This window comes from Gordionus sp. m RMFG-2023, chromosome 2 (assembly GCF_954871325.1).
Source record: "Gordionus sp. m RMFG-2023 chromosome 2, tfGorSpeb1-WG-v2, whole genome shotgun sequence".
In the NCBI taxonomy this organism is placed as follows: Eukaryota; Metazoa; Nematomorpha; class Gordioida; order Chordodea; family Parachordodidae; genus Gordionus; species Gordionus sp. m RMFG-2023.
This window is the reverse complement of record NC_088776.1, coordinates 18017751-18161929: the sequence shown is the minus strand read 5'-3', so window position 1 is coordinate 18161929 and position 144179 is coordinate 18017751. Positions and strand designations below refer to the sequence as shown.

The window sequence follows — 144179 nt, the reverse complement described above, 5'->3', positions numbered from 1 at the left end:
GTAAATCATTATCGCAAAAAATATTTTAAAAATATCGTGATTTGACCGATTTGAAACCGGCCTAATGACTAAATACTGCCTTGCTGGCATTATATATGGAAAATTCTCCATTTTTGGTTTATATGTGAACAATAACGTGTTAAGCATTATCCTAAATAATTTTTTAAAAATATTATGATTTAACCGAATGGCGACAAAACCCACCACTTACTAAATATTCGATCTACCAAATTTGGTAGTAAAATTATTTGGAAAATGTTCATTTTTGGTTAATTTATCTATAAATACGTGCAAATCATTATCCCAAAAAATATTTTAAAAATATCGTGATTTGACCGATAACCGATTTGAAACCGAAATACTGTCTTGCTGGCGTTATACATAAAAAATTCGTCATTTTTGGGTGAACAATAACGTGTTAAGCATTATCCTAATTAATTTTTAGAAAATATTATGATTTGACCGAATGGCGAGCTCAAAACCGACCATTTACTAAATATTCGATCTACCAAATTTGGTAGGAATATTATTTGGAAAATGTTCATTTTTGGTTAATTTATCTATAAATACGTGCAAATCATTATCCCAAAAAATATTTTAAAAATATCGTGATTTGACCGATAACCGATTTGAAACCGAAATACTGTCTTGCTGGCGTTATACATAAAAAATTCGTCATTTTTGGGTGAACAATAACGTGTTAAGCATTATCCTAATTAATTTTTAGAAAATATTATGATTTGACCGAATGGCGAGCTCAAAACCGACCACTTACTAAATATTCGATCTACCAAATTTGGTAGTAATATTATTTGGAAAATGTTCATTTTTGGTTAATTTATCTATAAATACGTGAAGTCATTATCCCAAAAAATATTTTAAAAATATCGTGATTTGACCGATAACCGATTTGAAACCGAAATACTGTCTTGCTGGCGTTATACATAAAAAATTCGTCATTTTTGGGTGAACAATAACGTGTTAAGCATTATCCTAATTAATTTTTAGAAAATATTATGATTTGACCGAATGGCGAGCTCAAAACCGACCATTTACTAAATATTCGATCTACCAAATTTGGTAGTAATATTATTTGGAAAATGTTCATTTTTGGTTTAAATATCTATATAACGTGTAAATCATTATCCTAAAATATATTTTAAAAATATCGTGATTTGACAGAAAACCGATTTGAAACCGGTCCAATGACTAAATACTGTCTTGCATGCGTTATACATGGAAAATTCTTTATTTTTGGTTTATCTGTGAACAATAACGTGTTAAGCATTATCCTAATTAATTTTTTGAAAATATTATGATTTGACCGAATGGCGAGCTCAAAACCGACCATTTACTAAATATTCGATCTACCAAATTTGGTAGTAATATTATTTAGAAAATGTTCATTTTTGGTTAATTTATTTATAAATACGTCCAAATCATTATCCCGAAAAATATTTTAAAAATATCGTGATTTGACCGATAACGGATTTGAAACCGAAATACTGCCTTGCTGGCGTTATACATGGAAAATTCTTCATTTTTGGTTTATAAGTGAACAATAACGTGTTAAGCATTATCCTAATTAATTTTTTGAAAATAAAATTATAAGTGATTTATGGACTAACAACAATTGTGAGTCCATGAATCATGTATTTAAAAGTTATACTAATTGGCAATCAAGTAATTTAATTAATTTAATTGATATAATATATAATAAAATACAAATACAAATACAAGAAAAAGATCTCAAAAGAGCTTTGTTAGGAAAAGGAGAATATTATTTGTCTGAGGGGTATAAGTCATTTCAGATAGATTTATCAATTTGGGAGAAATTTAGAGAGGAAGATAAAAAAAGAGGTAGAAAATTTAATAAAAGGAAGTAAAAAACGTGAAAGAGAAAATGTCATGTCATCATGCAGGGAATTAATACTTTTAAAGCCTAAAAATTCTAAAAAACCATGTCAAAAAATTAGAATAAAAAAAAATAGAACAGTATCAATAAAAAAAATTAAAATTGTAAAATAATAAGGCCCTAAACGTCGTACTCTTTTTCATTAATATCAAATCAATTTTTTAATTTTACAATAGATTTTTGTATCGGAACAATGCTTCATCCTAATCATAGTTTTAAAAAAAAAATTATTCACATCGCATGCAAATATTAATTTTTTTTTTAATTTTTATTCATATCGTCACAATAATTTTTTGTAACTTTTATTCATTCATATCGTCACAAATACCAAAATTTTTTAAAATTTTTTATTGACATCGCATACAAATATTAATTATTTTTAATTTTTATTCATATCATTACAAATACCAAATTTTTTAAATATTAATTTTTTGTAACTTTTATTCATTCATATCATCACAAATACCAAATAAAATTTTTTTTTTTACATAGCATATAAATATAATATTATATTTAATTGATTATTTATAATTTATATTTTGTTAAAAAATTTTTAAAATATATGAGTAAATGATGATATATATAGATGAAAATACTAGGGATATCTGATCCTCGTTTAATTATATTTATTTTTCGCTTTTGTTTTTGGTATAATTTTTATCAAATATCTTTTATTGACATTAATTTAATAAAATTATATTTTATTTTTTGGATTAATTTGATATTATATAATAGATAAAAAATAAAATATTTATTAAGATAAAGAATTTTCTAAGGATAACGCCAGCAAAGCAGTATTTCGGTTTCAAATCGGTTATCGGTCAAATCACCCTATTTTTTAAATATTTTTTGAGATAATGATTTGCACATATATATAGATAATTAAACCAAAAATGAACATTTTCCAAATAATATTACTACCAAATTTGGTAGATCGAATATTTAGTAAGTGGTCGGTTTTGAACTCGCCATTCGGTCAAATCTTAATATTTTCAAAATTTATTTAGGATAATGCTTAACACCTAATTGTTCACTATTAAACCAAAAATGAAGAATTTTCCATGGAGAGCGCCAGCAACGCAGTATTTCGGTTTCAAATCGGTTATTGGTCAAATCACGATATTTTTTAAATATTTTTGGGATAATGATTTACACGTATTTCCAGATAAATTAACCAAAAATGAACATTTTCCAAATAATATTACTACCAAATTTGATAGATCGAATATTTAGTAAGTAGTCGGTTTTGAGCTCGCCATTCGTCAAATCTTAATATATTAGGATAATGCTTAACACGTTATTGTTCACATATAAACCAAAAAATAAAGAATTTTCCATGTATAACGCCAGCAAGACAGTATTTAGTCATTGGGCCGGTTTCAAATCAGTTTTCTGTCAAATCACGATATTTTGAAAATATTTTTTGGGATAATGATTTACACGTATGTATAGATATTTAAACCAAAAATGAACATTTTCCAAATAATATTACTACCAAATTTGGTAGATCAAATATTTAGTAAATGGTCGGTTTTGAGCTCGCCATTCGGCCAAGTCATAATATTTTCAAAAAATTAATTAGGATAATGTTTAACACGTTATTGTTCATATATAAACCAAAAATGAAGAATTTCCCATGTATAAGGCCAGCAAAGCAGTATTTTGGTTTCAAATCGGTTATCGGTCAAATCACGATATTTTTAAAATATTTTTTGGGATAATGATTTACACGCATATATAGATAAATAAACCAAAAATGAACATTTTCCAAATAATATTACTACCAAATTTGGTAGATCGAATATTTAGTAAGTGGTCGGTTTTGAGCTCGCCATTCGGTCAAATCTTAATATTTTCAAAAAATTAAATAGGATAATGCTTAACACGTTATTGTTCACATATAAACCAAAAATAAAGAATTTTCCATGTATAGCGCCAGAAAGATAGTATTTAGTCATTGGGCCAGTTTCAAATCGGTTTTCAGTTAAATCACGATATTTTTAAAATATATTTTGGGATAATGATTTACACTTATATATAGATATTTTAACCAAAAATGAACATTTTCCAAATATTATTACTACTAAATTTGGTAGATCGAATATTTAGTAAGTAGTCGGTTTTGAGCTCGCCATTCGGTCAAATCATAATATTTTCAAAAAATTAATTAGGATAATGCTTAACACGTTATTGTTCACGTATAATCCAAAAATGAAGAATTTTCCATGTATAATGCCAGCAAGGCAGTATTTAATCATTAGGCCGGTGCAACGTTCTAAATGAATTCCTGTTTTAAATAAATTCCAATTTAGTGATATTGACATTTATGACTGACGCGCATATACTAAATATAATATTTTTAGTGATACTGACATTTATGATTGACGTGTAAAGATCAAATATTATATTTTCTATTGTTATAGATATTTAAGTAAATTCCTGTTTAAATAGATTCTAATTTAGTGATATTGGCATTTATGACTGACATGTTAAGATCAAATATAATATTTTAGTGATATTGACATTTATGACTGACGTGTATATATTACATATAATGTTATTAATAATACTGAAATTTATAACTGACATGTAAAGATTAAATATAATATTTTTTTCAATACTGACATTTATGATTGACGTGTAAAGATTAAGTATTATATTTTCTATTGTTATAGATATTTAAGTGAATCCCTGTTTTAAATAGAATCTAATTTAGTGATATTGGCACTTATGACTGACATGTTAAGATCAAATATAATATTTTAGTGATATTGACATTTATGACTGACGTGTAAAGATTAAATATAATATTTTTAATAATTCTGACATTTATGACATGTAAAGATTAAATATAATATTTTTATTAATACATACATTTATGACTGACGTGTAAAGATTAAATATAATTTTTAATAATACTGATATTTATAAATGACGTGTAAAGATTAAGTATTATATTTTCTATTACATTGATATTATGGCAATTTTGCTTAATTTGTATTTAAAATTAACTCTTAAAGTTTTATATATTAATTTAAGGTTAAGTTTGAAAATGTCAAATCTTAATATAGAGATGTGAGACATGCGTTATAAAGATATGCGATATAAATGATAAATTTTCCATATTCTGTTGGTGGGAAGAAATAGATTTGCATCATCTTTCTTAGAAATTACAGTCTCTACTGTCAATTCATTATCTAAAAAATATGCATAATTAAATAATAACACATATTAATATCTTTCTCAATAAACAGTCCTACTTTGTCAATTACAGCTGGTATATTAGGAATAGAAGGCATAACTAATAATTTAAAAAACAAATTATATCAATTTATAAAAATATTACAATTTTCTCGATGTCTACCATGCTCTACCATCTTCGTTTCATCATTTAATATCTTTATCCTATTAAAATCTGCATTATCTAAAAAATACATATAATAATAAATATTATATATTTTTGGTCTTCACAATTCATATTCTCTACCCCAATAATCGTGTTGAGTAATTTTGAGACTAAATATTTAAAAAAATTAATGTGAGTTTTATAAATAATACCATTCAAGTGATTTTCTTGAGCATTTAACTCCTCATTATAACTCACTATCTCAGAGTTTTTATCATCTAAAAAATATGTATATAACTAAGTAATTACGACAATTATATACCTTTTCTTGCAAAGTAATGTTTTATATTACATATATTTCCTTTGCTCTTTAAAATGCTACCGCTAGCATTCATGAGCTCAACATTGCCTAAATATTAAAAATAATTTAATAATAATGATAAATTTCACTTTTAAGAATGCTAACTATTGTATAAGGACCCATCTAAGGTCTGGTCATTTTACCACCTTTCCTATCAGCCCGACGGCTGTTTCAAATAAGCACTTGATCATTGACTAAATAATGATTATTTCTACCAGCATTACGACTTCTATAATCCCTCTGCTGTTTAAGCTGAGCAAGATCTATATTGCCAGCAGCTATCTCATGAATATCATTCATGCTGGAAACTGTATCTTGAAAACAAGATTCCAAATCTGCTTCAGGTACATTGTCAGGATCAATATCCTCTTCCTCGTCAATTTTAAATAGAAACATAATATACAGTATATGGTTATAAAATGAGATTTATCATACCCCATAAGCTTGTTTTGCTTTTCTACCATATATCAGCTCATATGGTGTAAATTTCGAAGATTCGTGTAGAGAAGTGTTATAGGCAAATATTATGCCAGGCAAGGCATCTGTCCAAATTAATTGATCATCCCTAATACACTTTAGTAGTGCATTTTGGATTGTCCTATTCACTCTTTCAACCATGCTATTTGCTTGAGGGTGATAAGCACTTGACACCCTCTGCATGGTCCCTATGAGTTTATGAAAATTATTGCTTATTTCATTCACAAACTCACGTCCTTGATCTTTAATTTGAATCTATATATAATATTAATATTTTATTACCAAATTTATTATACTTTTGCACTACCACGTGTGCATAGTAACGAGTAAAGGAAGCGCGATACCGATTTTGCTGTTTTATCTTTTAAAGGCATGGCTACAATATATTTGCTGAAATAATCAACTGCTACAGCAATGTATTTATAGCCATCCTCACTTTCAGGCAAAGCACTTAAATCAACACCTATTTGTGTCCATACCTTTTGTAAAATAAAAGATTGTTGTTATATTATATACTCCATTAGGAGATTAGGTGTCATGTAATAAAGTAAAGCTGCTTACCATTATTTATGATTGGAGCTGAAAAAAAACATAATAATAAAAAATGAGGTAAAATCTAAATTAGCTAAATTATGAAATTATGATATATATATATATCAATTTTTACCTGAGATTGAAGGGGACTATATTAATTTTATTTATTATATTTTCAGATTATAAGTTTTAATTATTAGATTATATGCAAATTATATTTTTATTTTGGACTGTTATATTAACCTTAAAGAAACTAAAAATGAATATATGATATATTTCTTGTAAAAAAATTCAATAAAATTTAAATGGTTCAATATATGAAACCAACAACTAATAAAAACAAGTGCCACATACATATAAGCTATAATAGACAAATCATTAATAAGGCTACAAATGAAAAATATAAAATACCTAAACAAAAATTAGAAACAATTATAATGACCAAACTATAAAAATTTTCAAATTATGGATTTGTTATGTAATCAACTATAATACCTTTGTTGGAATAGGAATTGAATGCAACTCATTGTTAGTTTTGTCAAATCTTGTGTTGCTAGCTGGCTAATATCACAACATTTTACAAAATAAACCACATCCTATTTCATATTTGGCCACCAGAAGCTAAAAATATAATACATGATATAATAAATAGATTTATTATGCAGAAATATTTTACCTACTAGTCAAGTAGCTGTGAGTCTTGGTGATACCAAAATGGTCAGCTAAAGATTTTGCCTCATTAGTATCACATCCACTCCACTATAACTTTTTAAAGAAGTTAAACTCTTCTGTTACAATCTAAAATTGTTTCACTATTATAAAAATGGTGAAACAATTTATTATTGTGTATTACATTTAAAAATATATTATTGATCATATAATATTATAATTTTTATATATTTTAACTATCAGCCAATTTGCTGTAAGTCTTGGTAATAACAAAATGGGCAGCAAGAGATATTGCTGACACATTAGTATCACATCCACTTTGAACCATTTGAAGAAGTTGAATTCTTCGGTCAAGGTCCAAAACAACTTCACCATTATGAGAATGGTGATGCATTTTACCCTTACAAATTCTATATCTCGAGACCTGAACTCGCAGATTGTGTCTTAAGCTTTTATTGAAAGACATAGATGATAGATATTTTTGGTAAAGGATATAATCCTGTATCTCATCGAATTCTTTTAAAATGAATAGAAATATACTAAACAAAATTTATTAGATTTATTGTCTTTCGTCATTTGATTGGGGAAACAAAGGATAATTTTGGTATCATAAACAACTGTTGAAATGAATAAAAAAATAATATATATAATAAATGGCCCAAGTCCATATCCAAAAATTTAATTTATAGTATTCAATGAAAATAAAGAATATTTCAGTGTATTTAGGCAAACATTTTGTTTGCAAACTGAAATTTATCTTATAGAAAAAATTCGCAATATTTTTTTAAGTTAGCAAAGATTTAAATAACCTTAAATACAATATATTATTAAATGTAAATAAAGAATATTTCAGTGTATTTAGAATCATTTTGTTTGCAATACTGAAATTTATCATATAAAAACATTTGCAATATTTTTTAAGTTAGCAAAGATTTAAATAATATAATTGGAATGAAAAATTATCAGGCCCAAGATCATATCCAAAAATTTAATTTATTGCAAATTTGAAATATTTTTTTAAGTTAGCCAAGATTTAAATAGCTTAATTGAAATAAAAAATAGTAGGTATCAAAATAAATATTCTATTAAAATTGCTAAAATTTATTATTAGAAAAATAATCATTTACTTTGCAAAGTTGAGTATTGGTAGAATAATAGGTTTTTATGCCAGCATAGATTTAAATAAGCTTAATTGGAATGAAAAATTATCATGCTAAGACCATATCCAAAAATTTAATTTATTGTAAATTTACAATATTTTTTTAAGTTAGCAAAGATTTAAATAAATTTAATTACAATAAAATAAAGAATATTTCAGTGTATTTAGGCAATCATTTTATTTGCAATACTGAAATTTATCATATAGAAAAAATTTGCAATATTTTTTAAGTTAGCAAAGATTTAAATAGGAATGAAAAATTATCAGGCCCAAGATCATATCCAAAAATTTAATTTATTGTAAATTTGCAATATTTTTTTAAATTAGCAAAGATTTAAATAGCTTAATTGAAATAAAAAATTAGTGGGTATCAAAATAAATAAATATTCTATTAAAATTGCTAAAATTTATTATTAGAATACAATCATTTACTTTGCAAAGTTGAGTATTGGTAGAATAATAGGTTTTTATGCCAGTTTATATTAATCGTTGTCATAATGCTATCAAATATATATAAATAATTTACATTAAAATTAATTAAATTAAGATATTAGAAGTATATATTATTTACTACTTTGCAAAATTTGTAGGCCAGCAATATTTACAATTGATCTTGATAGATTCTTCATAATTCTGATTTAAACGAACTCCCACTTCAATCAAATATGTCAATATCACTAAAAAAAATAAGGGTTAATCTTAACATGTCTGTCATAAATGCCAATATCACTAAATTAGAATCTATTTAAATCGGGAGTTCATTTAAAACGTTACAATTCTGGTTTCCTAAGAATATATTTTCATATTCATGTATTTAACGCCCTCTTATGGATATAAATTTGTTAAATTTTGCAATTGAAAAATAAAATTTAAGTTGTAATAAGCTAGTAAATATATTTTTTTCCAATAATATTAAGTAAAAATAGAATTTTAAATTATTTGATATTTAATATCAATTTTTTAATTAATTAAAAATTGATTTATGTAAAATAAAAAAAATATTTTTGAAAAATTTTTTTTAAAAGATATTATATCATCAAATTATGATTGATTATGATTAATTGCTTTTTAGCAAGACAGTTTAGCAGACAGTATTTAGTCATACCCATTAAGATGACTTATGCGACAACTTGCTCTCTAGAACTGCTTAGATTAACTTATGGGAAAGCTTTTTTAGAAGAGGGAGAATATTATATTATAGAAATTAATATATTATATATTTTGGTTATTGATTAGTAATATGTTTTAATTTATCTAACGCACATTCATTTAATTCTGTATATTCAAATTATATTTTTATTTGAATATTATAAATAAATAACATGCAAATTACAAAATTATTATGATCTCCATGTTTCTATTTTAATTATTTTATTTAATAAGATATCGAAACGGAAACAACTAGAATAGCTCTACATTATTAGTTTCTTTTCACCCATTTATATTTAAAAATTTTTCTGACATATTTAAACTTAAAATAAATTTTAAATTTTAATTTATATTGCTATACTTTTATATTTATCGTAATTTACCCAATCACTCGGATCCTAGTAAATACTCCGGATTAAAGGTTAATATTTTGCTTATTTAATTTCTCTCCGTAATTTATCTTTGTTGCTTTCACCCAAATTTATTTTATAAAAGATTTAATTTTCTTAAGATATATAGTTATTTCTAACTGTATTTAGTCCTTCACGAAACTCTCTACCTCAAAATATAGAAAGAAATAGCTAAATACAAGTTCAGAAAAATCTTTTTAACAAACCTTACATCATGAATCTTAACCCCCCCCCCCCCCAATTAAAACTATGCTAAACGGGTCCCTTTTCTTATCCTCCTTAAATATTAATGGCATCATAGACAAAATGTCAATTCTTATGACGCTTTATCAAATGACTCCACCGACATAATAGGATTACAGGAAACCCACTCCCCCGACAACCATTCGGCCCAATTTACAAATTATATATACTACAGTTCTGGAACCACGATCAACAAATGGTCAGGTGTGGCCTTCCTTATCAAAAATAAGCTCAAAAAATACATTATAAAATTTGTCCCCATAACCGAAAGAATCGCAGTACTCTACTTGAATACTGTTTACAAACCCACTATCCTCCTCAATGTCTACGTCCCCCCTAAACTTACAGAAAGAATGTTATTCCTAGAACATCTAGATAACGTGATAAGCTCCTTACCAAAAAGATACAACATCATAGCAATTGGAGATTTCAACACTAAGATAGGTCATGACATTATATACAAAGTAAGCAAAACTATAGGCCACACAACAGTATATAACAGCAACGATAAGGATGGAAAAAAACTACTCCAAATATGTTTCGATAACAATCTAAAAATCGAAAACACCTTCTTCAAACATAAACCTCCTCACCTCATGACCTTCTCAAGAGGTGGCCACTCCTCCCAAATCGACTTCTTCCTATCCAATATCCATAGCCAGTGACCCCTACACTTTTTGAGGGATAGAAGCAGAATACCCCCTAAAGTACCCCCCCCCCTCCATTGTAAATTATTTTTTGACACCAATAAATTTCAAAAATAATTTTTATTGCATCAATATTTATTATAATATAAATATAATGTAAAAAATATATACTTTAAAAATATTATTTTTAAATTAATAATTTAGATAAATTAGGGGAAGAGAAAGCAAAAGAATTTATAATTTTATCAATATTTAATTGTTTAAATAAATTATTTTCCATTGATAAAATGGTTAAATTATTAAAAAATGGATCTTTCATGACACTACGAAGTCTTGTTTTAATTAGTTTAATTTTACTCATGACCCTTTCGGCAGTACATGATGTAGTAGGAATAGTTAATAAATATTTATATAAAATTGTTAAATTTGGGAAAGCAGAAAAATTTATAAGCAGATGATAAGGTAAAATAAATGAATAGTTTTTCCAGTCTGAATCATTCATCTCAGAATTATTATCATCATCAGAAGAAGCTAAATAATGTATTAGTAAAAATATTTTAATTAAATAAATTTACAATTCTCAGAATCTGACAAATCTTCTTTAACCTCTAGGTCACGAGTAATAATTATGTCCCCCGTTTTAGCAATTTTATAAATATTTCTAAACATCAACATTTCCTCAAAAACTTGACTTGTATTTAATTGATAAAATTCAAAGATATCCTTGATATCATCTTTAACAATTGCATTTTCCGCCATTCCCTTTGGGGTAAAAAATGATGTTTGACTCAAAAATTTTATCGATTCATCGTTAAATCTTTCACTAAACTGCATAATAATTAAATCAAGTGCAGCATAAAACACACTGATTTTAAAGCTAAAATAAAATATTATATTTAATGATGAAAGTATATATATATCTCTCCTTTTTGGATTGTAATGTTTGAAGTCTTGAACTTTCAAAATCAAAAGGTAAATTTCTCTTCTTCATAAAATCTTGGGCCTTTGAAAAGACATCCAAAAATTCAGTGTTATTATCTATTTTAGGATTATAAAATAATAAAAGATAATAATTTAAATTATACTTCTCATATTAATCAGGCAATCTTTTACCAATTGAATTTGATTTATTGCAAACCCTATATCCTTCGAAATGGTTTGAAATTTTGTACAAGCCAAGCTTGTTATCAACAATATTTTATCCAAAACACATAGTGATAAAATAAAATCAAATTTTTCTATTCTATAGACTATAGCACTAGCCATAGTGAAAGTGGCAGGATCTTTAGAATCCTTTAAATTTGCCAAAGCTGCCCTCAAAGCATCATAAAGTAGGAAAAAAATTACAATCGCCTTATATGATGTTAGCCAGCTTCTATAAATATAAAATAAACATTATACATCAAAACAATTAAGATAATATTACCGAGTGGTATTCTTGATGCGTAAAAATCTATGTGATTTTGTCAGTAAATCACTCTGACATGTTTTGAATACTTCATAACTTTTAACACCATTAAAATATACGTAAATTTCGTTTAATATTCCCAAGACATTTCGCAGCTCTTTTACTGATTGGCATAATTGAACAACTATTAAATTTAATCGATGACAATAGCGCCAAATAAAAGCTGCCTTTGGCGCCTCCGCTCTAATCAAAGCCTGCACTCCATTAATCTTCCACTCATGTTTGAGGCGCCATCATAGCTTTGCCCCACTAGGAATTCGAGGGGTAGATTCATGGAGCCAAGCTTGGATATTATATTCTTTTTAATATCGAGGCCCGTTGTATTTCCCGTACAATAAATGTCTATCAGCCTTTCAACGGGCTTAGGTGTCTCGCTATTTTCAACATATCTCACTATCAAAGCTATTGCTTCTGATTTCGATACATCATATGTGCCATCAACTATAATTGAATAGCACCTGTTGAATTCAATCTCCTTTTGAATTTTTTTTATAACCATATTTTTCATGGTTTCAATAAGAATATTTATGTTATTATATGATAACAGATTTGAATATAATTTAGATTTTAATCCCTTAATTTTTTTCTCACTTCTTCTTTCTTCATTATCTTGTATATACATTTTAAGAACAGGCTCAGAATCTGCAATAAGTTTAATAAGGCTCATCATATTGCCATCTTGTTGCCTATTCCCCCAGAAGGCTTGATTGCGAGATAAGCATTTATATTTTTTTTGGTTAATATTTTTGGGCATATTTTGACAATGATCTAAAAATTATAAATGAATATATATAAGATTTAATATTTAAATTTTTACTATTCCCTTTGATAAAATTTTAATTTTGCGTCAAATCTTGAAAGTGTAATTTTATGATAAGAAATATCGGATAAAAAACTAATTTGCTAAACATCGACCATAAAAATTTTTTAAAAAATAAAATAAAAAAATTTTTTTTAAAAAATTTTAAAATAAAAAATAAAAAAAATTTAAAAAAAAAAAAGTACCCCCATAGAAATTTATAGAAGCAGTTGCTTCGGACCCCCCCCCCCGTTGTAGGGGTCACTGTCCATAGCTGGTTTGCAGATGTAAAGGCCATCCTAAACATAAATATATCAGATCACAAACTAATCAAAGCACATATAATAATACGAAGTGATGAATGGAGGAACAATAATACCAGGCGCCTCCATATCACAATACGGACAGCGCCAGAACAACCTACCAAAGGGCACTTCACTAATATAAACAAAACAGCCTACAATGAAACAATATGCTCAGGCCTAGCTAGGATTATTCAGTCCTTCCCTACCAAACCATTAGAGGAATGTTGGTTAGACTTCAAAAGTGCGATTTTCCACGCCTACAATAACCTCAACCATAGCCAAATACCAAAAAGAGAATGGCTCTCAGTAAATACAAAAAACTTAATCTTATCGATAAAAAATGATAGCAGCCGCAATTTAGAACTATGGAAACGCATTCAGAGATTACTACGTAGTGATCGTAGGATCTTCTTAGCAAAGAGAGCAGAAGAAATAGAAATGGATATGAGAAACAACAAAACTCATGACGCCTACAAAAAGCTCAAACACTTCTACAAACCAGCATGCTTTTTTAAGAAATTACCAATACTTACTTTACAAGGAGGTAACAAATATACAGACCCTGAAGAGCAAATGGCCATCTGGTCAGACTTCTATATGTCAGCCTTTAAGTCCATGATCCCTTCCAAGATAGTGAGCCCCCAACAAACAATCTTGCCATTACCCCACTCCGATTTCTCCCTCACAGACATTAACAGAGCCATAAAAAAATTAAAAAACAATAGAGCTCCCGGCTCTGATGGGATCAGAAATGAACACATGAAAGCCGCTCCAGAAAGCATTTCTAAATATCTATTAGCCATATTCACAAAAATATGGCATTCAGGCAAAACCCCAGATGATTGGAATAAATCCACAATCTGCAACTTCCCCAAGAAACTCCATCCTTCATCGTTCGCAGACTACAGGGCCATTGCTCTCACCTCCACAGTCTCAAAGGTGTTCATGGTGCTCCTGAAGAACAGAATTCTTGATTCTACCAAAAACCTCCTGTAAAGTAATATTTGCGCATACAGGCCAAATAAGAACATCAATGAACCCATCCTGGCTCTTAAAATCTATCTACAGAAGTGTTTTAGATATAAACTTCCTTTTATATTTACTTTCATAGACTATAGCAAAGCCTTCGACAACGTGAAACACAATGCCCTCTGGGAGGCTCTAGAAGATTGCAATATCGATCCAAACATAATTAAAACTTTGAAGTACCATTACAACAACTCTTGGGCCAAATTACAGCTAGGCCATACTTTCTCACCTTACTTCAAGATTAAAAGAGGTGTGAAACAAGGCTGTGTACTATCACCTATTCTGTTCAATATAATCATAAACAAAATCATAAAAGAAACCAAGAGCACCATGAACCTAATTGATCTATCATCAAATAATAATAATATCAATCACCTAAGAATCATCTCATACGCAGATGACCTGTTTTAATCACCAAGTCAAGAGATGAGACAATAGACTTACTAACAAGTCTCTGCTTCCATAGCAACAAAGTCGGTTTAACCTTCAACTTTAATAAAACTTTTATTATGCCATCCCCAGAGGCGTCTATAAATAACTTAACATTTGAGGGAAATGAAATTAAAATAGTTAACAATTTTAAATATCTTGGCGTGCTTATCGATAATAAAGGAAATATCAGCGGTGAAATCGAAGCCCGACTAAAAAATGCCAAAATAACCTTCATGAAATATTACAAACTATGGACAGCCAGAGAGATCTCAGTCAAAACGAGACTCCGAATATTTAACGCTATGGTCATTCCAGTCCTCCTCTACGGAAGCGAAACTTGGGAAATAAATAAATCCCAGACAAAGAAAATACAGGTTTTCGTAAACCGCTGTCTGCGCCAGCTCAACGGTATTTTCTATCCAAGAATAATTTCAAATGCCAGCCTATGGCGAATCTCAAAAAACGTCCCGATCGAGACTACTCTCAAAAAAGGCACATCCAACTCTTTGGTCACACCATCAGAAACTTCAGACAAAACATAGTTCATGAAGCTATAATCTGGCTCGAGTCTCATGAAGGCAAAACATACGGTAAATACAAGTCATATTGGCTATACAGAACGATAAAAGAAGTCATAAGCCTAAATCTGACGATGGAACAATTCATACGTCTAAACAATAGCTCAATAAAAAAAGCTTCTAATAAATCAAATCCGGCTACCTACACCCTCCAAATCTCTCAATCCCCCCTGTAGCATAAGCACCACCTTCCTCCTGCCACGGTAAACATACATTTATTTATTTATTTATAAAACTCTTCATGTACCTAACCTTGATATAATTATCCAAAATATACTTAACTCACTAATCTAATATTCTTAAATAGTAAGGCAGATTTATTTAAAAAAATATATCATATTTATATTAAATAAACAAATTCAATATAGACCATAAACTTAAAATTTACCAATACCCCTCCCTATAATATACATTTTACTTAATCGGGTACGGGCTTTTCTCTCTCTTCTTATCTCCCGTAGGCGTTTAAGCAAGTGGTTTCGCCTCTTGCGCGCATAGGTAACTGCAGCCTGCCCAAAAACTGTGGATGGTAGTCATCTCATAGGCTACCCACAAATTACTTAACCCAATTAGATGGGATGAGATAGTCCAAGCGTAGCTCTGCTGTTTCATATAGCGATAAAGGGTAATTGCGCTTATTATGACGTATGACGTATGACGTATATTTTTATTTTAGTTATACTTTTATTTTATAACTTAACCTTTTTAATATTATATTCTAATTTTAATTTGTTAAAATGTTATATGAGAAATAAAATGAGATAAAATAATATTTTTACTTTTTCTCCAAGGACGTTCTTCCTTCTTTCTTCAAGGGGCTTTTGCTAAGTTAAATATATACCCTAAATTTATTCTTTTCTATAATATTCATTTACATAATGTTTTACAAACAAACTGAAAAAAATCTTGAACTTTCTTTAATTTGAATAATCATTCTTTTTTATTCATCTTTCTTTAAATCATTTGCATTCGAAATTTAATTCTTTTTTCTTGAGTAGATTTGAATATCTTTCGGCTTCGTAATTTGGTTTAACAATTACAACACTATTAATTCATATTTTTTTTTATGGGGGCATAATCCCCATAGAAATTGATCAATGGGGATAAAGGCCACGCTATTCTCATTAAATTGATGCCTATATTAGAATGACTACAAATTAACTAGGATTGGAAAATTCGCATTTATATCGATGATTATGATTTTACACAATCGCAGTTGGTCATTGTAAAATATATCAGTTTTTTTAACAAATTTTTTATCCCAGCTTCGATGGTAAAGATATGCAACAAATTTTCTTAATAATATACAAAACTTATTTAAACTTGAAAGATATTGTTGAATTAAATTTAATGTCATAGATAGTAAGTGATGATCATTATGGTAAGTGTATTATAATATCTACATTGATTATTGTTGAATACGTATATTTAATTAATTATAATTTGAAAGAAACAGTTAATTTGAAATATAAAATTTTAAGAAAAATTGAATAAATGTAAAGGTAATTGAAAGGTTTAAACTGTAAGCAAGAGATCGTTATAGTTAAAAGAAATTCGTCGCAAGAGATCGTTATCAGGACAAGAGATCGTTATAGCTAAAAGAAATTCGTTACAATTCGTATTAAATATTTACCTATAACTTTTATTTAAGTTGATAGTTGAAAATATTTAGTAAAATATTAGGTTGTTGATTAACCAAAATTATCAGGAAGAGAAACGGATTTCATCATTAGAAATTCATGCCGCAATCGAGCTCATTTAGAGATCGGATTTGTATAGAGGTCGTTAAGATACCAGAAGTCGTTAAGATACCAGAAGTCGTTATCGTATAAGAGATTTTCATTACAAGAAATTGTTATCTTTACAAGAAATTGTTATGGTTACAAGAGATATTAGTACAGTTAGTATTGTATAGGTTAGTATCATTACAAAGAGCGTTATAGTTATAAATGATCTTTATCGTAGACAATATGGGACACAAGAGTGGCTTTCGTGGAAGATTGGGATAACTCAATGTCTTAAAATCAAGCAACACGTATAGATAGCTATCCTGTATAGGCAGTTCAGAATGAATTTAAGCGATTTAAAGGAAGGGGTGTCGAATACGTGTTTTAAATTAATTATAATTTTAAAGAAACAGTTAATTTGAATATAAAATTTGTAAATATAATTGAGGTTTAAATTGTAAGCAAATTTAAGGACAATTATATAAAACTAGTAGATAGCCCGGCAAAAATGACGGAGAATGAGAATTTTATTCGTTTTTTTAAGAAAGATGTTACATTTTATTTAAAAATCATATCCAATTTATATAATTTTTAAACCCCCCCCTCCCCATTTATGTCAAGTCCAAGCAATGTCATTGAGTCCAACCCATTAGGACTAAGAGTGGAAACTATTATTTGAGTCAAAATATATTTAAATGAGCTTGTACCCAATACCAAAATTCTTTGTAAATATATTACTGGTTACATAAGACTAACATTTAACATTAAAAATTTCAAGCCAGGTCCAAACTCATAATATTTGGAAAAAATTTCCACGCGTTCAAGACCTTATAATTTATAAAAAAATTTCTCAAGCCTAGCTCAACCCATAATAATTTTGAAAATTTTTTCCTAGCCAGGCCCATAATAATTTGTATAAGATATTCCCGAGTCAGGTGCAAGCAAATATTAATCTTGAGGAATATTTTTCAAGCCCAGTCCATCCCATATTAAGTTTCAAAACTATTTCCCAAACCCGGAGATAGTTAAATTTATAAATAATTTATCAACACATGAAGGGGAAATCTCGGATTTACCAATTAGTGAGTTAACTCCTTTTATCAAAAAATTTGATAAAGGCTATCTATATCTTTTGTTAAGTACAAAAAAATGCTATTTATTTAAATTACAAAAATGCCATTCAATACTAATGAAACTTATATGCAATTTATTTATATATTTTTTAAGAAATTTGTTTTTCTTGCCATATTAATTTAGGTAATTTTTTTAAAAAATGATGAGGAATAATTATTACTATGTGTGTCTGGTAAAATTAATAGCAAATCCTTTCAGTCGTCTGCAGAAGGAAAAATTAATGTATAATATCATCCCATTTAGGGTTGTAGGTGAAAGTAATGAATAATGACGGATTACCAAAGCAGTGTACAACACCCATTGCGTCCTGATAAAGCTGAGGCCCTGGGCTACTGGTAAAAAAAGAACGCAAAATGATATTTCTGCCAAAGTGTCAGTTTTGGTATCCCCCTCTAAAATAGAATCATGAACGACATTGTCAACTCAACCATAAAACGGTCGTAAGTATTGTTATAAAGGCCATGACAAAACTACCGCATATTTTCCCATTAATAATGTTAATGAAATTGGCCGCACTACACATTCACGTTTGAACATCTCTCTAAATATTCATGAAAGTTCCTCAGGGAATCGGATAAAGTATTATTTATAATAACTCCTAATGAGGTAAATGATAGTGGAATTAAATGCTTTTATTTGTTAATTAAGCAGAGGTGGCATAGGGATTGTGGTAGTGGTGATAGAAATATCATTTGGAGGCAACTGGGTGTATAAAATAAACATATAGATATAAAACATTAGATAAAAAACAAAATAAACCTCCAGAGGAGTTCACAGTGCCTTATTATCTTGGCCACCAGTAACTCTAGAACGGGTAAGGCGGTTGTTGAATCGCCATTTTTTTCTTTGCTTATCTTTAATAAAAGATTCATCATGTTTGGTAGCAATGTGAGGGATTAGGGTTAGCCTAGACAAATAAAGAAATCAGGCAAAAATATAAATATACTATTGTTGAAATTAAACAAACATTAAAATAATGTAAAACCGGTAGAAGGGTCAATATTAGATGCATATTTCTAATAAGTTGGAGGGCTATCATCAAATAAAATTTTTGGGGGACTAATCAAGTCTATTATGATATTCTAAAAGTTAAAAAATAACATGATAAATGTAATGATCCAAGCATCCAAGATCTTAATATTTAAAAAGATATTCTCAAGCCCACCTTCCCTAATAATTTTGAAATCAAGCCCAGAGATATTAAATTTATAACATAAGACTAACATTTAACATTAAAAAATCCTAATATAGGTTCTACCCTACAACATCTGGAAAAAATATCCAAGCATCCAAGACGAACATTTAATAATAAAAATCCCAATATAGGTTAAACTGGATAAAATATCCAAGCATCCAAGATCTTAATATTTAAAAAGATTTTCTCAGCTCACCTTCTCTAATAATTTTGAAATCAAGCCCAGAGATATTAAATAAGACTAACATTTAACATTAAGAAATCCCAATATAGGTTCAAGCCTACAATATCTCGAATAAATATCCAAGCATCCAAGACTAACCTTTAACATTAAAAAATCCAAATATAGGTTCAAGCCTACAATATCTGGATAAAATATCCAAGCATCCAAGATATTAATATTTAAAAAGAATATCTCAAGCCCACCTTCCCTAATAATTTTGAAATCAAGCCCAGAGATATTAAATTTATAACATAAGACTAACATTTAACATTAAAAAAATCCTAATATAGGTTTTACCCTACAATATCTGGAAAAAATATCCAAGCATTCAAGACGAACATTTAATAATAAAAATCCCAATATAGGTTAAACTGGATAAAATATCCAAGCATCCAAGATCTTAATATTTAAAAAGATTTTCTCAAGCCAACCTTCCCTAATAATTTTGAAATCAAGCCCAGAGATATTAATTTTATAAATAATGAAGAGGAAATATCTGATTTACCAATTAGTAAACAGGTAAAATATATTACTTTATAAAAAGAATAACATAAGACTAACATTTAACATGGAAAAAATATCCAAGACTAACATTTAACATTAAAAAATCCCAATAAAGGTTCAAGATAAAAAAATCCAAGATCTTAATATTTAAAAAGAATTTCTCTAACCCACCTTCCCTAATAATTTTGAAACCAAGCCCAGAGATATTAAATAAGACTAACATTTAACATTAAAAAATCCCAATATAGGTTCAAGCCTACAATATCTGGAAAAAATATCCAAGCATCCAAACTAACCTTTAACATTAAAAAATCCCTATAGGTTCAAGCCTACAATATCTAGATAAAATATCCGAGCATCCAAGATATTAATATTTAAAAAGATTTTCTCAAGCCCACCTTCCCTAATAATTTAGAAATTCCCAATATAGGTTCAAGAAAAAAGCATCCAAGATCTTAATATTTAAAAAGAATTTCTCTAACCCACCTTCCCTAATAATTTTGAAACCAAGCCCAGAGATATTAAATAAGACTAACATTTAACATTAAAAAATCCCAGTATAGGTTCAAGCCTACAATATCTGGAAAAAATATCCAAGCATCCAAGACTAACCTTTAACATTAAAAAATCCCAATATAGGTTCTACCCTACAATATCTGGAAAAAATATCCAAGCATCCAAGACTAACATTTAACATTAAAAAATCCCAATATAGGTTCAAGAAAAAAGCATCCAAGATCTTAATATTTAAAAAGAATTTCTCTAACCCACCTTCCCTAATAATTTTGAAGCCAAGCCCAAAATTTATAATTAATGAAGAGGAAATCTCTAATTTACCAATTATTCTACAGGTAAAATATATTACTTTATAAAAATAATAACATAAGACTAACATTTAACATTAAAAATTCCCAATAAAATTTTGAGAAAAATTATACTTGATAAATAAGAGAATGTTCTATTTTGTAGGTCCTCGCTATCCCTAGTGCGTTTCTTTTTTTGATTGATCTGCCATCTTTTTCTTTTATTAATGATAGAATCACCACCTGTACAATCATTAACTGAGGTTAGGACATGGTTTGTTATCTAAAATAGAAACAAAAGAATAAATAAAAAAAATAAATGCATTGAACTTGATGAGGAGTCAATATACCACTTGTACAATCATTAAATATGGGTAAGACAGGGCTTGTTATCTAAAATAAAAACAAAGAATAATATAAAGAATATAAATGCAATGAACCTGAAGAGGAGTCAATATTAGGTTCAACTCCCTAGAAATAGTTGGGACATTATCAGAAGCTAAAATAGATATATTCTATAATATAAAAGAGTATTAAAAAAATATATATAGGAGGCTAACTTTATTTTGAGTTGTTAGATTTTGTAGGGCCTCGCTATCCCTAGTGCGTTTCTTTTTTTGATTGATCTGCCATCTTTTTCTTTTATTAATGATGGATAAATCACCACCTGTACAATCATTAACTGAGGTTAGGACATGGCTTGTTACCTAAAATAAAAACAGAAGAATAAATAAAAAAAATAAATGCACTGAACCTGATGAGGAGTCAATATACCACCTGTACAATCATTAAATGAGGTTGGGACATGGCTTGTTATCTAAAATAAAAACAAAAGAATAAATAAAAAATAGATTAATGTATTAAACCTGAAGAGGAGTCAATATTAGGTTAACCTCTCTAGAAATAGTGGGAATATCATCCATCATAAGCTAAGTATTCTAAAATGAAAAGTATAAGCCTTTTTAGTATATATAGATGTATAATTTATTTTGCATTTGGTAGATTTTATTGGGCTTCATGTCTAAAAATATTTTCTATAAAAAAAATAAAATAAAATCAATAAAAAAATAAAAATAAAAATAAGTACGTACCGATGACATGACGTAGCGATAGCATGACGTAGCGATGACATGACGTAGCGATGACGTAGTGAGGACATCGGAAAATTATAATATAGATAATTATCGATGGTATTTAAATTTTAGTAGTATAAATATAAAGATCGAATATAAAAAGGTGAGAAAGGAAAGAAAAATAAATTTTTTATAATATAATATTTTAGTTTGATTATTATTTTTATGTTTTAGCTTATTTATGTTATTGTAGAATGATTTTGATTGACTATATATGTGAATAAATTAATTTAGCTTCTTCAATTCGTATTATATTAATAACTTGTGTTCTAACAATTATTAACTAACAACTTATTAATATTTAGTCAAATGCAGTTAGAGTAATTAATTATATTAATGATGCTTCTCTTACATCATTTTTTGAGCCAACAGCAGCAAAAGTTATTAGGCCTAAAAGTGCCTAATAATATACAACAGACTAACTCCTCGACTTTGAGATCCTAAAAAAGAAAATAGATCTAAGGTGCTGGCATTTATTTTTAGATAATAACATTATTAATATTAATAGTTTGACTATAATATAATTATTCATCATTAAACTAATTGTTTTAGGTGTCATAGCAATGAAATAACTAATTACCAGGAACACCCTTCTGTTATTAGATTTATAAAACAAAAAGCATCAATGATATATATGCTACAGAGGTGGAAATAGATTATGCGGATACCATCTAGTCCAAATTTTCAGTTTTTTTAATTGAAAAGACACCAATACCTGGAATGCAAAAATTTTATAATATTTATAATATTTATAATATACACAAATCATTTTTTCAATCATTTTTCTATTTTAAGGCTTATTTGGGATATTGTATTGGCATTAAATATTTTCCATAATCTAATATCTATACTGTAATTTTCCGATGTCCTGACTATGTCATGTTATTGTGACTTAATTTTTATTTTTAACAAAAGTTTTGTCGGTTAAAAGGATAGATGTATTTACAAAATTATCTGTACCTAAATCCATCAGAAATGAGGTTTTAATTGTCGTGATTGTCATTATTTGTAAAATGGCAAATCACTAATGGCAATACAGAGGACTCAGTAGCGTCGCTAGGGAGGGGGCGCGCAGGGGCTCAAGCCCCATGAAGCAAAAATTTTTTTTTAATAGCTCCTTAATATACCCTTGAACTAATAATAAATTTTTTTGATTTCCCACTGAATGATTTCTTTTATATATATATATCATTGGAATGGATGTAATAAATCAGATAACTTTTCTTCTCTTTTTACGTGTTTTTAGGAAAGCTATTTTTTCTTATTTGAAAAACAGTTTTGAGTTAAATTTTTAATACTAGTATATTTTTGATATTATTACAAACTACTACTATTTTAAGATATAATATACCAACTAGAGGTGGTGCGACAATAATATATAATCTTAATTAATTTCTTTTATCATATCATATCACTCTGGGTCTTATTTTATAGTTACAAAATGTTTCATTTCTAATATGGCATCCCTGTTTTGTAAATAACTTAAGGCTTCAATACATTTGCATAACTTCTTCTAAAGATTTTTAGTGTTTTTGTTTTATCAATTTATCTAGCATAATAAATTCTGGCAAATTAACCAGCAACTATTATTTGTGTGGCTATGTAATTTAAGATTTACAGCTGCTGAGAGCATATGAATGCATATTTTATAAGCAATAATGGTCAACTGTGTAGTTGTTTATATATCATTAAAAATGAAGATAATCTTTTAGAAATTTAATATCTCACAAATTTTTTCTCAATTACTTATCTAGCTTCCATCATGTCTTTAAGAGAAAGCTCTAACCACCATATAGTTTTATGATTTGGATTGGTCGTTTATATTCTCTTCTCCAAGAATTGTTGATTTGGTTAGGCCTATAAATTTTTCCTTATTAGTCCATTCTATAAAACATTATCTAAAAATAGTAACAGAGCGTTATATTAGTTTCTTGACCTTTTGTCAATGTAAGTTCAATGATATATATATCATTGTGTAAGTTGCTAATTTAATAATATGTAGTTTTTAAAAACCATTATCAATTGAGGCATATGTATGAATTAATTAACCTTTTTTATCACTTGTAATTCTTTAGAGGCAAAATTTTTCATATCAACAATCGAAAATATTTTATACAGTAATAAATAGATTTTGTATTATAAAATAATATTTTTACAATGTTTTATATTGTTTTAATTATTTATATGCTAGTTTATTTTCTATGCATAATATAATAAATGACAAAATATGAAACTTAGAATAATTATTCAGAGTTAGCAAATTTTTGAAAAGTATAATATATTAATATAAAACCCGGCCCGCCCCCCATAATTTTTTTTTTAGTTGAGCCCCCTGAGAATGTAAAAGCTAGCGACGCCCCTGAGAGGACTCATATGTATGGACACTTAAATTAAATTCATTATAGAATGAATCGACAATCTAGATAGAAATATCATTGGTGTGATTTAACTTTAAGATTTAATTTTCAACTTTTTCTTCAAAAATTTGAAGAGGTTTTATTAAAATAAAATATATAATTTTTTACAATTGAAAACGTAAATTCAAGAGCACACCTTTTTTTTCAAACAAATAAAAGGAAAAATTAATAATAAGTTTGGGTTTTATATATTCACAAATTCGGTTTACAGCTACAACTTGATAAAAATATTTTATTTTACAATTTGGTTTTTTCCGAAAATGTTTTTTTTTACTGATTTTCGTATGTATTTTCTGTAGAGAGTTTTTTTAGGGCAATTCTGTGTAGTGGAAGGAAGGGGGGATGGAGGGGCCGGTAATTTGTGGGTTTTTTTCTGAGTTTTTTTTCTATGATTCTATTTATTTTTATATGAGCCGTTGTTATTTAGTATGTCACTTGTTGATATGCAAAACTTTCATTTTCTCTAGATTTCCTAGGATCATTTATAGTAATTGGACTCTATTTCTATAGCATAACACTCTTTTTATCAGGAATTTTTATGCTATTGATATACTAGATCTTATCTTTTCTACAAATATGCCTTTATTTGAAGTATTATAAGGAGGAAAGAATAGTGTTATACTTTTATATTTTATCAGAATTAACTGCCTGAATAAAATTTGCATTGGCCCAATGATATATTCATTGCATTGGCCTTGACTGCACCTTTTTCGATCATATGGTAACGTTCTATTTGAATTTCTTAATTTCTTCAACTCAAAGAAATTTAATTCATGGAGATTATAGGTATATTTTATCAAAATTCCATATTTAAATAATTTGTAAGGTTCTGCAAATTTATCAATTCAAAAACATTGTTTCACGAAATGGGTTAATTGTATATTTAATAAGGTATTTTATGAATTGCATGTATCTATAAATTTATTTTTAGAATTTAAAACCTCTTATTAATAATATATATGATGATTTTCGTGATGGATCAAAATTATTGGATCTTTTAAAAATTTTAACAAAAGAGGATATAGTTATAAATTTTATAAGTCTAATCTAATTATATATCAGAATTCTCTCAATAAAGATTTGCCCGATCAAGATTTAAATAAAATAAATTGTTCTCTAGACATAATTAAATCTTATGATGTAATAATGGTATAATTATGATTTAAATTTAATTATTTGCTTAGATTGATTTTAATGATATCACAAGTAAAAAATTATTGCAAGGTGATCACAATGCTATATTAAATTTATTATGGAAGATTATATATTACTGGCAGGTATAGATTATTTTAGTATATCGTTAAATATTATATTAAAAAATAAGGTTAAAAGAATTATCAAAATGGATATTTCAAATAATCAGAGTGAATCTTATTTATTATCTTGGTGTAATGAAATTCTAAAGAAGTAATTTATTAACTTGCTTTTCTAATATCATAAATATATAAATTTAGGCAATTTAAACAAAAAAAATTGTTGCAATAATATATAAAAATACCAATTTTAGCTTGTTTATATTAATTAGATATTGTCAGATAATATTTATTTTAACCATTAGTTCTAATAACTAATTATTAATTAGAGATATAAACATTTATTATTGTTTAATGATGATTTTAAATATCTATTGTTTTAAAATTTTATGTCCAAATTTTTTAAATTTATTATCTAGTTAAAACATAATTGTCTGAAATAATATATTAATATTGAAATAATTTTAACACTATTTATATACATTGGTGTTTATAATTAAATATTTTAGAAATTTTATATTTACATCAGATCTGCAGAAATCAAATTTATAGGTGGAATATGGATTTAACTCCCCACCCCCCCTAACACTATCAAACAGGCTGGACACAATTGTTTAAACAAATAATATTTTTAGCCCAATTTAGGTTTTTATTATTTTTAAAACCTGGCCTGACAGATTTAAAAACTTTTGTTAATTTAATTTTATTGATTGTATTCTGTATAGGGACTGGAAGTATGAATAACATATTAAATTAAATATTTTAGAAATTTTATTTAATTTACATCAGAGACCTGCAGAAATCAAATTTTTAAGCCAAATGTGGATTACTCCCCCTCCCATCACATTTTCAAGCCTGGACTGGACACAATTATTTTAAAAATTATATTTTTTAGCTAACTCAGTTTTTTTTTACCTGGCCTGACTTAAATTTAATTTTGTTAATTTGTTTTATTGACTGTATTCTATATATTGTTTTAAATAGAGACTGAAAGTAAAAAATGAATATTACATGAAGGATCAACTAGTTACTTAATATAATATATATATATTTTAAGCTTGGCTTGAATTTTTAAAATATCAATTAAAGATTAAAAATCTGATAAAGTAGACCTGGCCTGTACACAATCTAGCCTCTGGACATACTTTTTTAAAATTGGTTATGTTGAGTCTAATTTTTTTTTAAAAATTGGAACATGCTGGTTCAAAATTTTGAAAAAAATTGATATATAATTTTGAAATAAAATTGAAATAAAATTGATATACAATATTGAAATAAAATTGTTATACATTTTAGAAATAAAATAGATATATAATTTTAAATTTTGTAAAAAGGCACAAATATATTTTATTTGCTTGTATGATAAAAACTATGTTCAGTGTAAATTTAATTAAACTCAGAGACCTACAGACCCAGCCCTAAGCCCGGGTACATGGGCCATGCTGTATCTTAATTTTTTAAATATACCTGGCAGGCCTGAAAATTTAAAAAAAAAATATCCGGGCCATGTATTTTAAAACCAAATATTAGGTATTACCATTATTAGCTAAAAAATCAAAAATAAAAAAAATATATTTAAAAAAAATCCGGGCCAGACTGGGCCATACAAATGGTACCTCTACAGGTCTCTGATTAAATTATATTGAAAAAAATTAGTTTGTATATTTAAATAAAATAAAGCCTGGTTAGGGACGAATATTTTTATTTCAAGTCAGCCTTTTTGGGACAAATAAATTTTTTTTGTTAAAAATTAAGCTGAAGATTAATTATTTTAAATTTTTTTAGGCCTGGTTTGAAAAATTAGGCCCAATCAGATCACTAGTAAAGATAGCAATCACCTCAAAGATAGGTGTGCTCTAATATTTTCAAAATTTTTGAGTTCCACCTTTCATAAAATCTTTTTGAAATTATTATTTCTTTTATCATAAAATATTTATATATTAAATTAAATTATAATCTTATTAATATAATTTTTGTATTTTAAAAATTTTATGTGAATTAATATATTAAGTTACACTGGTCTGATTGTGAGGGGCAGATGGAATCCCCTATTTCAACTCTGCTTTTAATTATTCTACATATGTTTTCAATGAAGTTTTGATCAGGACTACTACCTATACACCATTCCATGGTATTACCCAGGAGCCACTTTTTATAAAAAAATACGTTGATTTAAAATAATATTTGCCAACCTTTTCCACTTATGTGACTTTGAACCATCCGTAAATTTCATTGTTTTTTGAGGATAATGAGGAGTGAAAGCTTCTGATTGGGTTAAGGCCATATACCAAAGTTAACCTAGTTTAGTCACATTAATAGACTATTTACTCAGCATGCCATTTCTTTGGAGTTATCAAGTATGACTTCTTTTTAACCTCGTATTATAAAAATATAAAGATTTAAAATAATAATATTTTTACTTTATTGATAGAAGGAATACAAATATTCCATAGAATGTATTCCAAGATGACACTCACAGAAACATATGTCCATATTCTTTTAGACCATCAAAATTTATTAATTTACATTTTTATATATTACTTAATAATATAACTTATAATTAGGTTGTCAAAAAATTTATTAAAAAAATACCTTTTATGTAGTTTGGAAATTTATACATATGGGATGGGGTGTAAAATGATGGTGACTGAGCATTTATGATATTAAGTTATATTTTATATTAGTAAAAATGATCAATTAATTTTGAACAAAATTTGCTCAAAAATCCTGCTTAAGCATAAAAAAAATCTTTATTTTATCTTCAGAGGTCAAAATCTTTGTAAAACTCTGAGCAGTTTGTAAATCCCCGTTTAAATGTTATTATCACATTTTAAAGAAACAAGCACCGGATAATTTCATGAGCCTAAATATTTGATGAGGCCTGACCCAAGCCCATAGTAAAAAATTTTTTAGGTACAGGCCCTGCCTGGCCCATATTTAATATTAAAAAATATTCCCAAGCCCATGCTAAGTTTCAAAAATTTTCCCAACCCCGACTTACCATATCTAAAAATTTTATTTATTTTTTTAATGAATGAACAATATTTTAATGTGTTTAAGCAATCATTTTGTTTGCAATGCTCAAATTTATTATTTTAAAGAAAAAAATGGTAATTTTTTTTAGTTAGCAACTGCTTTAAATAAGCTAAATTTAAATAAATATTTTTTAGGCCCAAGACCCATTAAAAATATTTTTCAAAAACCCAGATCCTCTAGAATATAATATGGGGTGGCAGACCCGCCCCTTGAAGGTCTCTGTAGGGCACTTCAATTCTCGAGCCACGATTATTTATATATTTTAAATGATTTTACCATGTATACAAGTGTCATCAAAAGGCTACATGGATTTATTTAAATACTTGCTAGGCCATATGTTTTTTACCGTCACTAAACAGATAGTTTAAGCCTGCTTATTTTGCATATTATTTTAAATTTTGAATAATTTCAATTATTTTATTAAAAAATTTTATTCTTGTATTTCAATAAATTTTATATTATAAGAGCATTTTTTAAGAACATGAAATATTTTTTTATCTAGGTATAACTTGGAAGTCAATAATTTTGACTCCGATTGGAAAAATGGACAGGCTTATAACGCATTATTACACAGTTCAAATACAAAATTATTTGATTTTTCAAAAATAAAATCTATGAAACCCAAAGACGCTCTAAGCCATGCCTTCAAATTAGCCAAAACTAATTACGAAATCGAATCAATTCTGGAACCTTCAGGTTTTTTCCTCTTAGAATTTTAAAATATTTTATATATTCTTAAAATTTATTTTTATTTCAACAATTTTTATAAATCTATAACAGTCAAATTTTTAACGGTGACCAACTTGATATAATCAATTGGAATCACAGACAGAACTGTTCTGGACAAAAAGAGGACAAAAATACCAACTGACAAAAAGGCGCCGGAGAAATTCCCCAATTTTCAAAATATGTTTAAACTCCTAAAAATGGTTTTAAAATTACCACCATTTAAACCTGTTCTAAAATTGGGATATTTTTGTCCAGGGATTTTTTGTCCGCGTCTTTTTCTCCAAGTTCTACCCATGATTATTACAATATTACTAAACCATTTTATTCTGTCTTTAATCAATATCATTGATAACCTTACGAATTTGGAAAAATACATCACGGGGCTAGAAATATATATACCGTCACCGTAATGCAGATCTCCCAGCCTTATTTATTTTTTAGCCCAAGCATGACTTTTGGCTACCTGAGCTTTACAGTAATAAATATGAATAATAAAGCGACACACCTGATTACTGTGATTTAGTTATTTCTGAATTTAAAAAGAAAACAATTCTTAAAATTTTAAAGATATTTTTTTCAAATTTATGATGTGTATCTCAGAATATTATTATCCCTATCTGTTTGCTACGTATGACTTAAAATATTGATTTTTCTAAATTAAACATTTTTATTTATATAAAATTAGTTATTAGCCTAGTATTTAATTTTAATGAGTTATTTTTGGTCAACATCCTAGAGTGGTCATGTAATGATAACTTAAAATGTAAAATATTATGGTTTAAAAAGTAAACACCTTACTAATTTAATAAACCAACATTTTTTTGCTAGTTAATTTTCTATTTTTATTAAACCATGATATTATGAGCGAGATTTGGTATTTATGAATTTTTTTTAAAAATAAAGATAGGACAATACCTGTATAAAGCCAGCATTTATTGATTTTTTTATAACTAACAATTTATTAATTTCCACATTGTACATCTGTTTTTAATGATGTATAAAATAAAATCCCTTTAATGAGTTGATTAACAAATTCCTTAAAAAAATAACCTATCATATTTTGGCGGATCAGCCGATTTTTAGATTAACTTGAATTTTTTTTTATAGAGCAACTCAAATTATAAACTTAGCTAATATATTGTCAACATTTTTAATATTCCTGGAAGATAACTGGATTTGGCATGCAAAACGCGCCTTTATATAAATAAATTATTTATTAATAATATATATTTTTTTTTAAATTTGTAAGTAAAAAAAAATATTGGAGATTTTGGAAGAATAATTAACAATTTTTTTTAGTATAATAGAAGTTGTTTAATTGAGTACAGCAAGGGAAGGGATCATTTCCACATTGAAATTGAAGAATTCTTTTCCCCTCCTGCTGAAAAAATTTCCCCAAATCGAGAAGTCACTCCGCGATCATAAAGAATAACCAAATTAAATATGGGTCTTCTCCCTTTTATCAATTAATTTAAAAAAAAACATAGACAACATTATGATATTTTAAGAAAGGATAGTAAAAATAATATAGATATTTTATTCTATTATTGTGTTGTGACACGTACAAAATGTTGACATTGAAACATTATAAAAAATAGATTAATTTCATTAAATTTGCATTGGAAAATATTCAAAATTAACGTATCCCATATAATTTTTCCTAAATCAAAGTCATAATTTATCATAAAGTATTAAAAACATTTTGAAAGTTAAATAATTATAATATTTTTTAAAATAATTAAAACGGATAATAACTATTATTGATTTATTGATTAATTTGTATTGTGGTTTCCTTTCCAATTAATAATTTAAGACTTAAATTGAATGTCAATAAGGAGGCGTGGGAGATAAAATTACAATTTTAATCTTACTATTTATACCAATAAGATCTGTCTAATTCAAGTCCTTTACAATCAGAGTTGCCAAATATCCTTTTTTAAAAGCTAAAACTATACCCTGCTACACGTGAGACAAGGTAAATGGATCTTTAATAGGCTGAGACTTACGGCTAATTTTTCAGATCAGACAAATTTTCATATTATAACCTGAGCAACTAGTTTTAGATAAATTTTGTGGACACAACATATTTTATTATGAAATATCTTTAAATTGTAACTTCACGAATTAAAATAATTAACGATATAAACCTTTTAAATTAATGCTTCATAATTTTAAAATAATTGATTGCAGTTATTTTTAAAATTATTATTAATAACATGACAACCTAACCTAATTTGGCCAAAATTTTTGGACCGTTTCAGCTCTTAAAAGAGATTGATTATTATAATCATGTCATTATTTATCATTATTTTCTATTAGTTCTTGTTAAAATATTTCGAAAATCTGAACTCATGGTGAAATTATTTATATTATCTATTAAAAATAGTATAATATATACATTCGCATTCTCGCATATGATGAGATTATTTAAAGAGAACGTTTAAAATAGTAGAAAACCTATCCAACTTGAGCGGGTTATTGATTTTATCCAAGCCAAAGACAATCAATAAGAAATTTATGATCGACAGGAATCAATAAGAAATTGTTTTATGATTTGACAGAATTTCCTACAATTGGGGCAGTTGGTCAGTTCCCGAAGGATTTAAATTAGACGTCATTTAATTTTATGATTCTGTAGTTTGATTGTCTAAACCAGTTTTTTTTTTTACTTTATTAACTAATAAAATTTATCAAATAAATTTTTAGTCAGCCACTAAATTTTTTTATAACCATAAAGCACGTAAATTTACCATAATTAAAGTCAGATATAGATTAAAATGAGATTGCCGAATGATAAAAGAGCTTTTATTTTTTTTCCTTGCCTTATAGATTATTCTAATATATTATATTACTTTTTAAATAATGCATAATTAACATTTTCAGATAAAAAAATTAAAATAGATTATACATTATCAAAAAATAGAAATCGGTGGAATTAAATTTTCTAATTTTATACAAATATAAAATGAATAAAAGAGCGTCATAGTTATTTGCTTATTTAAATATAAGTATCGTAATGATAAAAATTGATATATTTATAATGATGGCATGATGATTATAAACATAACCCTCATATCAAATTTTTTTTTTAATAAGCAAAGTGTGTTTAGCAAATCTAAATTTTATAACACGTATATATTGTATGTTTGTGCAAGACCTCTCTTTTCAGCATCCCCTTGATGACATGAGCTATAGACGCCATTATTTTCAAGTTTTGAATCTGTTATGCAAGTATATAGATTATATATTTGTCATATAGTGTTTAACAAATTTTCAGGGCTAAGCTTCATTATCTCGGGTTTTAAAAATTTAAGAACTTAAATCATTTATACGTGCGTTTTTAATTTTTATAAAGATCTGATTTTTTCCGAATCATATTCCAGCAAGTATAGAATACGGATCCTGAGAAGTGAATCTCGTATAATTTTATTTTGAATTTTTGTATATATGAAAAAATTTTGTAAATTAAGGGTATTTAAAAGGTAAATCGATTGAAATTATCCTGTAATTATATCACCGTGTTATTGCAAAAATATTAGTTAACATCTTTTAAATAATTCTTATATACAAAAAAATATATTTATAGTGCTTGGCACAAAGGTAGGGATACTGAGAAATGACACTATCTTATCCTGGGACAGTTTTTTTTTTTGAAATCAACCCTCTCAAAAAGGTTATGGCTAGGATTGAAGGCAACAGTGATGTAGGTGAGAGTTAATAATTAAAATTCGGTGTTATTGCATTATAAAATGCTCGTTGTTTAGGAAATTGCTATATCCCGACGTCTTATATTATTACCCGAAATTCACAAAGTAGGTTTTATATGCAAGCTGGAATACTATTCCGGTTGAGTTTCTCTCAAAAATAGTTACTTTTCAAAAAATTAAAGAATTCGGGGTTTTACCTAATGAGAAACGTCGCTAATTATTTTATTCTTAGTCGTTTTATGACAATGATATTGTTTTATTTTTATGAATATAGGACAAATATTTTCGAATATATTATTATTAATATTCTAATAATTTAGAATTCTTGGCATTAATTTTTTTATGGATAATCAAATAATAATAAATGGTTTTACTCAAAAAATCCAAGTATACGTAAAATTTTAATTTATTTTCTTGAAAAATGGTAAAACAATTTTAAAAGAAGTAAAGTATAGCGATACCAACCATTTAACACGTAGTCCACTTTTGTTATTCCTTACACCCTGAATTAAATTTTACATTTATACCAATTTTTTCGTTGAATTTCGGTCAATGCGCAATTGAGTTTCTTTAATGTTTTGGCCTTTTTTTTTACTTTCAATTTATTCATGTATCTTTCTTTTATTTCTTGAATTAGTTTTTGCATTTTATTTTTAATTTCCACATTCGAGAGACCGTGTATATATTATCAAGTTATTTGCGATATGATGCCAATTCGGAAACCTGTATAATGAAAGTTATATATTTAATAAATTAGTTAAATTTTTTTATGCCTGAAAATTTAAATGAGATTTAAACCTATAATTTTTTTATTGATTCAATTAAGTCTTTATAAAAAATAATACATATATTTAACATATTATTATAAGAAGCAATTAATATTACTGCATAATTTAAATTATAAAAAAAGTAATACCTAATTAAAAAATTAAAAAACATTTACTATTTTAAAAATAACATATATTTTACAAAGGAAAAATTAAATTATGCTATAATTTTTAAAAAAAATCTAAAATTAAAAAAATATATCACATAGAATCGTAGATTAGATCAACATGTTTCTACCCTATGTTTTACCTCATATAAAAATATTCCTTTGAATTGCCATAGATAACTGATAGTTTTTTCCCTAATATATTTAAGGACATTGTCTTTTCCTCAAAGTTGCCATGTGGAGATAGGTAGTAATGCAAAATTGCAAATTTTGAGCTGATTTAAAAAAATGGTTAACTGCTTTAGCCAGAAAAATATTGCTTAAGCCTCGAGATTTCGCTAATAAATGTCCAAATATTTGTGCCCTCAAGCTTACGTAACATTTTTTCTGGATAAAATATTAAGTTGCCTTTTTTAAAAATCGGAAAATTGGTTTTTCTTTATATAGAAAAAAAATGCGAGATATCCTCCCTCAACAATAAGGATATTATCCCTCCCCCAGACTTTAAAATCATTTTGCACGAGGAACTCTCTCTTTTAGGTTCTCTTATAAGTTTTTTCCTTTTATGAAAATTTTTTTGACAACTTGATTCAATCCCTTTCTAATTCTCTAAAAAATCTAACTCACCTTCCCACGCATCATTTTTTTACCTCACCAAAAAAATGTTTTTTCTTACCTAATTCCAGCACGTCTTTAAATCTTCTCCGATCTTCCAATATAATTCCCTTTTTAAGTCCTTCAAATTAAAATTTAAAAATCGAAAGTCCTAAAGTTTTCTGATTTTAATTGGTCACCTATTGCCGGGGCACTTGGATTTTTACCTCTCCCATTTAATGGCAATGTTTCCTTTTCTCGAATATTATCGAGTTAAACGATCCAATTCTAGATTCGATCAAACAATCTAGGCTTACTTCAGTTCTCCAAGGTTCCGACCACCCCGTTTCCAACCATTTAAAGAGCTTTCTAGTTTCCATGCTTCAATGTGCATGAAAAATTTTGTTTGTCTCCTGATCTTACTAACCTTCAACTACTTACTGGCAAGACGCAATTCCGAGTAGGAAAAAGGAGATGTGACCTACAAACGATGAGTTGTAAATTGCCATTGACTATAGGTTAGGCTGTCTTATTCCGTCTATTGATATTTGTGATGATTGCAATAAGCAAGTTGGTCCATTTTCTAAACATTGTTTCTATAAAGTCATCGACCGCTTTTTGTGACATGACAATCTGAATCGGTAGATTGGCAAATCTTTGATTTTCGATGCTTTCCCCAATAGTTTGGAGCTTTAAGGTCTTTTAAATAAGGATGACAAACCTCCCAATGGCATGTCTTTGACATATTGGCACTGAGGCAAAAGAGTTATTTCCAATCGAAATTCTGAGCTCTTGTAACTCCAAGAAGTTAAAAATTCAATAAATATAGGTCCCTTTTAAATCATTTATTTTTGCCCGTTTAATCTTTAGTGTTTTGGGGAACCTCGGTCCCCAATCCCTAAAAAATTGCATGAGGTATTTTATTATTCACTCTTACACTTAATGTATCAGATATTAAATTGTTTATCTGTAAATTAGTATATATTTTTTAAAATCTTACTTCATTTACTATTTTTTTTATAGTGATTATCTCCTTATCCTTAATTGGGAAATCAGCTAGCTAACTCCTTTTTTTTGAGTTTTAAACCTAATCTCAATACTTGGCTAAGCCGTTTTGAAAACGGTTCAACTTAAGTAATTTCTCAAAACTTTTACAACGTGTAAAACTTTATTGTAGGTCAGGTCCGGTATCTGCGCTGGCTGTTATCTTTAGAACTGCTCTTTTAAATGTGTTTATAAAAATTTGCTAAAAAAACGGGATCCTTGGTCAGAATGAGGTCACCTTTAGGAGTATAATATAAATACATGTTATCATAACCTCTAAGGCTTTGTCCTAGCTTCATCATTTTTGTTCTTAATTTTGAAAGCATTCTATTTAAAAAAACAGATAGGAGTGTGAGAAAACCCTGCAAGCCGCTCCATCAACATTTGCAATTGTAAAATATAAATTAAACGCATTTTTTTTATTAAGTTAAATAAAATCACTTAATTACTATATCCGAATCCAGAGAAATTGGAACTATTATTTTATATAACAAAATAAGCGGAAAAAAAGTATTCGAATAAAGTAAAAGCACAATGAATTATTTGAAATTGTTTCATATGCAGTAATGTCAATGGGGGGAGGCGCACAGAGACTAAAACACCCGGAAAATTTTAATTTTTTTTTTTGAAAATACCTAAAAAAAGGTTATTTATTGTTAGCTAAAAAAATACTCGGTAGAACTGTATTCTATATTATTTTACCTTCGCTTCACCTCAAGTATGAACGTCGTTCATTTGAGTAAAATTAGATGAAAATAAGATCTTCTTTTTTTCTAACTCTTATCACAAAATTATTTTTTAATAAATAATTTGTGGGTTTTACGTTTATTATTCAATTTATAATGTTAAAAAAATTAAATTTGTATTTGTATATATTTCAAATTCTACTAAATACAAGATATTTTTTATTTTTAGTATTTAATAACACTTAATAAGAACATCATTTTATTTTTAAATTCAAAATTAAAAAAAAATATTAAGATAAAATTTTGTTTATAAATATCAGAGACCTGCAGAGGTTCCATTTGCACGACCCAACCCAGGTTTTATATTTACAGGCCCGGCCCGGATTTTTCTTAAAAATTTTTTATGGATACGACTGTATTGGTATTAATATCTCTTTTATGGTTTAAATAATATTTCTCTTATATTGTATTGCCATTGGTTTATATTGGTGATTGATTTATATTGGTTGTTATTGGTTTGAATTAGTATCAATTTAATTTAAAGAAAAATAAAAAACCTTAAACTTCTGATTATGTTTAAAATAAATATCATAATTTTCAAAAAGGATTTTAGTTAGATGTGTATCCTTGTTCATTAGAAAAGTTTTCAGGGTCACATAATATTATTTTTGTTTGGATTCTCTATATCTTTGACTTCAATTACAATATCCTAAATAAATAATTGTTATAAATGTATTCCTATGGATACAAAAATATTGCTATTACAGATGCTATATAATTAATATTGATAAATCGATATATTATTTAATCTTTTAAAGTAATAATTATTGTACCAATAATTTCCCCCATATATTTTGCTGTAATTCAAAACAAGATTATCACTGGTAAGTTAAACTTATACCAAAATATTTTTAGCTTTATCCACAAAATACAGCTAAAAATTCATCAAATGAATAAACAAATATAAGATATTTGTATTAATTATTTTTGTATAATATTATTATTGCTTTTAAACCAATATATCCTTACTATCAGATTGATTTACCAGCAAATGAATAAACAAATATAAGATATTTGTATTAATTATTTTTGTATAATATTATTATTGCTTTTAACCCAATATATCCTTACTATCAGATTGATTTACCAGCTATTGGTATTGGCAATGAGTGATATTGAATAAATCAATACTGTATCTGATCTGATTTATTAGTATCGTTGCTAGTCCTAATGATGTTATCTTCAAAATACATAAGGGTGTATATATTTTATTGTCTATAGACTTTGAAAAAGCAAAAACACCATCCTAGGCAGCCTAAATATTTTGAGCAATAAATCACTACTTAAAATATTAACGATTACTATTTTATTTTGTTATAAAAAAACATTTTTTTTAAATATAAATTTATAATTATATTTTTCTCTACTCTAGTCTATATAAATAAACTAACTTGCATTTATGACTATTATGAGTTAATAAATTTTTGCCTTTATTTTTAAAAATATTTTATAGGATAGGACGTGTTTAAAAAAATATATTACAAAAAAATTCATAATAATAAACATTAAAAACTTGCCATAACTCAGCTTTTAATAAACCTTATAAAATTTTAGCAAACTTCATCTCTATACTGAATAATTATTTAAAAAATTATACTTAAATGTTAAAAGATTTTTTTTGTTAATTGAAGCCATTATCAGATTTGGTCATTATATTTTTTTATTATATTCATGCTCATTTAGACAGTTTTTCACCATACATACTATGTTATAATTGCAATGCAATTTATTCATTTTGTTATTGCAATTTTCTAAAAAAATTATTTGGAAGAAATGAGTGTTATGTGTGAATATCTTTAAACCAAAGTTTATTGCCTTATATATATTACATATTATTATAAGCAATAATATTTAACATTCAAAAAAAAAAATTCTGCGAAAATTTATGCACACTTATTTTAGACGTCGATCAAAAAATGCCCGATTCGAAATGCATCTTCCTTTACGTCGTCATGATTTATGAAAAATTGAACAAGGTAATATTATCTAAAAAAGGAAATAAAATTTTATATAAATTACAAAATCAACCTGAAAGAAAGAAAGAAAGAAAGAAAGAAAGAAAGAAAGAAAGAAAGAAAGAAAGAAAGAAAGAAAGAAAGAAAGAAAGAAAGAAAGAAGAAAGAAAGCAAGAAAGGGAAATAATGAAATAGATTAAGAAGATAAAATGTTAAATAACAAATATTTCTGATAACAACCGAAACGTTGTCATCCATTTGAAAATTGCCAGAAATTACTAAAGCTTTTCGATTCGAATTTTTTTTCACCGATTCGACATTGAAAATTTTTAAGCTTTACAATTTTAATTTTAGGCTTTTTATTTTTAAAATGTAATCAGAAATGCTTTCTTAATTCTTAATGGATCAAGGATAATTGCTAGGAGAGAGTATATATTCATTTCATATAATTTAATATATAATCGAATTGGATTAAGATTGAACCATAATTATGATCATGAATATTTTATTCGAAATGATATAAAATCAAATTTAAATAATTTTAACTTGAATGAAAAATAAAAATGATTAATAAACAAAGTTATAATCTATGGCGAAGAAATTTGATAATAATCAAAAATTGTAAGTAAATGATAATTTTTTAAACATTTTTCTCAAAAATAACCAATATCGGCCCGAACCAATTCCTATCCGTTATATCGGGAATCCCTCGAAATTATCAATAATTACAATATAAAAAAATATATGTTTTTACTGATGATAAATTTGTAGATTATATATTTGTTGCACTTTTGCAGACCATTTAGTAAGATTTTTTAAACGGTTGATAAAAATAATATTATACAAAAATTTTTTAACCTAAAGAAAATCCCTCCATTACTTACATCCACACCGAAAGCGATAGTTAAAAATGGAGATATCGCCGAATATTGGGAAAAATTAGATGAAGTTACTGCCTGGCTCGAGGGAGCCGAAAAAGAACTCGGCAAAAATACTACCATATCAGATAATATAGATGGTGTCAAGGAACAATTTAACACCCATGAGGTAATTAAAGAGATTTTCTCGAATTTACAAAAAAACTTCATACTTATTAATACATATATGTAATTTATTACTTTGATTAATTTTTTTTATTAAAACTATACCAACTTAAACTGAAGTTTTAAGAAATGGGATGAAATTTAATAAATTATAATCTATCTTTATATAAAATTCACCTTCCATAATTTTAGATTATGTTGATTTTAGTTTGAATTGTTTCATGTTGTATGATAAAATTGACTATTGCTGTGTATGAGCATTAATGCTCGTCTAATCTTCTAAAAGAAAATACTGATAGTCATCCTTATTTAGTTTTTTATAGTAATTACCAAGAAAAATCGGAAAAAGAAGGAAAAAAAAATTGAGTATAGGTTGCAATGTATAAATTTCTTTAAAACCATAAATATCAATAACAGAGTTTCATAACTAGACTGATGAGCCAACAGGCTGACGTGTTCAATTTACTAAAAAAGGGCAAATCTATGCTGGAAGATAGATCTATAAACATGGATAAAGAGACACAGAGGAACATGATAGATAAAATGAAAAGACTTAATAACATGTGGGAAACCATCAGAGTTAACACTCTCAATTTCCAGTCCGAGTTAGTTTTATAATTGATTTGTTTAATATATAGTATTTCGGAAATAATTTTTACATGTTTTACATTGCGCATAATTGAACGTTTCAAATGTAAATAATGCTTTTGAAATGGTATCACACAAATTGGTCAAATTACTGTTTGGCCTTAGAAACCATTTTAAAAAAGGCAAACTTACATTTTTTAATACCTTTTTATTGATTCATTTTTCACGTTCGTCTGCAACCATTTCTTTAAGAACTCGGTTTTTTTCGCAAGAGAGCCGACAAAACCTTGTTACCCAGATAAGAATAATATGGGGATGGGCACTAAAAACCCTTATTGAATTATATATAGCTCATATTTGTAGTATTCGACAGATATTTTTGTATAAATTTCTTTATTGTATTTTATCATAAAATCCCCTTCTTTTTGTTTATGAAATTCACAAGATAATGCCAAAATAATAAAAATAAACATTTTAAACAAAATTAATGAATGAAACAATTTAATACACACATTTATCCTCAATCTAATTGGTTTCGTCCCTATTTTTAGGATATCGATCTTAACCTCTTGTAGTTTCTTTTATGTAATACTTCCATCAGCTTCTTGACTTGTATCATTTTCCTCCCTCTCCTTTAGGTTCATTTCATCGTTATTGTTTACTACGGCCTCTTTGTTTAATTTCTCTTCGGTTCTCTTCTACTTCAGCTCTCTCTTCTACTTTGTACTCTTCGGTTAATATATTTTCGGTTCTTTTCATCAGTGTGACATATAATCGTTTTACCCTCTATACTTACTTCATTTCATAGTGATTCACGTATGCTTTTAATAATGGCTTTTCCCCATTTTTTTTCTTTATTATTGTAGATGCCCGATCAGACTTTTTCATTTATTTCGAATTTTTGAGTGTAGTATTCTAACTTCTCCTTTTTGTTCCCCCGTTCGAATATTTGGTCTAATCGGTTTAATTTTTAGTAGTATTTCAGCGGGACTTTGTTTAGTTTCAGCCCCTGGGGTATTTCTGTAATTGTATAGAAAAATAGCTAGACTGGTTTCTAAATCCCCCTCTTATTCATGCTCTGTTTAAATGTTTGAACTAAACGTTCGGTCATGCCGTTTGTCTGAGGATGGTACTTCTGTGCACTAATTGTATTCCGTTTTTTTCGCAGAAATCATGGAATTCTTTGCTGCGAGTACGACTTATTTTTTGCTTTATTTTTTTATACGCATTTTTGCATTCATTTGTCCATCTCCAAACTACTGCTTTTTCTAATAAATAGTATAATGGTTTGGCTTTGTCTGCAGAATTTGAAATAAATTTTGAATAATATGTTGCTCATACTAGAAATGACTGTAATTGCAGGGTTGCAAATATCGCGGATATTTGTATCTAAGTTTATATTTTGGAAGGTAGTTTATATCTCAGATACAAAATATTTAAAAGTATCTGTATCTTAATCTTTGTATTTAAAAAGATTGAGAAACTTAAAAAAAAGATTTATATTAATTAATTTTAATAATTAAAAATTATTTTAGAATTTAAATGAAAAATTTAAACAAATTTAGATATTTTAAGATAATGTATGATATGACGTTGGTCGTCATATAGCAATTTGCAAACAACTGCAATATTTTATTTAAATCGTTTATATCCATCTATTTTAAAATAATGATTGAAGAAGAAGATAGAATAATATTTTATCTTCCTCAGATGATTCTCCTACAGAAGAATAAATTATAAATTTATGGAAATTTTTTTCAAGTCACTTAACATCAACATACCAATACAAATCATGAAATTAGTGTAGAATGTAAAGAATAACACAAATCTATAAGTGGCTCCGCGGACACGTCATCCAATTTTGTCAAGCATCTAAAAGTATAACATATATTTTATTATAAATCACATTTATAATTTATAATCATATTTATTATCATTTCATATCCCATATCAAGCTGTTGCTAAATTTAGAAATATTTTAAAATAAATTTTTATATTAATTATTGATGAAATTAAAATGATATATAAAAATCATCTATGAAGAATAAGAAAATAAATATTGATAAAAAAGAGGTTATTAATTTGAACAACCATTTTTATATGATATTACATAGTACAATATTTAATACACTTTCAAATGTATTTTTTAAAATTTTTACATATATGCTTAAATATTATTTTTTTAAATAAAATAAATAGATGACCCCATTATATTGCATTTAAAAAAAAATTCTTGCAAAAGTATCTAGTAAATATTATATTTTATTTAATTTTCATTAGTAATTATTATAAAATTTTAGCTGGTAATAATTAGAATTATTTATAAATAAGGCAATAGTTTTTTTCATTAATATCATAATATTTTAATATATATATACATTCTATCTAATTTTAAATTTTATTATTTAAAAATAGATTTTTTACAAAAAAATTAGGGCTAAGCAAAATATGACCTTTTTGGCACATTTGTTAAAATGATGGAAGGTAAATTTAATTTTTTTCTCTTATCCTTATCTCTTTTACTTGTCAATTTATTAGAAATATTATCTTGTATTCGATTACCATTATCAATTAAAATTTTTTCTCGAAGATCTTTGTAAAGAATAATTGATGAAAGCTTCAAATATGAATCTGATAATTTAAAACAGTTACTGAAAGATCAGGCATATATCTGCACTACTGCCGATATTTGGTCTACTAAGACTAGAAACTTTTTTGGAATGACTTGTCACTGGGTAATGAAATCATATGCTATTTTATTAATAAATTCAATTAAATAAATATTTAAATAAGCTCTCAAACGATAGTTTGCAAAGCAACCTCGGGACCTTGTTATAAGAAGATTTTTGATAAAATACCATAATTAGTTGATGAAATCCATCATAACTTTGGAATTGATGAAAAAGTTATAGCAACTGTGACAGACAACGGATCTTATTTTATCAAAGCTTTTAAGTAGTTTGGATATTCTATGGAAGAAGTAGAGAATGATTTCGACATCAATGAAGATGAATGTATAGAATTCGAAGTCATTGAAAGTATTATTTAATACTTCTTTTATTGTAAAATTTATAATGATATCGTAAATTTAATGAAAGATTTTTTTCAAATAAATTATTTATTTGTTTATATTTAAGGGTCCAAAGAAGAATTAATATCATTGCCTCAGCACATTTGTTGTCTATGCCATACGATAAACCTTATTGCCAGAACAGATGGCGAGAAAACTATTAAGGATTCTCCTACCATTTCTAGAATTCATCATCCCACACTAGCCAAATGTACTAAGTTATGGAATTCTAGTAATAGACCTAAAACTCTAGAGTTATAAAAGCAGTTTTAGGAAAACAATTAGTTACACCATACTGTACGAGACGGAATAGCATATTTGATAGCTTTATAAGTTTATTAAAATTTAAAAGAGGACTTCCAAAATTATGTAAACCAAAACTAAGAGATATTAAAATGCAATATTTAGAAGAGTATTGCCATATAAGTCGCCATTGGCTATATCGATTAACAAGATACAAAGCGAAATCAATTTATATTATGCAGAATCAGCTTTAATATTAAATGTTTTTAAAAAAAATCACAAGTTTAATTCAAACTGATCTACATTTTTGCAAACCATTAGCTATTGCAGTAGAAAATTCTCTAAATAAAATATTTAAAAATATATATGAATTTAATAATAACTTTAAAAGCGCATTTTTGGCCAGTATTTCTCATCCCTACTTTAAAAATGGTGATTGATGGTGAAAAAGGAAAATAAATATCCTCAGGATTTAATAATAAATGAATTTCAATTATTTTTAAAAATAATTTGAAATTAATATGTCAACAAAGTCTTCAATTGATGAAGATGATGATTACTTTTGCTTTAAAAGTACCACATCCAATTCTAATAATTCATAAAATGATATTGAATTAGTCCTAAATTATATGAAAGATGACAGGCGCAATATAAATATGTTAAATAGTTATAAATATATAAAATAAATATTTATTAAATTTAACTATTACCATCCTCTACCCCCGTTGAACGATTCACATGTGCTAATATGGTAAATAGACGAAATCGTCAAAGGCTTAACGACATATTATTTGAAAAATTAATAATGTTAAAAAATAATGCAATGATATTGATTTATTGATATTTACTAATTAATTTTTTGTTCTGATATTGTTTTCATTATTATAATATACAATTTTTTTTAAAAAAAAATCTTTATATCGTATTATCTTTTATAACAAATTTGTTATTTTCTATAATTTATTTTCATATTTTTTAGAAATTTATTATTAAAAAAAAATAATCTTCATACATTTTGAATTTGACTATTTAAATTTTTAAAAAGCATCTTGTATCTTGGATACTTTTTTTGAAAAGTTACGAGTATCTTGTATCTAATCAAAATTTTTCTAAAGTATCTTGTATCGTAAATACAAAATTTTATAAAGTATCTATATTCATTACAATTTTCTGAAAATTTCCCCAACCCTGTGTAATTGTTATTAAGTTTATTGGTACTGGTACTTTTTTTTACTGCCCAATATTTTTTCTATAGTTGTAATCCCATTTTTTGATAAATTGTGTACTAACTCGACACATTTTGTTTGAAAAATTAACATTTTCTAGCTTTAGCTTGATATCATTTTTGTCTAGATATTTTAATCATCTTAATAAACAAGCTATTTCTTCAAAACCTTTTAATAAATTCTCGAACCCGTTGAAATATTGCTGGAGAAGACGATGTACCTAAAGGTAGACGATATACCAAAAGTCTTGTGTATTTAAATAATCCTCTATCAGAGTTGGGCAAATTTTCAGAAAATTGTATTCGGATACAGATTTAAATTGGAGAAATTTCAATTAAATACAAGATACTTGTATCTTTTTTTAAAAATAGTATAAAAGATACAAGATACTTTTTTAAAAAAAACTTTAAATAGTCAAAATCAAAATGTATCAAGCTTTATTTTTTTTAACTATCATATAAATTTATAAAAAATATGAAAATAAATTGTAGAAAATAACAAATTTGTTATATAAGATAATGCGATATAAAGATTTAAAAAAAAAAGAAAGTATATTATAATAATGAAAATAATATCAGAACAAAAACATATTTAGCAAATATCAATAAATCAATATCCATTGCATTATTTTTTAATATTATTAATTTTTCAAATAATATGTCGTTCAGCCTTTGACCATTTGGTCTATTTACCATATTAGCAAATGTGAATAATCGTTCAAGCAGGGGGCAGAGGATGGTAATAGTTAAATTTAATAAATATATTTATTTTATATATTTATTACTATTTAGCATATTTATATTGCGCCTGTCATCTTTCATATAATTTAGGACTAATTCAATATCATTTTATGAATTATTAGAATTGGATGTGGTACTTTTAAAACAAAAGTAATCATCATCTTCATCAATTGAAGACTTTGTTGACATATTAATTTCAAATTATTTTTAAAAATAATTGAAATTTATTAATAAATCCCGAGGATATTTATTTTCTTTTTTCACCATCAATCACCATTTTTAAAGTAGGGATGAGAAATACTGGCCAAAAATGCGCTTTTAAAGTTATTATTAAATTCATATATATTTTTAAATATTTTATTTAGAGAATTTTCTACTGCAATAGCTAATGGTTTGCAAAAATGTAGATCAGTTTGAATTAAACTTGTGATTTTTTTTAAAAACATTTAATATTAAAGCTGATTCTGCATAATATAAATTGATTTCGCTTTGTATCTTGTTAATCGATATAGCCAATGGCGACTTATATGGCAATACTCTTCTAAATATTGCATTTTATTATCTCTTAGTTTTGGTTTACATAATTTTGGAAGTCCGCTTTTAAATTTTAATAAACTAATAAAGCTATCAAATATGCTATTCCGTCTCGTACAGTATGGTGTAACTAATTGTTTTCCTTAAACTGCTTTTATAAACTCTACAGTTTTAGGTCTATTACTAGCGTTGCATAACTAGTACATTTGGCTAGTGTGGGATGATGAATTCTAGAAATGGCAGAAAAATCCTTAATAGTTTTCTCGGCATGTTCTGGCAATAAGGCTTATCGTATGGCATATACAACGAATGTGCTGAGGCAATTATATTGATTCTTTTTTAGACCCTTAAATATAAACAAATAAATAATTTTAGAATAAAATCTTTTATTAAATAATACTTTCAGTGACTTCGAATTCTATACATTCATCTTCATTGATGTCAAAATCATTTTCCACACCTTCTTTTATAAAACATCCAAATTGCATAAAAGCTTTTATAAAATTAGATCCGTTGCCTGTCACATTTGCTATAACTTTTTCATCAATTCCAAAGTCACGATGTATTTCATCAACTAACTCTGCTATTTTATGTGTGACTTCCCAAAAATCTTCTTACAACAAGGGCATGAGATTGAACTATCGTTTGAGAGCTTATTTAAATATTTATTTAATTGAATTTACTAATAAAATAGCATATGATTTCATTACCCAGTGACAAGTCATTCCAAGATTAGTTCAGATGTATATGTCTGATTTAATTAGAATTAGATTTATTTGGGATGCCTAAATTATTTAAGATAGTAACTTGCAATGTAAATTAATTACTTGAAATATTTATAATGCTGAGTATTTTTTTTAAACAAAAGTATTAAATTTTTTATTTGAAATATGAATATTGTTTTGTCATGAAATTGTAACTGTTTTAAATTATCAGTTTCATATTTGAAGTTTTCATGAATTTTTCTTTACAAAGATGTTCGAGAAAATTTTTTAATTAGTAATGGTAATCCAATACAAGATAATATTTCTAATAAATTGACAAGTAGAAGAGATAAGGATAAGAGAAAAAAATTAAATTTACCTTCCATCATTTTAACAAATGTGCCAAAAAGGTCATATTTTACTTAACCCTAATTTTTTTGTAAAAATTCTATTTTTAAATTATAAAATTAGATAGAATGTATATATATCAAAATATTATGATATTAATGAAAAAAACTATTGCCTTATATATAAATAATTCTAATTATTACCCGCTAAAATTTTATAATTATTACTAATGAAAATTAAATATAATATTTACGAGATACTTTTGCAAGAATTTTTTTTTAAATGCAATTTAATGGGGTCATCTATTTATTTTATTTAAAAAATAATATTTAAGCATATATGTTTTTTAAAAATACATTTGAAAGTGTATTAAATATTGTACTAAGTAATATCATATAAAAATGGTACCCCAAATATGTGGATCATATTTTGGCCTAGTGTTCAAATTAATAACCTCTTTTTTTATCAATATTTATTTTCTTATTCTTCATAGATGATTTTTATATATCATTTTAATTTCATCAATCATTAATATAAAAATTTATTTTAAAATATTTCTAAATTTAGCAATAGCTTGATATGGGATATGAAATGATAATAAATATGATTATAAATGTGATTTATAATAAAATATATGTTATACTTTTAGATGCTTGACAAAATTAGAGATGAGTCCGCGGAGCCACTTATAGATTTGTGGCATTCTTTACATTCTGCACTAATTTTGTTATTTGTATTGGTATATTGAAGGAGTGACTTGAAAAAATTTCCAAATTAAAATACTTAATTTAAATTTATAATTATATTCTTCTATAGAGGAATCATTGAAGAAGATAAATATATTGTTATACCTTCTTCAATCAATAAAACCATTCAAATAAAATATCGTAGTTATTTGCAAATTGCTATATTACGACCAGCGTCATATATCATATAGTATCTTAAAATATCTAAATTCGAATTAAATTTTTCATTTAAATTTTAAATTTTAATACTATTTAAATTAACTAATATAAATTTTTTTAAAGTATCTGTATCTTTTTGAATACAAAGTTGATTAGTTTACAGATACTTTAAAATAATTTGTACCTTAGATACAAGATACATACAAATATTCGCGATCTGCATGTATATTGATTACAAGATAATTTTGTGACTTCCTTTAATTTGAAAATAGGCATCTGAGAAGTCCAATATTGAACATTCCTCTCCTTTTCCCAAACTGATTAATAATATTGGATTCATGGTATTGGGTATGAATCAAAATTTATAACAAATATTCGCGATCTGCATGTATATTGATTACAAGATAATTTTGTGACTTCCTTTAATTTGAAAATAGGCATCTGAGAAGTCCAATATTGAACATTCCTCTCCTTTTCCCAAACTGATTAATAATATTGGATTCATGGTATTGGGTATGAATCAAAATTTATATTTTGATTTATAGTTCTTTTAACATCCCCGCAAATTCGTAATATTTATCTTTCTTTTGAACAATTACTATGGGTGATGCATAAAGTGAATGATCAATTTTTTTTATTACTCCTATTTTTAGCAATCTGTCTAAATCTTCTTCAACTTTTTCTTTTAATGCGTATGCTACGGGACGTGATTTACAGAAAAGTAGTTTTTCTTTTTTATATACATTTGTGCCTTAAAATCTTTCAAACAGCTCAATTCTTTGATAAACAATTGAGGAAATTCATTTTTAATATTAATGTTATTAATTTATTAGGCCCTTTCAGGTATTTCAGTCTTTTTCGGAAATTTAGTTGTCCAGTTTCTTTCAATGAGATTTTTGTATATCCTTTTGTAATAATGAGAGGTAGTTCTAATGTTCGTCATTTATATTGTACTTTTACTACAGTCTGACCTCTTAGTGGTATATTGGTTCCTGTATAGCCTTTAGGTTTTAGCCTGCAATTTTAATCCAGAACGATTAAGTTTATTTTGATCTATTTAGTTAATTATGCTTACCTCAGCTCCAGTATCTAATTCCATTCTGATAATCACCATTTTAATTATATTTATATTATGCCATACTTGTAGTGTTGTATGAACGAAGTTCGTTTTTTTGAAAAAAATGATGAACAGCGTTCCTTTTATTTTTGATGAACTTTGAACGTGAACGCGTTCTTTTTTTTGACGAAAAACACTTTTTATTTTTATTTATTTGAAAAATTTAATATTAATCCAAATTTTTTAAGAAAAAAGTTCTATATTTTTTAATCAGATGTTTTTCCTTTTTCATATTTCAATTTTTTTATAAGAGCTAAATTCTTTTAAATTAAATTTTCCTTTACTATACCTTTTTTTCAAATCTTTAATCTAAACAAAATAAAAAAATTTTTAAAGTCACCTGGATCTTTAAAAGGATTCAAGTTAGTATAACCAAATGGAAAACAAATTCACAGGCAAGTTATAAATTGGGTTCCTTAATATAAATGGAATGAAAAACAAACTAACTGATCTCTTAAGGTTAGAAGTTGTGAAAGTAGACATTAGAGGTAATCAAGAAACCCACTGTCCAGGGAATAACACTGCAAATTTTAATGATTATAAATAGCACTTCCAAAATCTGGTCTGAGATAGCATTCCTAATAAATAAACATACATAAATTCATCATCAAATTCGTACCCGTATATGAAAGATGTGGTCTTCTCTATTTAAGCACAAATTTTAGACCCACAATAAGCAAATTTCTATGCCCCACCAATTAGAAATGAAAAATTAGGCTTCATCGACATAATAAAATACGATCCATTCCCTAACATGCAGATATAATATAATAGTTCTAGGCGATCTAAACCTGAAAATTAGTAAAGAAGCAGAATATGTTAGCAGTAATGTCTTCGGGTATGCTACCATAATAACAACCGAATAGCGAGGATAGCAAGAAACTTCTTGATTTCTGCAGAAACAAGAACTTTAAAATCGAAAATACTTTTTTTTGCCACCAAGAAATAAACATACACCTTAGTGAGGGCTCGGCAGAAATCCCAAATTGATTTCTTCACCTCTAATATTCACCAGTGGTTTGACGGCTTTAAAGCATCACAACTAATATAAGCCTGTCGGATCATAGAATGCTTGTAGCTAATATTACAGTAAAAATATATGGGGCTTTTATAACAGAATTAGACAAAACTCGACTGAATCTAGTACAATTCATTTGAAAACAACTTTACACGTAAACTCAGTAAATTACAAACGCTGGAAGATGTAATAATTTATGATCAAGTATTAAATAGAAAAAGAGCTATCTTCTTAAACATAACTATGCATCGAAATGTAGAAGTATGCTGCAAACTATTTAAAAATGATTTTGCAGAATCATATGATGGTTTGCCAAATATAAGTCTTTTTCAAGGAAAGAATGAGTGTCTAGTGGGACATTAGAAAAAACAAATCAACTAAGAATGAAGAATGGCTCGAATAATCACTTATAGAAAAACATACAGAGATTATTACGGAGTGATAGACGGATTTACTTATCAAAAAAAGCATTGATATCGATAAAGATATGAAAGAAAATAGAATTTATGACGCCTATAAAAAATTAAAATATTTCTATATACCTTGCAGTTTTAGAAAACCCACCTCTATAGTTTTAGAAAACGTAAAAGCAATCATTGACCAGGACAAAAAAATGGCATTATGGATTGATTAGTATATGATGGTCTTCGACTCAAAAGCAACTCTACCAACCAACATAAATACAAACCTCGTACCATTCCCGTCAGGTTTCTCCATTAATAAAATATCAAATGTGAAAAAACTACTAAAAAATAAAGCTCCGTAACTGGATAATATCACAGCTGAATACCTAAGATCGCACCTATCACAATATCTTTCTTTCTACTAGCCCTCTTCAATAAAATATGGGAGAACGGAAATACCCCAGTTTCCTGTGTAATTTCCCTAAAATCAAAGACCTCCAAAAATTTACTTATTACCGAGTCGTAGCCCTCATATCCTGCCTCAAAGATTTTTATGGTCTTTAAAATATAAAATCTATCATCCACACTTCATCTTTTCCCCAAATACATATGTTCTCGTACAGACCAAATAAAAACATATTAGAGCCAATATTAACCCTGAAAATAATTATGCAGAAATGTTTCACATTCAGTAGAGCTTTTGATAAACACTTCATCTTTTCCCCAAATACATATGTTCTCGTACAGACCAAATAAAAACATATTAGAGCTAATATTAACCCTGAAAATAATTATGCAGAAATGTTTCACATTCAGTAGAGCTTTTGATAATGTTAATCATGAAGCTATATGCAAAACGCTCTCATAGTATGGCCTGTAGAGCGCATTTTTAGTATAGCTAATGCCGTATTAACTGTCAAGCGTTCCCTCTGATGAAAATTTTGAAAAATTAATAAGAATTTTTTATAAATAAAATTAACCTTTTATTCGCTATATTATATTACATTTATAATTATATTATCAAAATAAATCTATATTATTTTTTATCATGGCTAATATATTGTGTTAAAAAATATACGACATTTATTTTTCTTAAATTAAATTTTAAAAAAAAATTATAAAATTTTAAACGAACGTGAACGCGTTCCTTTTTTTTGAAAGTGAATTGATTTTTGTCAATGAACGTTGAACGCGAACGCGTTCAATTTTTTAAAAAAAATGTTTACAGCTCTACATTCTTGAATCATATTTATTTCATATTTGTAGTATTTTCGAAATATTTTTATATTACCGTTAACATATAAGTATTAGCCAAAAAATATATTTCTTTATTGTATTTTATCACAAAATCCCATTCTTTTGTTTATGCAAATTCACAAGATAATATAATAAATAATTAAAATAAACATTTTAAAAAAATAATAAAATAGACAATTTAATACACAATACATTGATTAAATGTTATATATAAAATGTAAAAATAATAACTTATTTTTCAAAATGGAATATTTAGCATTTGGTGAAATGAAAAGGCAGACCATAATATAATTTACAAAAACTAATTTGAATCGACGATACAAATAAAAAGGCAACCTTGATTTAAACATGGGATGCATTGAAGTGCGCACAAATTGAACGTTTTAATGCAGCATTTCAAAGCGCAAATAAAAAAACGTAAACACAACTATGCTTAAATTGATGCGTAAACTTTTATTTTTTCAATATGAAACATCTAAATTCTAAACAAAAAAAGGCCTACCCTATATTTAATTATCAAATCTTTTTGTAATATCATAATTCCATAAGCTAAAAATATTATAGTATCATTTAATATAATTATTTTACTTTTTAGATGTTGTATACATGCTATCACTTCAAAATTTAAAAACGTTACAAGGAACGTAAATATTTTGTTTTTAAAATGCAAAAAGGAAATGTTTCCAATTTAAACGAATGCATTATTTGCGTTTTAAAACGCTGCGTTGAAACGTTCAATTTGTGGACACTATTACTTATTTTTATTTAAAAAAAGTACGACAAAACGTAAACGCTCAATTTGTGCGCATTACTATGTAAGCTTTGTTATGCCTTTTATTGTATGAATTATTTATTTATAAATTCTTACTTCTATATTACCCATACAAACAGGCTGCAAAATTCTCTCAACACCCTTCAAAAGCAACAAATAGAGGTTTTTGAAAAATGGCTCGAAGACATGGAAGGCTTGCGTATAAAGGACGAAGCTTCCTCATCCAGTTCTAGACTAGAAGATCAAATGGATCCAGAAGAAAAAAAAATTATAAAAGAAAGATTTGAGACTGGAACAAACCTCATAAAGCCTTTGTCTAATATGCTTGTGGTTGTTGATAGTGAGGACGATCAAGGTATCGATATCATCCAATTTTTTATAGATAAAAACATATAGTTCTTGATTGTTTTTCATCTTAAACTTGTTTTTTTTTCTAGTTTTTTGGAATATAATAAATCTTACCTATTAATTGTTTTTATTATGCACGAATAGGTAAATTTTCCTACTTTATTAATGGGAAAATTGGAAATTTGAAGTCAGACCACTTATAAAAAGAAGGTTCTGGGTTTTTTGTTGTGGTGATTACTTTAACTTGATTTTTTATTTGTCTATATGATGGTAGTAAAGTAATGTCTCAAAAAAGTATGTTTACAATTTAAGGTCCTATAGTTCTACGTATAAATGTTAATAATTATGTTATAGTTAAATTTTAAAATTTGCTCTCTTAAAAGAATATAAAAATCTGGAAGAAAAGCTATCCAGCCTTCAAAACAGATATCTAACTCTGTGCCAATGGCTTGAAAAGCGTTACCAACACACCCTAGGCCCTCAACTCCAAGCCATCTCCCAACTCATGATGACGAATACCACCCTTAACCAAACACCCACTGGCCAATTGGAACTGGACACGACTAATCAATTAGAGATGCGCGAAATTGGCTTAAAAGTCGATGGACTTAGGGATTGGAATAGCGGCGCCATATCTAAACTCGAAAAGTTATTGGATTATTGTCTCAATCCTAACGACTGGTCCATCTCAGATCTTCCAAATTTCGAAGTAATATAATTTCGATATAGGTATTTTTTTTTATGTTAATTATAATGTATTAATTGCTGAAGACTGGTTTTTCTATAGACCAAATTCTATTTTTTTAATATATATATTTGATCTTTCTTGTTCCATTATATATTTTGAAAAATATCGTTTGGAAAACAAGAACTAAATACAGCAAATATATTAAATTATATTATGAAAAGCTTAATGATCTTTATTATATAATACATACCACCTTTATAGGAAATAAAAAACGAATACGAAAATAAAGTAATAGAGTTCGGAGATCTGCAAAACGCATACTACGAATTTTCTAAAACCCATAAACATGACCATGATGTTGGGAAAAACATCGAAAATATCGAACGAAATTTGAATTACATTAAATTTAAAATCAACAAGATTGACAGTTTACAAACCCAAGTAATAATTGATACTAATTTTAATTTTTATAATGTTTAAATATAATCTGCTAAACATCAACAACTATAATAATTAATTTCCTTTATTCTTACCATTTCGACTCCATTATTTTAGAAATACAACCACCCTGGGCCCAGTCCTATATTTAAAAAGCTTAAACTGGACCAAATAGCTGATTACACAGGGGCCCCAAGACCCCTATCAACTATGCCACCTTTACCCTCTACCTCCAAATCTCCATTATCTAATGAAAATATTATTAAACCAAGCAAGTCTTTTGAAATCGAGGAAAAGATTCTCACTCCAAGAATTCCAACGGAAAAAATGCCTTTAGATAAATCTGACCGTCAAAATCTTTCTATAACCGATAAAAGGGCTCAGTTTATGAATAAAATTCCTTCTATAGAGATAAGCAAGGCACCAGACGTTGATCAAAATCTCACCGCAGATGATGATTTAATTGCAAAAGTATCATTAAAACACCATCAATTTTTTTGACGAGGGAATATAAAGTTATCATAATCAAGCCTTTTCTACCAAATATAATCCAATTGAAATATATTGGTTATATATAAACAAAATATAAAATATTTTAAAATAAACATTAAATTCTAATGTAATACGATGATATCCAAGATAATTATTTGCCACCCAAATAATTATCTTATGGATTAATTTTGGAGGTAAATATGCGGTGCCGAATTAGGGAAATAGTTATGCCATTGATATTTTATCCTTATTTCTTTTATTAATTAAAATATTAATAATAAAGTGTATTTTGGTTTTTAAAAATGATCAGAATTTTTTTTTAAATCATTTTATATTGGAATTTTTTATTTTGACAATAAGGAAAAACAAATACATAATATAAACAAAATTGATGTTAAAATTCCACAAAAGAAGGACAAAGCAACTGAAGATGAAATCCTCTCGGAAATACCCGAATATTTGGCCAAGAAGAGGGAAAGCCTATCTGTTCCTACCGAATTCCCTGAACTTGACCTTGCGGCAAACGAAAAACAATGGGAAGATCACATGAATAAGCCCGAAAAATCGGTTTTTTTAAATATCAATAATTAAGCGATTATTTTTTTAAAAGTATTTGTATCTACGTAGTTGCGTAATATATATGCAATTATTTTTGTCCCTAATCCTATTCGCAATTTAGTCGTCGTTTTGGTAATTATAATTATTATTTTTGACATTTAGACATTTTTTTTCCATTAATTTTGTATTATATAATTGCAATTATTTAGTTCTTTTAGAAAAAATTTTTATCTAAAAATTAAAATTGAACCCTTATTCAATGCTTTATTATTAAATAAAAATGAATAGCCAATATCCGCCTTGGAACGCCTCCACATCAACATATATGATATGCACGAGGCCCTGAAAGAGTTGGAAACGTGGTTCAGAAATGCCAGAGAACACCCTAAATTCACTTCCGTCAGTCAAACCAAGGAATTTTCGGAAGCTATCGAGAATTGTTCGGTGAGCAATTATATTATTATTTATTATACTATATCTAGCCCAGCATTAACTGTTTCACGCTTACCTTGTTTAAAATGCATTACTTATTAAATTTAAAAAATTCCTTGCTGAATTAACAGTGAACGCCATTCGACGTCATTAAAAGCTGATCGAGGTTATTAAATCCTTTATTGAGATCCCCTTAATATTGATTTTATATCTAATTTCAATCATGATAATATGATAAGTGTTTCTTTTTTTAATAGATTTTATTAGCTCATCGTGTCGCATCGCCTCTATGAATGCAGCCTAACTAACTTATTAATTATAGCGTAACGCTACCTAACTAACTAACTTATAAATTCTAACGTAACACCATTGATATATCAACAATTGATATCATAGATGCATTGATATTCACGGTATTTATCAGTATCGGCTGATACCTTCAATTTATACCCAAAATTATAATTTATTCTCAAATAAAAAAAAAATTGCTCTAGATTTGATGAGAAAAAGAAAAAGGTTGATCTACAAATATCTAAAAGATTATAAAAATAAGAAAGAGGAAAGCGATAAGTTTTTACATTTTTTTTACTCTTAAGAATTGGGTTGCGGAATTATAATTACGAAGAATAAACAAACGTAAAATTAAATAAATTACAACTACAAGTTTCATCAAAATTGAAAAGCATTTTATGGCTAAAATTAATAATCAAAAAATATTTTTGTGGAAATGGAGACTAGGGAAAAATTATATAATTTTTTTAGTCAAATAAATTAAAGTTTCAAAACTTTTGAATAAACCCCTCTTAGTCCAATAGAATAAACCCAAGAATGGCTTGCATGAATAAAATGTAAGATAGTATCTTATTTTATGCCATATTACCGTATAGGTGCTGTTATTTTATCATATCAATATCTCACCGGACCAGACCACCGTCTAGATTTTTGAATCAGAATAAACGCTAACTTATCATTTTTTCATAAATCACAATATTTTAGGCTAAGCTAGATCAAATTAAGGCTTTATGGCCTAAGATAGAAGAGAACCGTAATACTGCTCGCTCCATATCTAATAGTTTAGATAACAAAGACGAAACTGCAGTTCAAATATCGAAGGATTCGGGAAACTTGATCCATCGATGGGAGGGCTTGTTCGAACAAACTAGTAATTTAATTATCTTTTACTTTTCATTTAATGAATATGGTTTTTTAAAAGAATTAAGAAATAAAGAAAAAATTTTTATGATATAAAGATCATTACTTCGAAACGTTGGTCAACATGCTGGAAGCTCATCATTACCAAAGTTTTCAAGAGCCTCTCGCTTCTCTAAATGAATGGCTGGAGGATGTTAAAACTTCCCTCATCTCGGATCCCAACAAATATGACGAACCCGAAATTTTAAAGGAGAAGCTAAAAAAGACCCAGGTTTTATTTATAAAATAGTTAATTTTTTAAAATTAAGTTCAAGGTCCGACCTCGAAGAACATTCCTTAATTTCTTATATGTGATACTTGTGAGGAGAGGGGGGGGGTTAAAAAATTTAATGCAATCCGATTACAGTAGGGTATGGAGGAATCATTATAATTTAAATGATTTATAGTACATATTTTTTAATTTTTGAGAATAAATTTTCCCTAAGCTGTATTCCACCATAGTATCTATCTTGTCTATAACTTATATTTTACTATGAAGTTTTGAATCGATTTTTATTCACTCGATTTTTCCATCAATTTTATAAAAATATTATTAATTAAACTTAACGAAAGATTTTACCACAAAATTGTCTGAAATTTATATAGGGTAAATACTATAATTGAATACAATTCCAGCATAATCAGGACTTGAAAATTAGGAAACGCGCTCTAAAAATGGTTTAAATTTTAAAGATTTCTTTATACCACTTTATTAGGTAAAATATTGGCATTTGAAGAAAATAAAAGAGCAATAAATATATATTTCTTAAAACACGAATTAACCAAAATGATTTATCTTTTACTTATTTAGGAGATCCAAGCTACGATCGAGGCTCAGAGCCCTAACTTAACTAGCATTCGTTCCATATGGGAAGATAAATCAACCGCCGACGACGCCAGTTTTCGTTTCAGCATGAGGGACAAATTTCAAACCGATATTGATCGCGTAGTGGCTAAATACGAAGGGGTTAAGGAATTGGCTCAGGAGGCCTCTAAAGAACTGGATTCTAGACTCGCCCTAATCAAAAACTATTTGGTATTTTTTCTTAGTCTCAAACAAGCCTTAATTTAAATTATACACAAAATAACGCTACATTATTTTGAGATATTAAATTTATTTGATTTGAATTTTTACACTGGATATCTTATTGCTGTTATTTATTACTTAATTTAATAAACAATTTGCGTGCGGAAAAGGTTTTAAAGAGATAATTTGGTAATATTGTAATTGAATTGAGTAGTTTTGAACGTTTCTTTTTGTAGTAATTTGATCTATAATATAATTTAATTTAGATAAGAGTTTATTAACACCTTACGGCAATTTAAATAGTATACTTTTTTGGAATACTTATTTTGACATAAAAAAAATCCGAAATTATTTGAGTTAATTTTAGTTTTTGATATTGAATTTATTAAAATGGATGACGTCGCTAAAACTATCAATTTAGGGGTGCTAAAATAAGTCATTATTTTTATTTGGACGTAACATATTCTAAAAAAACGTTTTACTCAAATATAAAATTAGTTTACGGTGGCTATATAAAATTTTAGGGTGCCTTTTGTACTTCCCAATAAAGTTGGACAATTTTTAGCCGCTTAACCTGGTTTTAGTCCAAATCTATAATCTTAGCCACCCACTGGTTTTTAAAAAATAATATAACTCCACCTCGAAGAAAACAAAACTCTTGCCTCATGGTCTAGCGCATTTTCTTTGGTACGCACCTATAGATTAAGTCGAGTTATTTGATTTTTAGCCATTAACCCAAACTCAATTTATAGATTCGATTAGTGAAGTTCAACCAATATTGGTTCATACCGCTACACAATCCTAAATTTTTTTCAATGTCGCGCTAACCATTGAATCCAGTTAATTTGTCGGTCATATCTTATACTTGATTTGAATGCAGCCGACTACATTTTGGGATAATTTTTCGGTTTGTGAAGTAGGTGTAAACCTGCTTTAACTTTCATTAGATTCGATTAAATATAATAATATTAACACATGTATGAAACTGATTCTTGCAAAAGTAGAATATTAATATAAAATATAAAAAGCTAAAAGCAAATTTTTTAGGGGTTTTTAAATTTTTAAAAAATGATAATAAAGATAGGAAGGTATGAAAAGAGGAAAAAAAATATCACAAAATTCATCTCGGTTATTAAAATGATATTATTAGTCCATTTTTTTTTATCTATAAATGACTTATGTTATATAAAATATATAGGAAGAAGTTAATGTTTTAAAATCTTGGATGATGGATTTGAAAAGAATTATGGATACCAATGACAAATTTGATACAGAACCCAGCAGCAACAAAATCAAAGAGGAAGAATTAAAAGTTTTTTTGCATTTCGTTTAAGAAATATCATCTGATAATTTGAAAGTGCCATTTTCAAAATATTATTTTGATGCAGTCAAATAAAAATATCTGTCCGATTTTTATCTGAGCCCGATAGGGGTCGGACTGTTAACCAACTGTTTTATATCTGTTCTACTTATAGAATTATACTTTAAATGATTATTTGGAGATGGAGCACTTCAATAGTTAGATTTCGCTTTGCTTTGATTTATCAGATTTTTTTCTACCTATTGAAGTTTCGTATATTCAATTTAAATTAATATAATCATAGATAGTCTAATTTAAAAATCCATATTATACAGTTAACCACAATTAAGATATATTTAAAAATGGGTAACTTATATTGACATTTAAACGGTAAAATAAATATGGGTTTTATTGTTTATATTGATTTTGGCTGAATCATTTAAATTTATATATTTTTTTTTTAAAAAATAGAAATTAATAATTAATATATAAATGTTTATTCTATCTAATTGACTTGCAACCGAATAGAATATTCACTTTATTGACTTTTTACTTTAGGTTTTTTTCAAATATAGGCATTGCAACATACTTTTAAGGGTATATTTGGCGGGGACCCCATAAGAATATGACTAAAAGCGGAGGAACCTTATAAAAATAAAGTTATGCTAATTTTAACAGTCTAATCAACTTATATTCCTGAAAACAAAATGCATCTCATAAGGGGTTACAAGAAAATGTAGACTTGCTTAAACCGTCTCTCGATAACATCAATCTAGTTACTCCTAAAATACTGGAAAATTCCGACATTAAATTCGCCAAAAGGCTTCGAGACGAGATTCAAAACCTGAACGTAACGTGGAAACACATAACGACTCAAGCGGATAAAGATAAGGTTTAAATTTACGTAACAAATATCAAAAAAATTATATTATGAATTGTTTACTTGACATCTTATCCAGGGTTGGGCATGTTGCTTGAAAAAACCTGCTACCGTTATTAAAATAAAAAATATATTGATAAAGTTTCCACCTTTACCTCCGGTTACTTTGCATTTATTTAGAATATGTTACCATTGCATAAGCCTCTTCGTAGTTATATACTAAAAAATAAGAAATGAAAATCGAAAAATATACCGAGGAACTTTATTGACTCATTTTTATGTAAATTCTTATAAAAAGCAGTATAAAGTATAAACGATAACTAGAATTATTGTCTAATTTAATATTATATCAATTAAAGATTATCATTTTAAACAAGGATTAATTTTTCAAATAAAATCATTTCCATCTCAATATATGGCCCACATGTATTTTTATGTTTTTTTTAAATAAATTTTTTTAGTCGATATTCAGCTACGATGAATATAATAGATATTTGGATAAAATAGCTAAAGATCTTGATTCACCTAGAAACGTTGCCAGCGAGGAAGATTTAAAATGCCAAATACAACGTTTGAAAGTAATAAACTTTCAAAAAAAAAATTGTATTTATATTTAATTAGTAAGCATAAAATATTTTTTTGGATCTAAACTAAAGTATAATGATATGCTTTTTTAAAATTTTCAAACAATATATATATATCTTATCACACTACTTTTAATTCTTAATGAAATGAGATAATTTGCAATTTTTGGGCAACATTTATTTAGATATCTCTTGAAAAATAAATCAGTAGATTTATAATTTCGTAACAAACAAATCTAAATATTACAAATTTCTCTAGAACCTGAAGGACGATCTATCCAACAAGAAGACACAATTTTACGCTTCCCTACCTTCGGGTCTTTATCCGCAGGGTGCCATACCGCAAGAACAAGAAAAGGAATTAAATGGAAGATTTAACAGTCTGATGGAAAAAATTATCGGGCTCACCGATTTTTACCAAACATCTCAGCAAGATTATAACGACTTTCAGGGTATATATTTATAGTATATTATGAAAGAAAAAAAAGGATATATATATAACTTATTTAAAAATATTTATTTCGATTATGTTGGGTTTAATTGTAAAAGAAGCCCTTTAATTTTTAAATATTTTACAACTTTCTTAGATTTGGGCCACTTTTTACATATAAGCTATTCATTAATTATACCATTCTGTATTATGAATTTTTTAAAAAAATTTAAATTCTTTATTTGATAATTTAAAAAACCGTTTATAACCAACCATCCCAAACAAGAGTTTGGAACTTGGACTAAAAAGACCTACGGTTCTAAATAATTTAAAAAGTAGGTTCTGGTTTTTAAATTTTACATCTTTCCGAGAGGTTCTGGTTCTAGTTCCAAACTGTTAAAGTAATCAAAAAATAAATTAAAATATAAATTAGCTCAAAATAAAACAAACAACATTTTTTTAAACAACACATATATATAAACTAGCAATTTTGTTAGTACCCGGTTTCTGAACCAGAGCTATCTTGTTATTTTCAGTTTTAGCATACTTATTTTTTTTAAAAATATCTAAATTTCTGAACACTCGAAAACCATTTTAATCGGATTATAACTGGATTTTAAAGCGATTATCACAAAAATTTAAAAAATGAAACATATTTTCATATTCATAAAAATATAATCCCTTTAAAAGATGAAATAACCAGAGAAATAGAAAAGGTACAAACTTTGAAAATGGAATTGGAGTATTTTCCTTTTGAAGGTCACAAGGGCGAAAAAAGAAAATCTATCATTTCACAAGTTAGCCTATATTTAAATTTTTATTTTTAAATGATTTTTTGAATTCATTTCTCTTCCATAATTATTAAATATTTATTTTATATTAATTTAAATTAAAGTCTTAAATAACATTTTATTTTTGACCCACGTTCACAATCTTCACGAATAAACAACACAAAACTATAATGTAAAAAATATATAATTTTGCGATGTCCAATTTAGGTTTATGATGGTTTTATATTAAAGTATAATCCCTCTATAGAATTTTCTTTAAATTTTTTAAAATTCCTAGTGTAATATATCATGAATTATCAAACATTATTTTACCCAGAAGGCATAATATATTATACATATTATTTAAATTTTTCTTAGCTCAATGAACCTTCTATAAAATCTTTGGACGAAATTCCTAATATGCTTAAAAGGCGTATGTCATCGCTTAAAGAAAAAGCTCGTTTATTATCAAAAAACAAAATTATCCCGGCCAACGTTGAAGGCAGGATGGCAGACTATTCAGATTTAATGAAATTGGTGACTCCTCAGATCGAAGAGGTATTTTTTAGAATCCTTTTTAATTCATATAAAAATATTTAGGTTTAATTAAACCATATTTTACATAAACGAATATCGATTTAATTGTTCCATTTTTTAAAAACTCTAAATTTCATCATGGATCTGCAGTCCGATATTTTAAAACTAGCGTTAAATCAAAAAAGCAGATTTCGCATAAAAATGGGTGCCTATGCAACGCGAGTCTTATCTAATTCATTTCTTTATTAAACATCTACACATTCTTTTTACTCAGCGAGTCAAAGAATCCAGAATTTCTCCCACCAATATCAAACCTCACCGTAAATCCCCGAAAGGGAAATCCTCCAAATCCCAAGTTGAAACCGAAGGTATCGTTATTGACAATCAAGATGCTAACTCCAGGCTTGACGACGACTTATTGAAACTTCAGGAATGGATCGTGCACGAGGATGCCATGATAATGACTCATGTGGATGATGAATACAAAGCACGTGACCTATCAGAACCAGAGTATGCTGGAATGATTCGAGATTTTGTGGCGAAAGATGAGTTACTCGAAAGATTAGAGAAGGATGTAAGGGATATGAAGGACAGGGAAAAGGCGGGCATGCTGGCTAGACAGCTTCAAGTCGTTAAGGTAAATGGCTGATATTTAATTTGTTTTTTTATTTGATCTGGCCTTTTTTTATTTATGTATTGTTAAACATTTGGTTAGGTGTTTTCAATAATGGTATTGTAGGTTTGTTGGTATTCTTGATAAAAAAATCGGCATAATTATATGGAAGGCGGGCCTCCATATAATTCACGTTCGCTCACTTTGGGCAGGTCTATGACCAACATGCTTGTTATGATATGATATGAATTCTTAAATTGTTATAATTTTCCCCGTTTTACCCTAACTAATTTATGGTCTTATATATCCATTGTTGAACAAAATTATTTTATAACTTAATTATAATTAAATATATAAGATTTGAATTTTACTTTTTGACTGGCTTTTACGCATCACAGCTATCAATTACTAAAAGTGAGTTGGATAACCATTTATACGATCTGAGTTGGTTTACAGAATCATTTGATTAAATTTAAAGCATTTTAAGAGTAAATCGATTGCCCTTTTTAGCAACATCGATTTATAAAAAAAATATTAATTTTGAATTTAGATAAGAGTTGGTAACATATTGTGATTTTGAAATTTGATTTGAATAGGTTTATTATATAAAATCTATAAATATGAAACGCCTAAATTCAAGTTAATACTTTAAATATCATATAAATAAAACTTCTAAAAAATCGAGTTGAAATTGTTGACTTAATCTTTGTTTTAAAATACATATCTTCGTTTGATTATTATAAGGTTACTCCACTTTAATCAATTTTACAAGAGCGTAATTGTTGTAAATAAGAGAATTTTCAGAGTTTGAAATGGCCTACGGAAGATTTTTTTGAGAATGCTCAAGCATGATTTTTGATAAAATTTTGCCTAAAATTACAAAACTTTTTTCAAAAATTTTTTATAAAATTTTTGTGATTTTTACGCATATAAAAAATTCTTTCATACAAATTTTTTTGATAAAAGTATCTTGGTCTGGTCTTCTATAAAAAAATCTTAAATTTTGTGATCTTCAAAGATTTTTCCATCATAACTTTGGACGAAAAAATTTTCAAAATTTAAAACTAAGAATTTTTACATATTTTTATTCAAATTCACAAAAAAAAACATATTTAAAATTAATTTAAGATAAGATTTTGGATCTTAGAAGGAGAATTATAACTCTATGATAGTAATTAAGTGACTTTTATTAGCAAAATTTTTATAAATTAATCGAATCCTTTCCCATTTTATTTTAAAAGAACCGTTTTAACGATCTGAAAGCTAATTTCGAAAACTTTGAATTTCCACCCGAACTAGCCCCCAAACTTAAAAGAACGCGAATAACTTTGGCCGATTTGAAAGGCGACATCGATGAGATAAAAACGGATCATACGAAGCCCACGGATATCAAAGAACAATTGGACATATGTTTGGTATAAAATGAATATATTTCACTAAATAATGGACATCTTTATTGACATTCTTCTATGGATTTTTTGGTATTAAAAACAGAAGAATATACTCTTAAAATATTCGGTTCGTGAATATCAATTTATTATTTGAATATTAATTATATCGAATTTCATTCCTTATTCGATTCTTACAAACGAATATTAATTTCAACGACTAATATCCTCTTTTTTGTATGTAGCAGGATGTTGAATAACCCCCTCACCCTTCCTTTCCCTTCCCAAATAAATAAAAATAATTAATCAAACGAGTCAACTTCTATTTAATATTTATCACAATATATATTAGAGAGATTGTTACAGACTAGGGGAGCTAAAAAATAATACGGAGGAATTACGAAAGAATATTCCCGAGATGGTGAAGGAGGAGAAGGAGGATATCAAGAAGCAACTCGATAACAAGATGGAAGGCTTTAGGAATATTTTTAACGAAATTGCCGATAAGGTTGCAACTATTTTTTGGTTCTTTTTGGCGGGAGTAGAACAATTTATACTTTCTAAATTTTCTTCTATAAAATAGCTGTTTTTTTAGAAATAATAGATATTATTTCTTTCTTTATATTAACCTTCAAATTATTTCTTAATTTAATTACTAACGTTTGCCTTAACTCTCTCAACCAATTTTTGATTTTAAAATTACTATTTATGCTAAAAAGTTAATTTGCTTGTTACAAGCATTCTCAAAAAACAATTCTTGGCTCAAATAGAAAAATGGTACTGAACGCTACTATATTTTTATTTTTTGATTTAATAGCGTAATATAATTTTTATTCTAACTAAAATAAAATATACAGGCCAACTACAAGAAAACCTTATTAGAAAACAGTTTGAAATTAGCCGAAGATTTTCAAACCCATGCTGACCCACTTACTCAATGGATCGACACTACTACTAATCAAGTAGAAGAAAGAAAGTCCAAATTCAACGTTAATCAAATGGGCAAAGAGATTAATTGGATTGAAGTTTGAGAAAAAAATATATTGTGAAAGATATCGACAGATAATTTTACCGGTTGACTACCTCAAAAAAGGCAAATTTTAATTTAAAAAATTGTCTTCTGGCTCTGAAGGTTAGGAAATTCTTCTATAAATTTATATATCAAAATTAGATTTGTATATAACAAATGTTTTGTGAGTTGTAAATTCCTTGGTAGGATCGAATTAGCTGTTAAATTTGGACATCGTTCAAATTATTTTCCATTGAGAATGGTTTAATGTAATATTTGGAATTCAAGAGTTGAATTAGTAGAAAAATTACCCGAATTTTTATATCTTTATTTATTTTTAAATATTAAAATTTGTTATTTTAGAGGTAGTCAACCCAATAAACCTATTTAAATAAGGGCATTAAAGTATATTAATATTACTTTTATTATTACCTCCTGAACCTCTAAAGACGATTACATTTACACAACTATCTTTGCGTTGTATTCACTTTTATGACGAAATCAAAATATCTTTATATTTCTTATTTTTGCCTAAAAGATTTTTGTAGAGTAAGCTAAAGATTTTAATTTCTTAATGTTTTTAATTACGATTATTAAATTAATTTTGTCAAAAAAAGGTTATAATTTATTAAATAGGTCACTTTAAACAAAAGAACATATTGGTTTAAGCATATCACGCGAATTAAAGGTTGTTAATCCATTAAACCTGTGTTAATAATTTTTTAAGCCTCCATTTTATCCAAATTAAAAATAATTTTATTTTCGAATATAGCAAATCGAACGTGAATGTTCCGAGAAAGAAGGCTCCATAAGTAGCGCCTCAACTTTGCTGAATAGTGATAAATACAGGGATTTGCCATCGAATGTCAATATATACCAAGCTGAATTAGCAACTATTATTCATAGGCTTACGGAATTAAAGCATGAATTAGCTGATCAAAAATCCTATTACAAGGTTTGATATTTAATATATTGTACTAATCAATATTTTAGAATATAAAAGAATTTTGTCATAATTATATTAGTCACCGAAATATAAATCAGGTTTGGGGGTTTATTTTTTAGCCGAGTTAGCAGTCGCCTAATAAATTGGCGACGCTGGCGGATATGTGTTGATATATTTATAATTTATTTGAGCACACTTTCATCAGTGGTAATGATAATAAATAGACTTAAATATTGTCCGTGCCCCACCCCTATATAAATTTATTTATTCCTAATTCCTAAAAGAATTTATGATAAAATGGATATCAATTAAAGAATTGCCTTTTTACTCAAAGCCACAATCATATCAATAACATTTTATCGATTTAATAGTAGTATTAGAACAAATTTATATATAAACAGCTATCTATAAAAGCAAACAAAATATAAGATTATAAATATAAATTAGGAAATTCTATTTGATTAATGTATAATTGTCGTAAATAAATTGGATTTTATCGAGATTGTGGTTGTGCTAAAGATGTATGGCATTTAGTATTAACCCTGCTATTGAAAAGATGCTTTCGCTAAGTACACTTGTTGCAGGCATAGTGAAATTAACAAGTTGGAGAAGTTTTAATGTTTTTCTGCCAAATAGAGCATTCCTGATCTAAATTTCTATTAATCGTTACTTAGTAGGGAATGTTTTCGAGCTATCAATTATGAGTTTGATGGAAAAAATAAAAATTAAACACATATTTATATTAAATGAATTATAAATTACTAACTGATATGCCCTCAGGGAACTGGTGCATAAACCAGTAGGAGTTAACAAAAAAATGCTAAATGTACATATTTCAATTTATAATAGCAAAAAGGGAAAATAAATTTATTCAATTTTTATTTTTAATATAACTTAGAGAAATCGCAACAAATTTTTATAGTATATTTTCTTCACTTAACTTAGGAGGCGCTGATAGATATATATAATTTTTTTTAGAAATTTACTTATGACACACCTCATGGTGATGAAGAATTTCATAATGATATTAACTCAGGATGAATCAGAATATAATATCGATTCTTGATATTGATAATATTAAATATTTAGCTCAATTTTATTCTAATGATATTAAAATATCATTGGATAGAATGCATTACTTGCAGAATTTAAATTATGGCATAAAAGATGAAAACTCGTAGATAATCTTGGATGCTATGGACGCTTTACAATCATAAACAAATCCTTAACAGTTGATCATCTCTCTCTCCCACAACTGCAAGTTCCACAACTTTTGCCTTCCTTATCGGGCTATGAATGGTTAGAAGCTTTGCCCAGCTCAAACTTAGGACTTCTCTTAACAAACGAAGAATTACGCATAGCAATAGTTCTCCGTCTTGGTTGTAATATACTGGCCAACTCCACATGTACATTATGTTCCCAACCCGTTGATTGTTTTGGACACCATCTTCTTCATTGTCGATTCTCTAAAGGTAGACATTCTCGACACAGTGCAGTTAACGGCACCATTCTCCGTGCTCTACGCTCAGCTCAAATTCCAGCAACTCTCGAACCCTGTGGCCTCTCAACCGAGAATAATATACGTCCAGATGGGCTGACATTAATACCATGGAGTAATGGACTTCCATTAGCATGGGACTATACCTGCATCGACCGATTTGCTCCCTCCTTTAATAAGAACTCATTCATGCGAGCTGAAAACTCGAAAATTAATAAATACAATTCCCTAACAAATTGTAATCTCATACCAATCGTATCCGACACAACCGGGTCTTTTGGCAATCATGCCCTAACCTTCTTCAAAACCCTCGGTAAAAAAATCCGCGCCATCACTGGTGACCCTCGGGAAGGCTTCTATCTCAGACAGCGCATATCTATTGATATATGCAGATCTAACTGCATTGCCATCCATGGCTCTCTTTCTAGACCTCCTCCCACCCAACATACAATTTACTATTCTAATTATTTTATTTTTTTTATTATACAGTTTTTTATATAGATTTTATATAAATAGTTTACATGACATTTTTAATATATATATTTTTTTAAATTACGTATATATGTTTTACTTTTAACGTTCAATGTATTAAATATTATAAAGTTCTTAATAAAAAGTTTATACCTTAAAAAAAAATCTATTATATTATATCATTCAAAAAAAAATATCAAATATTTAATTATACTAAATAAAATGATATTATTTTATAGTAATTCACATGTTTGAATTTTATTGTTAGAAACTCAGATTATCAAATATAAAACATTAAGGTCTATATTTTTTTTTTAAAGGATATGGAGATAGATTACAAGAATTTCAAAGATGGTATCAACAAATTAAAAGATTGGATTGATAAAGCTCAGCCCGTAATTCAGGATAACATTGAGGATCCTGCCAAATCCCTTGAGGATAAACAAAAATTGGCGGTAAACTATTATCTTTTGTCTTTTTCCATTAATTCTTAAAACCTTTTGATGAAAATATTTTATTAACTAATATTTCTATATGAAAGAATTATAGTTTTAAATAAGTTTGAAATGTAATTTTTATAATATACTCCAATTGCGCAGATGTAATTTATTATACAAATCCTATTTTTACTATGAAAAATATTATAATATAATTATATTTTATATACATATAATAAATTGTATTTTTTTTAAATTGGAATATTCTATCTCAGGAGGTTCTGCTCTGCAAAACAATTCTGAAGTCCCTGTCTAGCTGAAAGCCAACATTTCTATTATTTCGAATATGAATATCTTATTCAATACATTAATTTGTATACTGGCTATTTCAATATTAGTACCGGGTTCGGGTCGGATACAAAATTATATAAAGTTCATTACATATATGATGAGTGTTTAAAAATCTAAAAGATTGGGTAAACACTTACTTTTTTTATTGGTTTCATCAAAAATGAAAACACCTAACTTTGACTATCTCTATTTTGAGATAATACAGTCAGATGGAAGATCGAAGTAGATATTAATTGCTTATGGATATAACAATTGTTTAAATGACTCTTAACCAATTCGTCCATAGAAATTTTCGCACACCAGGAGTATGTGATGATTAGGAACTTCAAGAGTTGCAAATTGTAAGTTTTCATAGAAATTAATATTTTATTTCATAATTTTCATCATTTAGCAGAGATTGATGATAGTTAAATATTGGTTGGGTAGGATTTCAATATGAACATCTATTCGATATAAATGAAATGTGGGAATTGAGAATAAAACCGAGTAAATGAATTGATATTCTTTTATTTCTTTCCGTTCATGAGTTGATTCCATATTCCTTCCTTATGATTTTAGGTAGAGGTCTGCTAATGGCAAAATTTTTAAGCCCGGCCCAGATGAAATTCAGTTTTTACATAGTCTGACCCGTCCAAATTTGTACCCGGCCCTGGCCCAGTTCCTATTTTTCACTAAGGTTGACAGGCACAACCTAGTAAAATATATCCTATTTTTCATTTTTGAATGTAATTAATTTGATTTTTTAAATATGTTTTCTTCATTTTATTAAATATTTATGCTATAATATAATTATGTGTCTGCAGTATGATTCATTATGTGTAATAATTCTTTTCAAATTTATGTTTTATAATACTCTATGCAGAGTTGTTAAAGTAGCGCGCTAACTTTTTTGGTAATAGCTAATAGCGGCTACTTTTTTGTAATTATTTAATTTATTAGAGCGCTACTTTTTGAAAGTAGCTAAGTAGCCGCTACTTCGCTACTTTTAAAATATATAATGAAGGTAAGTGTAAACATGAAAATTTAAATATAATATCATAATTATAATTTTTATGATTTATTATTTAATTTTGAAATTAAAATATAATTTCAATTTGTAATTTATATTTTCAATTGTATTATAAACCTAAATCACGTGTTAATAATTTAAAATGTCATCGCCTATGGATATCCAAATCGTTGAAAGTGATTCAGACAATGATATTAATGAAATGGAAGATACCAGGGAAGAGAATGTTCTTAATAGCTATAATACAAATTTCCCATTCCCTAGATTTGAAAATTTTTTAAAATAAATATATAACCAAAACTGGTTTCAAATTTATTTGTTTAAAATGTAAAAAAAAATATTTCCTCAAATCAATCCAGTAGCTATAACCTCAAAAAACACCTAAAGGTAAGTTGTCATTTTTACATTCTAATAATATTTATTTTATAAAACTGTTCATGAGTTTTAAGGAAATGGAGAAACATCTAAATAATTTTGGTATAGACGACTCTACATCCAAAAAGACTAATTCAATTCAAACCAAATTAATCAATTATGCAAATGACAATATTTCTCAGAAATTGGCTGATAAAATTATTTTTAATTTTATAATTTATACAGTTCAGCCAATGTCCTTAGTTGATAATCCATCATTTACCATGATGATTAAAACTCTATCCCCTGGTGCAACAATTTTATGCCTCCAGACACTAATGAATAAAATAGCAGATAACTTTAAAATGATGAAAGATGCTCTAATAGTAGAGTTATCAGAGATTTCATATATATGTACCATGGGAGATAGTTGAACACATAACAGAAGGTAAAAACTTATTTATATTTATAAATTGATCTGATTGAATATTTTTGAGCTTATTTGGGAATCACAGGCCATTGGCTAGACCCTAGGACTTTAAAAAGAAGATCTGTGGCATTAGCCCTCAAAATGATAATAGGATGCCAGACATACGATGTACTTGCAAATAAAATTATTGATAATCTATCTTATATTAAAAATATGTATATAAGATTAAATACGCCCTTACCCTCAAGTGCTAGTGTCGAGAGATTAGTTAATAAGGCAAAACTTATACTTTCTGATCGTCGCTCTAGACTTGGGGATGATAATATTGAAATGATTTTATTATTAAAATGCAACAAATTAGCATCAATATTTATTTTTATTACATAAATTTTTTTTTATAATCAAAACTAACTATATTTTAATATTTATAAGTGTTGATTTTTATATATTTACTATACAATGACATTATAAGCAAAAAATAAAAAATTTGTTTGTAAATTTTTTTTATAAAAAGTAGCTAAAGCTACTTTTAAAAAATACTAGCTAATAGCGAGCTACTTTTTTTGACAAATAGCGATAGCGCGCTACTTTTTTAACCAATAGCGATAGCGGTAGCGTTTAACAACTCTGACTCTATGAAACTGAGCAATTAATGATATTTGCAATTATAATATAATTTATGTGATACGATCTTATATTTATAATATTTGTATAGCTGCAGATCAAATTTAATAATTTAAAACTAACTATTCGAATTTTCGAAAATGATAGATAAAAATGTCATTTTTAAGTAAAAAAAATTGGTAGTGGTATAAAAATCGACTTGCATAAAGTATTCGTCAAAGTATTTGAATTTAAATAGTATTTTCGATTTTTTTAAGGTATTTAGAGTATTTATATTTAAAATCAATTTTTTAAAACTTATTTATATTTATATTCAAGTACTTATTTGTCTAGTAATATTCGTATTTATTCGAATATATTTTTTTGAAAATTTGCTCAATCCTGGATACGATATACGTTATTATTTTTAACGGATAAAAATCACTGTATTCTTGAAGGTTTTAAGGTAATTTAGCAGTTTTTTAATCAAATCCCATTCTGAAATAATTTATGATCCCGTTTCTATAAGTTTTAAGGTCTCTAGCTTACCCATTTTTTGAATAAAACTAATCCTATATCAATTATTCTAAGAAAATATTTCCTTAATGCGATTAAAAATATATAATGATATTTGTTGCTATATCTGATATCAATTTAATAATAAGAAATGAAACAAAAAAATGTATGGATTGAAATGATTATTTTAAGTGCTATCTTTAATATGTTATTAATATGGCAGTGTTTTTAAATTTAATTGAAAAAAACATACTGTTCAATATATTTTTCCGACACATTTTTGGCTCCGGTGTTGGCGTCGTAGGTAAAAATCATTTATATACTCTAATAATTAAGTTTTAGTAAAAAAATTTTTTAATGCTATAGTCATTTAAATTATATTGCTGGATATATTTAATAATAAAGCAATATATATTTTTATAATATTCAATCAGCAAGGTATCGCTTATTGTTATTTAATAATACAACAGGCCGTAAAATAGGAATAATTTAAAAAATTCAGGCATTGGCAGCCTGGCCGATTTAAATTTTTTTAAAAAAATATATATTAATTAATCAGATAGAAAATCATAGAATTAAGCAGTTAATATTCATTTACTGCTCAGTGCTCACATTATCAATATGCCATCTAAAAAATTAGCAAAATACTGTCAATATTATCCGAAATAACAAAATTTAAATTCCCGGCCGGCCGAAGAATAATTAAAAATAATTCAGGACTGGATTTAATTTTTTTTACTAATTGCGTCAGGCCTAAAATTTTTGACTACTGTGGACCTCTGATTTTTCTTCTCCGTTTAATGCTGATATCCAGATTTACCCAGGTTGGCCAGTTTTCCCTCTGATTTAATCATTAGGAAATTTAGTAAAGGTTTTTACAATCGGATGCCCTTCCTGACATCAACCCCTAGGTGTTTTTTTTACCCAATCGAGGAGACGGTGTTCCTATTCTAGACCCAAACCACGGGGAACCTTTTAGGCCTCCATTAGCCGTCAGAAGGCGTTGCCACTCCCTACCGCGATGAGGCTGAAGGTAGGATTTTTTTTGGGGGAGGGGATGTGGATTTCTGATTAATATAATATAATAACACAAGATTCTCGGTTAATTTTTAATAATTAGACATTTATAGTAAATTTATATTTCCAATATCAAAAAATCTTAAAATTTAGTTATAATAATTAATTGTACTAATGAATTTATTTTACCGGTAAATTAATTTAAATAATATACTTATTTTAATGGTAATCCTTTGTTTTATATATTTTTAAATGTTATTATTATATGTCGTATTGGGATATGGAATCCATGAGGATTCAAATTCTCAATTAAAACTTGATTTGACTGGAAATGCGTTTCAGCACATCTAGAATACGCAGACTTTAACCCCCTTGTACTTTTTGACTACTCTTAATTTATATAAATGTTTCATTTTAATTTAATTTGCAAAGGTTTATGGCGAAAATTTATAGGGGTAGGTTTTTGTCATGCTCGAATTAAATCAGGTCTTTTAAAAATTAAAAATCGCTCTCAGTAAATTTAAAATTGAGATACCGAATTCCCATGGATTCCTTATCCCAAAACACATCACTATTTAATAAAAGTTTTAAAGCATAAAATAAATAAATGCAGATAAAGTGCCAGAAAAGATATATTTACCGGCAAGTTTATTAAAATATTGACAAAAAAAGATATTTATTGAAAATTTTATCTGGAACCGGTATTGACTTGATTATTTATACTGGTAAATAATAAAATACTGACAATTTTTTTTTAGATTTTTTATAAAAAATAATTATAATTCCTAAAAGAATATTGAGAAATAAATAACAGCTTTTAATTAGTACAAATTAAATCCTTTATATTCATTCCTTTTCCTATTTTTCCCATTTAAATTTTATCATTTAAATTTTTCAACAATTTATTTATAATTTAAACTAGTGATCTGCATCGAGCCTAATTTAACAAACCAGGCCCGAAATTTCTAAAAAATTTGCCTGACCCGATCTCAAACAAATATATTTTTTTATTTGTCCCAAAAATCCCGACCCAAATTTAAGCCCAGCCAAATTAAAAAAAAAATATTAGGTCCCCCTACTCAGCCCAAATTATTTTTTTAAAAATAATAATCCCGTCCAAAAGCCCATTCAGGCCGAATACGGGCTGGGATTTACAGATTTCTAATTTATACTTTTATATTTTCCCAAATATTTAATAAAATATCATTATTTTGAAATATTTTTAATAATATAAGGAATGTAAAAAAACATATGAAACAATAATTTAAAAAAAACAGTATATGTTTGAATATTGTATAATTTTCAATCGAACATATAATATTTTTGAAACGATTGTGCTTGAAAATTTGCAACAAAATTCGTATAGAAAATTTCCCCAACAATTTTTTCATCCTTAAATAATTTAATTATCACTCTTGGTAAACTTCATGTAATGTTGTTAAGATTTGAGCCGATTTTAAAAAAAGGATAACTCATTTTAACCACAAAAATATTGTCTAAACCTTGAGATTTCACGAATAGTTCAAACCTTTGTGCCATCTATGCGCAAAAACTTTAGGCTTGCATTATATTTTCTGAATAATTGAGTAAGCCATTTTTAAAATTGGTTGAGCTGTTTAGCAGCATTAACTTCATGTTTAATAATTTTCAATGGATTTATATAGTTTAAGAGATTACAAGGAATTTCCCCTTTAGTTGAGCCATATAGGATATGAGCCGATATTTAATAATATGTTTTTTTATGTAGTTAACCTAACCATATTTAGTAAATGATTTATTTTATTTGAGTTGATCCCAGCTATAAATTTATTTATTATGTGCTTAGACTTTATAAATAGGCCCACCATCTTTAAAATTTTATTTATTTTTCTTATTAAAAAAACTCAACTTCTCTCCCATTTATAAATTGATTATCTTTCCTTGTTTCTCCTGGGAATAATGTAAAATACGTTGATTATTTGATTTCATAAATGTTCTCAATAAAAAAAAGATTTAATTTTTGATTTTGAAAAGTTATTTTTATTAATAATATTTATAAAATAACAACCCCCCCCCCTTCCCCATCTTTCTTCTTCCCCATTTTTTTCATTAAAAATTATTAAATGATAACAAAAATGGAAGGGAAATATCATCCACGAATATCCCAAAGATTATTCAACCTATTTTTTAAAAAAATATATATTTAACTTTAATGATTTTCGATAAAATCAAGAGATTTTTTTATTGATTGCATTGGGATTCGATTATCCGGTAAATATGTAAAAAAAAAAAGATAAAAAATTTTTTTTTTGAAAAAATAACATATTTTTAATATCACAACACAAGTAAATACATATAAATTTCTAGTGTCACTTTTATTTAAAAAAGAAATCATGTGTTTTTTATATTTGTAATTGATACTTTTAAACTTTATTATTTTAAAAAAAAAAATTGGTAGAAAATGGGGAAATAGGATTCGCGTATAAAATAATTAATTATTTTTTTGATAATATCGTGTGATGAATTGTAGATGATCTCATTCATAAAAATAGAGTTGTGGTTTATTCGTATTTTATAGATATATGGTAAGATTAAAACAATAATTGTATATTATTAAGTATCGCATAATTATTAGTATTTATGATTTGATCTGGGATAATACTGGAATTTCGAGAGGCCCCATTCATTCTTAAAAATATTATCAGATCGATTATTGGCCAATAACAACTTAATATCGCTAATGTCAGATCGGACTCAATCATTACTTTTGTTAAACGGATTTGAGTCGATTTTTAATAACGGTCAGATAAAGATTTTAGGCAGATTTGTAAAATAGAGGTCCAAAACTTTCTGCCATCTATGAGCAAAATCTCCATGTTTATATAATAATATTTTGGCTGAAATCTTAATCTGCCGTTTTTAAAAATCAATTTAAATCAGGCCCTTTAACAACACTAATCATTAAGTATATAGTGTTTTAGTTTTTAACACCCCATTTTTGAAATTAGAATAAATTTCTAAAATAGTATCCTTTAACTAAATTATTGAATTTCTATTATTTGCTTTTCGTATATTGAAAGGATATGCGGGTATTTACAGAAAAAACCCTGAAATTACACTTCACCTAGCGCTTTATTAAACTCCTATTTTATAATCGAAAATAAAGAAAACTTTAAGCGATCTTAAGAACGAGGCTCCGGGCATACGGTCTACTCTATCGAATGCACAGGTTCTGGGCTCAAGCTTAGTCGACAAAAGCGACAACTTTAGAATGATAACCCTTAGCGAATTAGCTAGCTGCAAAAAACAATTGGACGAATTGTTGCCCAAATTGGAGGTTTTAGATTTATATTTTTAAAAAAATTTCAATTATTTTTGTAAAAGAAGAAAGCTATAAATAAAGAGAGTAAAAATATATAAAGATTAAATGTTTGGTTTGGTGAAAGATTAGTAAGAAACATTAGCATTAATAATTTTTAGTAATAGACAAATAACTAACGAAAATTAAATTTGGAATATATTCACTTGGTCAAAATTAGGAGATCACTTATCTTTTAGGGAGAGGGGTTCTCCTCTCCAAATGCGTTATCAAAAATTAAGCTTAAATATTAGCGTTTAATCAGATGACACGTGTGTTTTTAAAAAATAATTGAAATTAATATTTAAACTATTAGAACTTACAACCTTTTACTAATCATCAAAACTACCGTGAGAATTTATTTGTAATGGTTATTTGCTTAAACTGGAAGACTAAAATGAAATATAATATTTTATTATAATATATTTATAATTATTTTAAGCAAAAACTCGAATCCTTAGTAAATTACAGTCCGATGATTCTCGTACCTCAACCATCACTTCACGACAAAAGGGATAAAATTGAGACTCTGCCACAAACTGCGCATTTACGCGAGACAAAAACTGAGACACCGGATATATCTTTCGTCATAGCTAAGGTGAACGATCTTAATCAATTGCTGGAACCTTCTCATCATCAAACGCAATTACCTTTGACTACGCCAGCATCTGACAAGGAATTGAAAAATGTTTTGGACAAGAGAATACATGTTTAAATATTACCGTTTATTATGTCCCATTTTTTTTTATTTCTATTAGAAACCTGCTGACCCGGCCGATTTTAAGCACGGATAGGGCCGGAAATTTTTTTTAACAAAAATTGGGCTGCATATCACTATTTACCTAGTGGTAGATAAAAATAAATGTAAATCGTACATGCATTATAATTTTTTAGTTACCCCTATTTAGGGCATTCGTATTAAATAAACTCTGTAACACTGCAAACTTTAATTTAGTATACAATTAAATAAACGAGAGAAAAAAAATATTAAATAAGATAATTGAAATATACCAAACAACTGTAACTTTCTTCCTAAAAATAATTTTTTATTTCTTCAAAGGCTTTGAACAAAGAGTATCAAGATACGGAAACTTACATTGACAAACTGAAGGATAAATTAAAATTCGGGTCAAAAGTCGAAGAAAAAAAGGACGATGTTTTATCGCGAGAATACGATCAGCTAAAACACAAGTGGGATAACGAGATTCAATCAAAAGCGATTAACAAGATACAAGAATACCAAGGGCTCAACGATAAATGGAAATCTTTTGTTCAAGATGCTCAAAACACTAGAAAACATTTGGAAGAGAGCAAGGATTCTGTAATCGAACATGAGCAGGTTATTATTTTTATTTTAAGGGAAATTTCCGAGCCCAAAATATTTCTAAAAATGGGTTCAGATTTACAAGAAGTTTGAAAACGGGCCCAGATTCATAAAAAATCCATTATATATTAGAGATTAGTTAATTCACTTTTTTGGGTTTTTTACACTGTTATTAATTTATTTGTAGGGGACGATGCAAGACTTAAAACATTTAGACGATTTGAAACAAGACAGCAAAGTATTTACGAAAACAGAGCTCAATCCGTTAGCCAAGGAATTATTGGATAAAATCGAAAAATTGAATCACCGAAATAAAAAGACCAGAAAAGTGTAATTAAACTTTTTACGATTTCATCTCTTAAAAATGATCCTTTTTTTTATGATTAGTGCTGTGCCCCACCACAAATTTTTCACCCATCCGATCATACTTTCCCATATGACTATAAAACCGATCTGGTTGCCTATACCGATCTGATATTTAGATTGCTTTTTATTTACCTTCTATCTGTGAACCAAAGTCCTATAAAAAATCAACGAACTTTCACGAATGTTTAAGTCTATTTTGTTTATTTTAATTCTTCACAACTTAATCATCTCATTTAGGGCAATGTTAATGGCTGAATGCAGTGTTGTTAAATGACTCCAAAATAATACCTAAGTTTTGAAATAGCTTCAATAGATGCCCATACGCCACATTTGGGCAAAATCTCTAATGGGTAACTTACTTTTGGTTAAAATCGTGAGTTAACCTTTTTAAAAATCGGCGAAATCGAGCCAGTAACAACACAAGCTTAATGTGACTCCTTAGATATTTTCAAATCTTTTTCTTGTTGCAAACAAACAATAATATATAGTAAAATTTCAATTATAACTGAGGAATTTTGATAATTATTTTGTTTAATTGAAATATAAAAAGGATTGATTATTTTTATTTTTACACTGATATATAGCAAGATACTCTAATATAAAATTTTACTTTAATAAATCTGATAATAAATAAATACTCTATTTCAGGGTTATGATTTGTTTTTTAATAAATACTCATTTCTATGAATTCGCTTTTTCGGACCAAAATTGATTTATATAATTTTTCCTCCTTTAAGCCCTCAAGTTCGCGTAGATTCGCGCCATTACCCTAAAACGCCTCCATCTTCTCCTACCTCACTTCAAAAAACTGTTGATTCACCGTTTCCCTCGCAATCAGCTCCTAAACTTCAACAAGGATTATTGACTCAAGCATCTCAAAAGCTTCCTCATCCTTCTGCTAGTAGTGGCACAGAGAAAAGTAAATTAGATCGACTTGAATACAGTGACGAGCCTTACGAATTTTTATGGGAAATCGGGAACATTCAGGATATGTTGGCCAAAATGATCGCCAAGCTGAAAGATCCGGTTTTGTTTGACGATGATCTTGACCAAAATGGGAAAAATATAGAACAGAAGGATATGACTGAGGTGGAACCAAAGAGGCGAGAAAGACTTATGGTGAGCTAGTTACAATTTGTTTCTATGAACTTTGGATTAAATATGGCTAATAATTTATTCATATTACTAGTTAGTATTGCTAAATCGGCTAAACTTCGAGATTTTCGCTGATTTCTTAGGATTAAACCTCAAGGTTAAGTCGAAGAAATCAGCTAGTCCGAATATTTCCACTCTTAATTATTATGTTTAAATTACTTCCACAATTCGAATATGGTCTTATAATTTTTTTAAATATAACATTTTATTATGATAAAATTATTCGAAAAATAAAATTCGGTTTGTATCCTTGATAAAGTTTACATTTTGACGATAACATAATTTAAAAGATGCTTGAAATTGAAATAGCATATCTTCCGATTAAAATTTTTTCATATAAACCTTTACTACAACTTCTGTCAAGCTGTATTTGTTCGTATAGGGGTCTAATATATATTTTCTTGTTTGGTATTCTAGGCATGATCGACCTAAGCTTCTAGCCAGTTGCCTAAGTCGTTTTTTTGTGGGTAAATTTAAGCCTTCTCAGAATTCTCTTTATCTATTCATACTTAATAAATTTAGGTATGCTGACACTTTTTTTATCCTTTCTCCAACTGCTTATGTATGCCAATTTCTTATTTTTTTTTTATATATTCTTTCTCTTTTTATTTTGATAACTATTTACCCGTGAATCGCTAATTTATATTAGAGTCCTGCATTGGACCTATTTTTTTAGATCATACCCAATCCGAGAAACAATAAATTTTTTGTTCAATCAATCCAATTTTTTTTTGCCATGATCCTATTCGAAATTGTATTTTATATTCCGATCTGATTCATATATTTTTTTTGTTAGACTGTTTAATCGGAGAAATTATAAATGCCGAGGTATATAAACAATTTTGGGTTATTTTTGAAAATAATATTCATAAAAAACATTAGGTAAACAAAATCATTAAAAATTTTGTCGAAGCTTAGACAAAATAGAATTTGAAATCATGATCCTAGCCCGAGAAAATGTTTATCCAACCGACCAACTTCGGTTGAAGCGGTTTGTTCAAAGTTCTAATTTATATGTATTTTTTACCTGCCAATTTTTTTAGAGCATCAAAGAAACGATCGATGCCATATCCCCTGGTATAGAAGGATCCGAAAATCACAAGAACGAAATTTTATACAAACTTGATGACCCCAGCATAACCCATCAAATTGAGGATTCAATGAGTAAGCTTAAAACCGACTGGAAAATTTTGAACGATACTTACAAAAACAGGTATTAAATTAATGAAGTAATTCAACTAATATCTACATTTAATTTTGGAAAGAGCAAAATTTTTCGTAAAAAAATGTCTGCAAATAGAAGCTTATAACTTTTATTAATTTAAAAAAAATTATAAAATATTTTATCTTCTAAATTTTTAGAATTGACCAAATGACACCTGTATACAAGTCTGTGCTCCAAACAACTCCCACTTCAAAATCCGATTCCGAGCCAGCTGAAGCCATTGATTTGGTCAATAAACTTCAATCCCTAGCGATATGGTTGAGAAAATGTGAGAATTTAACTGAAGAAAGGGTACCCTTTCTAAACGAGTCGGCTTTGAGGATTTCCATTACTACCTTTAAGGTTTATTTCCATTAAAGATCTTTACCATTACAAATTTTTGTCACTAGTTTACCCTATTTTTATTTTATTTTAAAAACATCGACCAAACAAATCAAAAAAACTATATATTGGCAATATTCTTATTGTGACCATAGTCATGTAGGATCCATTTAATAGGGAGAATATTAATAAAATATAACCTGTCCCTTGACTCGAAAAATTTTAACGCTATATTTTCTTCCTTTTTTTCGATTGATTGAATATCAGAATCAGAAAAGCTTTGAAAAACATGTCATATTTTGTAATATATAGAATAAAATAGATAAATATAATTAAATTATCAGGGGTTATTACTGAATATTAAAATTTATTGCATAACATAAAAATGGTATATAATATAAGGGTTGAAATTTTTTCCCTGAATCTTTTTTTTAATTCAGGCCGTACTGGGCCAAGCCATGCTTAAATCTTAATTTTTTGCCATCAGGTTTCAGGCGGGCTCGGGCTTAAAAATGAATTTTGCAGGTCTTATGACTAAGTGAACTAGATTGAGTCGTTGATACTTTGAATATTATTTATGGCAGAAGCAATGGATATAAATTATCAAAGTATTTATTCATTTAAATAGTCTAAAAGAAAACTTTGTACCTTATGTTATTTATATAAAAAAGTGAGAGATCATTTTAGGACTCTTGCCAAATTTTATATGGTGTTGAAAAAATCTTTTCTTTTTTTTTAAAAACGGAAAAGATAAAATAAAGTAAGTAAAAATGCTACATGTTTTCGAGTAAATGAGTTTTTTTAATTAATATTAATCGAAAACAATTATTAATATTATCTATTACTTCGAATTTAGAAAGAAGGGGCTCAATTCCCGGCAAAGTTAAATGTTTTAAAAGAAGCGGAAAAATCTTTGAACGAACTTAAATCGACGGCCGATCTATCTCCCGAAAAGGCTGATCGCATAGGTCAATTGATATCCCAAGCCAAAGAAAAATATTATGCTGTAATATATATTATATTTTTGAAATTAAAATTCCTAATTAGAGCTATTAATGCATTTTATAATAGTCTGGCTATCACTCGTTATTTAGATGTGTTTGTCCAGTAATGCAACTGTGCAATGCATAGAACGCAGATTATCAGAATATGATTGTTGTATATAACTGTAGGATATTAAAATTATGATTTTTTCTTGTTAGATTTCTTCTGAGTTCGATAACAAACGCAAAGAAACTGAAGACAGTTATCACAGGTTGTTCCATTTCAACCAACAAATAGATGATCTAGGTTCGTGGCTTAGCTCAACCAGGAAAAATACGGAAAAAAATCTACCCCGTTTGAAAGAAGATGATATAAACGTAAGTGATCATAATAAACATCAAATTAAACCGATTTTTATAAATGAGATATTAGCTCTTCCTACAAGAAAAAGGATTATTCAGATCTATTTTCGAAAACTATCTAAATCTAATTTAAAAATAATTAAGTTGAAAAAAAATATGTATACTTTTTTCTGTAAATATCTTACTCAGTAACGCGCTTTAAAAAAAGGGCTTATCAAATTATATTTTGATTTTAGGAAGTTTTTCTTTATAAAAGCTTGTCAAATTTGCAATTGATCTATAACAAGTATTTTTTAACTAATCTTTACATTATTATACTATTTAGGCATTCCTTATTATTTATAAGTAATAAAATTTAAATTAACCCAGAATCTCCATGCTAAGCTCGAGGAGCATACCCAAGATTATGATCAACTTAACTACACGTTCATTCAACTTTTAAATGAAGGTATACACAATATTTTATGCTAATTTTTTTATCATATTATACTATATAGATCAGAGATCTTCATGGGCCTTAATTTTTTTTTATCAAACCAGGCCCAGTCCCATAGTAAAATATTTTTAGGCCCGGTTCGGCCCATATATACTATTAAAAAAAAAATTCCCAGTCCTATTATAAGTTCAAAATTTTTACCAGGCCCGATACATGCGGATATCCAAAAATTTATTTTAATAAAAATAAACAATACATAAGTGTATTTAGGCAATCATTTTGTTTACAATACTTAAATTTATTATTATTAGAAGAAAAAAATTGCAATATTTTTTAAATTAGCAACTGTTTTAAGGAAGCTAAAATTAAAATAAAAAAATTTTAGGTTCAAGCCCATTAATTTTTTTCACACATCTAGGCCCGGCCCAGGCCCGCTAGAAAATATAATATGAGAGCCTATGAGTCACAGGGCAGCTTGGCTTATGAAGCTATAATATAAATTATTAATAATCTGATGTTAAAAATGTAACTAATCCCACTTTTTTTCGTAATTACTTCTGTTGGCTCATGATTTTTTAAAAATATTATAGATCTATTATAAATAAGATTACATTGTATACATGTACAGTAACAATCTTTTATTCGGATTTAATCAAGATCATTCTTGAAAGAAAAAACCTTATAAAAAATATTGGATAAACCATTTCTATAACCTTTCAAAGAAGGTATAATAACATTAAGCATAACATCTCGTTTATAGTTATCGCGATAATAGTTAAGCGATGCATAATTCATGGGCAAACAATAGCAGTTCTATAATTTATCATGTATTTTTTTGTGAGCGACGCGATGTAGCACTATTTTAGCGGTTGTTATAAACGAGATATAAGGCGTCAAATTTTATTTTATGAATAACTTAGGATTTTGTACATGTTGTCAACTTAAATTTACAGGTTCACGTTATAATTCCCTCTACGATTCTGATGAATTTTCAGTTCCGAAAGGTATCATAGACAACGTCAAGGCCATTAACAACGATTGGGACTTTTTGAAAGGGATAGAACCCCTAAACATTAGGAAAACGGTTACGGGCCAACTTATTTTAGGTTCAAAACAATGAAAACTTTAATTTGAAAAAAAAAATTATGGTAGTGGGATGTACATTTCATTAGTTTAAATTATGACTTTTCTTATGCTGCCTTTATGAGACATATAAACCATTATATTAATTTATGATTTTGCTTATATTTATTTGGAATTTTTTGGAAAAATGGAAGTTTTTTTTTGTTTAAAATTAAAAATCAACTCTAAATTTTCTGTTTGCTTTTGAAGTTCAATTCCAATCCTACATATGAAGAAAATATTTTCGCCTCCATTTAGGTGAACTTTATCTTCTAGCTTTTATAATCTAGCCATTCATTCTTCCGTTAAAAAATTTATATACATATACTCACCTAATGTAAGCTTTATATATATACGAAAGACTCTGAACCGAATGTCCAAGCTAAATGGCCCAAAGTTCAACAGGACCTTTACGAGATAACAGATAAATTGAACACCATCGAAAATTTCTTATCTTCGAGAATCGTGGACGTTATAAATCCATATGAAATCAATAAAGAAATATCGGATTTAACGGTCAGGACCTTTATAATTTAAATAAATTGATTTGATGCATTGGGTATGATACTAGATAATTTAATCCTTTAGAAGGGTAAAAAAAATGAGGTTAAGTTTTGGTGCTTGAAATAATACATAAATTTTTGAATGAAACCCCATTTAATATATTTTTAAAAAAGTATATACCTAAATCTTTTTATTTTCCTTTTTTTCTATTAGAAATTTAGCAACGAAGTTAACAATTTGAAAAATCACATTGATCACATTACTAAATTAGAAAATAATAAAATGCTTAATCAAGCTGGCTATGACAATATGCAAGGTAATTAAATTTTAAGGAAAATTTTTTTTATAATTGAAATGATGGATATCCCAATATTGTAAAATGCCCGATTTGGGGTGATTTTTAAAACCACCCGATTAAGATTTTAGTTAAAATAATATTATATAAGCCTGAAGATTTTTGCTCATAGATAGCTGAAAGGTTTGGACCTCTATTTGCCAAATCTTAAGGTTTACATAATATTATTTTGGTAAAAATCTTAATCAGGTCGTTTTTAAAAATCGACCCGAACTGGGGTTTTTAAAAACCTAGGGTATCCTATCTCAGTCTCATCTTGTTTAAAGTTGAAGGCTACCATTTTAATCTACTCTTGCTTATAATACAAATATACTAACTCATTAATAATTTGAAAAAAGAATAATTAAAGTAGTTGAAAATAGGTCTATTATTTTTAGGTGATATATCATCAAATTCCCAGATACCTATTAACACATCGTAACCGAATTTGTAAAAACATCCGACCCAACCCAAATGTCAATATTTATTAATTCCTCACTCCTAGGAATAATCCACCGATTTAACAATTTTTTTTTCAAGTGATTACTTTATTAGTATAATATGTAGCGTAGAGACTAGTGTTGTTAAACGACCGACCCTATTAGGGTTGACTTTTAAACGGCCTAATTAAAATTTTAGCCAAAGTTATATTATGTAAACCTCGAGATTGGCAAATAGATCTTCCATCTGTGAGCAAAATTTCCAGGCTTAGATAATATTATTTTAGCTAAAATCTTAATCCGGCCATTTTTAAAAATCGACCAAAAGCAGGCCTTTTAACAACATTAGAGACTACAAATGGATAGTAATTTTATTTCTTTTGACCGACTTATGTATTTCCCTCGAAGTTCATTTCCATACCTAGTTAAAGCAATGTAAATTTGACGATTGTCAAATTATTTTGTTAATACAAGGGATGATGTGAATTTCGCACTTTCGTTTCCTACTAGAAGTGAATCAAAATAAATGTTTTAAGCAAGTATAATTTATAAGAGGGGGCTCTGATGTCAAATACCAATTAAAAAAACACCTATATTTAACGGAAGAATATCGCCTATTTTTGATAACAATATTTAAATTTTCAGGAATCGGATAAGCTGTTTCAATCATTTTTTTCCACCATATATAAATTAGTCTAATAGCATTATATCTTTAGTTCCCATGATATATAATTCAACCCTGTAGGATAGTTACATCCAGCCACTCTATATAACCCACCAGATCTTTGTCAATGCTTAGAAATGGTTGATGAGTGAATATAAAATCTAAGGATATATGATTTCCTTATAACTAACTGAGTGTCACACCTATTTATTAATTCAAAAAATAAAAAAATTAGCAATTTGTAAATAATGTATAAATTCACTATTTATTGAGATTAACCCTTTCTTAAAATTAATGAAAAAATATAATTAAATTGATATAAAATTAAATAATTATTTAAATTTTAATAATTTACATTTATTTATGTGTATCTTTTATATTGAATAGCAACAATTTTTGCAAGTAAAATTAAATGGTAAAATAATTACATTTGAAGAAACATTAAACATTTATATTCATTATCCATTTCAAATATTATCATTTTTCTCATGTAGCACAGATGCTACTGGAGGAGTTATGAGGTTAGTACTATTTATAAATAATAACATTAAATACTACTTGCTTCGAATTTTTGTAATTTTCTTACAAAAATCAATGTGATATTTTTTTTACATCACTTAAAAAGCCAAAGAAGCAGATGATAAATGCCAAGAGTTGTTAAATGGTATAAAGAGAAAAATTCGAAGCCTAAATCAAATGTCGACTGATTGTGATCAATATCTCAAGGATTACGCTGAATTGAACCAATGGATAGATATTAATGGGACGGTGTTGAGAGAACTTATAGATGTTAAGGACAAAAATCATATAACCGAACAGGAATTTATTAGAAATCATGTAAGTTTTTTAATATTATGTAAAAAAAAGTAAAATAGGAATTATAAAATATCATCCAATTAATTCGTCCATTGATTATTTATAGAATTCTGTTTCCAATTATTTTTGTCGAAATTGATTTAAGATCAGAATTATATCCTTAAAGATCTCCTATAGTTAGTTCTTGTATTAATCAAAAATTTGTTATAAAATCTCAACTTTATAAATTTAATTACTAATAAATAAAATAATCATCATACTCTTCGATACTTGATATTTTGGATAATGCCATTATATTTATTATCTATATTTCAACAAAACATAAGTTAACGATATTCCATGATTTTACTAAATTTATTATAATATTCATCATATAAAGTTGCTTTGATGTTTTTGACATGTTCAATTTTATAAAAATTGATCCTAGGTTTTTTTTGGCTCGTTGAATTTTATTTTTTATAATTTCACAGCGTGATCTAGAATTTTTAAAATTTCTTTTTTTTAAAAAAATAGTTTTGATTATTTATAAAAAAAATTTAAAGAAAAATTGAAAATATGAGCAGTAAATGAATATACGTTTCATTATACGATTTTCTAGCTGATTAATTGATATCTTCTCTGTTTAATAGCGGTTTTCCAGGTTCACCTGGGAAAGCCAAGATTTCCTTCTCCATTTTTTACTTTGCTGAGCATCAATATGTCCATTTTTTCATATTATCCTTTATCACTTTTATTCCGTTTTGGATCTTCCTCGAGGGGCCATCATCCCATTGCTTCCAACAGCATGCATCTCTTTACCCAATCATGTTTCGCTCGACATGCCCAAACCTCATGATTTGATGGAATTGAAGTTAGAATACTAAAAATCTGGCGGGAAATATAAATCCTGAGCCTAAAAACCATAATAAAAACCCATGTCCTACCTTTTAAATGGGTATCTTTTGCAGACCTTTGAATCGTGCTTTTTTTAAAAAAATCTTTATTTTTGTTTATTATTTTAAAGGAATACCTCATGAAAAAGGTGCCCACATATGGAAAACTAAACAAGGATCTAGACACGCTAGCTAAAAAAATGATAACTGATTACACTGATGATGACACTTCTAACCTGAAAGCCAAGCACAACGAAATTCATAAACTTTGGTACCTGGTTCCTCTTCATCCCTCTCCGAAGTTTTTAAATATGAATATGATTTTTATTTCATATTTAATTTTGCATTTAACATTTAATAAAATTTTCTAAATTCTTTTGCTAAACAAGAATATATTTTGAATTTATTTATTTAACCAACCAAATTATTATCTAATAAATTTTCAACACTTTATACGTTTCATAACATTTTATTTCAACGTTATGCTTATTGGCCCCGGCCATTCAGTTAATGTTTTGAATTACTTACTACACATATATGTATATACAGATAAATTTTCTAAAAATAATTAAAAATACTTTATACCATATCTTTTTAAATCAATATACAGAGGTCTCCTCAGCTCTGAACCTTTTACTCCTACAGATATTAGGCAGTTTAGTAAACAGCTTTCTGATTTCGATGTATCTCTCCTGACCGAAACATCGGCTTTAGATGTCATGAGTACGGAAATAGACAACGTTTTAAAGGATCGAGACGAAGAGCACTTAAACGTGTGGCTTGATCAGATTAAGGTAAAAATTTTACATATAATATGCAACACTCATTTAATTTGACGTGTGTCCGGAATGATTTTCTTTCTATTGTTTGAAAAATCTTGTTAGTCAGGATGATGAATTATGTTTAAATAGATGCCAAATATTTCCAATATGGGTAAATTAGATAAATTTATCATCTTTTATTAACGTCGATGCATCGATTGTATGTTATAATATTGTATCTCCACTACTATGGTATTGATTTTCGAAAGTGATTAATTTTAATATAAAACGGTCGGGGATAAAGGTTTTTCCCCTAACTCAATTCCGACCAAAATTGGAGAATTAATGTTCTATAAACCAAGTGATACTATGAATGATTCCATTTTTAAGGATATAATTTTTCAATTTGAAATCTCTTAATATAGATATATGATATTCAGAAAGGATTAGATATTTTTGGAAAATAGGATGGCAGGAATAAAAATAATTTTAAAAAATTTACGCGATGACATAAATAACACACAATCGTTTTGGTGAGGAGAGGGTGGAAAAGAAAGAAATAAAAAATTGTTTTAAAAGAAATGGGAAGGCAAATTAACACCCCCCCCCCCCCCGATCTTCTTATAGATTTAGAAATTAACAGATCAATTTTTAAAAATATTAATTCGTGGTTAAATATAGGCTAATTTTTTCTTAAATTTATGGGATAATTATTTGTTGGTATCGGTCATTGGTATCGATTAAAATTGAAAGGTGATTGGGGTGACCATAAACCTCGCCTAATCATTCTTCAAGTATTTTTAATTTTTGGAAGGTAATTAATCCTTCCAAAAATTAAAAATATATTCATTTGTTTTTTTTGGTATTAATATCAAGGACCCGGAACAAGGGCATTTTTGCGTTCTTTGTTTTAGCTTTCGGATCGATCGTTCCTAGAAAAATTATTTTTTAAATTTACTCATTTTAATTAATCTTTATTTAATCATTAAACGAATCAAACTACATGCATCGAAGCAATAATATATTTTCTAAAAAATTATCAGTTATATTGGTTCTTTATGGAGTTAGTATAAATTTGAGTGTCGTCAACACTTACCTAGCTATGCTGTGGATGATTTTTTTTTATTATTATGAAAATTAAAATTGTTCATTTAAAATAGTGTTGTTAAACGGCTCGATTTGAGCCGATTTTTAAAAACGGCAACTCCATATTTTATCCAGAATATTACGCAAGCCTGAAAATTTTGCTCATAGATGGCACCAGTGGCGTAGCTAGGAATTTTCCTTAGAGGGGGTCTATACATATATAAGACTGGTAGCTTCGCCCCCAGACCCCCTTTAACGGGCCTTCGGCCCTTTTGCCCGGCCTTCGGTCGGGTTTATCTTAAAAATCATAACAATATCTTCGATATAATATAATAAATATTGTTAATGCATCAATAATATATTATTATAATTTAGTAGATTATCTCGATGATTTTATAATAATACTATCCAGAATAATTTCAATAGTAATATATTATCCTTCCACGAACATCAAAACTAGAAAAATATAAATAATCATGGTATTTATTTGATATAAAGTAACTTTTAAGTCTTTTGAACGTATAATCTTAAAAAAAATTTTGCTCTGGGAGGGGTCCAAACCCTAAAACCACCCCCGTAGCTACGCCGCTGGATGGCACAAAGGTCCAGACATCAATTGGCGGAATCTCGAGGCTTAGGTAATATTTTTCTGGCTAAAATATTGAATTAGCCGTTTTAAAAATCGGCTTAAAACTAGCCTTTTAACAACACTAATTTAAAGTTTTATTTAATAAGAAGAAAATTATTTTTATAGAAAAAAAACAGTTAATTTTTAAATTTGATAAAAATGTTTCCCCTCTTTTTAATTTTTTAATCTACCACTTGTTTGCTAATTGTTATTACTTTTCTACTATTGTATACTTTAATATGATTATTTATTATTATTTTTAAAAAAAAGAAAATAAAAAGAACTTAAGATATTCATTGTTAAATGGATTATAATTTTTTATATTTTTAATCATAGAAATAGATAAGATCCGATTCCGTTCCATAAATTTACTCAAGGTTCCGTTCCATGCCCTAATTAATATATTATATATTATATTAACTTAAAAAGGTTGTAGTAATACTTACAATAACTAAAGTATAATCAATATATGTTTAAAATTTGTAAATGGATTCTGAAAGATAGCATACTTAATTTGGGATTATTATGAATCCCATCTTGTCATTTGCGTTATTTTTTTTCCTCCTGGACTATGAAGGGTTAAGTCTTTAAATTCATTCCTTTTTATCATTTTGTTAAAATTTAATAGAATTGTGAATAAGAACGGAAGGAAGGAAGAAATAAATAAAAAAGTAAATATACGAAATCAATCGAAGACACTGTTTTATTATTAGAGATAACGTCAAGGTTATATCTATATTTATTAGCATTTTACAAAAATATGGATCATTTTGATCAAATGATTCAAAAAATTAGTCTACTATCTATACAAAAAAAATTATTTCAATTTTGAATTACAAATTTATTCAAAAAAAATAGGGGAAATAAAAATGACTAATAAAATGTGAAAATTTTTTTGAGACTTTTTTCTATATTTTGCTCTAATTTTTCTCTTTTTTGAAAAATAGCTTTGCAACTATTCTATACTTTTAAATTAAATCAAAACAATAAATTGTTTGTAACCATAAATTTGTAACCATAAATAAAATCACTTCTCTGGATGATTTTTTTGACAAGAATGATACTAATATAATAGCACCATAAACATATTTCATGACTTTCCTTATTTTATAAATATAATGAATTAAAAAGACCGCTACTATCAAGTGCTGGTTAAACGGTTATTTAACCAAGTTAAATAAACTTATATTTTGTGAGTTTAGTGATTAACGCTCAAGACTTGGGGATAAAAATATAAAATTCATTTTGTTATTAAAATGTAAAATAAAAAAAACCTTTATTTTTCTTCTTCTCATTTTATGCAATAATTGCCCAATGTTCAAATTTGTATTTTTTTTTATAAAGTAGCTAAAGCTAATTTTAAAATGTAATAGCTAATAGCTGGCCACTTTTTTAACGCTAATTTTGAAAATAATGTTTATCAACACCCTTGTTTATTGTATGATGAATAATAATAAAGTGATAAAAGGTAACTTAGTTCCAAAGTTCTGTTTCTATAAATTGTTGGTCATTAAGATTGACAACTCCATCCGTTTATTATTCCTTTCATTTCGTCGAACAAATACAGATTTAAAACTGTTTATGTATTGTTTTTCGGTTTAGGCCGAATCTCCGCCATATTTTTTTATATAATTAGGTGAAAAAAACCGTAATATTTTTATAAACCCGGACCGAAGACTATTTATTGAAAATCGATTTGGTTTGGACGTTACAATATCTTAACCAACTTTTACACATCTAATTATTTAGAACTTAGGAAATTATAGCCTGCCTTCGAAATTATATTTAAAAAATCGATGGCACGAGGCCGAATCATAATTAAAATCAGTCTTTTCCATTTTGTACATCATTCCACTAAACGTTTTTTTTTTGAAATCATCTCGTTCTATTCATTATATCGTCTAATTTTATTTTAATTCTCTCCATCCCTCCGATTTAAATTAATGGCAATTTTTTGTATTTTTTTAAAAAAAATTTTTTAACTAATAAAGTATGAAATCTAAAAATTTGAAATTAGCAAATAACAATGCCAGTTGATTAACTTTTGATTAAGCTTATAATATTTTTTTAATAGTACTGATCAATAAAAATTAAACATAAAAATCCTTAGTGTATTCCATCAAATTTTAATTAAAAATAAAAAAACAGAAATAGTTTTTCTGTTTAATTCAAAAGCCCCCCCCCCCTCCTTCCTTGATGCTTATAAAAACGCGATGTACTCTATTTCAATTAATTTCTCTTTGTTAATAGTATATATCGTGGAGATTTTATTAGATTTAAATTAGCTGTTTTATATTATTTATTTTTTAAAAAAATATATTTAATAATAGCCATTAAATTAATTGAATACATTATTACTAAAAATTTTATATTATTATTAATATTGTCATTTCATTGTGTAACAATTTTCCTATTTTTTTCTGTTCAATAGTTTTTTTTATTTATAACAAATTTAAGTTTCATATTTTTCTATTTTAAATTTTTTTAAAAATAATATCAATATCCTTTTATATATAATAAAAAAATCTAATTTTATACAAAATTATTAATTAGTAAAGAAGGAAGAGGGAATTAACTCTTCGTCTCTTCACATTTAATTATAAAATTAATAAAAATTATCGATAATTTTTAAAAAAAATATGTGATCTATGCATTTTTTTTTCTTCTTTTCCAATAAGGCTATACCTTTTATCGCAAAATTAATGTTATTCTTTAAAAAAAAATTCCAATATTTAATATTATTAAAAAATATTATTTACATTTATAGTTAACATATTTTTTTTAATAAAAAATGTTTAAATTTGTATAAAATTTTAAATGTTTTAGTGTAGCTGACACTTTAACACAATCTCTTTACTTGTATTTAAAAAGAGGATGCTTTTTTTGGTGTTACCTATTCGCAATATAATATTTTTCTTTAAAAAACGTTATAAAAAAACATATTTCGTAAATCCTTTTGCACTTGTCTAGTGGCATATATTCCATTTTTGACAAGAATTCATAAAATACCAAAATTTTATGAACCATTCCCTTCAAGACATCACGGCTCGTAGTCAGAATTATAGCTTTGCTTTGCTGGAAAATCATCCTTGCCAACGGTGTCATTGTTTCTACTATTATTTTGATCAGCCTCCCATAGCCGTTAAAGCGCATTACATTCCCCCGTCTCCACCGGTCGATTATTTAACCGAAGCTTTTCAAGCTGACAATTTAGATAGTTATAATAATTATGGCTACGATATTGGTAAATTCACTCATAAATCTTCACTCAATCCTATTAGCAGAGGTTATAGAGTTAGCGATAATTCTCAATCTAATTTATCTAGCCCACTATCTCGCAGAATAAACCGACACGGTTTTGATATACAGACGACTTCCAATATACTCGAGAGGACTGTCATTCATCAGGGTTTGATAAGTCCTGGACCGCACTACGATGGGAAAGATGTCATATGCTTTTTGGACCGCCAAAGATTGAATCGTCTATCACACGCCGATTGTTACAAAAGAAGGAAAAATTCTTTTTATCAAAACCATCATACGCCCAGCCTACCTTCCAAAAGTTATGAGCAGCTAAGAACAGCTACGCCTTCCTATAAAGGAGTATTCGAGGAAACTACATTCTCGCCTCCGCCCCATAGAACCATTCCGCTCAAATCTGTAAAAAAAATAATAAATAATGCGTAAAATTCAAAAATTAACTAAAAATTGCGATAATTTATAGATCTGTAATATATAGGTGATCTATTTATGACGTTGCTTATCTATAATAACTATAGAGGTTTAAACATCGTCTAAAAATCAATTTCCCCTACTTAATAATTTATTTCGTTTCTTGTTAAGCTGCGTCCAACATATCAAAAATTCGATTCACAAACTTTAAAACTCGAAAAAATAGAAATAAACTTTTTCTTAAAATAATAAATAAATAAAAACATGTCCAAAATAGAATTCTAAAAAATTTCAAAAATTTAACTTATGATTTTATTTAAAATTTAAAAACTTTCGAAAATTTTAAAATTGTTTAAAATTTTTATAAAGATTTTGGTCATAGCTTTAGGTATAATAATAGTGACAGATCATATGATAGTTGCAAAAGATATAAAAAATTTTTGACAATTTATTAATATTCATTTTAATCGATTTTAAAAAATATATAGTATTAATTGTTATCGTTAACCACATGTCACCTTAATGAGAAGATATTTATATGGCCTCGTTCGATTGTTATAACAGAAAGAAAAAATAATAATGCAGGATTTTTATTTTACCGATAATCAATATTGATTTTATTTTTAAAATAGTTTATTTTTTTATTCAGAAACTTTAAAAATAATAATAAATTTTCGAAATCTTTTATTCATCTATCGTTTATATATTGGAGGATGATTTAACCTTTAAAAAGATATATAATTATAGGCTATGTTTAAAATCTTTTATAAAAAAATTCTAATAGTTTTAGAACTTTCAGAAAGTTTTGAAATTTTAATGAAATCATTTTGTTAAATTTTCTAAAATTATATTTGGACATATTTTTATTTTTTTAGATAAAGTTTCAAAAGTTTTCGATTTTTTTTTTGATATTTTATATACAGCCTTAATAAAAAATTTTATACCTTTAATTATTTTACCTAGATCGTTAGGATTGGATTTTTTAACAAAATCCAACAATTGATATAATTGATTTTTTTAGCCCGGCCGCTATTTTATTTTACCGTACGTTTTGCGATTTGCCAAATCATAGCTAATTCATCACAACTAAACTACTTTTTGAAATATACGTAAAGAGCTGTTGCAATTTCATTATTTCGATTCGTATTTATAAATCATACATAATGGCTTGTTTTTATAAATTAATTATTCCTACCTTAGTTCAGAGTTTTGAAAAAATTGCCGAGCAACAGAAAATATTCAAGAAGATCAGATTCGTTTTTAAAAAAATGTGTGCTTTGCATAAAAATCACAAAATTCTTTGTTAGATTTTTTATTTATTTTGAAAAGAATTTCAAACTCTGGAAAACATCATTTATAACCATTTGTCAAAAGAATTTTTTTTTGTCAATCACAACAACTGAATAATCAAATCTTTAAAATAAGGTTTCTTCTTTATTTTTTGAAGGTTTAATTTTTTTTTTTTTTTTACAAAACAAAAAAATAATTTACCATGTGTAAAAAAATATCTGAAAAGTAAAGAAAACGTTCGAGCACCGATTTAACATTGAAAAAAAAACTTTTTATTGTGCGGTTTTTAAGCGCCTATCGAAAAATCAATATAGTGAAATCGAGATTGTTTGCTCCTCTTAAGTTCTTGTTAATTTTTAAGTAAATCTTCTTTTTTTTTTTAAAAAAAAGCAAACCTTTTCTTCATATTTTTTTTTAATGAAGTCTTTTGTCATAAATATTTATATTCTTAAATTATTTTAAAAAATTTTTTTTATATAATATATATTTTTATATAAAAAATACGGTCATTATTTAAAATACGAAACGAATTTTTCTTTCTTTTTATCTAAATCGATTCAATATGTCCTTTATGTTCTATTTCCTTTCGTACATATTTTTTTTTTACACTAAGGACAAAAAGAATTTGCGAAAATTTATATCTAAACTAAATATATTCGATATAAAACTTCGATTTTTTTTTAAACATCGCTAAAATCTGGAAATTTTTACCATAGTTCTGTCGCTTCTGGCACTTACTCTCTTATATTCGGCATACAAATTATATTTGATGTTTCACTATGGACTAGTTCTAAATCCAATCATCTCTCCAGTACCTAAAATATACTATATAAATTATTCAATAATATTTTTGAGGGTTTTGTATTTGTCCACAAAATTCTATATTTTACTTTTTTTTTAAAGTCTAACTTAAAATTATATTTAAAAAATAATCATGTATATTTAAAATAGGAATTTCAAAGAGATCTCGAAAGTCACAGAGTTGGTTACAACATTCTCAACGAAAATGGAAAGAAAATTTTGGGAGACCCCACCCTTTTTAAAAATCATGAGGAATCCATGCAACTTAAGAGCAAGCTAGACGATGTCAACGGGAAATGGGAAAACTTGAAGGCCAAATCTAACACATTGAGGTAATATTATCGATATTTTATACAAAATTTGCATTTTCAGACATGGCAAGGTCAAGATTTTTAAATTTTTTTAGACCGGTCCAGGCTTTTAGAATTTGATGTATTCAATAAGTGGCTTGAAAGGGAAATCGAAAATATAGGTAACTATTTAATTTTCAAATAAACCCGCCATGTTATTTATCAACAACGATGCAATTTAATATATTGGATACTGGCCGGCTAAGAAAATATTTCCTAACACCCTTCCTAGTTTTTAGTCACGGCGATTTTTAAAATCATATCATTTTACGGTCCTGCAGTGGCGTAGCCAGGATTCATCCATGGGTGGGGGGGGGTGTGCTTTATTCGTGTCTAACCACTAGCCAGCATAAATGAAAAAATATTAGTAATTTGGCCATATTTATGATTAATAAGCGGCTGGAAGCATTATTATAAAAATTTTATCAATGTTTAGTCAATTGTAAATTAATCCATCCAGTGTAGAAAGAAAAAAAAAATTGCCCCCAAACCTTCCATTTTTTATGATCACTTCAATATATCTTATTGAATGTTAAAAATAATTATTTTAATTAAATTTTAGAGAATTTCATTATAGATTTTATTTATTATTAAAATGCTTTAGTATAAATTTTTTTTTTCTCTTTAGCTTTCACCTTTTCTGGTGGTAAGCTCCTTCAACATCTCTCTCCACTTTATGTTATTCATACTATCTCTTTTATCTAATTTATACTTCTTTATATTGGCTCTAACTTTATGGCCCCATTGAAGTTTTGGCCTTCCTCTTTTACGTTTGCCCATCACTTCCAAACTCTCAACCTTATTTCCTATGTAGTTCATAGGCCTTCTCATTGTGTGCCTTTACCACCTAAGTCTGTTTACCATTAACTTAGTCTTAATGGACACTACCTTTAAACTACTTAGTATTCTTGTACTGCGCACTTTATCCTCTCTTGTTACCCCAACAATCATCCCCAGCATTCTCATCTCCATAGTTTGTAGACTTCTCTCGTCTGATTCTTTGGTTGGCCATGTTTCCGAACTATATAGAATAGTTGGTTGTACTATGGAACTGTTAATTTTTCCTTTTAATTTGTGTGGGATTCTTTTGTCAAATAGCACTCCAGATAAAGATCTCCACTTTAACCACCCTTGATTAATTTTACTCTTTATCTATTGTGCCGTTTGTTTGTATAGTGGAGCCCAAATATTTGCAGCTTTCAGTTGCCGATATCTGCCATTCATTTATATCAATACTCTCTGTTTCATCTCCTCCTATCACCATATATTTCGTCTTTTCTCTATTTACTTTTAGTCCGTGCTTTTCTAGGATATTTATCCAACTCACTAATTTTTCTTTCTCCTTGGATTCGGCAAGTATCACAATATCATCTGCAAATATCATATTCCACGTGTTTGAGGTATAGACTGTGTTAATACATCTATTACTGTAATGAAGAGAAGTGGGCTGAGAGCCGACCCTTGATGAACTCCTTCGGCTATTGTGAAGCCTGCTGAAGTACCTGTTGTGCTACGGACCATTGTTGTATGGCCCATATACATATCCTGTATTATTCTTATATATTTTTCGGGAACCTTTTTATGGCGTAGCGCCCACCAGATAAGTTTTCTTTCTATCGAAGGCCTTTTCTAGATCGAGAAAGACCATGTGTAGCTTTTTGTTCTTTTCCCTGTATTTTTCACTCATTTGCCTAATTGCGTGGATAGCATCAGTTGTTGATCTTCCAGGCATAAAGCCAAACTGAGTCTCTCCTATTTCGATTATGTCTCTTAATCTTTTTTCTATTATTTTTTCGTATAGACAGTGTGACATTAGTTTTATGCCCCTGTAATTTTGACAATTGTGTGGGTCCCCTTTATTTATGAAGATAGGAACTAGATAGCTCTGCCTCCATTTTGAGGAACCTCTTAGTTTCCAAGTATTTTATTGTATAGATTTGTGAGGTGCTTTAAGGCTTTCTATTGGAATATCATCTGGACCCCTAGCTTTTTGTTTTTCATATGCTGGAGGCATATGATTATCTCTTGTTCTGTTATTGGTGGTATAAGGTTTTGACATGGGGAGTGTCAACTAAATGTAGTATGTGGGGATTAAAGTTGAGAAGCTCCTGAAAATATTCCCACATACTACATTAAATAACATCCCTTTATTTAACTATGCATTTATTTTAATGATAATATACAATAATCAAAATGTAGAAATTTTATTATTATATTAAAAATTTATTGTAAATAACTATATTTTTTAAAAATATAAGTAATTCTTGTACTGTATTTAAAAAATAGAATTTAACAATTATAATTAATACAAATGAATCAAAATATAAATAATTCTTATTGCAAATGAATGCAATACTTTTATTAAAAATAGACAGGGAATCAAAGTACAATTACACATGAAAAAGGCCTGCAAAGCATTTTTTGGTCTCAAAGAGTATTCAATTTTATCAAGATTTTTATACCATCGATATCACAAAATAACTTATCATACGATCCTGATAAATCATCAGAATAAACTCTGAGATTTTCTTAATATCTTCTCGCATTTCAAGTTTAATCAACAATTCAGAAAATACAAGCTTTTAAAAATAAAATTGTGATTAATAAATCTTTCCTTTAATTGAAATAAAAATGTATCAATAAGGGGAATAAAAATATTTATTCTATAAAAATCCTCAATCGTAAATGCATCAATATTTAAGCGATTGGACTGTCTAAAAACTACTCTAGGTTTAAAAATTTCAATTTTAAACATATTAGCGATCTCCTTTACTTTCTCGTACCCTAACCCTAACCCTAACCCGAAATTTTCATCCACATTATCTCTGGTATTTGTTAATATTTCAACAATATCCTTTGCCCCATTCATAACCTCCCTTAAATTCAAATCAATTTTTTGTAGCATTTTGCTAAAATCAAATCATATGTATAATTAATTAAAAAAAATACACATTGAATTGATATTAAAAATTTTGGCTTCGTAAAGCTAGCAAGAGATTTTCAGCATCTACGGAATCTTTTTCCTTGCGTGATATGGGATTCGAGCGCTGCAAAAATAATTTCATATTTGATGAAATGTCTTAATGATTGATGACTTTCAATAAATCTAATTGGACAAAATCTTTTTAGTTTTTTTTTGATTATTTGATTCAATATCATCAAAAGTTCGGATAAAAGCTGACTCTTCTTGGGTGATGTGAAAAAGTCACAAACCGACCATGTTGTTTCTAAATTTTGAAAAATTATTAGAATTATAAAAAGCAGAGTTGTTAAAAGATACTTTTTAAATGGATCTAGATACAGATACAACGTCTAAAATAATATAGATACAGAATATTTAATCAAAAATCTATCTAGATACAGATACCACATTTTTATATCTAGATACAGGATAACAACTCTGATAAAAAGATATCTATAATAAATCTAAAATTCCAATTAAATTAAAATATTTTTACGTAAACTGTTCCGGATGTTTCGAATTTCCAATGCCTCATATATCATCAAATTTAAGCAATGATAACTACAGTGAAAATATAGAGCTGTGCTAAAAAAACTCTCTAATTCTTGACTGACCGTGACCATTCCATCATATCCTTGGCCTCTCATTAGATTTAAATTTAAATCTAGGTCTTGAAGGGATGCTAAAATTTATTTGGCTATTGTCTTTGTTTTAGTGTCATGTAAGTCAATAAATTGAACAAAGAGTTCTTTCATTTTGAATTCACCTGATTCCATATCAATAAATGTTACTGCTATGGATAATTGCTCTATGTTACCAACATCCAAAGTCTCATCCGCCAAAACGCTAAAACATGGTGATACTTTCACTTTTGTAGAAATTTCTTTCAATATGAATCTATTGCATATGGCTATTATTTCATTTTGAATACTTGGACTAAGGTAGGTGGCATATTTAGCAAAGCTTTCAAAAACTTTATATAGTTATCATCATTATTATATAAAAGTTTCAACAATTCCTTGAAATTCCCTTCATAATGAGAAGAGTATGTAAGTGTTAAGGAGCCGCAGATATTCTATGATCTCTTGATAAGCCCTGCCTCCCTAACCAAATGATTGCATCAATTATTATAATTATTCTTGCTCTGTTGGTTGTAACAATATCAAATTTTTTTTATTCAATACATTAGATATTCATATCTTTTGATTCATAGATGGCTTTTAAAGCATCCGATATCTCACAAGAATTGAGATGTTAAATATTTTAGTTCATATAATTTTTAATATATATTTTTAAATCATGTGATCATTTAAAATTAAAAATTCTTATTTGTCTTTTTAAAGTATATTTCATTTTGATGTCGTATAAAAAATTTTTTTTAATTAAATAAGAAAATTTTTTGGAGGTTATGGAGAAGGGGGGGAGGTTCAACCCCAAAACCCCCCTTGTCTACGCCACTGCAGTCCTGGTATATGGCATCTGCAATTCAACCAATTTAATGAATCAGGCTAGGTTCGGACTTGATAACACCTCATAAAAATACGTTAATTTTCGTTTTTGGGTTCGGGCCAGAAAATTAGAGTTTGCTTTTATAAAGACTTGATTTTTTTTAAATGCACAGTTATTGGTGTCTGTTTTTGTTGTGATGGTTTTTTTTTATTTTGAAATTTATTCTGAATAAATATTATTTTTATTTTATCTTCTCATTTAGTTTTATCAATGTGTATGAATAGTTTCTAGGAAAAGAGCTTAAACATAATTAGATTGTCTTATCTTTTGTTATAATAGTCCTATCTATACTATAGAAGCATTTTTATATCAAAATTAGTTTTATAATTTAAAATAAACTTAAACAGTATTAATTATCAAAGTTATTTTTTTTTACTTTTAAAACAACGCTCATATAAAATAACGATTATTAAAATATACCGATTATATTTGAAAATTTACAACAAACAACTGAATAAATATTAAATTAAAAATAAATAAATAAGAGATCAATTTACTTGCATTGCTATATGGAACCGTGAATAGCGATGCAATTACTTTGATGAGAAGCCAATCGTAATGGTTTGTTTGAAATAGAAGGCTTCATTATATCGCCACTTATTTATTTATGTTTGTATGCCGTGACAGGCGGCCTTTGGAAGAATATGATAAAAAACAATTAATACATTAAGAAGGAAGCGATATATCGCAGCCAAACGAAATAGCCATTCGAAGTTCTTCTTATGCTTGGGGTAGTCGATAGCCATTCGTAGCCCGATTTAGAATTCAGAGCAGCTTGGCTGGGACATTGTTCAAATGAATCACTTGATAAGAGATAATAGAGTGAGACATTAGATGTATCCTAAGCTCTCTGAAGGATGGAAGTGGGTCTGCTAACGGTAGGTTGATAATTCCTCACCCAGTGTGAATAGCTCTTTCTAGACAAAGATCATGACCAGTAGTGATTAAACTTGAAATGCTTAATCTTGAGGAAATAAAAGCAGAAAAAGAGGGGAGGGATGGCGGACGGAAACCATTCACGCCGTTTTTACATAGATGAGAGGCTCTAGCATCGATTTGTCTGTAAATTTTATATTGATAATAGCCTCCAGCCTTGTGCTTATGCCACTGATGTATAAAAAGAAGATCTTTGTAATGAAAGATTAGGGCCGATCTCATTGCATAAATGATCTTGGATATGTAAAATAATTTTTATTAGAAAGAACATCTGATGGGTTGCTAATTTATTTAAAATTTATTGTATTTCTACTAGATTAGAATAGGTTTTTACTAAGAAAGTCTTCGTCTATCACTTTATCAGCTGCTTTCAAAGATTAAGCAATTCTTATAATTTCTTTTCTTGCAACATTCATTTATGTATTAATCAGTACATTTTTTTATCTATGCTGAAACTTAAAAAGAATCAATAAAAACTATATGTTCCTAGAAACAATTTTTTTTTATATTGCTACATTCAATCTATATTTTTATACTGAAAAATAAATTCAAGAAATATTGATAAATCCATGTTGTCAACCTTACAAAAATCAATAATAACTAAGTGCTCATTAAAATCGTTTTTTTTATAACTGAGAAAATAAATATAACCTTAACTCAATTTACATCAAGTTATTGTTTTAATTATTAATTACCTTAGCATGGCTCCCAATATTCTATTAAATAATGATACCTCTAAGGAATGTTCAATGTACCTCAGAATTTCTAAAATCACCAAAGCTAATAAACATTTTCATCGTTTTAACAACACACGGTGTGTTCAGGTCAATACTTTTTACATAATTGTCATTTACAATCCAACTCATTAATTGCATTTACTTCTACTGATATAATAGGGGTAATTATCATAGCAATACCAATTTAAATTCTGCAAGATTATATAATTATCCAGTACATTAATGGATAAATGAATTCTTTGCTCATAAATCCCCACCCACTTAATCCAAAGTCCCAAGAGGTGTTTGGCATAATTTCTCAAAATCTTTCTCCAACATTTTGTCTGTTATTACAAACAACCCTGATAATATAACATTTTTAAAAAATTTCTTACTCTACCCTCAATCTATTTTATCAATTCTCAAGAATACTATTAAAAGTCAATTGTCTAAACATATTAGAGAAAACAAAGCAACCTTTGATAAAAATGATGTAAACACTTTATTAGATGAAAACCCAGTTCTTACTTCACACATTTCATCAAAATCCAAAATGATCTATCACAAAATCAACCAAGGTGATATGAATGCTGCTTGGTATCTTGACTTCAAATTATACTTTAGAACCTAATAATGAATGAACTTTCAATGCATTGGTTAATAAACACCCCAGAGTAAGTTTTCACGGCACATCATGCAAAGCAATGTGCCAGGTGATATCATAAATTTTTAAACTAAACAGGCCATTGAATCCATTAAAACATATCCGGCAGTCTTTAAAGCAATTTACTTCCTTTAATCTTTGGGGCTCGGTTAATTCCTCTAAACAAAAAAGATGATGGAGTTTGACCTATTGTTGTTGGATCAATGTTTCGTCGTTTAGTTCCTAAAATCATCCCTTTCCAATCAAATGGGGGTAGACATCAAACGAAGATCAGAGCTGCAGCGCACACATCCCGAATGTTGCTAGCTAATGCAGATCCAAATTTAATTTTCCTTAAAATATATCATAATAATGCCTTTAACTATATTAAACGAAATCATTTTATCATATTCTGCAATAACTATCTAGAATATACCAATTTCATTTTGCATACCTACTCCGAGCCTACATTCAAATTCTATGACAAAATTATTCTTTCCTATAAGGTAATACAACAAGATGACACATTGGGTCCACTTTTGCCTTGGTGTTCAAACATTAATGAGTTCGATCCATTAAAGCTTTTGTTAAATACTTGGTATTTAGATTAGTGATAGGCCCGACCCGGCCCGAAATTTTTTTTAAAAAATTTTTCCAGGCCCAGCCCGAACACGAATTTTTTTTAGAAACTTTTGCCGGCTCGGCCCGAACCCGATTTTTTTTTAATTCATCCTAAAGTAATAATTATATTTTTTTTAGCTTTTAGTTTATTTTTTATATTTAAGATTTTGTTTTTGCAAAAAATATCTTAGTAAACAGAAAATTTATTTAGTATTTAATTATTTATTTAAAATACTATCAAAAATACCTATAAACCAAACAATAATTATAATGTTAAATTACACAACTATATATTAGATTCATATTTATAATTATCATTTAAAAATATCAAAGCATCAACATTTTCTGGTGACAGTCTATTTCTTCTTTCGTCTAATAGCCTTCCAGTCTTTGAAAAAGTTCTCTCTGAAGTTGTGGACGTTGCAGGAATTGCTAGAATTTTTCTAGCCAATTTTGTCATCTTTGGTAATCTAATTTCATTTTTATTCCACCATTTTAATATATCTTTTTCTGGATCTATATTTTCATTATTCTCTTTTATATTTAAATTCTTATAAATTTCAAGCTCATCTGTTTCTTTTTTTTCATATTCTTCCTCATTGTCCTCCCATCTTTCATATTCATTGCCTGATATATAAAAATAATATAAATAGAACAATTTTAAATGTACCTTTAGATCTTTTAGGCGATTCCACAATTTGAGAAACGCCTTGAATATCCAAATCTATAATATCAATTGAAGGACAATATTCTTCAGAATTAATTATATTTTTGACTGAATTCTCTACTTCTAATATTTCCATTGATGATAACATTCTTAATTTTCTATATTTGGGGCATAAAAATGTCGCTATTTTATGCAAAATATTGATTTTAAATTTAGATAATAAAAAAATTTTTAAATTGGTTTTTATTTCATTGTTTTGATAAAATGAATCATTTAAATCCTCGTGAAGAATATTATTAAAGCATAGCAGTACTTTATGTAAAGTAGGATTAATATCTCCTTCTAGTTCTTTAGTAGCTTTATCAAAAGGATATAAAATATCAATCAAATTTTTCAAAATAGATTTCTCCAAGTTTTCCATTTTATTAATATCTCCCTTGGATGATAAAAAATTGACGATGTCATCATATTGGTTATAAATAGATTTCAACATATTTAATTTTGAATTCCATCTAGTTTCGATATCTTGTTGTAATGTTTTGTCTAAATATTGATTCATGCCGGTTTGTTTAAAATACATGGTTAATTTTTTAGCAGAAATAAGGGTTTGATATATATTAGGAGCGATAATTTTCAAAGATTGTTCCTTAAAGGTATTTCGAAGAACAGTATTTAATAGATGTGCGCTGCAATTTAATCTGGTGTATTTTTCTAGGGCTTTAATTATATTAGCTCCTTGATCAGATATAAATATTATATTTTTCACTTGATCGGGAATTATTCCAATTGCAGCAAAATTTTGTAGCATTTCCTTATGTATGTTCGCGGCGGTTTTTTTCTCTTCTTTAAACTTATTCGTAAATAAAACATGTTTATATAAGGTTTCACCTTCGATATAATGAATTGAAACAGTTATAGGAAAACTTTTTAAAAGAATCTGTCCACATGTCTGTTGTAGCAGAGCATTTTTTATCAAATAATTGAACATTTATTTTATTAACCAAATTTGTTCTAATTTGATCCGTCATAATTATAGCATTTCTCGATAAAGTAGTTGGATGGGGAATAATTTCGCTACAGTCAATATTACCGTAAATGGAGCCAATTTGAATAAAATTTTGAGCCATTTTTATAAAGCCATCTCCAGTTATCGAATCAAAGGCACGCATGTCCTTGGCGCAATAATAGATCAAGGTATCACATAGTTTCTTTTTAATAGTTAAGGAAGAATTTAGATCTATTTTCTTTTGAATATACCTAGTTATTTTAGGAATAGAGGAATCGTCATTCTTAACGCACTTGTGACGTCTTAAATGAGAATTTGCAGATGTGCTTTTATATTGTAATATACTATTACATTTTTTACATTGGACGTAATCAAGTTTTTTGTTTTTATCATCAAATATGTCTTCAAAATTTTCCCATATATTGCTTTTACCTAAATGGGGCATACAAATATATGTTCTATTTTGTATTTGTTTTTTTAAAAAAATTAAATTCATTTTTAAATTATATTTAAAATTTAAGTTTTATAAAAAAACATTTAAATTATTTTGCCCATAATAAAATATATATGACATATGGGGTCTACTTTCTAAATAAATAAAATTAAATATTTATATTTTACAAATAAAAAATGTTGCCGCCTTGTTTCTTAAAAAAAAAGTTTAATTATATATTTATACCAAGAATAAAAGATACATGCCATCATATGGCGTCTAGCTTCTTCAAATAAAATTAAATATTTTTATTTTACAAAAAATATTAGTGCCAATATTAAAAATTTTTTTAAGGCCCGGCCCGAATTTTTTTAAAAAATATTAGGCCCGACCCAACCCGAACCCTAATTTTTTTTTTAAAGTAGGCCGGGCCGGGCCTACTTTTGCAGATCTCTAATTTAGATGATGGTTTCATGGCCGGTGACATCCCTTTAATAAACACCATTCGGGACATTATTAATAATTTTATGTCCATTATAAGTTTATTTCCTAACATGTCAAATTCGGAATCTTCTCTTACAAATTCTATTATCCCAATTCTCCATTTCAATTATACTTCCATCCATGAACTTAATCATCTTGGTTCTTCAATCGGTTGTGTCACTGCAATTAAGACTTTTATCGGAAAAACCTATTCTAATCTAGTCGAAATACAACCAATTTTAAATGAATACTAGCCCATCAAGCGTTCTTTCTATTTAAAAATTATTTTAACATATCAAAGCTATTTAAAATAATATTTATGTTTATAAACAATTTTAAAAAAATTAAAAATTATTAGTTTAATATTTGGTTTTATTAATCTTCATATTAAAGTTAAGAATTTTGACCAAAATATGTGGCTGGCAAAGAATTTAGGGGCCGTGTCGAAAATCTTTTCAAAATTTATCGGTTGGGCCACTAATCTTTGCCGAACTAATAATTTTTGTAAAAACAGTGGCCTCAAAATATACATTCAATTATTGTAATCTCCTTTCAACAAAGAAATACTCTAGAAGAACACTACGACCCTCGTAACGCTATTTCTCAATCGATAGATGACGCATCTGCATGGGTTCAGGATAGGAGCAATCATTTAGAGTGCATGAAGCCCCTAGGGGGAGATTTAACCACCTTAAAACATCAATTAGACCAAGTTCAACATTTTGCCCTTAAATTGGATGCCAAAAGGAATCCTTCCATTCAAGATGTGCTCAAGAATAGCGAGGCTTATCTCAAAAATATAGGATATTACAAGGCGTTGGATATGAAAGGTAGACAACCCTTTTTTAAACAATTCTTTATCTTAATTTTGTTTTTGATAGGGCGTTGACCTCTTAAAAATAATATTTTGTGCTAATCTTTTGCTTAACCTATCATTTGGTATAGAGATTTGAACATACGATTAAAATTGCATCCATAATAATATCTATCTTCTACAGTTTTCCCTCTTTTGACGTTTTAATTTTCGTATCAAGATATCTTATCATTTTTAAATTATTTTTTCTTGGTGTGCACAAGGTATTAACCGAGCATGCGAATTGTATATGTATACCGATTTTTAAAAGGTCTGATTATTCGTTTTTAACTGTATTGTTTATCGGTCGTCAATTTAATATTGGTTAGGCTTCTATATAATATCAAATAACGACAAAGTTTACTTATTTCTATGCATAGATCAATCGCCGCCACACATAGCACTCAGGATCAAAGAAGGAAAAGAACTAGAAAACAAAATCGTAGTGTTGGATCAAAAATGGTGTGATGTCATTGACAATACCAATTTATGGGAATCCACTTTAGCTCAAATGTTGGGGGTAAATAATTTATTCCTTATTTTTATCTAGTTATAAGCCCAGCCTATCCTTTTGGACTTGGTTTTCATTTATTGGTTACTCCTAACTCTTCCGTTAATCTAAAAATATGTTATATCTATCCTATTTTGATATATAAAAACGATAAAGATCCCTTTGATTATATATACATTTTAAATTTTGATATAAAAAGCTCGAAGAATTTTAGACATTATATTGCAATCGTTTGTGTATTAAAATTAAAAAATTTGTTCTAGTGATTTTGGAATTAACAAAAAGTAGATAGGTGTGTTCAATATAAAACGACCACATTAAATCTAATATAATGTTTTAGATCTACTGCAATGATCTAAATAAAATAAAGTGGCCATTATTATTTCTATTTCTCATTCTCTATTATGTCGCACATTGCTTATACGTCTAATTTATTTTTTAGAGAATGGACCATTTTAATAATGCTATGATAGATCTGGATATAAGCTTGAATGAAAATAGAAAAGATTTAGAAAATATCGACATCAAAGCGGATATTAAAGATATAGATAAAAGCATCACCAAATACAATGTTTTAATCAAATTTATTGTTGAATAATAAAATGTTTAATTTTTCATGATTTCTTTTATTTATTTAAATTCCATACATGAAATAAGCATTTTAATTTTTTTCATAATTTTTTTAAAATATTACAATAGAATCTTTCAAAGGAAATCAACGAGAAGCAAGCTCCTCTGATTGCTATAAACGCCAAAGCCTCCGAATTTTCTGCTCAGGGTCTACAACTTTCCAAAGACTACCAGCAAAGATTAGAGCAATTAAATGATAAATTTCATATTCTTAAAAGGGATTTGGAGAATAGGACTCAAGGAAGGGTTATTGATGAATCTCCCAACCTTCCATTTGATAAAGGTGTTGTATACTAATAAATAAATTTATTGATTGTGAATTAATTATAATGACTCAAATCTAAAACAATTTTTTTGAATATTTAGTATATTCCTTGAAAGTCAAACCTATTCTTTTAGGTAATATTTTTAACATTAATCATAACAGCCAAACAAATATCCATACCCGTAAAGGCCGGCACTCCCCTTCAACCATATATTTCGCCCCCGACGAGTGGTCCTTCTAAGCCCGATTTAGAATCTCAAGCTACCAAGTATTCTCAACCGAAATTTACCAAAGAACATGAAGATACCCTGCCAGGTATAAACAATCCCCATTCAAAACCTATATTTAGAATAAAGGTGTGCAATGGGCGGGATCCGCCCACTCGTTACTTTGATTTTTTTAACCCGCTCGCTAGTTTATAATTTTTTTAAAAAAAATTATCCTTTCGCCCACCCATTTATCTATAAATTTTGTTTAACCCGCCCGCCTAATGCTTAAAAATTATTTCAATGTCTGGTTTGGCTCTTTATTTATTTATTTTAATGTATTTTTAATTAAACATCATAATATGCAATATTATGGAAAAACTATTATATTCTCATTTTACCTGAAAAATATTTAAAATTCACCCGCCCATTACTTTAAAAATATTCTTTAATTCCCCGCTCCTCGCCCAATGGTGAAAATATTTTAGAAAACCCAACCACGCCAGCCCGAAGTATGGGCGGTCGGGCATAAACCCGCCTATTACAGACCTCTAATTAAGATATAGTTTTTTAACGTGAGATACAAATTTTAATATTGTAGAAACGTCGCTCACTCCTAGATGGGCCAAAGCAATGACTGAAACGGGCGTTCCTTATTACATCGAGTAATTAAAATATTTTATTTTAATAATGATTTTATATACTTTATATGATCTTAAAATATCAAGAGAAGTATATTATGGTTGTATTAATTTAAAATATAAACTTTTTTTCTTAACTTAAATAATTAAACATTGAATAAAATACAAACTGATTGAAAAATAAATTTGTTAATCAACGTATTTTCACCTATGATGTGATTAATTTCAATAAAAAAATTGAAGCACAAAAACTGAATCGACTTATTGGGCTCACCCCATGATGATGGAAATAATGAAAAACCTAACGGAAGTTAATTACATCAAATACTCGGCTTACCGAACAGCTATGAAACTCAGGATTATTCAAAAGAGGCTTTTTTGTAAATTTCACATATTTTTAAATAAAATATAAATTTAAATTGCTTATAGTTTATTGAGCTGAACTTGAGCCGTAAAATCGGTCAAACCCTTTTTTATGAGAGTATCAATTCAAAAAAAGAGTGGGTTAGGTTCATGTTCAAGAAATAATCACTAAAGATATATTGTACATTTGTGTCTATTATATTTCCCACGTGGACATTATTCGGTCATAATTATAAATAATATTTTATGCTTTGAAAAACCATAATTATTTTCTAACATAAATATACTCTTATTGGATATATAAATTTATCTATCCTTTCTCTATATTTAACTAAATTAAGTGTATCTTCTCAACTTGGGAACAGCCATCGACATATTCGATGCCCATGGGTTGAGAGGTAAAAATGAGGATTACATAAGGATGCCAGAAATCACCCAAATCAGCAAAGATATTTACAAGACCCTATCTTCAGAACATCCGCATAGTGTTACTAATGTTCCTTTATCTACTGATTTATACGTTGATTGGCTTTTGGACGTTTATGATCCGTAAATTTAAATTTAAAAATATATATTCTCTAGCTCATTATATTTACGATTAGAATGAATCAAGTTGTTTATCTAAATTTATTTTATCCATTTATAAGATATAAAAGTGTAATCGTATCAGAGTTTTTTTAACATGTTAGTTTTAGTGTATTGTTATGATCGAAATTTATTATAAAAATCTGCGCTTGCTCATTATCTTTTCCTTTAAAATCAACTTTATAATTTATTAAATTTAAAATACATAAATTTTATTTGTTTATATTCTTAACCAGATTAAGAACCGGTAAAATAAAAATCCTCTCGTTAAAAGTTGCCACAGTACTATTGTGCCGAGCTCATTTGAGCGATAAATATAGATGTAAGTGAAATTTAATAATGGTATTAAAATGAAAATTTATTTTTCAACAAAACAATAATATTGTAAAATATATAACCCTTCACAATATATATTTTTTAAGAATTTCAACTAGGGTCCTAAAAATATGAATGTTATATTTTCTTTCTCTTCTTGCTTTTTTTGCCTAATTGATATCACTATTATAAAATGAATTTTAAAAATATTTAAAAAAATCAGGAGATGGTAAATATTTTCTACCATATTTTGTAATAAAATAGATAAACATTCATTAAATTATCAAAGCTGTTGCCGAATATTTAAATAATGTATAACATTATAATAGGGAAGATAAATATCTTGTTGCCATTGCTTTTACATTTGAGCTGAGATTTTTGATTTTGCAGATTTATAATTTCAACTATAATATTTATTGAAACCAATCAAAAATTTATATTTTTTCATAAGCTTACATTTCCAAGATTCATATTCCCTAAAACTTGACAATTTGTGATTTTATATTTAACTTTAACAAAAAATAACAAAATTAAGATTTATTCCAATTGATAGCCGATCAATCTGGAAATGCTTCTAAAGAAAAAGTGGCCATATTACTAAAGGACATGCTGTTGGTAAATAGAAAAGATTCCTTATAATATAAAATTTAATATTTTTTATTCTTTAATTTGATTAAATATCTTTCTTTATTAAATTCTCTCTCCTTTTCTTCATTAAGTATTAATTCTAACATTTAAAAAGCACGAAAATAAATTTTTTTTTAGAAAGTCGTTATTTATTTTTCCTGCATTTTATTTGACATTGCCAATATTTAAAGAGAAATATTTTCTCAGCATAATAACAAAATATCTATTTTATTATTTACTAGTATAATAAATTGTTCAATATAAAAATTTTTAGTAATATATCCTTTTTTAAATGTATTTTAATGGATTTGCAAATAAATATATCTTTTTCGGTATTTTAATTGATTAGTAAACATATTTCTCTCTATTATTTTACTTTTTACCAGACAATAGTGATCAAAAAATATTGACCAATTTTGTATATATATATTCTATTTTTGTACTATATTAATTTAATACTGATAAAAGAAAAGAGAATATACTGATCAAAAAATATTGTCGGTTTTAATTATTTACCTTTTAGCAAGCATGAATTTTATTTAAAAAAGATAAGATTTGAAAAAAGTGTAAAAAAATGAAGAAATATCAGAAAACGCATGATTTTTTAAAAAATCCCATTAGATTCCTAGATATTTTGGGGAATCATCTGCTTTCGGAGGTACCGACCCTATCCCTAGCACCGATAATTGCTTTCAATTTTCCCAATCTTTCCGACATCAAAATTCCCTACCCCAACATAATTCATCTGATATACGCGCTTCGGAGTTTATAAGATGGGCCCAAACGGATCCTCAATCTATTGTGTGGTTACCAGTTCTTTATAGATTGGCTGCGGCCGAGACCGCTAGGCACCAAAGCAAATGCAACATTTGTAAGGCTTACCCCATAGTGGGATTCAGGTTTTGGGTGATTAGATTTAAAATAATTTATATAAAATATTCTTGTAACTTTGTAATTATCATTTAATGAATCGTATTTTATTATATTTTTAGAAAAAATTTGATTCCTAGCTTGGAGACTTTTCAAAATTTTTTTTAAATTATATTGTCAGAAAAAATTTGATTGCTAGATTCGACTTAAAAAAACTATTTTTTTAATTTTTGCATCCTTATAGGTATCGTTGTTTGAAATGCTTGAACTTTGATATATGTCAAAATTGTTTTTTCGCCAGTAAGAAATACAAGACTCATAAACCAACTCACCCATTGCACGAATACTCTACACCAGTAATACATCCACTTACTGATTGAAAAAAAATATATTATACTTCCTTTTGATTCGATCATCTGCTAAAGTGAAACCACTTTAATTTCATATTGTATTTATTTTAAAAATAAATTATCGCTGACTAATGCTATTAAACTTTTATATTGTCACTTTTCTCTTCTCCCACTTGAGACAAATAACAATTTTATATATTAAAAAATCTACATTTGAAAGACTACGACAGGAGAAGATGTTTTAGATCTAACTAGGGCTTTGCGGAATAAATTGTTTCGCTCTAGACGCTATTTCGTTACGCATCCTCGCTTGGGCTATACTCCCATAGACTCTTTACAACCTATTCATACGACCAGTACAGGGGGTAATGCATTTTTTATACTAAAAACGAACTCTACATTTTAAAATTAAACCTATTTTGATAAATAAATGAAAATTATAAGTATCTTGATGATATTGTTAAACAAGAGCTTCCGATTGGTTGGGGTTGGAATAAGAAACTCCTATAATTATTTATGGAATTCATATTAGTCTAAAAATATTTCAGTTACTAAAACATTCTCTAATATAACGTGAGCTAAATGTGTAAAAAATTGACAAAACATTTTTAATAATATTTTTATATGGTTAAGCACACGGTAAAGGTGTAAAACGATACCCTCCCGATCAACCTGGAGGCGAGGAAAGCCTGCCTCTCATGAGCTCTCCCCATTCACATAGTGGAATGGATGCCTCATATACCAGCTCGGACCAGGGTGGTCGAACCAAAAATATGATACAGGAAAGTTCGTTTGGGGGAGAAAATGAGGAATATCGAAAAGTGGCCAAGAGGGGTTTTACGAGCAAAATGAATGAGATGGATATCTGCAACTTGAATGACAAGGTCGATGAACATGAGCTAATAGGAAGTATGTGTAAAAGTTTATCGGCTCAGCCTTCCCCTTGTGTTTCGACGGTACACATTTGTTATATATCATATAATATATTAACTTATCATTATTCTTTCGTTTGGTCATTGGAATTTAGAAAGTTAGGAAAGATAAAACATGTGTATATACCATATATTCCTTTTTTTTGATTATGTAAATTTTTGACTTAGCTATATGTGTGATAAAAAAAAATTTCTTATCGCCGAAAATCATTATTATAGATACTAAAAGTGATCATTAGGTAAAACTCTACGAGATTAGGTATTTTTTTACATTATAAATATATATATTATAACTGATAAATTTATTACATTTTTAGCGTTCCATCAATGGTTATGAAGAAGCCCCTGAAAATGTGGCTAATAGAACACATGATTTGCATAAGGAACACAAGTATATCATGTTTCCTACATTAAAATACATTGTCTTATTTGGGCTTTGCAGATCCACATATTATTTACCGATCCATTCATATAAAACCGATCATCTAGCCATATTTAGATTGAATTTTATATACCAGCTTTTATTGAACTTGTAAAAAACCAATATTCTTTCTTAGGCTAAAAAAAACTATAAACAATGCATAAATCTAGCACTTTGAAATTTTTTATTTCTCATGGCCAAGGCGATGTTTGGTTCATTATCACGAATTATTAAATATAAGTTTTTTATGCCCCATAAGTTAATTATCTCATTTAAAATAGACAATTTTATGGCTCGTTCAAAAACAATAATATCCAATCGTGTTGAATATCGACCCAGTTCCAATATTTAATATCTTCACAGAAATACTTATTTTATAATTTTAATATAATCATAAATTTTGTTCAGATTCTTCTAAAGGTTATCGCATAATTTACAATATATTTTTTTACTTTCTTATAAATATTTATTTTTAATCACTACTTTATAGCGATTTAAGAAGAGAGTACGAAAGATTAAGACATAGGCATTACGATCAATATTCTTTGAACGAAGAGGCCAGTGAATCCATATTGCTTAACCATCAATTCGATGATAATATATTGAGCGAGGATAGTTTTGCTGCACCGGTATAATGTGTAATTTTTTAATCTTTTTTGAAATATTATAACTTTAATCCTGTAAATATATTTCATACAAACAAGGCTTTTTTGGGAAATGGTAGCCATTTAAACAATCATGAACACTTACTTGGGAAAAATTGCCAAAACATGAATGGAAACGATACCAATCAGGAGTTTCCCATGATGGATTCATCTTTTAATAACAAGCATCAATCATCTTTTCCCACTCAGATTGGTAAATACAATGATGAACAAATAAATTACTCTTTTCATTAAAAAAAATTAGAAAACAATAAAGATCATCCCTCGTGTTCCTGTTCCAAATCACTTTCTTTCTTTCTTAAAAAAGTAGTTAAATGTGTGCGGAAATATTTGACTTAGATTCTTTGAACTGTATTGATTTTCTTAACTAATCAAACCGGGTTTTTATTGGCTAGTTTTACGCAAGAATACCTTAAGAGAAAATTGAAAAAATCAAAATTAGTCTAATTTATATATTATACGATTATAATTAGCTTATAATGATAAAAAAAATCAATATCAACATTAAAGGTTATCTCGACAAAAGGGAAGTAAACCCAATATTTTCAGTGGCCGATAATCTTAATAAAGCTCTCGGAGATTTGGTATCAGTCATTACATCCTCTCATTCCCACCTCAAATCCCCCGTTAAAACACCTCCAGCTATCTCACCTTGTCGCTAAAATAAACCTTTAAAATGATTTATATATTAAGCTTATTTATTAATTAAATAATTATATATTTTTTTAATGTTATTTAAATTTTAAAATATTTTAAAACTATGTTTATCTAAAAAAGACTTGTATTTGATTAAATTGTGCCATCGCCCTTAATATTGAGAGATTTTATCTTAATGACTTTTATATTTTGCCTAGGATACTATATAAAATTTTCCCAAAATAAAATACTCAATAAAACTATAAGAATTAAAATAAATTACACATTTTGTTTTTCAAAGTATTTATTGCTAATTAGGAATTGAAAGGTGCTTTTGCAGAAATTTCATTGATTAAATTAAATTTTACATTTCATTTTCTATCCTTAATTATATTATACTGCATAGACTACATAAATATAAATATTTCTTAAAAAGTGGCATATTTACATATAATTTTTATAATTATAATTAGTATTTAAACATCGTCTTAAATTTATAAAATAAAATAAAATTTACTTTATATTCTTCAAAATAAAATTTGTTTGTTTTAATAATTAAGGGGGTAATAAAAAAAATATTGTTATTTAAATTTTATATGCTTAGGAAAAAATGTTGAGCCATTTAGAATTTATGGAATATTTTAATTTTAGCTTTGATTACACATTTAGAAAATACATTTATTTCTACAATTAAAAAAATATTATAACTTCTTTTTTTTTAAATCTAATTATGAAGCTATAAGAAATATTTATTTCATAACAATCTAATGTGAACACGAGTAAAATATCCTTATCGTGGCAGTGTTTGATTGGTCACTTTTAGTACTATACTGTATAATAAGAAATTAAATTTATTATCAATAATATATTAATTTTATTTAAATTTTAATTAATAAATGAGAAATGCTGCAAATAAAGAGTATTCATCGCTTCTTCTTAAGTTCTTCAAAGCGCCTGTTAAGGTCGTCAAAATCTATCTCAGGGGTGTCTATTCGATTGTCGATGCTAGTTTTTGAATCCGTTTTGGTATCGTTTTCGATATTTGAGTCGGGTTTCTTTTTATGAGCCGGAGTAGATACAGTAGATGAAGGGACATTGGGTAGGTTTAGGTAATCATAGCTGTTGGGGTTTTTGAGATCTCTTGAAGTTTGAATAAAAATTAATTTAAAATATATTTATGAGATAATTTCGTTTTAGACAAGTTATTTTTTTATTTCAAAATAAATAAAACTGATAAGTTATAAAATAAATATACATTTTTTCATCGTCAAATTCGCTATAGCTAGGAGGCATTTCAATATTATATTCGTTCCGGGGAGCTGAAGGATCTACGTTAGGGTTCAAAGAGGTAGTAGGCATGAGTGTTGGGTAGTTAAATCCGATCACCTTATTTTTCTATATAATATATATTGCAAATTGGTTTAACTTTCAGATAATATTAAATCAATCGGTGGTAAGCATGAGTGTTGGGTAGTTAAATCCGATCACCTTATTTTCTATATAGATTAGTTTTATACCAGAGATGCGCCAATAGCACTTTTTAAAGATACCATCAGATTAATGTGATTTATGACGTTTATCTTGTAATTGGCAGCCTAGGCTAATCCCACCTGCCCCATGATATTTTTCCTTTCGGATAAATATTTAAATGTTTTGCCAACGTGAACTTAAATAATCTTTTATTTAATTCAACAATGTTTATATCATGTTTGATTAATATATGAAATCTAATACAGTATATTTGTGAAACATAAAAGATTATTAGAGTTCCTTTTTAACAAAAACGACTTGTTCAATATTATCAGTACTATTTTACTGATTCTGTAAGGTGTCCGCTTGACAGAGAATCAAAATAAACAAATATATCTTATGATATATGAGAAAGTAATTTAAAAATTAATAAGAAAAATTAGTTAATAATATTCTCAAGATATTATTTGGTATTGGTAATAATTAAAAATATTATCCCAATGTATTGGTGCATCTCTGTTTAATAATATAAGCAGATATAAAAAGTTATAAAAAACATTTAAATCCTTTCATAATAAACTCACCTTCGTGCTTCCAACTTTATCTCCAACAATATCACCGTCTTGTTGATTGTTGAGAAAGTCGAGTAATTGCTTTTCTGTATCATAAATTTCTTCATCTTTCATTACCAATGGGTCGGGAGTGTATGCCACATTGTGACTTTTTCCTATCTCCATCAAATACTTTTCTACCAATATTTTTGGAGGGGCTTGGATAGACATTTTTTGAAATAATTTTTCATTAACACAAAGTATAGAATTCTCGCGGGCCGCTTTTGCGAAATCGAGCCCATATTTTTGGGCTAATATATCTGAGATTATCTTGATTTCTGGCACATCTGCTTGCAAACGAGGAGCCACCCATATTAAAGAGGCTATGGCTTCTTTCAAACCTTCGTCCATAGTACTGAAAACATTTTTTAAAATAGAATTTTTAAATTTAATCATTTTACATACCTATAAGGCTAAGGCCATGCCAGAGCATTCTAGAGAATTATGTTAAAAGAGAGTAAGTCAAAAATCGAGCTTTTCAAAATATATTTTACATAAATTTAGTTATTTCGAGTGTTTGTCCGTCAATTTTTTTTATCATAACTGCTATCTTTTGTACTAATTTTGACTAATTTCGATATTTTTAAGGTAATAGTTTTAATTTTTTATAAAAACTACGGTTCAATTTCTTAAAAACTTTGATAGGACCACAGTTATAATTTGGTTTGATTGATAGCTATTTATAAATAAAATTAGAAGGAGAATAAGAATCATTTTCATAAATTACAAACAATAAGTATATGCATTGCGGTAGTTTATTTTATGAATATTAACATCTTTAACTATATTCAATTTGATATTTTTATTATAAATAGTTTTCTATAAGCATTTAAAAATTTTACAAGTCACTATTTTTTGCACTTTTGTGGCCCTTATCTCGGCAGTGTGCTAGCGAGCTAAAATAAATGACTTTCTCACATTTTTATCTATCTAAACGATTAAGAAATTTTTCATATTTTTAAAAGTGCTAATTTGAAAATGTGTTATTTTGATCGATTTGACATGATATGCCCTATTATCTTCATAGTGATTATGTCACTGTTTGTATGGCTGTGTTAAAAATCCCTACATGTGATTAGTAATCACATATTTAAAAAAACTATATATGGCTAAAAAATTATGTTTCTATCCAATCATCCTATCCAAAGAAGATATAAACAAAGGATCCTGTTGTAAAGATTTAAGATGCTTTAGATAATTGCTGAAAAAAGCAATACACTACAAAATAAAATATTCCCATGAATGGTAAATTGCCTAATAGACCTATAATAGTCACATTTGTTTATTAATTCATTATCAATTTCAGAACAAAAATATCAACTCCTACCAAAAATGAAAAAGGTGTTACCTATCTATTCTTGTATGTTTATGATAATCTTATTTATAATATTATATAAAATATTACAGAATATATTGTAAATTAAATATTATACAAATTTGATTTGTAAATGATAAAAATATAATTATAATAATTATTTATATCTAGTAACATTATTATTATTAACAATTTTAGTTAGATATCAACTAGGTAAAAATAATTTTTATAAAAAATTTATCAATCAAAACCTCATAACTAAAAAAAACATATCTTAAAACAAAAACTTGCAAGTGGTAAATTACATTTTTTTTAATAAAGGAGTAAAATTAAAAATTAAAATTCATTAATAAGGTTATATTTTATAATAAGTTATTTTGTCTCTGGACAATTTCAGAAATATTTTTATGAGGTCTTGCAGTAATGATAATAAGCACGTTCTGTTCATTTAAACAAAAATATTTCAAATCCAGTACTACCTATTAGTGATCTGCATTGGGCTTAATTTTTCAAGCCCAGTCCGGCCCAAAATTTTTTTAAAAAAAGTTTTGCCGGTCCGGCCCAAACCTGAAATTTTTTTTAAGTTTACCCAGCCCAGCCCGAAATTTATTTTAAAAAAATTTACCTGCCAGGCCCGAATTTATCTAAATACAGAAATTAATTTTTATAATTACTTATAAAAGACATATGTTATATAGCGTTTTTCAATAAATTAAACAAAAATTTTTATTTTACATAAAAATTCAATATAAAATTGATAAATTTAGATATATTTAATAAAAATTTCCAAGGTCCGACCCGGCCCGAATTTTTTTTAAAAATATTAGGCCTGAACCCGATTATTTTAAATAGAATTAGGATACGGGTTGGGCCTAACTTTGCAGATCTCTACTACCTATTGTTTTAAAAATATTTTTAACCTGCTGCCCCTCCCCAACAACTACCCAAAATGTGAGATAGAATGGGTGGGCTAAAAACCAACCTATGCAGACTACTACTATATATTCATCATTTGAAATCAATATATTGCAAAAATATCTAATCAACAAAAATATTTACATTATAATTACCATCTTCCTTATATCAAATTATAAAATATTAATAAACTCATTTCTGCTTATAGCTTATATCACTTTTTAATGTTTTAATGACTTTTATAGATAATATATGAATAAAATGTGAAGCACTAAGGTTACTAAAATATAAATTTGTGGGAAGACATTTCATTAATTTGAAAGCATTAAGACAGGTAGAAATTAGATGTATTTTTAAAAAAATAAATTTTATATGTATTTAATATAATTTTTCTAATGATGTTCCAATAATTATACCTAAAAGTTCAATATCAACTGTTGGCTTTTTATCCTTATCAAATTTAATTTTTTCTTAGTGTTATGAAGATAATTTATAACTGTAAATAGTTATAACATAATCCTTATTTTTTCCTAAATAATATGCCAAACCCTATAAATAAACTTAGTATTTGAAATTTACATAAATCATTTCCCATTATTTTCAATTTAAATTTCAAAAATATGGCAACCCTAACTATATAATAAATATTTAAAAAAATAATATGCAAGAACATGGTCCAAATTGTTTTAATTTTGTAAAAAATGTAATTTTTATAATTCATCTGTTCTTACATTAACACCATCGTAATAATTACCTCATTTGCTGAATCAAGCCAAATCTTGCCAGTATCAAATCACAAAGCATTTCAATGATTTCCATAGCTTCCACGAGATAATCTTCTCTAATAATATGTTCCACACGAATTTTAGCTCTATCTACTTTATTAATATTCATGTAATCGGCAATTTCACGTCGAGCTTTAAGGGCAGTTTCAGTTTTTTTCTTTTCTAATAGTTTCAAACGGTTTATAGCTAATCTAAGATTAGTTTTTAGTTTATTATAATTAGGGTTGTTGAATGGCATTTTATTCAAAGAAATTTTGTGGATTCCTCTCAAACAGTTTAAAATGTTTTAGATAATGAAAATGCTTTATATGGAAATCAAAGTGCGACAAAATGAAAATAATTTTTCCTTTTATATTGCTAAAATAAAATAATATCGTAAAATATGAAAATTGGTAATTGTACTAAAATTTACTTCTGATTCGGAACATCAACATAAAAAAATCGTAAATTAAACAGAATTTGAATGAATAACTGTTATATTAAATTGCCAAATGGTATAAATATAAGAAATTATTAAACGTTCACTTTTAAATCGGTTATGAACATTAAGAAATAAAAGCAATTTTCTCATTATTAGTAAACATTTGCGCAGATATTCAAGAATCTCACTTAATTTTATTTCTTCTAATAATTTCCATTCTACCAACATCATTAAAAAGGGATCTAAATAACCCTGCCCAATATTTGCTCGCAGTCTATTTTTAATTATTTTTAATTTCTAAAGGTTCGTCCACAATTTACTTGTGAAAAAATAAGGTGAGTAGATAATGCATATACTATATATAAATTGTTATATGCAGATGTATGCATATTATATAGACATAACGTCTCATACACACATATCAAACTTTGCCATTTTATATTGCATTTGGTTAAAAAATTTCCATTGCAACTTTCTTTAAAAGAATTTGGAAATTCTTCACTTTCACTGCCTAACGTGTAATTAGTGAATTCAAAAATGAAATTGCCAAACACAAATGAATTCTATACACAAACAAATAAATCTCTAGAAAAGCAAATTAGTCCTGGTTGCAGATCCAAACAAACCAAATTAAATTTTTATAATTTTAACATGCCATCAATATCGCAAAAAACAGCTGACAAAGTTATAATGGACTTTATTATTGACACCTTTCAGCCACTTTCACTGGTTAATGATCCTTCATTTCAGAAAATGATTAAAAAATTTTCTCCAACGACAAATATATGTCGTCAAACTCTGGGCAACAAAATATCTACTGCCTTTATAGATATGACAACAAATCTTATAAGAGATTTGTCTTAAGTCTCGTATGTATGCACCACTGCTGATTGTTGGAGTGGTCATCGAAGGTATATTATATTTATATAAATTTTATAATATTTTATTTTAGGGCTTTTATTGGAGTTACTGTCCATTGGCTGGACCCATTAACCATCAAGAGAAGATCAGCAGATTTAGCACTGAGTCGTATAATTGGAAAGCAAACATATGGTGCTTTGGCTAAGGAGATTATGGATATCCACAAGACTTAAAAAATTCATAATAAGGTGGTGAATATGGTGACCGATAATGGAACCAACTCTGTAAAGGCATTCAAGTAATATTTATATTTAACAAAAAAAAATATCTAATTAAATTTTTTATTTTTTTTAGAGTTTTTGGAGAAAATGAAGAAGATAGTGAGGATGGAATTAATAAATTTGGATGATATATTATCTGTTGATGACTCAAATAACCCTACTATCAGCCTTCCAAAACATCAACGTTGTTGTTGCCATAATCTTAACCTTATTGCAACCAAAGATGCTGAGAAGACAGAAAATGATATTAATTATAAGCGAATATCAAGAGCAATATTTGCTAAATGTTATGCTTTAATTAACAAACAAAATATGTCCCCAAAAATGGCTGATATTCTATTGCAGAAATTGGAAAGATATCTAATAGCTCCCACAAGACCAGATGGAACTCTTATTTTCACTCAATGAAATTAATGGACAAGATGCTCTCTGAAAAGTTTTCAGAAGTAGAAGATGTTTGTGATCAAATAGGATTCACAATTTTTAGGCAAGAGGAATGTTTCCTTGTAAGAATATGCATCAGTAATACAATGATATTTTTATAATAACTAAAATTTAAATATTAAAGGTTATGGAACCTTGGCTACATCATTAAAGATCTTGGAACGAGAAGATAACATGGAGCAGGGATATCTAACCCCAGTTCTAACCATACTTATAGATAAATTAAAGATATTTAACTGCCTGCGATATTGTCAGCCCCTTGATAATCTATCTTATATTAAAAATATGTATATAAGATTAAATACGCTCTTACCCTCAAGTGCTAGTGTCGAGAGATTATTTAATAAGGCAAAACTTATACTTTCTGATCGTCACTCTAGACTTGGGGATGATAATATTGAAATGATTTTATTATTAAGATGCAACAAATTAGCATAAATATTTATTTTTATTACATAAATTTTTTTATAATCAAAACTAACTATATTTTAATATTTATAAATGTTGATTTTTATATATTTACTATACAATAACATTATAAGCAAAAAATAAAAAATTTGTTTGTAAATTTTTTTTATAAAAAGTAGCTAAAGCTACTTTTAAGAAATAGTAGCTAATAGCGAGCTACTTTTTTTGACAAATAGCGATAGCGGTAGCGCGCTACTTTTAAAAGTAGCGTTTAACAACTCTGCATTATGCAAATTATTTATATATTTTTTAAGATATTTTTTTTTATTGACATATAAATTTAGGATAATTTTTTTAAAAAATAATGAGGATTAATTATTATGTATTTGATAAAATTAAGAGCAAATCCTTGTTGACATTTTAATTTTTGATGAAAAAAGCGACAAAATAAATCTGGGCGGTCGTCTGGAGTGGAAATAATTAATGTATAATTTTATATCATTTAGGGTTGTAGATGAAAGCAGTGGCGTAGCTAGGAATTTTCCTTAGAGGGGGTCCATACATATATAAGACTGGTAGCTTCGCCCCCCAGACCCCCTTTAACGGGCCTTCGGCCCTTTTGCCCGGCCTTCGGTCGGGTTTATCTTAAAAATCATAACAATATCTTCGATATTATATAATAAATATAGTTAATGCATCAATAATATATTATTATAATTTAGTAGATTATCTCAATGATTTTATAATAATACTATCCAGAATAATTTCAATAGTAATATATTATCCTTCCACGAACATCAAAACTAGAAAAATATAAATATTCATGGTATTTATTTGATATAAAGTAACTTTTAAGTCTTTTGAACGTATAATCTAAAAAAAAAATTTTGCTCTGGGAGGGGTCCAAACCCTAAAACCACCCCCGTAGCTACGCCACTGGATGAAAGAAATGACGGATTAACAAAGCAGTGTACAAAACACATTACATCCTGATAAAGATGATATGCCTTGGGATACTAATAAAAGAAGAACGCAAAACGATATTTCTGTCAATGTCAGCATTGGTATCCCCCTCTAAAATAGAATCATGAACGACAATGTTAACTCAACCATAAAACGGTCATAAGCATTGTTATAAAGGCCACGACAGAACCACTGCATATTTTCCCATTAATAAAGTTGATGAAATTGGCCGTACTGTACATTCAAGTCTGAACATTCCTCTAAATATTCATGAAAGTTTTTCAGAGAATCGGATAATATTAACTCTTAGTGAAGTGAATGATAGTACGGAATTAAATGCTTATATTTGTTAAAAAATAGGCGGAGGTGGCATATGGATTGTTGTAGTGATGATAGAAATATCAATTGGAGAACTGGGTAAAAATAAAATAAACATAGATATAAAACATAAGATATAAAAAACAAAATAAACCTTCAGATGAGTTCATTTCAAGCGTAGTTCTCTATTATTTATCTACCAGTAGCTCTAGAACAGGTAAGGCGTTTGTTTAATCGTCATTATTTTCTTTGCTTATCTTTAATAATAGATTCATCATGTTTTGTAGCAATGCGTCACGATAACGTAGTGAGGACACCCAAAAATTATAGTATAGATGATTGGTCAGGCCTGACTGTGAAATTTGAAAGGGCTAACTTTTGCAGATACTTGATTAATATGAATGAACACTTATTTAATACTTATTTAATAATAAATTAATTATCTATTAATATAGATTTCCTTCACTATATGATGACAATAATATATTGGCATCAATAATTCACCCAAAATTTAAGCTAAATTGGCTTTATATTAATCTGCAACAAAATCTGATGCTAAAAGAATGGTTAATTGCTCATTTAGAAAATATACAGGGTCAACCACGTGCAGATGCTTCAAATGATATAAATTTAAATATATTATCAATAAAATAGAAAGAATAGGAACATAAATAAATGCTAATTTAAAATTGATTTATATATTATCTATAAAGTATTCCTTTTTTTATACCGAAGAAAGAAAAGAATGGGAAATTATTTTATAAAATATTCTTTATTAATATAGTATATACATATCTTAAATTATTAATTAAAAAAATAAATATTATTCTTGTATTTACAAGTGTTTTAAACGGCTCGTTTTAAGCCGATTTTTAAGAACGGCTAACTCAATATTTTGGCCAGAAAAATATTGCCTAAGCCTCGAGATTTCGATAATATATGTTATGAGAAAATCTCGCGTAATATATTTCTGGATGAAGCATCGAGTTAGCCGTTTTTAAAAATCGGCTCAAAACGAACCGTTTAACAACACTAGTATTGTATTTAACTTATTTTATCATTGCATATATTTTTAAATATGTTTAAAGAGCAATGTTTTTATGAATTAGCGAAAAATATTATATGTATTTATTTTTATTTTTTGATAAACTAGTAGAAAGCCCGTCAAAAATGACGGGGAATGAGATTTTTATTCATTTTTTACTATAGATGTCATGCCAGATCTAAGCTCTCAATATTAGGAAGCATATAATTATTAAAAAGTTTATCCAGCCCAACTCAACCCTTAATGATTTGTTTAATATAATATCATGTCAGGTGCAAGCTAATATAAATTTTGAGATTCCAAGCCCAGTCGTTTCCATAATTATGAAAATTTTTTCCCACCTAGAAGATAGTTAAATCTTTAATTGATTTATCATCACATGAAGAAGAATTATATGATTTACCAATAAGTTTAAGACGTAAAAAAAAACATGTGAATTCCGTATTAAGGGAAACTGGGAAGGCCTGGGCAAACCACTTATTAGATAATCATGATAAATAAAATAAAAATAACCGACTCTTATACTTTTGTAATATGATCAATTATAATTATATATAAAAAATAAATTGTTGTTTATTATATAGGGTTATTGTAGCTTTTCGGATAAATTTAATGTGTCTTGCATTTCCCAAATTATTTGTCTATATTTTATGTTAAGTAAAAAAAATGCTATCTATTTAAATAACAAAAATGCCATTAAAAACTAATAAAATTTATATGCAAATTAAAGAATAATTTTAAAAAATAAATGCATTGAACCTGATGAGGAGTCAATATACCACCTGTACAATCATTAAGTGAGGTTAAGACAGGGCTTGTTATCTAAAATAAAAACAAAGAATAATATAAAAAATATAAATGCAATGAGCCTGAAAAGGAGTCAATATTAGGTTCAACTCCCTATAAATAGTGGGGACATCATCAGAAGGTAAAATAGATGTATTCTATAATATAAAAGCGTATAAAAAATATACATATAAGGCTAACTTTATTTTGCGTTGTTAGTAAATTTTGTAGGGCCTCACTATCCCTGGAGCGTTTCTTTTTTTGATTGACCTGCCATCTTTTTCTTTTATTAATGACGGATAAATCACCACCTAATTTATAAAAATAAATGCATTAAACCTGATGAGGAGTCAATATACCCCCTGTACAATCATTAAGTGAGGTTAAGACAGGACTTGTTATTTAAAATAAAAACAAAGAATAATATAAAAAATATAAATGCAATGAACCTGAAGAGGAGTCAATATTATATTCAACTCCCTAGAAATAGTGGGAACATCATCAGAAGCTAAAATAGATGTATTCTATAATATAAAAGAGTATAAAAAAACATGTATGCATTTTTAATATATATATATATAAGACTGCATTGTTAGTAGATTTTGTAGGGCCTCACGATCCCTCAAGCGTTTCTTTTTTTTGATTGGCCTGCCATCTTTTTCTTTTATTAATGACGGATAAATCACCACCTGTACAATCATTAAGTGAGGTTAGGACATGGCTTATAATCTAAAATAAAAACAAAAGAATAATTAAAAAACATATTAATGTATTAAACCTGAAGAGGAGTCAATATTAGGTTAACCTCTCTAAAAAAGTGGGAATATCATCCATCAGAAGCTAAAATAGATGTATTCTAAAGTGAAAAGTATAAGCATTTTTAGTATATATAGATGAATAACTTTATTTTGCATTTAGTAGATTTTATTGGGCTTCACGTCATATGACCCAGTATAATTTTTTTTCTTGAATATGAGTTGAATTAAGAATTGAATGCTATTTATTTCGGCTGGAGTGTGTAGCCTGAAATAGGGAAATAAGAGAAAATTAAATGGAAAGAAAATAGGGAAATTAAAAGGGAAAGGAAGGTAAAGATAAAGAAAATTAAAAAATGAAGATAGGAAAGGGAAATGATGAGAAAGGGGAAGATAATAAAAGAAATTAAAAGAGAAAGAAAGGAAAAGAGAATTTTAGTATTTTTTAAATTTTGATTTTTCCCATATTATTTGAGACTGTTGATAAAATAATGAATGTTAGTGATATCTTTAGTAGGGAAACATATATTATCGGCATAGCATAATCAGTCTACATTTTGTGTGTTACTGAAAAAAAACTATTCTTTGAGTTAAAATATATATTTTATAAAAATATTTACATGACTAACATTTAACATTAAAAAATCTCAATCTAGGTTCAAGCCTACAATATCTGGAAAAAATATCCAAGCATCCAAGATCTTAATAATTTAAAAAGATTTTCTCAAGCCCACCTCAATCCCTAATAATTTTGAAACCAAGCCCAGAAATATTAAATTTATAATTAATGAAGGGGAAATCTCTGATTTACCAATTAGTCTACGGGTAAAATATATTACTTTATAAAAAATAATAGCATAAGACTAACATTTCACATTAAAAAATCCCAATATAGGTTCAAGCCTACAATATTTGGGAAAAATTTCCAAGCATCCAAGATCTTAATAATTTTAAAAGATTTTCTCAAGCCCATTTCAATCCTAATAATTTTTGAAAACCAAGCCAATATTAATTTTGAGATATATTTTTTAAGCACAGTCCAACCCATAATAATTTTGAAAAAATTTTCCCAAGCCTAGAGATATTAAATTTATTGAATTAACTCAGTTATGAATTTCTTTATAAAATAATAATAATTTGTAATATTTAGTAAATAAATAATGTAATACTTTGACAAGTGGTTTTAATAAGCCTCCTACAGTTGCACTAATTTTGAAAAAATTCATGTGAATTGGTAATAAGGGAAACTGAGAAAGCCTGAACATAGCACTTATTAGAGAATCATGACAAAATAAGATTTGCATAGAAAATTTAAGTTATAGGATCATCTGTTTGTATAAAATAAATAAATAAAATCAGCAATAGTAAATAATGTATTACTTTTTGGTTTTAATATGGCCTCCTACAGTTGCATAGAAATTTAAGTTATAGGATCATCTGTTTGTATAAAATAAATATATAAAATCAACAATAGTAAATAATGTATTACTTTTTGGTTTTATATGGACTCCTACAGTTGCACAGAAAATTTAAGTTATAGGATCATCTGTTTGTATAAAATAAATAAAATCAACAAATAAAAAATAAATACATACCGATGACATGACGTCACGATCGGAAAATTATAATATAGATTATTAAAAAATAATAATATTAATACCTTTTTTTTATATAAATATAAATAAATACATAGCGATGACATGACGCCACGATAAGGTAGTGAGGAAGACATCGGAAAATTATAAAAAATAATAATATTTATACCTTTTTTTTAAATATAAATAAATAAATAAATACATACCGATGATTGATATGACGTAACGAATGACGTAGCGAGGACATCAAAATTATAATATAGATTATTTAAAAATTTTTTAAATTTAAAATAAATTTTAATATAGTAAAAAAACGCTATTATTAAATCGTGATAAATCAAGAAATATGAGATTAATGTAAATATTATTTATAGGTCACATACTGTGTATAAGAAAATTTTTTAGGTTGAAAATTAATGAAAATTGACGAATAATGGAAATTTGACCAACGATAACAATCAAGCTCAGCAATCGACTAACAACGATCAATTAAGAAACTATGACAAGCAATAAGATTATACACGATTTGTGAAACTAAAAAAAAAGAGAGAAATGTTAAATATTATTATTATTATAAGTTAATTTTATTTTTTAATTATGTAAAATATTTCATCGTTTTATATTATTAAAAAAATATGCAAAAACATTTTATTTTTATTATTACATGCACTAAAAATTTGATCATCATATGAAAATATTTGTCTTATTTTACTAAAATATTATATTTTTTTATGTTTATCTAATATATATTTTATTTAAGTTATATATTTTTTTAATATTTTTATATATTTGTAAATATACTTGGTTATATAAGGAGATAAAACTTTTATGTTTGGAAGTATTATTATTTTGAAGTATAAATTGTTTATAAATCCAGTGGTACGAAGGCTAGATTTTATAATAATATAATAGAAAGAATAAACTAAATGCAATTTTATTACATTGCAGTATAATTCTCATCACTTCACGGTTGCCATTTATTATTCGATGTGATGGAGGGTATATAGAAAATAAATTTTTATGCCTTAAAATTTTATTTAGATATAATATTCCAACTTAGAGTATGGTCGAATTTATTTGAATCTTACCCAATTATTTTTTTGAAAGTTTACGGTAAAACAACTTGATAGGTTATCTAAAAAGGCAGATAAAGATGAAAAATTGGAAACAGCAAAAATTAAAAAAGTTATTTTATCTTAATCAAATAATTATATTTGAAATAAAAAATTTAAACAGTTGAGTATTTTATTAAATAGGACCACATATGGTTTTTATTTAGAATTTAATAATATAATTTGTTTAAACTCAATAAAATCATATTTTTTTATATTACATATAAATTATAATAGGCACTTCAAAGTCAAAACATTGATGGTGCCAAAATTTATGCAGAAAATGCTATTAGAAAACGAAATGAATCCTTGAATTTTTTGAAATTGTCTTCAAAGGTTGATGCTGTTACATCCAAAATAAAAACTGCCGAAACAATTAAACATGTTTATTATCATTCAATTATTTTATTTATTAACGTTTGGTTTCAGCCCTCTTTTTTCACTTATTTTAACTAATCTGATATCGACTAAAGTTGATATTTGTATTTATCTAGAATTTAATTAAATTTTACCCATATTTCCTGATGAGGTTTGTTATGCTTTTTAAAGAGTAGAGCACTATAACAACCATTTTCTCCCAAAAGTAGTTTCATTGCTACTTTTTTAAAAAAATATCACACATATATATAGCATTGCTCAGATTTCTCAAATTAAAAATGTAAAATAAATTATTTAAAGTTAGAAAATAGTACAATTATTTTTTAAAAACATTTTTGAAATGTTTCCTGATTTAACACATTTCTGATATCATACACACAGAATTGAGCAATAATGTAAATACTTGTCCTTTAAATTCTAAATACCATTGCTTTTTTTGTATTTAGTAGTCATTTGAATTAGTGATCTGCATTGGGCCTAATTTTTAGGCCCAGCCCAGAATTTTTTTTAAAAAAATTTGACTGGCCCAATCTTGAACAAAATTTTTTTTATTTGGCCCAAAAAGCCCTACCCAAATCCAAAATAAAAATTATTCGTCCCTGGGTCGAATTTATTTAAATATAGAAAAATTTAATCTTTTTTTGTAAAAAAAATATTCTACAAATAAAAAATATTATTATTTTATTTCTTGCAAGAATTTTAAAATATATCAATTTATTTGACAAAAACCCTGACCTGGCCCAAAATTTTTTAAAAAATATTAGGCTCAACCCAGCCTGAACCGAAAATATTTTTGATTTGACCCGACAATTTGCAGATCTCTAATTTAAATATCTTAAAGTGTATTTATTATTTATATTTTAAATTTCAGACACATATAATTTTTATTATAAATTGACTTGGAATATAAACCTACAATTTATTTATTTAATAACCCAAGTTAGCAAAAAAATTAACATTTAATCCCATTTTATTTTTAAAATGTGTATTTACAAAAGTCAAACCGAAGATTTTATTATTTTTGAAGAAAATAATGAAATTTTATTTTATGATCACCTGCTCTGGTAGAAAGATTAATCAGTTTCACAAATTTAAATTCATTTTATGCAATTTTTTTATATTTTATTCTGCAATATAATGCATTTAATTATTCAATACACAGCTCTATATTAAATATGGGCCTATCATTACATCTATAAAAAGGTATAATCTAACATAGGAATAAAATTATAAATAAAAATTGTTTAATCCATTGTATAAACATGTATAGATATTTTTTTAGTTTATATGTTTATGATGCTATGCATATAATAATAATGAATAACTATTTTGTCAAGATGGAAGTATTGTTTATCATGATTGAAATATGTCATAGGATGTCTTTTGATTATTAAGTTTGTAAAACAATGTCAGAAGTGGTTGTTAAATTATTTAATTATTATAATCACTTTAAAATATCAGAAGTATCTAGACAGATTTTTTATTAAGTATCTGTTTCTAGATCTTATTTTAGAGGTATGTATCTGTTTTTAGTTACTCTTTAAGATACATTTTGATATACTTTCATTTAATGCTTTATTATATTATAAATCAAAATTCTTGAATGCAAAATTTATTTTATTTCATATGAGCATATAATAAATAAATATATATTAAAAATTATTAAGACTATTATAATAAAAAATTATATATATAAAATATTAAACCTTATATATAAATATTCATTAAATATTTTATCTGAGTTTATCAATAAACCGAACAAATTTTGATATTACTTCATCTTAAGGAATCTGCCATTTTACTTTCAATGGAATTAGTTAATATTATTTTATTATACTAATTTTAAAAATTTATTTTAGATTAATATTAATAGTGATGAAGAGGAAGAAGTAATAATCAATGAAGCATCAACAAGTTCAGATATTGTTATCATGGCCAATTTATAGAGCATATTTTAAAATAATATCTCAAAATAAAGAAAATAAATCTTTGATAGTAAAATGTTTGCCATGTCTACCAAAAAATACGAAAATTATAGTTAGCATTACCTTAACTTACAACATTGTAAACCATTTAAGGGTATAGATACTAAATAAATGTTTACAATTGTAATTTTAAATTCTAAGAGAAACATCAAACATTGTTAGTGAAAATAAAAAAAGGGGGAAGGAGAATAAATATATTAAAGTAAATATTGAACTACGCTCATCATCTACTGATATTTTTGCTAATAGACCTCAGACTTGAACCCAAACCACTTTAGATGATTTAATAACTGCATTTATGATAGCTAGCATTCAGCCATTTTTAATGGTTGAAAATCTTCATTTATAATAATGATCAAAACATTAGCTCCACAAAAAAAATATAATTGATGGGAAAATGAAAACAAAGAAATCATAAAAAGTCTAATAGAATCATTGCTAATATGCAAAACAGCAGATTGTTGGAGTGTCTATTGCTGGTATAGGTAACATTTAAATTTGTATATTAAGAAAAAATTATTTAATCAGTTTTAAGAAATGTTAATTTTTAGTTCATACTATATAAATCTAACAAGTTTGGAAAGAAATGGTAGTCATACATAGGCCTATTCAAAAATAATTCGATTCGAATCTAATCGAATATTTACGAATACGAATAATAAATTATTTGTTTTATCTGAGTACGAATAATCATTTATTCGATTCGAATAAAACGAATTATTCGTAATATTTAATAAATTGTTTAATAAATCTAACATTTGTCATTTCTATTTGTTGACCTGCCAATCGGACAGGTGATGTGTTTGTGTTTATAAAAATTCTAGCACAAATTTAAAAATTTCTGAAGTGAAAATTTAAATTTTTATTTGCCACATTTTTTGAATCTCATAATAAATTATATTAAAAATTACACAAACCAAAGGTACATAAAAATATATTACATTTCTACAATAATATTGTTAGCTAGCCTAATTATGTTAGAGGAGAATGCTTCTGATGAAATTATGCTTGATGTTGAAGATGAGAAAATTTCCTCACAAAAGAGAGCGATCATATGGGATCAATATCAAATCCTTAAAGATAGTGAAAAGGCTGCTTGCAATCATTGCAAGAGTATTATAAAATGTAAAGGCAAAACAACATTTCCTCTTATTAATCATTATAATAGGTTTCATTCACACCTTAGTAAAAAAAATAATAAAATTGACATTTTTTTAAAGTCTACACCAAATTCTTCAAAAAAAAATTAATTTTAAGGATAATTTATTAAAATTATTTATAAATCATAATATTCCTTTTAAAATGATTAATTCTAATGATTTTAAAAATTTTATAAGAATCTTGATTGTTCTGTAAAATCAATATGCTCCAATACTCTTAAATTGCACATGTATAATACATTTGCAGAAAAAGAACAATTGGTAAAGGAAATAATATCTAAAAATAAAAGTCAGATTAATTTTTCATCTGACATTTGGACTAGCCCAACACAGGTTCCTTTTTTAGGGCTAAAAGCCCATTTTATTGATGATAATTTTAAAATAAATAACATAATTTTGGATGTCAGTCAAATAAATGAAACACATTCAGGTGAAAATATATATAAAGCCTTTGTCAAAATAATTAAAAATTATAATTTAGAGAATAAAATTTTTTATATAACTTTAGATAATGCAACTAATAATAAAACATTTATTGATACATTTTCTTTAAAATATCCCTTAATAAAAATAGGGCACATCCGATGCTTTGCCCATGTAATTAATTTAATATCCAAAGAAATTTTAAAAATTTTAGACCCTTCAATTCTAAAACTAAGAAACATTATTAGAATGATTCGTAATTCCCCTCAAAAATTAAATTTATTAAAAAATATATGTAGTTCCCTACATCCTCCCCTAAATTTTTTAAAACCAAAATTGGATTGTGAAATAAGGTGGAATAGCACCTATCAAATGATTGAAAGGGGCTTATTGTTAAAGCCTGCTATAACAAAATTAGTTAATGAAGTAATAACTAACATTAAAATTCTTCAAGAAAAACAAATATCAGAGGTAAACTAAAATTTATAATTAGGTAATAATATAATACTTTGATAACATATAGGAAGAATGGGAGGATCTTATAAAAATTAAAGCTATACTATTGCCTTTATATGAAACTACAAATATGGTATGTGGGGAGAATTATCCTACTTATAATTTGGTTATACCTTATTATATTTTAATTCTTGAACATCTAAAAAATGAAAAATCTGGTTTCCATAAATCCTTTAACAATAGTTTCAAAGTAGCATGTGATAAATTGTTGGGCTATTATAATTTAACTGCCGATGATGCAATAATAACCACAATATTAGATCCCAGGCTTAAAGTAGAATATTTTAAATCAATATCTGTTGATTATGATATTGATATATCCAAGTTAATGGACAAATTTAAAGAGATTTACAATAGATATACAGGTATTTAATTTACCCCCATTTAAATATGATTTTATTTTATAAGCTCATAATTATAACTGTCAAACAAATAAGGATAAGATTCAACAAAACAGGCTAGACATTGTTTTTAAACAAAATAATATTCAACTGTGTGAAATAGATTTTTATCTGAGTGAACCAAGAGCAAAGAGTGATACTGACCCGCTAATGTGGTGGAAGGCAAATGCATATCGGATCCCCATACTCTCGAAAATGGCAAGGGATTATCTATCTATACAAGGAACATCAACTGCTTGTGAAAGGCTTTTCTCAGTTGGAACTAATTTATTGTCAAAAAACCGCATGTCATATAAGGAAGAAAATATAAGAAAAACTCTTTGCCTTAAAAATTGGCTTAAATTAAATTAATAATATATATTTTAATTTTGATTATTTATTATCAGATTATTGATTACATATTATAATTTTTTCTGTTTAAAATCAAATTTGTAATAAAAAAATTTGTCAATATATTTGAGTATGATTTATTTTATTAAAAAAATTAATTTGAATCGAATACAAATAGTAGATTTTATTATTCGTACGAATTCAAATAACGAATCAATATGAATAATGCACTATTCGATTCGAATTCTTTTTTGAATAGGCCTAGTCATACATATGTTCAAAGAATTTATAAGATATAGCAAAGGATTATTGCATTCAAAATAAAATCTCAAAGACCATTACTGGCAATTTCAAAAATTTTTACAAAGTTTTTAGGTTTATTTTATTATAAATATAAACATAATATATGATTAGGATTACTTATTTATAGAATTTTCAAGACAATTGAAAATACTAGTGAATTCATGGATGATCTGGAAGTTGAAAAAGCAGTTGTAATATCAATATAAAGTCTTTTTACTATTGCTCAGGATTTGAAATATCAGAATCATATAGTTTACATAATCATCAATGTTGTGCCAGTCACACATTGAATCTTGTTGCCACTGTGGATGCAAATTATATGATTATTAATAATGATTTAAATTTTGATACTCAACAAATTTTAAATAATTTTTTCAAAAATAAATGCTCAGATTTTAGTATTTTTAAAGAATATCCTGATATAAAATTGTTATTCATAAAATATAACCTTCAAGTGACCCAGTAGATAGACTTTTTAGTGTAGTTAAAAATGTCTTTACAGATAAACGAGGATGCCTTAATTACCAAAATTTTGAAAATATTTTATTACTGAAATCTAATCATTATTTTAGTTATATTTTGATAAATGTGATATTGAATCAATATATTTTTTAACTCATTTCATGAATTTTCACAATAGAATCCTAATTTATGTTTATGCAAACCTTATATAAGAGTATAATAAAAATTATATCTATATCTAGATAACTTTTTAGACGATGTATCTATATCTGGATAACTTATTAGATGATGTATCTGTTTCTAGATTCATTTAAAAGTATCTTTTAACAACTCTGAAAAATATTAATAAAGCAAGAAAGTCAGTCTTTCATTTTAACTGATTCCAACAAATGATATTAATTAAAATTGATATTTGCATTTATATATAATCTTTAATTATATTTTACTCATATCTTCAAATGCTCTTTGAAGTAGTTTCATTACTACATTCTCACATTTATTAATTTACATATGGTCTGCTTATAGATTTTTCAAATTTAAAAACACTAAATAAATTATTTAAAGTTATAAAATATCGAAATAATATATTCAGGACATTTTTAAAATATGAAAATTTATTTTGCTAAAAATGTATTTCATTATGTGTAAAATAACTATTCTATTGATTTCAGGCTATTTGGGCATGCACTTTTAATTTATAAAATAAAATTACATTGATTGACTGAAATATTACCTGAGTGCACATTGCCAGTAACATACATTATGTATTTAAAACTTTGATCAGTTTCAAAATATAATATAATTATAAATAAAATGTTTGTTATTAATTATTTTTTTATAATCAATATGATCTAAAGAACATTTTTATTTATTGGTCTTACCATTGCAAATATCTATATTAAATCAACTTTTAATCCATATCAGATTGAAATCAGTGAAAAAAGATACATTAGTGCTCTTCTCACTACTGTGTTGTGATGATTTAATGACACATATTGAGGATTAAATTTAAACCCATTCATGTATAATTATACTATTTCTTTTGTTGTACATTTGTAAAGATTATAATTATTGCATGTGTTTAAATTAAGTCGTTAATATGTTAAATTAAATACTCATAACACTGTAAATCAGTAATCCTTAGCTGGAACACATACAATAATAACTAACTACTTCAATTTCAGACTTTAGTGTTTTAAAAGGTTACTCATTAATTTCAAGAGCCCCCTAAAAATTATGGTTCATTTTTTGTAAATTTTAAGTAGAATTGCTTCATCTTTTGCGAATGCCTGCAAATTATAAACATAAATGATCCAAGTTGAGAAAACTAGTTACGCCACTAACATAAGAGATTAGCATATCAAATTAATTAAAATTTAATTAACCCCTCCTTAGCTAAACAGGATTTTTTATTACCCCACACTCTTTAAAGTTGCAATGAAAATAATACTATTTAATATTTTGATCCATTATTTTTAATGGTTTAATAATTTTGTTTGAACAATATTTGATATTTTTGATAAGTTCCTTTTTTGTGATATCACCTAAATATTGATAATTTTTGGTCAAATATTTGAAATACTCGGATTTCAATATGCATTATATGTTTTTTTAAAATGTTTTAGATATTGTATATTTCAATATTTTTTTTATTTGCATTCATAACATAATCCTCTAAATATTTTGATTATTAATATTAATAAAATAATAGTATGTAAATTAATTTAATTATTGTTTTGAGCTAAAAATTCTTGTGATTTATTTGATGTTGAAATAATTTTTAATTTAAAAGATATTTATTTAAACTGAAATAAAATTAATTTTATATTGGTATATTATAACATGTCTATTTTGGAATTTTCAAAAACTTATGAAGATATTTATGCAATTTTTTCATCTGCTTAAAGAAGGGTTATTTGATTTATTTTTTCAAAAAAGTAACAAATAAAGTTACTTTTCCCGTAAAAAAAAGTAATGTCCTACACTAAAGTTAGAGTATTTTACTGAGAGGAGGGCATCTGATTTACTTTATAGTACTAAAAAATACAGCCTATTTTCACAAAATTTCAGATAGATAAATTGGCTGTAACTATTAATTCAAAGGATTTCAAGTTGGCCCGACATTTTTTTACAAGGTCGGGCAAATCTTATTTTTATGCCTTGCCACCTGCCCCTAGATTTTTTAAATATGTCTAAAAATTAAAAAGGGAAATTTCAAAATTTTTGAAATTCAGCTATATTTGATTAATTTTATAATTTATAAAAGTCAAAAAAATTTTATTTTAATTATAAAGGTTACTCAAAATATGAAAATGATGACATCTGTCTTAGAAAAAGCAATGAATTCTATGGATCTTGAAAAGGTTAATTTGTTTTTTATAGAAATGTTAGATAATAATTTAAATACCAAGGTATCAAAAATTATGGAAAAGTTTGAAAAGAATTTTGAAAATTTAGACGTCCAATCATCAGTAAATTATTTATAAATAAAATATAATTTCACAAAATATTTTATTGCCATCATTTTACCTAATAATTTTTTTACATCTTTAAAAAAATAACCATTTTAAAGGTCCTAGATCAATCAATGTCCTCCGCGACCACACTAACCATTCCAACGGATCAAGTTGAGACCCTCATAAAACAAGTAGCAGAGGAGAACGGGTTAGAAATAATGGGGCAATTGCCTTCTGTGAGCACTGAAAAGCCCATTTCTATAGCGGCTGCCGACTCCAATCGTTCTAGACAACAAGAAGATAGTTTGAATAAAAGGTAGTTTCTTTAATAAAATTAATCAACTCTTTGCCAAATTTTTTTAAATTCCATGCATTAACTTTTAATGTAAAAAAATGAATATGTTTAAAAAAAGTTAAAAGTTATTTTTGCTATCAACATTTATATATGACAAATCAACAAAAAAACGCGATTTTCAACCTGACCCCTTCAGATTTTTCTAAAATTTTTACAAGAGTTTGTATATATATTAAAATTAAGAAATAAAATTTTAGCCTCCAATTTCAAACATCGGCTGCGATATGGGCCTCTAAATGTCAAAGAAATAGGGCATTTATGTCAAAATGTTCTACAATATTTTTAAAAAAAATTTAAATGAAAAACCGGATATGATCATAAAAGCAAATCGGCTTTTTTTCTCAAATATTTTTGTATAGATATAGGACTAATTAATAAATATACAAATTTTCAAGTTAAACTCAAGTTTAGCAAATATGGCATTTTAATCATTATTCTATTGCCAATATTTTTTATATATATTTGATATTAATCAATAATTGTAATATAAGGCAAAAGCTAAGAAAAGTTATGTAAGATCTGGAAAAATATTTCTTTGTTTGCGGGGGAGGGGGGAGGGCTTTGATTAATATATTTGATGAATTGAATTTCTCTCATAAAAATAACTACAAAATGCAAATCAATTGGATTATATTTTATTGAAGACAAAATTTAATTTTATAAAATTTTTTAGTTTTAATGTTTGTAAATTGACTTCATAATATAAATTTAAAATATTTTCCTTAGACATGAAATCATGAAACTTTTGTATTCCAGTAGTGTTTGGTCTTTACAAGATATTTTTTTCAAATTCATCATCCATATGCGAATTAATTACATTGCCTTATAGAAGTTAAATATCTAAGGTGTTTAATATTTGATTCTCATATGGATGCTAGAGGCTAGCTCTTTCTGAACCGTTTGATAATGTTTGCCATGGGCTTTTTATGAAGAAATGCCATTCTATTCCAAAATCAAGTTATTGGTGTTAGATTATGACTTATTTAACATTTTTATATTAGATTTCTTTATCGTTAGAAGAAAAAAATATTTTTGATTTAAAATGATCAAATAATATATTAGTTTAAAATAAATAAATAAAATTTGGTCTTAAATCTGTAAATTTATTAAAGGTAACTTTTATATCAATATGATTTTCTTTAGAATTAAAATATGATTCCTTAAGATTGCATAAAATGAGTTTTCTTCAATTAGCTTTCCTTTATACTTATTGATGTAAAAAGGTTTTTATCAGACATTATACGACTGTTTTAATCGGAATTATAAATTTTTCCACGTATATATATAATATAATATTGAAAAACACTCCCAGACTTTATAAATTTGAATTAAAGAAAACATCCTTTTCCTTGACCAATTTTTTGGCTATCCTTGCCATGAATTCCATCATAGTGAATACTTCTTGTTTTCAGAGTCCAAGAATTTTATAAAATCATCAATATCTTAATTTTTTTATTTCGAGAATGTGTTGTTTCAAATTTATTTTACAATTGCTTAATGATTTCACATTCATCGTTAATATTTATAATTATATTCTGAAGAAATTTTTAAAACATCTTAATTTTTTCCTGGATTTTCAATTTTTTTTAATAGGGTATCTTTTTACCTTAAGCTTTTCTTCTTAATTGATATATCGCCGATTAATGTTATTGAATCGTTCAGATGGTTAAGGGCAGCATTGGATGTTGAAGGAAATGAGATACTGGTTGAAGCATATAATTTTTTTATTGCAAATTTTATCGTTAATTGTTAATATCTTATTCTGGTTTATCATCCAAGGAAGTATAAAAAAAAGGAAAAAAATAAGAATTTTAGGAACGATATAAATAAATTATTAACCCCCCCCCCCTCCCATCTTTTTCAATCTTTTATTTAAATACATAAAATATTTAAAAGCTTTAGGACTAAATATATTATAATTAATAACTTATCAGATATTTATTAAGAATTTTTACAATGGATTAATAAATAAAATACCATATATCCCAAACCTGTGCTCAGCCCATCTTGAAAAATACACACTTATTAATTAATTCTTTATGCATAAATTTGAGAAAAAAACACCGATTTGATTTAATCATCATTTCCGGTTATCTATTTCTGGTTTTTGACATTTAAATTATTTTAAACAATATTTATAAAGGCCTAAATAATGCTTCTAGCTCAATTATATCCAGAGATATCTAAAATTAATAGAAGTGCATTTTGGCCAAAATGCTCCATTTTTTTACACTTTTAAAGTCCTATATCATAGCTGCTGTTAGGAGTTGGAGGCTAAAATTTAATATTTTTCTTAGTTATTATATGCAAACTAGTAAAAATTTTATTAAAATCTGAGGGGGTCGGGTTGAAACTCAGGTTGATTTGTTATGAAATTCATATAAAAAGTTTCCCAGATTATTCATAATATTTTTGAATTAATAACATGTATGTAAATATAATATAACTAGGCATTATTCTTAAGACAACTTTTAATTTTAAGATTTTATATATCAAGAATATTAGTAAAAATTTTTAATCTTTATTTCAATTTTTATATATCAAGAATAAAGAATAATACATTGAGTTTAATAGCATGAATTTATTTCAATTTGAACAAAAGTGATTATTGTTAAACAAATGGTAAAAATCTCTCTATATTATAATTTTTGAAAATGAAACTTTATATCCTAACTCTTCTTTTCATTCTTTTTCTTTTTCTATCATTTTCTTTATTTTTGCCTTTTTTAATTTTTTTAAAATTGCTAATTTAAAAAAATTCGATCGTAGAAAAAAATTTACCATTAAATACATATATAACATACCCCATCTATAAAAAAAGCTATTATTCAATCGTACTTACCTGAGTTAGCAGCAAGGTTTCTAATTCTTCCTCTGTGGCTAAGCATTAAATTCTGAGGTACTACTCCTTGATTCTATCAATATCCCTACGTTATTGTTACTTATAGCTCGATTTTTATAAAATTAAATTAAAAATAACTCTTTAAATCAAATAGTTTTTTTATAATGATTATTCTCACCTTCAAATTATGTAAACATGGGAATGCAATTGTTACAGATCATGAGCATACCTATAGGCTTTCAATCTATGGCCAACGACTGGCTGAAGAATATTCACAATCAAGAAATCGGTAATCAAGAAAGATTGAACCCATCTAAAATAACATACTGAGCTGTAACACCTTATAAAATAATGCTTATAGAAGTTATTATCATTCTCATGCAGCTGATCACGTATAGGAAAATAGCCTAATAAAGAGTGAGTCATGTTATACAGTGTATGCGACGACAACCTTCAATAACTGGCACATATGCAGCGATGGTAGCCCATGATCGTCAACTAGTTGGACCTATTAAGCGAGGGTGATTGAGAAACTGACCACCACCGTGGAATTTTTCCGAGCTGCAGTGTTAGGAACGTTGGAATTTAATTAATCTAGCCACTGATGAAGAATTGGACACTTTGCTTCTAGCTTATGGTAGTACGATTGAATAATGTAGTTTTTTTAAATATATGGGACAAGTTCGAGGTTGTCCGATCCCACATTGATAACCACAAAATCTACCATAATTTAAAATTCCTATAAATCTACCATAAAATCTTTTATTTATATTAAAAAATATATTTTATAAAAAATATATAAACAAACATCTAACTATGTTCTATTATTTTCCTTTTCAGTTTATCAATAGAAATAGGGGTGATAATTTTCTTGATCAGTAAGCTCGGATTTTATTAGATTTTAATGGATTTGTTATCGTCATAGTCAAAAAAATTAACCACGCTAACACACAATTAACGATTTCTGGATTTAAAAAAAAATCAGCTGGCTTTTATAAAATATTTTCCTTTTTATCAATATATTTTTAAAATAGCTATATAAAAAAAGATACCCTCAGGTGGATCCAGACAAAATTGAGTCAAAGGCACGTAAAGGGGGAGGGTGATATCAGGGGCTCGGCTTAACCCCCTATATAAAATTATTGGAAACCCTGGGCATGTTTTATAGATTTATCTGTTAATTTTTTTTATCTATTGATTATTTTTAAAACCATCTCATTATTTTAGTAGCTTTTCCAGTGCTTTGTTCGCACGTATGTAGTGCTAATTTTATTGTTTATTGGACAATAATTTCCTTTGTTCAAATTGCAATAAAGATGTTAATTTTAACTATTATCTAATCGATAACCCATTAATAAAAAGTTAAGTCTTACGAATTATTCTTATATAATCTTAAAATTCATTTAATATACAATATTGTTTAGTGTAGTGTTGTTTGAAAGCTCTATTAGGGTCTTTAAAATTATGTAACCCTTGAGATTTTACCCATAGATGGCAGGGTGTGGACCTCTATTGGCCAAACCTCAAGGCTTACATAATATTATTTTGGCTGATATCTTAAACAGGCCGTTTAAAAATCGGGCTTTAAGGGTAATTAATTCATAAAAAATAACTTTGCAAGAACAATAATTTTTTTTAAAAAATATTAGATTGGCATCTTTAAGGGAAGCTAAATGAATGATACCTAACTTGACATGGTTCAATGCTGCCGCCCACTCAATTTCATAGATATTTATTTTTAATATTTCGATTTATATTTATATTTACGAAAATTATGTACAATTATATGATTATAATAAAATAAATTATATAATAATTCGCCTTACTCTAGTTTAGTTTAATGTAACTTAAAAATCTTTGATCTTGCAGTTGAATTTTAAAATAACTAGAATCCATTATCAGCTAAAGAACAGGTCTTTTTATAAAACTTGATTCATTGGTCTAATAATAAAGTTAATATAATAAATTAAATCAGAAAATTTTATGCCAATATGTCGTAGAAGTCGTTATGGACCGAAATAAAAAGGAACCCTAAAGAATTGGCTTTATATGGTTGTATGATTGTTCATATGATATTTTTTAAATGATATTTTTAGAAGATATGATTGACTATAAAATTAATATTACATTATTGTGAATTTTTTAGTTACATATATTTAAAGCGTAATAAATAATGTTTAGTTAAGGTTGAATTAGGTTCCCATCTTGGAAATCAAGACAATGTTGTCTGGTCAAAATATATTTTTGTTATAACTCATTCGTATTTATTAACATGGTTATATAAATTTTTTAAAAACATCAATCACTAAAATTTTAACTTTAACTTATTCTTTATTTGTTCTTCCCATTCATTACTTTTCATTCAAATATTATATAAAATTGCATCAATATACCCTAAAACCAGGCTTGTTAATCGATCCTTTTAAAAAGATCGAATCCCGATCACGATCTTTTGAAAAAAAGAGGATCGAAATCCAGGATCGACCTTTTTTTAAAAAAAGGATCGCGATCACGATCCTTTTCTTATTTAAATTTCTGATCGATGCAAAATTAACTAATATAAAAAATAAATAAATATGATATAAATTTATTGTAATTGAATAATATAATATAAGTATAACAATTAGAATATATTTATTTATAATTAAATTAGCTTTTAATAATAAAATTTTTTCTAAATTATCATCATTTAAACAACCACGTTTTTCATTAAGTACATGTTTAGCTTTACTAAACAAGCGCTCCACAAGAGCGCTTGATGGTAAAGGTGTGTTATATTCAAGAAATGTTTTTTTTAATTAACATAATTATTAAAAATATTCCCTGAATCATCTTTAGAATAAAAAAAATTATTAATGGAAAGAGCATTTTGTGACGAGTTTTTCCCAAAAAAGGTATCGATCCATGCATTCATTTGAAGGATCTGCATATGGTTGACCCTATATTTTCTAAATGGGCAATTAACCTTTCTTTTAGCAATAAATTTTGTGGCAGATTAATAAAAGGTCAATTGAGCATAAATTTTGGGTGAATTATTGATGCCAATATATTACTGTCATCATATAGTGAAGGAAATCTATAATTTTTATTATATGCATATTGTTATGATCTTCACAAATAATAAAAATTGTATTTTTAAAAGAATTACTTCTAAAATGCCTCTTTAGGTTTGAACTGCTAATCTCTGAAGAATATATTTTGTTTTTGCATAAATCATTGTGTGGTTACTTCCATCCGTTTCACATAAAGTAAAATACTTACGTAAATTATGAAATGGCAAAAGATTCTCATTCTCACTTATATCTGCTGTCACATCAATAGAAGTAGATGTATCATCTTCTAAATCTATAATGGAGGACATTATTAAAACCTAGAATTTATATTATAATATAATTAATAAATAAATATAACTTGTTCTTACAAAAAATTTGGGAAATTGTTGAAATATAAAATCTGATGGAATGGTGGTTGATAAAATATGATGTAGATAGATATTTTTATTAAAATAATATTTAAACTTAATTTTCAAAATTTTTATTTTATTTATTGCTTTTTAAGTAAAAAAATAATTTTTAAAAGGATCGGGATCAAATATGCAAAAAAATGATCTCGATCACGATCCACAATTTAAGGTCAGGATCTTAAATCCGAGAAAATTAACAAATTTAGGATCGAATCCAGGATCGGCGATCTTTTGATTCGATCCTTTAACAACTCTGCCTAAAACATAACCATAATTGGCATCAATTTAATATAAGATCTTGCTATAAAAATGGAATATTCAATACAGAAATTTCTTGCCGCAGTTTAAATAAATATTATTGCAGATATTTAATTAATTTTTTA

General features: G+C 27.0%; 3 protein-coding genes across 3 annotated transcripts; 2 read left to right on the top strand and 1 right to left on the bottom strand.

Annotated features, from left to right (window-relative positions):
• The first annotated feature begins 25415 nt into the window (after nucleotides 1-25415).
• On the top strand, nucleotides 25416-114860 carry LOC135925488 (dystrophin-like). The gene is made up of 66 exons (XM_065460842.1): nucleotides 25416-25443; nucleotides 25484-25548; nucleotides 25589-25681; nucleotides 25720-25797; nucleotides 25842-25934; nucleotides 25982-26064; nucleotides 29449-29642; nucleotides 38603-38676; nucleotides 39520-39702; nucleotides 40116-40303; nucleotides 52744-52979; nucleotides 53356-53681; nucleotides 53922-54101; nucleotides 54216-54569; nucleotides 55002-55157; nucleotides 55437-55592; nucleotides 56577-56742; nucleotides 56831-57003; nucleotides 57583-57807; nucleotides 58997-59110; nucleotides 59820-59990; nucleotides 60440-60556; nucleotides 60822-61014; nucleotides 61683-61789; nucleotides 62141-62320; nucleotides 62574-62936; nucleotides 64154-64327; nucleotides 64653-64808; nucleotides 65158-65325; nucleotides 66082-66264; nucleotides 68545-68679; nucleotides 76087-76257; nucleotides 76721-76987; nucleotides 77339-77617; nucleotides 77790-77932; nucleotides 78706-79087; nucleotides 80167-80336; nucleotides 80486-80690; nucleotides 81526-81675; nucleotides 81872-82030; nucleotides 82385-82463; nucleotides 83405-83557; nucleotides 83935-84089; nucleotides 84291-84393; nucleotides 86141-86352; nucleotides 87335-87504; nucleotides 87814-87997; nucleotides 95592-95773; nucleotides 106329-106597; nucleotides 107001-107140; nucleotides 107574-107702; nucleotides 107831-108044; nucleotides 108189-108341; nucleotides 108834-108897; nucleotides 109117-109253; nucleotides 109578-109785; nucleotides 110058-110143; nucleotides 110672-110751; nucleotides 111385-111662; nucleotides 111878-111989; nucleotides 112204-112348; nucleotides 112617-112939; nucleotides 113233-113306; nucleotides 113827-113965; nucleotides 114041-114194; nucleotides 114512-114860. Exons 1-66 carry the CDS (start codon nucleotides 25431-25433, stop codon nucleotides 114661-114663), a joined length of 11118 nt encoding a protein of 3705 aa, XP_065316914.1. The 5' UTR covers nucleotides 25416-25430; the 3' UTR covers nucleotides 114664-114860.
• A 612-nt stretch (nucleotides 114861-115472) lies between these two features.
• LOC135925489 (IST1 homolog) lies at nucleotides 115473-119992 on the bottom strand. Its single transcript, XM_065460843.1, has 4 exons — nucleotides 119703-119992; nucleotides 116692-117073; nucleotides 115893-116032; nucleotides 115473-115777 (listed from the first exon to the last, which is right to left on the bottom strand). The coding sequence occupies exons 1-4, from the start codon at nucleotides 119969-119971 to the stop codon at nucleotides 115561-115563; spliced, it is 1008 nt and encodes a 335-aa protein (XP_065316915.1). The 5' UTR covers nucleotides 119972-119992; the 3' UTR covers nucleotides 115473-115560.
• A 1708-nt stretch (nucleotides 119993-121700) lies between these two features.
• Nucleotides 121701-142151, top strand: LOC135924140 (charged multivesicular body protein 1a-like). The gene is made up of 9 exons (XM_065459188.1): nucleotides 121701-121794; nucleotides 121865-122059; nucleotides 128652-128671; nucleotides 128718-128795; nucleotides 128960-129106; nucleotides 136975-137043; nucleotides 137092-137151; nucleotides 137253-137452; nucleotides 141983-142151. Exons 1-9 carry the CDS (start codon nucleotides 121701-121703, stop codon nucleotides 142008-142010), a joined length of 891 nt encoding a protein of 296 aa, XP_065315260.1. The 3' UTR covers nucleotides 142011-142151.
• Nucleotides 142152-144179: the final 2028 nt, after the last annotated feature.

Coding starts and splice junctions, on each gene's coding strand:
- LOC135924140 (XM_065459188.1), top strand. CDS start 121,701: ATGAAATTAATGGACAAGATGCTCTCTGAAAAGTTTTCAGAAGTAGAA. Junction 122,060..128,651: donor AAATACGCTCTTACCCTCAA/GTGCTAGTGTCG, acceptor AATTTTATTTAG/ATATAATATTCCAACTTAGA. Junction 128,796..128,959: donor AAACAGCAAAAATTAAAAAA/GTTATTTTATCT, acceptor AAATTATAATAG/GCACTTCAAAGTCAAAACAT.
- LOC135925489 (XM_065460843.1), bottom strand. CDS start 119,971: ATGCCATTCAACAACCCTAATTATAATAAACTAAAAACTAATCTTAGA. Junction 116,033..116,691: donor ATAAAGTTGGAAGCACGAAG/GTGAGTTTATTA, acceptor TATATTATATAG/AAAAATAAGGTGATCGGATT. Junction 115,778..115,892: donor GAATTTGACGATGAAAAAAT/GTATATTTATTT, acceptor TCAAACTTCAAG/AGATCTCAAAAACCCCAACA.
- LOC135925488 (XM_065460842.1), top strand. Junction 61,015..61,682: donor AGATTATAACGACTTTCAGG/GTATATATTTAT, acceptor TCCCTTTAAAAG/ATGAAATAACCAGAGAAATA. Junction 62,321..62,573: donor TGACTCCTCAGATCGAAGAG/GTATTTTTTAGA, acceptor CTTTTTACTCAG/CGAGTCAAAGAATCCAGAAT.